The sequence below is a fragment of the Erpetoichthys calabaricus genome, chromosome 14 (genome assembly GCF_900747795.2).
Source record: "Erpetoichthys calabaricus chromosome 14, fErpCal1.3, whole genome shotgun sequence".
Lineage (NCBI taxonomy): Eukaryota > Metazoa > Chordata > Cladistia > Polypteriformes > Polypteridae > Erpetoichthys > Erpetoichthys calabaricus.
In genome coordinates this window covers 79,579,001-79,718,865 of record NC_041407.2, presented here as the reverse complement: position 1 = coordinate 79,718,865, position 139,865 = coordinate 79,579,001, and the positions used below count along the sequence as shown (strand labels likewise).

The following is a 139,865-nucleotide window of genomic DNA, read 5'->3' as shown; positions in this document are numbered from 1 at the left end:
CCGCCCCCCACTGGTCTGGCATGGAACTACCTGTATTTAAGCCCTTTAGCTGTCTCCTAAACACACGTGTGTGACAGGGCCCCCCCTTAGCCCAGACCCGTCGGGTCGGGCGTCCTGCACTGAGAGGTCGTGAACACGGGAGAGAGCGTCGGCATTGGCGTGTAGAGAACCCTTCCGATGAATGAGCGAAAACTTGTAATGTTGCAAATCGAGGAACCACCTCGTGACTCGCGGGTTAGACTCTTTGTGTAGGGCCATCCACTGTAAAGGGGCATGGTCCGTGACTAGAGTAAACTCCCGACCCAAGAGGTAGTATCTCAACTGTGTGATCGCCCACTTAATCGCAAGAGCCTCCCTCTCCACTGCCGCGTATCTGGTCTCCCGATCCAACAGTTTCCGGCTCAGAAACATGATGGGGTGTTCAGCACCATCGACACTTTGGCTCAGCACTGCCCCTAGGCCTGTGTCCGAAGCGTCCGTCTGGAGAATAAAAGGCCGTGAAAAATCAGGCGCCTTTAAAACGGGTGCCGACGTCAGGGCCCTCTTTAAGTTACTGAAGGCTGCCTCAGTCATATCAGTCCATACCACAGTGTTAGGAGCCCTCTTTTTTGTCAAATTAGTCAAGGGCACGGCTCTCTCCGAAAAACGTGGTACAAACCAGCGGTAATACCCCGCTAATCCGAGAAATGCCTGGACTTGCCGCTTGGTTCGCGGACGGGGCCATGTCAAAATGGCTTGTATTTTAGAGCACTTTGGCTTCACCGTACCACGACCCACCAGGTAGCCCAAATACTTGGCTTCCTCCAATCCAAAGAAACATTTCTTTGGGTTGATACGAAGACCGGCTTCTCCCAATGTCCGTAACACGGCTCCAACGTGCTGTAGGTGTTCCTTCCAGGTGCTGGAATAGATGACAACGTCATCCAGGTAGGCAGCACTATACGTGTTATGGGGGCGGAGCACTTTGTTCACCAGACGCTGGAAAGTTGCAGGAGCCCCATGTAACCCGAATGGAAGGACACGATACTGCCAGTGCCCACTAGGGGTGCTAAACGCGGTTTTACCCTTTGCTGAGTCCGTTAAAGGAACCTGCCAGTACCCTTTGGTCATGTCAAGTGTGGTCAAGTATTCTGCCTGTCCAAGCCTCTCAAGGAGGTCGTCCACTCGAGGCATGGGATAAGCATCAAATAGTGAGACCTGATTAAGTCGACGGAAGTCATTGCAAAACCTCCAACTTCCGTCGGGCTTAGGAACCAAGACAATTGGGCTGAACCAGGGACTATGACTCTCCTCTATGACTCCTAGATCCAGCATGCGCTTGATTTCCAGTTCCACTTCTGCTTTCTTTGCCTCGGGAAGATGGTACGGGCGTTCTCGAACTATGACCCCGGGTTCAGTCACAATGTCATGGGCAACCAGAGAAGTCCTTCCGGGGATTTCGTCAACCACCTCCGGGACGGACGAGATAATTATCTCTAGCTCCCGCCTCTGTCGGTTATTTAAATTAGACCCGAAGTTAAGGGTATTACTTTGAGCAAAAAGGGAGTGGGGCTGGCCGGATGTGGGATCAGGGTCCTGTTCCTTCCACGGTTTCTTCAGGTTCACGTGATATATCCGCTCTCTCGGTCGACGATTGGGTTGTTTCACCAAATAGTCGACGAGCCCCTTTCGCTCTTTAACTTCGTATGGCCCTTGCCAGTGGGCAAGTAGCTTAGAGTGGGAGGTGGGAACCAATACCATGACTCGATCCCCCGGCTGGAACTCCCGGAGTGTCATGCCACGGTCGTAATAGTGGGCCTGTGCTGATTGCGCCTCTTGCATGTGACTTTTTAATATGGGTCGAATCTTCGCAAATCTATCGCGTAACTGTGCGATATATTCCAAAATATTAGTTGTGGGAAGGGCCTCTCCTTCCCAACCTTCCTTTAGAATGTCCAATATGCCCCGGGGTTGTCGCCCATATAATAATTCAAAGGGTGAGAACCCCGTTGAGGCTTGCGGGACTTCCCGGTAGGCAAAGAGTACGAGGGGGAGGAGCTGATCCCAATTCCTCCCATCCCCGCTGACCACCTTGCAAAGCATCTGTTTGAGAGTCTGATTAAATCTCTCTACTAAACCATCGGTTTGAGGATGATACACCGCGGTTCTCAAGTGCTTTATTTTGAGTAACTTGGCCGTTTCCTTGAACGTCTCCGAGGTAAACGGCGTCCCTTGGTCCGTAAGGACTTCTTTAGGGATTCCAACTCGCGCAAAGACCTCCATTAGTGCCCGTGCGATTGCTTTAGAATTAGCTGAGCACAATTGGACAGCTTCTGGATATCGGGTTGCATAATCCACGAGGACTAATATATATTTATGTCCTCGGGCCGAGGGTTCCAGGGGTCCCACTATGTCGACCCCTATCCTTTCAAAGGGGACATCAATTAAGGGGAGGGGAACGAGAGGAGCACGGTCCCTCCTAGGAATTTGCCGCAGCTGACATTCCGGGCACGAAACACAGAAACGGCGAACCTCCTCGTTAATTCCCGGCCAATAAAAGCGGAGCTTAATATGCTCTAAAGTTTTTTCGGTGCCCAAGTGGCCTCCTAGGAGATGGGCGTGCGCTAACTCACAAACTTGCCGCAAGGAAAGTTCGTGGAATTAGCAGCAACTTCCGCACTCCCCCCTCGTGTTCACTGACCCGATATAATAAGTCATTTTCTAACACAAAGTGGGGTCCTTGTGGCATGGGCTGATTGGTGCGTTGGCCGTTGGCGAGGACTACTACATTCTTCGCAAACTTAAGGGAATCATCATTCCACTGCTCCCTTCTAAATGATGCCGGTGTTTGTCTGAATTGAAAGCTCAGATCTGAGAGAGGGTCCGGGCTGACCTCAAGGGGCAGAGAGACGTCCCGCTCTGGTGAGGTGCGGACTGATGACGTATTCACCCGCGACGGGCCGGGAAGCTCTCCGTCCTCCTCGGGGTTTCCCATATCTCTCTCCACCGGCTGCGTACACGGTGTGGAGACAACCTGAGACGGTGTATTCCCATCGGTTACTAGGCCTAATTTTGAATAAGGCGAGATCAGTACTGCACCGCTTTTAATGTCAGACCAGTCCCGCCCGAGAATCACCGCACACGATGGATTTGGATGTACAGCCACAACGAGTTTTCGTAGTATTCCTCCGTGGCAGATGAAACACGGGGCGGAGTCATAGGCGCGGACATCTCCGTGTACACAGGTAATTCTGGTCTTTGTTTTTAACCACTGTCGCGGTAGTACATATCGGCAATCAACAACAGAAATGTTGCTGCCGGAATCAAATAAGGCTTCTACCTTGTGGCCATTTACTATGGCCTCACCTTAATGAGCCAAAGCCAGGGGGTTTGAAAGCGCACACAACCCATCCCTCTCTCTCCATTTACATTCCGCCTCGCCTCCGAGCGAGGACCGCGCCCGTGGGATCGGGGACTCCGATGCAAACTCCGGTGTATGTCGAGAGGGCAGTGTAAGAGGGACGTAATCTCTACGGTTTCTACTTAAGGACCATTCAGCCCTCTCAAATTGCGAGGCTGCCCTAGATGTTTCTATGAGCTCAATGAGCTCGTTTATGTTTGCAAATTCTCCCCAGACCGGCTGGGCAAAATGCTCTGGCAGGCTATTTATGAACAAAAAACAGGCCACTTTTTTCACTACCTGGAAGGTGGTACATTCAGCGGGCCTTAACCAGCCAGCCACCTCTTCCCATAGAAGGTCTAGCTGTTCTTGGGTAGACCGTTCAGGGTTAAACCTCCAGTTTTTAATTTTCTTCACCTGCTGGTCTGGGGTATGTCCACCTTCCTCTGGGACCTTAGCCCCGGTGGAACGGCCAGCTCTCTCCTCCGAGAGAGCATAATAAGTCCCCATCGTATCCCCCATAGAGACCAGCCCACGTCTGTGTGTCCCAACAACACTCTCCCTATTCAGTTGAGGTGACCCAGAGATAGACAAAGGGAGCGGAGTCTGCACCGGTTCTTTCCGAAACCCGAGACGCACTCCCCACCCGAAAGCTCGGCCCAGGTACTCTCCCACCTGGACATGATTCAGGTCCGGTCCCGTTCTCTTCAGGGATTCCTCCCTCCTGCTGACTATGCCACTGTCAGAAGAACGACCAAAAGACATCGAGAAGGTTTGGGGCAGCCACCCATTTAATCGATTACGGCTGCAAAAGCTATTCAAGAACAGAGACATGTTCATTCAATCGAGTCCAAAACAGAACTCACTTCCAGGTAGCAAGATGGCAGCTTTAAAGGCCAGTAGCGGAAGTGATGCCATCCCGACCGGAACCAGAAGTGACGTCAGTGGCTGCCCCAGAGCCGGGTGGGATTTCCCTAGAATGGTCTGTAAAAGATCGAGAGGGAAAATTAGTGCGCTCCGCCCCCCACTGGTCTGGCATGGAACTACCTGTATTTAAGCCCTTTAGCTGTCTCCTAAACACACGTGTGTGACAATGTATATATGTATATGTATATATATGTTTATGTGTGTGTGTGTGTGTATATTATATATATAAAAGACAGCAACACTCATAACAATGACAACACAATTACATTGACAATCATGTTACGTTATTTTTAAAATGTTTCCTTTTCTTTTTCATAACCTCTTTAACACACTACTTCTCCGCTGCGAAGCGCGGGTATTTTGCTAGTATAGCAATATGGGTGCAATCTATTGCTCTGATCACATTTGGGAATCCTGTCTTGTGCACAGATCCCCTATATATCTGACTTTGAGTACTTTCATATATTACATTAGCCATGTGCGCCCAACTACGTTGTGCGTGTTAAAGTTGTCTGTGAAGGGCTCCCTGTTTAAATGCGGCTGCCAGTCGTGAACTGGGCCCTTTGTCACACAGCATTATGATTTTTTATAAGGAAAATAAAATTACAAAAGAAAACCTTTGGACATTGATTTGATAGGAACGGCCTACTCGGAATCACTGTCCGAACAGTAATTATGTGGTGGTGTAGGAGCATTTCTGCTTCTCTCCGTTCACAGTTCATCTCGTTTTCACGACGCTGTCGTTTCCTCTCACGATCTCTTCTCAACCTTTCTCCAATCTAGCAGGTTGCTTTGTGGCAATCCAAAGAGTAAGGCAATATACACAGAGCAATGGTTATAAAAGGGGGACACATAGGTATCCAGGCTCTTTAAAGCATAAATAGGGATCACTTCACTGACATGTGAGCAAGCCAGGGTACAACTGTGAGACGCGCAGCACTCGACAGCTACAACATAACAATAATAATTTCTGGAACGTGCTGTTACGTTGTCATTCATTTTACCCACTGTCTTTCTTTCATTCATATGTTACGTAGGCACGTACCTTTTATCTTCGGCAATCTCATTCTCTAACCAGGCCTCAGGAGCTAACCAGCGTAACACTGTCCACCACCCCTTTCATTATTCCGGCACATTGTTGACATCCGTGAGTAACAACAATGTACTAACCTGGAAGGTGGTCTACACATGCGTGGAATTCGCGGACAAACAAAGATCAAGATCCAAATGAAGATTATATATAAAGATTAGTTAATTTAAAGCACAACAATTTCTTTAGTTTGAATGTCTGTGTTTTGAGGTGTGACTGGAGTACTACAGTCTTCAGTAGTATAAGCCTGGAGGAGATTCTTAATGCAATGCCTATGTTTTAGCTGTCTCTCTACTGCCATCTAGTGCTTCTTCTTCTAATTCATTCGCGGACAAACAAAGATCAAGATCCAAATGAAGATTATATATAGAGATTTTACTGGAAAAATTTTAGAAGGGGCACAAAAAAGGACAGAGACCCTATTTAGAAGCCATACTGTTGAGTATGTTATTGCCCTATGAAGGAGTCTCATTAATAGGTGGGTTTACCCTAATTATATGAAAACGCATCCCAAGATCTACTACATATTAGTGGTAGCTCCCTGCAAGAGTGGCACAGTCTTGGTGAAGTGCTTGTGGGTGAGATATTTCTCTTCTTGGTAACAGATGTCTTCCTAAATGTGTGGCTTTATTCCTACTACAGAGTTCAGATAATAGAATTAATGTAGAAGCTGCACTCAGGAGAAAGTTATCTCTATTACAGATACTACATTGTGAGTGCCACGAACACTGCCAGCTGAGCTATATTAAAAGTCTCTTGTTTTTTTCTGGTCCGTTGGTTGAATGAGAAGCACAAGGCTTAAGTTGAACTCTAAGAGAAATAACATGTGCAAGGCTTTGTTACAATACAACTGTATCACCTAGGCCTTATTCTTTCATTTGTAGTTGAATGTGTCCAGGCAGTGCTAGTTTTTGAATCTATTATACAGTACTATAATAACTCAAAAGGCCATCATTCTTTTTAATGTCTGTGACCTCTGAGTATTGCATTTAAGTCTTTTAGATGCATCACAGATTATAAGTTCCATTCATCCATCACTCAACACAGTCATCCAGGTCTGGTACCTGGTGCCTATTCTGGCAACCCTAAGAAGGAGGCAACACAGGGTAGGGCACTAGTCAACCACACGGCACACTCTTACTTTCAAAAATGCTGTATATCAACTGTTCAAATGTCACATACTCAAAGGAAACAAATTTCACATTGCATGTTATTGCTTTTCAGAGGTAATGTAGACATGGTAAATAATTAAATTAAAAATATGTATTTAGCAGGGGCAATGGACAGTTTATTTACTGTTGCATAATTTGGCATTAGATTTTATAAAAGTCAGTTTTTGTAAAGGTCTTTAGAAAGTGATGCATGCTCATTGTGCCCATCTCTTTGTGTAAACCTCTATTCTGATCTGAGTAAAATGCAAAGCAAAGCAGCAAGCAACCCAGCAGAAACACTGACCGATGCTCGAGGACTCTGCTATGGAGTTGCATATTTAGCAGTTTTCTTCTCACAGGATATCCTTCCTTCAAAGTGACAGCAGACGAGCTGAAAGCTGTCTATAAAACAACAAGCCACCTCCTGTCAGGGCTATCAGATATATTCTTAGGTAAGCGAGAGTTGAAGACGCCTGTTTTGCCCTGTTTAACTTTCTTTAGCAAAATACTTTTTTATATCAGAATCTTTGCAAGTAAAAAAGTGAAAAGTAGCAGTTGTTCTGTTCAGTCATTTTTTTTTTAACCATAACAAATTGGCCAGTACCAAAGTTAACATTTGGACAGGACTGTGTTTAGTACTGCTGTATCACTCTGGATATTCTCCTGGGGCTTATGTGGGTTTTCCCAGTTTCTTGTTAAATCCCAAAGTTATGCAGGTTAGGATGACTGGAAATTCTAAACTGAACTTCAACGAGTTACTGTATGGGTGGCTTTGTCCATGATTACGGCCCTGCATTTACTAGGGCTGATTCTGCCTTTTTGTACAATGCTGTTCGTGTGGAGTCCAGATTTCAGTGATTCTGCAGTGGTAAGAAGTGAATGCTAATGGTGATTACAAGACACTAGAAGGAGCTCCAACTAGGTGTCCCTACTGCAAACATTAGTGCCACCCCAACACACAGAATGAATAGGGACCTTGATCAGAAGGAAATTCCTGTTGGGCTCTCCGAGTTTACTGCGGGCAGGTGATCTGGGTAAGGGCTTACCTCAATGCCAAAAGACAGATCAGAGAATGATAGAGAGTGATAGAGAAGTGATGAGAGTTTGATAGAGCTTTGTGCTACACTATCTGGAGGACATGATTCAGTATCTGTGTAGGTTGAACAAGAGATAGTGAGGGTTTTCTTGATTTATTCTGTTCAGCTGACCTTTGCTTCCTTTGCACTCTTGCGTTTTTTTCTTTTTTTTATATCCTTTTTATTCTATATTTGTATATTTTGTCCTCCATTGCATTCATTTTGTGTAATGGGGCTATTTCAGTAGTGCTCCATATTTTTCTTTTATGTACAGTATATAGAGATACACAGAGGGCAGCATGTTGGTGCAGCAGTTAATGTACCCTGCTAAAAACCCACACTAACATGGCCAAAATATTCAAAGTCCACACAGACTGCAAATGGACAAGGAAATCAAATAAAAACACTGATGATGTGAGACAACAGTACTAATCATTGGGCAACCTGCAAATAAAATATTCATCCATCCATTATCCAACCCGTTATATCCTAACTACAGGGTCACGGGGGTCTGCTGGAGCCAATCCCAGCCAACACAGGGAACAATTTAGAATCACCAATGCACCTAACCTGCATGTCTTTGGACTGTGGGAGGAAACCCACGCAGACACGGGGAGAACATGCATTCTCCAAGCAGGGAGGACCCGGGAAGCGAACCCACGTCTCCTAACTGCGAGGCAGCAGCGCTACCACTGCGCCACTGTGCAGAAATAAAATATTTAATAGGGAAATATAAGTAACACTGTAGAATTTTGACTATAAGAGCTTGATAATGTACACTTATTAGTCACTTATTTCTATGTAATTAAAACCTATAGGTACCTCATTTATTTTTTTATTCTTAAGTTTTTTAATACTAATCAAGGGCTTTGCCCCGTGTTCTATAGCAATAACTAACTGATGCATTTTAGAAGCTCCTCTTCTAAAATATTACCAAAATATATTTTAAGCTGGAGGGCTGATCGCACCCCCAGAGGACACAGACGCCCCTGGGAAAACCCCCGAAACAGCTGACAGTCTACCTTCACATTGCTCCTTAGCCTTCTTACTTGCGGTATAAACCTGTCGCGCGGTACTCCGCTTACTTAAAAGCCTTGTACAGCGCCTGTCAGTTTTGGAATTGATTGTTTTGCTTCTCTCTCTCTCTCTCCCTCTCTCTCCCTCTCTCCCTCTCTCTCTCTCTCTCCCTCTCTCTCTCTCTCTCTCTCTCTGACATTCTCTATTCCTGGTGGAACTGTCATCTCTGACTTGTCATGGAGCACGTTTAAACTTTTTAAGAGAAACAAATGTTTGTTTGCAGTGCTTTGAATAAAGTTGCTGGTTTTTTTTTTTGTACAACCTCCTGTGTCTCTGTGCAAATCTGTGACCCAAGTGTGACAATATATTAACTTGTTGAAAAGCAAACTTCACACAAAGTACAAAAATAATTTTTAAAGGTGTGAAAAAAAAAAAAACTTAAGCTAATCCTTCCCAACAGTGGACCATACTTTTATTGACCAAAGAAATGTACCGATGCAGGTGGTATTTCCAGAATTATTGTGTGAGATTAAAGAGAAACCGCTTCCAAGCTGTGGCTTTTATCTCACACAATATGTAGAAAAAGACTCAAAATGTGCAGAAGTTTTTAGCAAACACTTCCGGAAAAGTAAGTTACAAGTATGCCATGTGCCTGGCAGAGGTTAGCAGATTCTAGCCAATGGTGGTTAACCTCTAATAATATTCACACAGATACTTGGGTGTGCAAATAGTGTGAATATTGTGCCACAAGAGACTGGCACAGTTTCACAGCTAGCAGATGAAAAAAGAATTTGCTTTGGTTAAAGGCAACATAAAGTTTTATGCCAGTTTTTTGAAAAACTGATTAGTTATAGGTTCATCAGATGTGGGATCCAATCCTTAAGAGATACTGATATTCAGTTCTGGAATGTATAGTGTGGTACACAATCACAGTGGCAAAATACTTCATACATAAAATGAATAACATTTATTGTTGAAGTGGATTGTGGGTTGAGAGAAAGATGTTTGGAAGGCAGCAGGTATGATAACAGGCTGCATTGATTAATATTTTTGATAAAACATAATAAAACTGCAAGGGGTGGATTTTCAATTGACTGGAAAACTGAGACTACAAAGAATGCTGGGAAATAGTGACGTTCAGATGGGGGAGCTGCCATATGGTCATCCGTAGTGCTATAGCTTCCTAGTGTTTAAGCACACCTAAACAAGGCACTCAAGTGTTCAGTTAACATTTCTTGTACAACCGCAACAGCTTGGTCCATCTTGTGTCTCAGCCTCATTGACTAACTATTGAGTCAGGCTTCAATAATAAAATGAACACAATCACCGTGGGGCATCTTGTCTCATTATTTTGGGGATAACAGTTAAAAAAGCAAACATGATTCCTCACTATAAAGAGAAGTGTGGTATCATGGTTATTGCTACTGCCTCACACCACTAGAAACTGAGCCTAGTCACATAGCAGCCAGAATTTCCATCCATCAATTCTCTGAGCCTGCTTTATCTATGCCAGGATCACAGAGGGATAATGACATATCATTGGCAAAACTAGAATGAATTACAGTCCATTTCAGGGCAAAATCACACCCAACCAGTCTTGAATATAGCCAACCTGTGTGGCTTTAGGATGCGGAAAGAAACTGAAGATTTACAAAGATACAAATAATGATTGGGTTTTAATTTATATGGAATATCCTAGAGTTGCTAAACAGCTCACCATTGTGATGCCCAACATCCAGATGATTACTTTTAGTATTAATCTGAGCAGGTCACCTTATCTGCTCATGCTCTTGTTGTTAGGTTTTTATGTTGAACATTCATCTTAGAGATGTATGCTAGATTAGGTTAATGGCATCTCCAAACTGGCCTTGTGATGGGTGAGTTTGTGTGCAAATGATCCCCCTTAATGGACTGGAGCCCTTCCAGGGTTGGTTCCTACTTTGGTCCTAAAACGTTCAGGTTTGATACTTGTTTCCTGGGATGCTGGTCTGGATAAGCCAATTATATAATTATTGTATAAGGCAGTATTAATACTTTTGGTCTAGAGTTCCCCAGTGAGTCAAGTTGTGAGACTCCCACCATGGTACCCCTAGGCAGAGCTTGGAAGCCAAGCGAAGTTTGCAAAGGAGAAGATGTCATTACATTACAGCTTCTCAGTTTAAAAAGACAGGTAGACAGAGTAGGTTTCAGTAACATTTTTATCTTTGCTGCTACATATGGCATTGTGTCCTCAGCTCCAACTGGCATTCCAAAACTTTTTTGGAAGTTTGACACCTGGTGTACAATTGATGTTACTGAGATTTATCAAGACTGCTAGAGAAATAACTGAAACAACTAACAGAATAAAATAAACTGCAAAACTAGGATGGGGGCTAGAAAAATACATGTGGAAGATAGTCGGTAGATATAGCGATCAAGGAATAACATAGTCAGGGAGGCCTGTGGATAGTGAAAAGCACACTAAAGAGATGAACCTGTGCAATTAGACTCAGCACTAGGTCTGCAGTATATACTGTACTTGGTTATGGACAACAGAGGTGTTGAAAATACTGCAAACTCACAAAGAGCTATTTGACTAGCCGTGTCTTTGTCTGTGTGGAGTTTTTTATATTCCCCACATGTCTGCGTGGGGTTTCTACAAGATCCATAAAATATCCAAATCATTCAAATAAATGATTGTAAATCTTTCATTCTGCAATATTATGATATCATTGTTCTCAAATGGATTCATTAAATCACAACGGAAGATGTCAAACAAGTTATAAGTCCTGGGAGACCCTAATTTTAGGGTAAAACATAAAGAGTATGAAGATAGGAGAATGATTGTTATCATAAATGACTATACCCTTCCACCTACAGTGCCTTATGCTTTTGCTTTAGCAGCCCTTATTTGTTATTCTGTATCTTGAAGAGATAATCTTAAGGGAAAAAACATGTTAGAAAACAAGAGATTGATGTGAAAAAATAGCACATCTTTAAAAAGGTAACAAAGGTACAGCTTGAAAAACCATTAGCAATGCTGTGCATAGAACCAGCATAGATAACAATGCAGTGGGCTCTTGTATAAGCGCTCTTTTATTGGAACCACTCATATCCGTTTGGGGCACAATTGAGCCTTATTGTTCTAAACCAGAAGATTTTTGCCTGCTGAATTTTATCCATGCCATCCAACATTGAAATTGGTGGTAGTCTGATGAGAAAATATTTTGATCTCTGTCTTTTCCCACTCATATGTTAGATTATATATGTTAGACTATATTTCATTAGTTATTTATTTCTATACATTTTGATGCTCTGATTACATTATTAATGTCTGGAAACAATCCATTTTGTTTTTGCATTTACTTTGAGAAAGTGTCCAGAAAACACACCAGAATGATTAAAAAGTCATTTGGCATTCACTGTCACAGTGAGGCATTGTGCAGGCATGTTGCTGTTGGTATAAAGGAGCCCCTGTTGTGTTTCTTGACACACTTCTGCTAAATAATTTGTTGACTGAAAGTCCTTAGTGTTAGTGCGTCAGAGAGGGAATGTGCAGCATTGTTCATAATGGCACTCCATTTTGTTTTAATTCTCTCATTTGCTACTACCTCCATGGGGTCCAGAGTGCATGCCAAAACTACGCCTGCCCTTTTAATTAGCTTGTTGATTAGCTTTGTGGGCCTCTCTTGAAATGATGTTACCAGGCCAGCACACCATAGCATAGAATATCGCACTGGCCATCACAGAGTTGTAGAAGATGTGAAGGATGTCACTACCCACATTATAGAAACGCAGTCTCCTAAAGAAATAAAAACAGCCTGCTCTGCCTTTTCATTTATTCAGTGTAATGAGACCAATCTAAACTTGACATGGACCACCAAGTACTTGTAGGAGTGCATCACCTCCACATCCACTCCCTGAATAGGGATCTAATACTAATAATGACAATCATCATCATCATAATACCACAAAAAAAACATTGCTATGAATTTAGTTCCAGACAATTACTGGAAACCGTGTGTTTCTCAATTTTTGGGTCACTCCCAAAAGGACCAATTAACCTAACACGTCTTAAGAATGAGGATTAGAAACTACAGCACCTTGAAAAAGCCCACATAGACATGGAAAGAACATACAGAGTCTGCACAGACAATGATTGGGCTGGGGATTTAAACCAAGCTGTAAGCTAACAGCACTATTCACTGCACCATCCTGCCAGCCTTGTTTCTACCCATTTTTTTACACTGAGCGCTACACTTTTCTTCACTGCTATCACCCTAACTGCAGACAATGAAGGTTTTTTTTATTTATTGAGAGATATTGTTAAGAATATAATTATTACACTGGTTTTAAATAGGTTTGTGTCTTACTTATTGTCAATTAAACAGCTGTTTTGTTTGCAAAAATACAAAATGTACAGTAGGTCATCTTAGTACTGGTTAAAAGTCTGCTAAAGACAGAAAAATGAGTGACTGACTGATTCACTATAATAAAGAGCTAGTCAATATACAGTGAAACCAATGTTGAACATAATAACAACTGCTCTATGTTCTGTATCAATATACCAGACTGGTTACCATTTCTGTGGAGTTTACAAGTTCTACCTCTGCTCCATGTGTTTTTAGAGGGATTCCAGTATCCTTCTGCAATCTAAAAACCTAATTTATCCTGTTCAGAATTTCTAAATTGGCTCCACATACTGTAAGTGATTGCCAGTTTGCAAATGACTGTTCCTCTGTGGATTTTGCTCTTAATCTAACCTGACAATGCAGGCATCAGCAGTAGATGATTATGTGATTGGAGAAGCACATAATAAATAGGATGGCTGTCTCATACCTCGAGGCAAGTGAGGTTGGGTTCTGGTCTAGTTTGGAGGTTGTCTTAATGTCTTTGTGAAGTTCTTCAGAACTCTATGGTGTTGTTCCATATCCAATACACGTACATGTTAGATCTTCAGATTGTCCAGAAGTGAGCGTCTCTGTCCTGCAATGGTCTGAGTTTGGCTCCAGCCTCATGTTTTGTAAGAGACATGACATTCACATTGGACTACTGAAACACTGTAACATCAAACGTGACCCACAGATATATTTATTCCATCCACCCATCAACCTACTTATTTCCTAACCCACCTAATAAACTATGGGTTTTCAAAAACTGGTGTTTATCCAAGAATCACTGACTATAAGGCAGGAATCAACCCTTGATTGTTTGTCAATAGGTTAATGTACCAATATTTTGACGTATTACAATTAATGATGACAGAACAAATCACACAGAATATTAAATGGCCAGTTATTGAATGACTTGAACTTCGTAAGATAGATAACTTTTGGAACTTGCTTGTTTGCCTGCGAATGAACCAACAATGTAACTTTCACATTCTGACAACTTGCACTACGTGGTCACTGACATTTACACAATTAACAATGCGATTCACATCCAACCAGTTCTACTAGAAGTGTTAATAATTCTGGTCTTCACTAAAGAATGTAGCTGAGCTACTTTTCCATCTTTTGTTTTTGCTCAACCTGTCATGCTCTCTTTCCGCTATTTTTGTTGGGCTGTTTGCTCAGCTAAGAATTAAAGGTTCTGCATGCCATGCATAAACTTCAACTATGGAATGCAAGTGAGGGGACGAGATCACTTTGATAACTGTAAATGTCCCTTAACTGTAACATCTTCAATCGTCAAATCGCCTCAGAAATGATGAGGGAGCCAATTGACAGGTACATTGTTCAAATACTGTTTCAGAATGTTTTGTTCAGCCTTGAAAACACTTCATCTTATTACAGTGGCCTTGTTATCACTACTTTATCTTTAATTCCTGCTGGTCTCCTGACAAAAGATAAGACAAACATTTCAAAGGCCAGTTTCTCACGTTGCTGTTGGAGGAGCCAAGGGCCATGCAGGAACCCTGAGTTTGACACTGGGGTGGGACGGTCCCCTAGGGCACACCTATGGGAGTTGTCTTTGTATGTATAGAACTTTTTGTTTTAAATAACACTGGACATACTAAAAAGATGCAAGAGAACACACCACCTCAAAATTGCACCAAGTAGTGTGATATCAGGTTAGAATATTCCATAATCCATTTTCTTTGCACACATTGACTTATCTAACCAGTTTAAACCAGTGCAGTGCTGCTGAGGGCCTGAAGTCTATCAGCTATGGACATGACATGGATTACTCATGACCCACACTTGGCAAGTTTAGACTAAACATAACTGACAGGTCTTTAAGGTATGTGAGGAAAATGTAAAGTATCCCAGTGAAAACCATGCAAAGACATTGTAAAAATATGTACACTGCCCAGATCAGTGGTCAAACCCAGTCTCTTGAAGTGGTGAGGCTAGAACATTACACATTCAAAACACATTGGCAAAGGTCAAAACAATATCAGTATCATGAGAAATATAAGAAACAGGAATGACAGAAGAACATTCAGTCTATCAGAATTGTTTATTAGACTGATTTTGTTGTTGTGAATTAAATTCCAAAGAGACAGTTTCATTTAGCACTCACTCCTTCGGTTAAGAAAGGTCAGTTCAATGGAAGCATCCTCATGTTTTTGATACTAAATTCATTTTGCAAAGGTGGAGCAGGTGGGGCAGAACATATGTGTGTTTCATCCTTAATACTGCCTCCCTACTGCCTGGCTGGTGTTTTTTCTCTTACTCCGGGGCAATTACTTAAAATCAAAGGCCTGAAGTTGGAGATTAGGCATGTTCTTACTGTGGGCATATGTGACTGTTCTCAATGCTACATACAGGCCAACATGTAATTTGAAAATTACAAAATAGATGTTAATTACTGTTTTCTTTGAACATCTCAACTTTGCACCCATTTTTGAGTCTAGTGTATTAAGGAAAATTATTTGGTGGGAGGAGGTCTTACAAGCTGTGTGACACAGGCAAGTTCCCTAAAACTGTAACAAATAAGATTAAAGACTGTAAATTCCAGGTGTAGTTAGCTATGTCCTACACCTTTAAATCAGGGATTTAGTACAGTAGATGCCAGTTGTTACTCTAAAATGAGCATTTCAACAAGAATCTGAGCACACAGATGGAAAATGGTTAAGGACTGAATTTGAAACTGCACTAATGCTCACAAGTACTTTTTCACAAAGGGATCTATAGATACATGGAATAAAATGTCAAGTATGTTGAGTGTCTTATGGGGACTGATTGGAGAGGCTGCACCAATGTTCACATGTGGTAGCAACATTCAGGTCTCAACTTGTCAGGAATTACAAACAGGTGAATAGATATTGATGAGATAGGTTTGCTTTCTAGCTTGATCTCATCAAAATTGTTCTCATGGTCTTGTATCTTACATCAAAGGATAAATGAAAAATAAAAAAAAATCTGATGGATGGATGGATGGATGGATGGATGGATGGATGGATGGATGGATGGAGAGATGGTTGTGGAACACTTTCTGGGTACTTTTTTGGGTAAAGAGGTACAATGTTGCATCCTAAGATTTATTAACACATAATTTATTGGTCATCATTGTATGATATTCAGAGTGTCCCATTTAAAGTTAAAGAAGGACTCTTTATCACATTACTTTTCTCCACTTGTTCATTGTACAGTGTGACACATACAGCATCACATACTGAACTTCAGAAACTACATTATAGTTACACTATCCTTCTACTTATAATTATACAAATAAATATAATGTATACATGAGTGGATACAGGTGTATATGCAAGTGTGTCCTATGATAGGCTAGCACTTTGTACAAGGCCTTTGATATCTCACACTAATGTTGCGAAGATGGGGCATCATTTGCCATGCTTCTATAGCTGGCTTGTGCACATATAGTATCTTTACATGTAAACACTTGACTGCGCCCCATTACACTTTAATAACAAGTCACAAGTGCTTTACTTTCTTGTGCATACAATGTTGCAAAGTGAGATACATACTATGTGTGCTAAATAAATACTGTACATATATTCTTATGAGGCCATACTTAAGGAATAGCATAATATACAGGTATTGAGAGAATATTGAGATAAAGGAATTTGACTTTTACAGCATCATAAAATAATGTCAGTTTCGCCTGAAGGCACAAATTTTAGAAGTAATACACTCCTTTATCCATTTAGACATTTTGCATAACCCTGGGAAGCTGAACTCTCCTCCAGTGGCCACCAGCATATGGAAAGAACCAGCAACTCGATTGTGATTCAGTATATAGAGTAGTTATATGTACTGTATATATGATTTTTTTCACACAAAACCTGTCCTACTTCCTGTAAGTTTGCTGCACATACTGTATTCCTAAATTTCAGTAAATTCTCCATAGTCACTTTGAAGTGTTGGAGTAAAAAGCAGACATAAAAACATGTGCACAGGCAGCATTAAAGCAACAGTTAAAAAAAAAACAAAAACAACATGGAGAGTCTAGACATGATTAGTATAAAAGGTTTACCCTGTGGATTGTACATGGCCTAATACTTTACGTCTTGAACGTTTAACCAGGAGATTAACTGGGTTACACAACTACTTCAAAAAATTAATTCTTGGATGGGCCAACTTGGATTAGATTCCTTTCTCCCTCTTCCCCCAAATGCACCCACACATTTCTCTCCACTAACTGGAGTGAGCACTCAGTAGAAGGAACAGGAGTGGACCTTAAAACAGTACCTTTACTGCACTTGGTACTGGCTCACAGTACTTTCTTTAATGCTGGAATGGATATTCAGTAAAACAAGAGACTCTGCAGAATGAAATGAGCAAAACCTCCACAGTGTGAAAACCGACTTAAAATAAATAAACCTGTGGGCATTTTAGATCTCTGTCTGAGGAAGCACCTGAAATAATCTTTTTGCAGTTATAGATATTTGTGGGGTGAAATTTCTGCAGTGGAAACACACTATAATAGTAGTAAAAGTAGTAGTAGTAGCAACAGTATTGTCACATGTTCAGTGAAATTCTTTTTTGCATGTGTGACTAACATGTAACACATTGCCACTTCAGTCCCAACGTCATTTTAATTACCAGAAATCAGTTTACTTGTACTGCAGCATATTTTGAAAATCTGTATATGGTATTTAGTAATGTAACAATTGAACTTACTGGTGCTGGGTGTCACCTTGTGTAAATTTACTGTTCTCTGTCTGTGCTGTGAGGATGTGTTTTAATAAAGAGTCTGCTAACCTTAACATTGATAGCTGCATCAAAAACTGTGTGTTCATCTCTAGTGGTGGCTATTAATAACCGCCTCATAATGGTGCATCCTATGGTACTTATGCCTGGCTACCTGTACATTTTGTCTTAGTCTACACTTTACACACTATACACACAAAATAATCCGATAAGAGCCACCAAACTGTTTTGTGAAAAAAAAATATTAAATTGAGAAACAGAATTACATTGCACAGTCATCTCTTTAAACCATTTAACACCATTCCTCTACTTAAATGCATATTACTTTCTGAGTGGATGACATCCAAATTACTTCATAGCAGCAATGCACATTTATGTTATATTTATCATTATAACAGAGGCAGATTAAATGCAAGTCACTACAGTTTTAATTTTGAAGCCTTACCTTTGTTTCAAGACAAAATGTTTAATCTGCGGAGAAAAAGACCTGCTAATGAAACTCTTAGTGGAATATCTCACTGAACAGGATATCTGATCACCAAAAGATTTCCTGTGAGTTTCATGCAGTTATGATAGTGACAGTCATTTATATTATTTGTTTAGCACTTGGCAGGGAAGACTCTGGGCAAAGCTTTGGATTTCTGCTTGGTTTATTTTGCCCCACTAAGCCTTCAGTAAGGCTTGTTGCCAACTCTGGCTGTGAGCCAACTGCAAATTTGAGATGTGGTGACTCTTCCTGCATTAAGAATTTAAATTATTAGGGAGCCACTATGTAGGTTCCAATAGGAAATATTTGAAACAATTATGAGTGATTAATGAAACATTGAGTGATACATGAAAGTTTAGAAAAATGCTTAGATGCATTGTAAAATATTCATTAGTTATTTATATGTAATAAAAAAACTGCAAAAAATAAAGTCTGCAAAGTGAGGACATAAATAGCACAGAGGTTTCAGTCAGTGACTATTTAAAATGTAGGTTCATGATCAACAGAAAAATCATAGCTAAAAGTAGCTTTACTTTTACACTTCCAAAATAAATGTGCCATCTCTGAGATCTGTATCAAAACACGAAACTCACAAAATTAGGACAAGTTTCTTGGCTATCTCTTTAAAAGTCATTTAAAAGGGTTAAAAACACAGATATATTGAATTGTTACCAAAACTAAAATTTCAGTGGTCTTATTTCAATAAATTTTAGAAAACATAGTGCATAATACAATTAGTAGTCATTCTCCTTCTCCTACCCCTAATATAGTCCAGTCATTTATTTAAAAAAAATCTTATTAGTTTCCGATCATTCATGTGGTACAAAAAGTGCAGTCCATTTATTTATATATATATTATAAACTCCCTTTTCTATCTATCTATCTATCTATCTATCTATCTATCTATCTATCTATCTATCTATCTATCTATCTATCTATCTATCTATCCATCTATCTATCTATCTATCTATCTATCTATCTATGCTGTGTCTCAGATCATGTCACATAATTTTAATGGGTTATGGCTCTGAATTAGGCAAACAAAATCTCTTTTGGACCATATTCTTGCTTATGAGTGTTTCATCTTCAGCTAAAAAACTTGTCTCCTGATACTGTTCTAATTATTTTTCTAATGATGATAAAAAAATGCATTTACTTACTTAGCAGACATTTTTATCCAAAGTGGCTTACAAAAGAGGTCACCATACCCGAATAACATCAGTCTGGTGGCTTTTTGGGAATAAGTGTTACATTACCACACTACAAAATTGATTTCCACACATGAACAGCTCAGAACAAAATATGAGCTACTTACAGTTCTCAGATTTACAAAACCTAAAAGCTATCATTTAGAAATTCACACAGCAAGAGGTTCTTCAAACACTCCTTGAACACACTGAGGGAGTCAGAGTTTCGAATGGAGGCGAGCAGCTCATTCCACCAGAGAGGAGCTACACATGAAAAGAGTCTGGACTGAGATCTGATACCACGCAGAGGGGTGTTCTCTGGAGTTCCGTCAGTGATGGCGAGTCATCCATGTCCTGATGCAGCTAAATACCCCAAACTATTACAATGTCATCTGCATGCCTACTGTGGTTTTGAAACTTAGCTTTTCTCCAGATATCACAGGGCCCATGTTTACTAAAAAGACATTTTTTCCTCATGTCTATAACTATACAACAAATTAATCATTTACTGTGTCAGTTAATGGCACTGGAGAGTGGCATGTTGATCAGTACATGCAAGTAAGAATTTAATTGATTTCATTGTACTTAGTACATGTTGTGACCTAAAAGTGGCGTAACAGAGCCTTAAACCTCAGAAACACAACTGCACAAACACAAATGCCGGGTTCAAATGTCTATTTATTTTTGAACACAATACCTTATCACTGTTTTTTTTTCTTCTTCTTCAGCCCAAACACAATTCAAGTCTTTTCTCCTTTCCTCCTCCACTCCTCCCCAGGCTAGTGTTGCCTTTTACTCTTATAACTCCAATTTGCCTGAGTGAAGCAGAGTTGCTTCCTATATACCAGACTCAGGAGTTCTTCCACTGCCACCATACTGCACCCAGGAAGCACTTAAGGGTCAGGTGAAACTTCTTAAAACAAGGAATTCTCCTTACCACAGCTCCCCCTGTATAATTCCCATGGAGCTCAGTGAATACCTGGGAGATCCACCAGAGGGATGCTACTACATATCCTACAGGAAGAGCAGATGGCTTAGTGCAGGGGTCTCCAACACGTCGCTCGTGAGCTACCAGTAGCTTGCAACCCCTTTCCATATAGCTCGCCAAAGGGCTAATGAATCCTACATAAATTTGAAAACTTGATTAGTCACATTAGGGGTGGGCGATCTTTCCAAAAAATCATATCACGATCCACAATCTGAATTGCAATCTATCTTTTCAATGTGGCATATACTTATGAGAATATCAAGACTCAAACTCATCAAGACCTAAGTAACACTTTATTTTAAATATCAAACAAAGTTGAATTCAATTGTTCTAATGTTCGCTAGCTATGCAGAGATAAGGAACATGCCCCAAAGCTGGTGAGTGAGTGAGGAAGGTTCCTCCCTTCGGCCCATTGTGTGGATCTCGAATTCGCGTAAATAAATCAGTACCGCAAGTGAACTTTGATACATAGCAAAATGAGAGAAGTCGCAAAATCAACCGGAATGTTCAAGCAAATTACATACAACTGGACATATGAATAAAGTGACACAGTGACCTGGAACAAAATGACAAATGAATAAGGAATATCTGTGTATTTGGAATTGCATTGTTTTGTTTTGACAGCATTCATGTTTTAATTCAATAGTGTGAGATACACTAGAAAATGCATACAGGTATACAAAATGCACTTGCAGGTGAACTAAATTTTTTTTGTGATGTTTTAATGCAAAATGTGAGTTGTGGACACTAACATTTTGTAAATGTTCAGGCAAAACAAGCTTATTCAGTTTGTTTGGGCTGAAATAAGCTATGAGAATAAACTTTAGAGAAAAATGAGTAGCTCTCTGCCATTTTCATTTTGTAAAAGTAGCTGTCAGGGGAACAAAGGTTGGAGACCCCTGCCTTAAAGGCTTCCAATCCATGTCTTCTATGACCGTCTGACAATACTGACCCTACAAACCAACATCTATTCTTCTGAAATGAAAATGCTTTTGTGCTATAAAAATGCAAACCTCCATTATATTGGTTTGTTTATTATTTAGCGTTCTTTTTAGACATTGTCATAGCCGTTTTGTGCTGCTATTGCTATTTTGAGACAGTAGACTACTACTGTGTGACCAGAACTCACAGAGAGTGACATCTTCAGTGCAACAGTATTTAAACCAATGTCATCCATCCATCCATCCATTATCTAACCCGCTATATCCCGACTACAGGGTCACGGGGGTCTGCTGGAGCCAATGCCAGCCAACACAGGCTGCAAGGCAGGGCTCCAGCCCACTGTAGACCAATGTCATGTGGAAAGTAATAATTCAAGATTTTCGAATTTCTCAAAGAGAAAGTTATGGTTTTGATGAGGTATTCTGGAAAATTAGGTCAAATGACCTCATTTCAGATTGTATTTGGAGTTTAGACACATAATCTTTCTGTCTCCCTGATACCTGACCTTAGCCTGTCCCTAGAATGTTTTTATTTTCTGCTGTTTCCTAGTCCTGTTCCTATTGTTTTTAACTCTCTTTTCCTGCCAGACGGTATAGTTTCATGCTGCCCTTTTTATATATAAACTGCTCCTGATTTCACTGGTGCAAGTGGTAATGGTTTTGTATCATTTGTCAGAAGGAAGGTGTGAGAAAAGTAGCTGTTGACGATGGCTTATGCCTTTAATAATACTGTTTTCCTTTGCAAGGTACCAAATAGTGTCCTGAAAAGAGGGCAGCTGTTTGACGGTAGTATTCTGTGCTATCTTCACCCCCCTCTACAGAGCTTTATGATCTTGAGCCAAACAGGTAGTATTCCAGGATGTAATTCAGCCAATGAGGATGGACTCTACTATATAAGTGTTCCTATATAAGTTATTTTGAAAGGATGGATACATTACCACTTTGCTCAGATGTCTGAAGCAGTCGAGGCACTGATGAGTTTTCCCAACTATGGCTAAAATGTGTGGTGCCCACCAACGGCGTAGCAAGGTTCACAGGGGCTCGGGCGCAATCATCATTGAATGGGCCCCCAAACCTGCGCGCTTCGTGCGCTCGTGCTCCGGAGAGGGGGCTCTCGCTGCTGATATGCTTGAAGACAAGATAGATTGAGAAGGAAACCATTAAAAACGATGTTCGGAGAAAAATATAGTTTTGTTTTGTAAAGCGTAAAAACAGACGTGTGTTGGCGACTTGGCGTTATTGCCTAATAGTGTATATACACTGTACTCGTCTGTTGTCTCAGCCGGTACTATAGAACAATAAAAATAAAGGATTATCTATGTTTACATATCAAAACTTGAAGCCGATTCGGTCTCTGATAAGTCTCTTTGGGCCTCGGACTGGGCATTGTTGACCTCGTTTACAGTAAAAAAGCCAGTTATTTTTGGCAATTTTGCGATCTTCGCCTCCTCCTCTTTCTTTTTCCTTCTTTTCGCTGCACCACTCTCGTGTTTTGGCATTTTCCAAGGACCCAGAAAAATCTACGAAATGTAAGAATCCGTTAAGTAGGCTATTAACAGAATTGTACTTTCTGTGCAGAAAACCTGAATCTGACGCTACAAAATACGTACGTTATGGTTACGCGTGCACTCACCTGCGGAAGTGAAATCTAAGAAGAAACAGTAGGCTACGCCACCAAGTGGCTAGGCCTAAGAGCCTAAGATTCACTAATTTGGCAGTTGGCAAACGGCATACGTGATTGTGCTGTTCGACATACGGCCATTTTGATGTTGATCGATTCACTTACCTAACAGAACTGACTGAGAAATAGACGGAAGCGGGAAGCCGTTCGTCGGAGATCGTGGGAAGCTGCTTGCCTGCTTCATAACTAAGCTATAGCCTTTCGAAGAATGAAGCGAACATGTAGCTTTGTTTTTAGCCGCCGCCGTCTGTACACAATGTGCCGTCCCGCCCGGCCGAGTCGGACGGCACTAATGAAAATAATGTAATTGTGGGAAAATGTAAAAATGCTGACTGACGGTGGCTAAAATCGCTAAATACAGACATGTGAAAGTCCTTACTACAAAGTTACTTAAATTAATAAGCAATACGATCAGTCTAACTAATTTGACTGTGACTGATGGTCTGATGCCCTGATCACCTGATGAGAGCGCCGCAAAAAAAAAAAAAGAGGCCTGATGGGCCCCCCCGGGGCCCGGGTGCATTGCACCCCTTGCCCCATTGTAGCTACGCCATAAGTGCCCACTTCAGTTCGGCAGTGGTAGTCATTCCAAGAAATTTAAGTTCTAAATGGAGGATGAACGTTTTCAGTTTTACCAATTTTAAATTCAAATGTGTCAAATGCTGCCTAAACATGGACTTGATTTATCTGTATAGGAGTTTAGGAAATACATATTTGGAAACTGAAAATGTTATTATGTCTTGGTGTCAGTCACCTTCTTTATTCAAGCTAAGGTACATAATTAATGATGATTAACACTACAGATTACAACATGGATACCAGATGAAATATCCTGTGGATCAATGCATTATTATTTATTTTACTATGATTATAAATCAGAACCCTTACACAAATATGAAACAGCATAGATGCAAAGATTACATAACATTGTCAAACAGTATGAATTTAATTCAGGGAAGCAAGATTTCCAGAGTTGATTCTACCAGACTTGGTAACAAAGCAGAAAATACCCTTAGAGGGGCACCAGTCCATCACTTGACCCACACATATACCCACAAGGAGACAGTGTCACAAATTAGCCTAACAAGTGTGTGTTTAGGATAAAAAAGCTCACAGAGTGCAGGGAGAAATTGAAAGCTACTTACAGACAGTGAGAGGGCTGGGATTTGAACCCAGTATGCTGGATCCAAGAGGCAGCAGCACCCTGCTCCACTACAGATGCGTTGCCCAATTTCAGGTATAAATCCATCCATCCATTTTCCAACCCGCTGAATCCGAACACAGGGTCACGGGGGTCTGCTGGAGCCAATCCCAGCCAACACAGGGCACAAGGCAGGAACCAATCCTGGGCAGGGTGCCAACCCACCACAGGACACACACAAGCACACCCACACACCAAGCACACACTAGGGCCATTTTAGAATCGCCAATCCACCTAACCAGCATGTCTTTGGACTGTGAGAGGAAACCGGAGCGCCCGGAGGAAACCCACGCAGACACGGGGAGAACATGCAAACTAAACGCAGGGAGGACCCGGGAAGCGAACCCAGGTCTCCTAACTGCAAGGCAGCAGCACTACCCATGGCAGCACGGTGGCGCCCTCAGGTATAAATGTGTTCTCCAATTAATAGTAGCAAACATCATGTTTTTTTTTTTTTTATCATGCACTGGATATTGCATCTGATGAATTGTTTTATTAAAAGTATTTATTAAAATATCAGCAAACAATACTGTATGCAATGTAATAATGGGCTTTCATAAACTAGGTACTAATACTAGTCAATTCACTTTAGCCTTTTTCTGAGATCCGGGTATTAATTATAGTGAGAAACATAAACTGGAATTCAATTAAATAACAATATTAAATAAAGATCTTAAAAAGAGACTTTTAAGATGAAAGATGTCTGCTCAGTATCACATTTTTTGTGTAATCTGCGTCAGTTCAGACCCAGGGTGGTAAGCATGTTAAAGACAGAAAGTTGTATTTAAGACACACTTATTGATGCCTGTAATTGTCATCAATTTTTGCTTTCCTGGAGACGTTTGTGGTCACCTAGCATGACAGTTCTGATAGAGTCTAATATTCAAATGTAGGACACTGAAAGGCCAGGCTCTCCACTTGTTTGTGATGTAGGTCATTTGTCTCACTTGGGGTAATTGGAGAGGTTGTGGTCAGAAAAGAACAAGTGCCAGCAGACGGTTCGTTAAGCGAATCAGTGTGCTTTATTGTTGTCCTAGCAGACACTAAATCCTTCCATCTGGACCAGGATTTTTTTTTTTGTATGTGTGTATTTTTAACTCTCAGGTTGACAGTTTACTTCATTCAGCTGCTTTATCTGTTGTAATCCTGGTCATTTGAATGAGACACTGACCAATGAGATGTCACCATGTGCTCACTAGCCACTCCTGATTTGTGGATTTTGTTATTTTGAGTTGGTGCCCAGAAAAAGGTTAGGAGTATACGGCAGTGGCAGGTGGACAGAAGGGAGAGTCCTGAGGTAGAAAAAGTTAATGTGAGAGTCTGGAACCTGACAAGGAGCAATGTGGATGGGTTTATGAAAGTCCAAGGGGGTATGGAAGGAGAGCAGAGAGAGAGCTGACCCAAAGAGCGTGACAAACTGAGACGGTAAGCAGGGCGCCGGCTGCAGGGTTCATCTATTTTTGCATAGTGGTTGCATAGGAGAACGACAATAATGATGAAGAAGCCATCTGTTCATCTTTTACTTGCTTCTATTAACTTCTACTCAGTGCTTCAAAAACTGCAGTTTACCAACTAAGTAAACTGGACAGCCTTACTTTATATTTGAAAATTGCATTTATTATTTTAAGCCTCTTATTATCAGTTCATAAACAAAATAAAGTTGTCTAATTTAATATGATTAAATTCTTAGGTTATGGATTGCTATGGAAATGTCTTTAAATATGTGAAATTTTCAAGTGCATAACAAAAAAACCTAGAACAATAGAAGACAGTTTTAGTTATTTAGTGATGCAAGTATTAACAATGACTATTTTAGCTATTGCTCCTACATATATTATAAATAATGTCTATAATCTTTAAAAATAACATAATGAAAAATGTCTTTTTAAAATACTATGAAAGCACATTTATTTTGCATCAACAGCTGCACAAAGAGAATGTGTTTTGCCTTTTGTATTGCTCTTTAGCATACTGTATCTCTGTCACAGTAACCTGACATTTTTGAAAAGATGTTTACATACTAATACACAGGCAGCGTCTCTAAGAATATCTCACTAACAGTTTCATTTAAACATCTCTTGGCTTTAACAGCTTGTTTGAGGGTTTGTCTTTGCAACTTATTAATAGATATGTGAAAAAGATCTTCACTATTTATAATGTGGCTACTTCACTCCTATTTGTTTGTATAAAATGATATATATTTTCTAATGTCGCCCATATTTATACCGTTTTGGGGGATGGTTAACTTGACATACAGGTGTTTTCAGAGCCAAAATACTACAAATGACAAAGTAAATGGGGATCTTTCTTGTTTGTTAAAGTATAATGTACTTCCTTAATCTTAAATTATCTATGGAACATGGTTTAATCACATTTTATGTTCCTTATTATAACAACATCCAAAACATGTTAGTCAGGGTATAATTGTGGATTTATGTTTAAAAAGTAATTTCAATGTGCACTTGAATATGACTTGAAGATTGTACTTTGTTGAGAAGCTGGCGTATGTGCAGATGGCTTAAACCTGCTTGTAGGAACAGTTTCTAGGGCTGCCAGGTCTGTTTGTGAGGCATGTTTACAGAACCTAATCCAAATATTACAAAGCCTATGAGCTGCAATGTGGTCTTACTGGTTTTGGTTTAACAAATGAAATCTTGTATTTACTTTTAAATGTTACTTATTTATTTGGATGCTTTTTGAAAGAAATGTAATTATTATGATGAATGTGAAATCTAATGCACTGTATGTTTATGCATTTGGTCTCAAAATTAAGAGGTTTTTAAAGCAGTATCTATCAGGACAGAAAGTTTTAAGCAAGTGTTGCAAAGTCTTAGTGAGTCAAAACATGTAACGCATCTATAATTAGTTGCTTAATTTTAAAAGATGAGAATGATTAAAGGACTTCAGAAGAGGTGGTACATCGACGTCTTCTCAGAGGGATTGTGAAATAGTAGGAATGAATGCATGCAGGTGGGTGTTTGCATTGTATAAATGTGTGCAAAATGTTGGTGTATGTGTATCTGGGTATACATGTGCACTACCGGGTATATTATAGATATAGTCACAGAGGACAGTACCATGACATAGCAATTGTCACTAAGGCACTGAACAGCTATACGCACTTGGATGCGATTTACAGACCAGTACTCTCTGTGTGGAATTAACAATTAACAAGCACTTTGTTTAGACTCTGAACATCTTTTTCCTACATGCATTTTAGTGATATAAACTTAGTACAATGCTGTGATGTGACTGAGTGCTGTTGTTGGTGTATGCTTGACTCAGTCTTGCAATGGAATGCTATCCCATTCAAGTTTTAGGGTTAGTTTGCATATGAGTGGGTCCTATGATGTACTGGCACCATATCACAGTTTTTCTGCCTTCTATCTGTACTGTTACTTCAAACTGACATGTTCAAAACGAGAATGTTAGGAACAAAATGAGCTATCTATTAAATAAAGTTAAAAACTAAATTTGGCTTCTTACATAAATATTCAAACCCCTAGTTTCTGGTGGTCATTCTAATCATCGTAATGAAGTTATTTCCCTTTGGCCTCCACTGTAGTCAGCCTCACATTGTATGCATAAGACATTCATCTCCTTAGCAATTTTTGATCATGAAATATAGCAAAAGAAGAATATAGAATATTTTAAGAAATAAAGAATTCAAAATATATAATTTAAGGAAAAACCGCACACTTTCTCCATATTGTTGGATCTCCTTTTTTGTTGCAATTGTTTTTTTTTGTTCTTTATTTCACCTTATACAATTTCTTGTATTAGGAATTTGTTAGTTTTCGCATACCCCTTGGGGTCAGAGATTGTACAGCGCCCCTGGAGCAATTACAGGTTAAGGGCCTTGCTCAAGGGCCCAGCAGAGTAGGATCTCTTTTGGCAGTGACGGGGATTCGAACCGGCAACCTTTTGGATACCATCGCAGATCCTTAGCCTCAGAGCCACCACTCCGCCCTAACAAATAAATGCCATGACCCGGATACGAACCGGGGTTGCTGTGGCCACAACGCAGAGTACTGACCACTATACGATCACGGCACACTACCAGACACCCATTTTGACTTAATAATCAAGTGGAGTCAACAAAAGCTGCCTCACAACCACTGACAGAGTGTCAGAAAAAAATGTCCATGAAAACTCAGCATTGAAACAAGATGAAGATTTGAGAGGAGAATCACTTAAAGACCAATCATCACCTTGAAATACCTAAAGAGCCTGGTGGATGAGAGTGGAGTTGGTGTATCAGCAGGGCCGGATTTTCCTATAGGCTAACTAGGCTTCAGCCTAGGGCCTCAAGATCAAGAGGGTCCTACATTCAAATTGTTAGCAAAATTTTATTATCTTTTATGTAATTTACAAACTTAAAAATGGAAGGTGAAAGGGCCTCATAAGTGGAATAGCCTAGGGCCTCTTTTCATATAAATCCGGCCCTGTGTATCAGTCATCTGCTATATTTTCAAGAAATGTAAAGGACCCTGGTCTCTATTGGCAAAACCAATACTCAAAAACAATCGCTTGCGGGCAATAACATTGAAAACATAAGAATTTTACAAAAGGTTGTGCTACATTCATATGAGCAACAATGAGATTGTTGGTCAAATATGAAAGCGCTATTTGTGCTACAAACATACACCAAGTAATACGATTCTGACAGAAGTATAGCAACAGCAAAATCAGATTGTGTGGATGCCTCTCATTTTAGAGACTGGGCCACATCACAGATTCTTAACATTGCCTAATCCAAGTCATAGGCATAGGGAGCAACCTGCTAAAACGTAATGAAAAATGGAGTACAATGCTGGAACATTCCAAAACAGAGTTTGTTCAAATCTGCTAAAAAAAGCTGACCACTTGGGGGAAGATGTATCTTTTATCAAGGCCACAATATCAAATAGGGAGCCAAAGTGACACTGGGGGAGGCTGAAGAGTGAAAAGGTGAATATCCTGGAATGAAGAGGGTCAATGTCCTGACTTCAAACCAATTAAGAAACTGATAATGGCCATCATCAAACATTTTCCTAAGAATCAGGATAAATCTGCCAAGAAAATTATGAAAAAAGTCACTCATGACTGGGAACAAAGCCAGACACCAATCTTAAAAGACTTCAAGCTGTATTTAGAGTCAAGGGTGGTTGAAACAAACGTTAATATTTATTGAAGGAACACATTTTAATTTTTAACATTAAAATATGTTCCAAAAAGAAAACTAATTCTGTATGTATGAATGTTTTCTTGACATGGTGGCTTTGCAGCACATGCGTCCAATGATAACATGTTAAATTTAAGATATACTGTACGACATATATTAATTATACTGTTTCAGGTTTGCTTGGCAAAAAAAGAAAGACTCTTTACTAATAGATTAAAAGCAAAACTTAGTTTAAACATTAAAGGTTACAATCTAGCTCAATTGATTCTAGTCTTACTGCCCAATTGATTGAGCTCAGGTTGTCTAGTCATTGTAATTTCAAGTGTATGTAATATTGTTAAACCTCTGGAGCCTATGAATGAAAAGAAATTTCTTTAAAGATGTCCTTGTTAGTTACACTTTATTCTTAATCAATATTCAATTTATTCTCAATTCTATTTTCTTAATCAACCATTATTATTTTTATTGGTAATAAAAAGTGTTTATTACTTTCTGTTTACTATTCAACATGGATTTACCTTTGACTTCTTTTTTCACTTATAGTATGCGAGAGTGTCAGAAAATGTGATGCCTTTAGCATTCATTCAATGTGATTTTGTAAAACACAAGCACTTTCACTTCTGACAGCCAACTTTCATTCTGATGCATAACATAATGAAAAGTAAAACTCAAATACAGTATCTGGTGCAAAGACCACTATGTGAAAAGTGAACATAAGGAATTTCCTTCTTAAATATTTGTTTTTCATAGACTGATGTTCCATCCACAGATGTGTGCTGTCTTGTGCCCAGTTCTGCTGCCATAGGCACCCCACCACCTTTTAACTGTGTTAAGTAAATGCAAATAACACAAAATAGTAAAATATTCTCAAACCAATCCAGCTCAGGGTTGCGAGGGACTCAGGAAATGGATAACTGATTTTTTCTTTTATTAAATTTTTGTTGATTTGTCACAATGAATGTACAAACTCCCAGACATTCAGAAGATCATCACTATATTCAGTGAAAATTCTCCACAAAAACTTATAACATAGGGGGTTTGACTTGTAAAGAAAGCCCTTTCATTTGCATTTTTAAAATCTGAACTAGCCATTTAGTTATGTATGTTTGACCTAAAGCAGCTTACTGGGCTAAAAACAATGTGAACAGATATACAAGGTATGGCGGTTTAATTCAAAGAATGAACCTATAGAAAAAATGTGTGTGTATTTGTGCAATAGTGGCTACTGTTACCTTCAAATTAATATCTTTTTCTTTCTTCTCCTTGAAACCCTTATGCCACTCAAAGACACTTGACCTTTTCATAGCATCCTCAACGTATTCCACTTTCAATATCTCCAACGTTTCACTATCACATTTGCTGATCTTTCTATTACTCATTTTTATGCTAAAACTTACACACAAACTTGTATTACTTGTATTGTTTTCACAGCTGCTCACACAGAAAATGACATTATACTGGTCTGCAGTTTACGTATACATGAGTTGAAACATTTTTAGACATGCATAGGCATGTGATTCTGACAGCATTGCCCTACGGGCAACACTACACAGCCATTCCAGGAATTAAATTGTCACAGCTTGTACTCAGTGGCCACCTTATTAGGTACACCTGTCCAGTGCTGGCTAGGATCCTCTTTTGACCCCAGATCACCCTGAATTCTGTGATATTGAATACTCAAACGTTTTGGAAACATACCTTGGGCATTTTGCTCCATAGCAAGTCAGTAGTATCTCACAGTTCATTCAGATTTTTTTTCCATACATAAAGCTTCAAACTTCCTATTCCGGTTCACTTCAGTGGTTTCTACTGAAATTAAATCTGGGAATTGTGTGGGCCATTGCAGTAATCTGAAGGCACTGTCATGTTCAAACTAGCTTAAGATGATGAGTGCTTTGTGAAATGGTTCTAAGCAGTGCCCAAAAAAGGATGCATATGGTTAGCAAATGATGCTCATATGTGCATTTAACTAATATTTTTTTGTATTAAAAGGTTTAATATTTGCCACAAAAACATTCTCATGACATCACTCTACAGCCACTAGCCAGGTCTTTTGACACAAAATGAACATAATTTCTACAGACAGGGCAGCATTTTTTCTAATCATGGTGATCACCTTCCCACTGCAGCCTCATCTTCATGTTGTTAGCTGACAAGAATAGAACCCAGCATGTTCATCTCTTTCTGTTGTTTATTCACTTGAAGGACAATATATTATGCATTTAGAGATGCCACTATGTGCATCCTTGTTGTCAAAAGCTGTTATTCTAATATTTGTGACCTTTCAGTTAGCTTGAGAAGGTCAGGCCATTCTCCTCTGACTGTGCTAATTAACAAGGTGTTTCTACCTAGAGAACTGCTGCTTACTGTTTATTTCTTTAACGCACCTTTTTGTGTAAACTCAACGGACTGTAGAGAATGAAGACACAAGGAGGGAAGCTGTTTTTTAAGGTGCTGGATCTACCATCTTGGACACCATCAATCCACCAGGATTAAAGTCACTTAGATCAGACATCCAGGTTCTAAGGTTTGGTCAAAAAGCTACTAAACCACTTGGCCATGTCTGCAAACTATATATACAGTATATATATATATATATATATATATATATATATATATATATATATATATATATATATATATATATATATATATATATATATATATATATATATATATATATATATATATATATATATATATATATATATATATACATACACACACACAAGCTGTGTAAGCCCGTGCTATAAAAAGCCTGGGGTCCTGGAAACTATTGAAATCGTCAGAAAAGAAACTGAAATGTAGAGATGTCAGGTAATTAAAAGGAACTACTCTGGGCATCTCTCTCCTAGGAGGTTTCGTTTTTGCCAGTGTGCTCGCCTCGCTTGTGTATTAGAGGTGGGAGAAAAAGTAAAAGGGATACCGTTTTGTCAATGTTAGCGGCTAAGCGACTTTGTCTTTCTTCTGAGGTTTTGTTTTGCTGATGTGCTGGCCTCGCTTGTGTTATTAGAGGCTAAGTCCTTATCCCGACTCCACCTATCACTTCCAGGCTGGACAGACACACATACTTCCACGTGTAGACGTTTCTAATATATATATATATATATAAAGTGACAAATAGAGGCACCCCTTGAACCCTCAGACCAGCCGTCAGACACCAGATAAAAGTCCAAATAATGGTTTATTATAATAATACAGTGCACAAAGCACCCTCCTCTCCACAATACTTATACAAATAATCAATAATCAAACAATCCTCCAATATCCCAGATGCTTAGCCACCCTGCCTCCCAACTCAGCTCATCTGTCTGGGATCTCCCACAGACCTTTATAGTCCTCGACCCGGAAGTTCTTCTGAGCCCTCAGTCTATGTGATTATCCAGCACTTCCGGGTCAGGTAAAAACTTCTCTTTTCTTCAGCCCGGAAGTATATCATTTCTTCCGTTCCCGTGACTTGGAAATACTTCCGGACAATACGGAAAATATAAATCCCTGGGCCTCCCTGCAGTGACTCCTGGTGGCCCCCATGGTATCCAGCAGGGCTGTGCATTATAACTCCATGCTGCAAGGAGGGCTACATCTGGCGGCCTGGGGGTATTGGCCGGGATGAATGGCCGGCCATATCTCACAATATATATATATATATATTCATGGCATTCGTAGTCTGAATCACAATCTGATTGTATGGGTGGTTACCTACCAGGTAACGCTTGTGGTTGGTCAGCAAGTCGGCTAACATCCACCACGGTGCCCTCTTTCAGTTGCGAGAAGCAGATCATAGAATGGTTGAAATAGTTTTACTGTCAAATAATGCAAAGAGTACGCGACACGTGTTTCGCCCTAATTCTGGGCTCATCAGGCGTACACACTCACTGCATCCCCTCTCGGGAATCGAACCTCGAACATCAGCGGCGAAGCCCCTAACGCTGCGCTACGGCGTATGGTTCGTTCATTTGACAGCATGTAGATCAGGGTAATTACATTCATGGCATTCATAGTCTGAATCACAATCTGATTGTATGGGTGGTTACCTACCAGGTAACGCTTGTGGTTTGTTTATCTTAAGTGTTCATTGCTGTTGTCCGAGTTTTGTTTTTTTGTTTTTTTTACTGAGTGTTAGTTTGTAGCCATATCTTTTATTGTTTAAGGTGCACACAAGTGTGTGTAGGGGTGGCTTTCTCTCTGGCACTGCAAGGTAAAAAAAAACCTTAGTATTTGTCCTCCGGTTGTTTTGTGTGTTTCTATATTTTATATTCCCCCTGCGAAAAAAACTATTCAATTTCCATGAAGGCTGGAGGAAAGAGAGCTGGCCATGGCCATGGAGTTAATCGAGGGTGCGGTACAACCAACTCATCCAGGTCCTCTCAGCTGCCTGCAGTGTCACCTGACAGTCTTATAGAGACAGCCAGCAGCAGCAGCAAGTAGCTGTGCCACCAATGCCAACTATGTGCAGCTAACGAGCTGTGGCCAGGGCTCCAGATCCTTAACAGGTCCCTCTGAGGAGGAATTCTCCCCTGCTCTTTGATCACACCTTGGGGGATCTCTGGGAAGAAGTCCAAAAGGAGGCCAATAACAGACCTGGAAAGTGATGGGCAGGAGCTTCTGGAGGAGGTGCTAGGCACATGTAGGGTGGAAGACAGTGAGGACTCGGAGCTTCCACCAGCTACAGCGACACAGTGGGGCAGGGGCAGGCCATCACCCGCTGAGGACCAGACTGTGACAGCAAAGGAGGAGCAGCTGCACATTTCTTTTATTGCTGACTCTGTTGACCTGGGGTCTGACTCAGTGGAAGAGGAGGAGCATGAAAGTGACAGACCCTGGGTGCCACCTACTCAGTCACAGAGCAACAGCTCCAGAAGTGAGGTGGACAGACAGTAGTGCCAAAGGAAGTGAGGGGGCAGCGGAGCCCAGTGCTAGGCACTCTCCAATCTTGGTAGGCAGCGCCTCTGGCAGGCAGCAGCCAGAAGCAGACACCCAGATCCATGATGTTCCACATATTGCCGCCACCAAGGCAGCCAGCATGGTGCTATGAACGTTGCCGGTCTGGGTCTGTTTCAGCATATTGACAGAGGATCAGGCCACAGAGGCCTGCAGCCTCTGCCAGCAGAAGGTATGCACGGGGCAGCCTGGTTCCCATATGGGCACTACCCCCCTCATCAACCATATGAAGAACCACCACAGGCTGCTGTAGCAGGCCTGGCAGGCCTCCAGTGGTTCATCTGCATTATGTGTTGCTCACTCCCACACCCTGGCACCACTTGTATCAGCGTCTGCCAGTGGACGGCAGTCCTCGGCTGCAGAAGCTCACACCCAGAGGCAGCCAGTGTGCAGCTCTTCCTCTTCCATGCCCTCTCCTACCCATCTTGTTATCATACAGCCTCATGGAGGCATGGTTGTGCAGTGGTTGGCACTGCTGCCTCAAAGCTCAGGTCACCTTTTTGGCCAAAATAATAAGTTCAGCATAGTTGGCAGATACTTCCCTAGCCCTTTGGGACACTTGAAAAAAACAGTGAGATTAGATTAAAAATTATTCTCTTTGGCGTTCATTTCTTTGAATTTCCTGGTTTTAAAGATCCCTTATTATTATCATTATTTCTGACATTAGATTCCAATTTGGCACTTTCTCTTTGTTTACATGAAACATAGGATTGCTTTCTAGTTACGAAGCTTGCACATCTCTCACTACGTTCTTTCTTCTTTGATCTCTAGGAAGCATGGTCATGCAGTGGTTGGCACTATGAAGAGCACATGATCATGCTCATAGTTAGTATTGCTAGTCTACTGGCTGACACACTGAACATTTGAACACAGATGAACATTTGGCAGAAACTCAGGGTTAGCAGAGAAAACTCATGCAGATATGAACAGAACATGAATACTTCATGGAAACCAAAGGTGCTAAGGCAGCTGGTGAACTACTATAGCATCAGTATTCATACCAGTTATTTTTCATTTTCCATAAAAACAAATGCTATAGAATGTAAAGCCATAAAGGCACATTAATACTGTGTATAGCAGGTGAAATCAATTGAAGAGGTCTAACAAAAAAGTAAATAATGCAAGTTTTCAAATTTTATTTTTATGAAACATATACAGCATAAATAAGAAGTTATCTGTGCTTGTCGCACTTGCCAAATGTGCAGGTTGATCTTCGAGTTCCACGTCAATATAAGAGAAGGAGGCAAAACTTGAAGGAGCCATAAAAAACACAGGAGAGACTACGTGTTAATAAAAATAATCCATGCAACCATCCATTTTCCAACCTGCTGAATCCGAACACAGGGTCATAGGGGTCCGCTGGAGCCAGTCCCAGCCAACATAGGGCACAAGGCAGGAATTAATCCTGGGCAGGGTGCCAACCCACCGCAGGACACACACAAACACACCAAGCACACACTAGGGACAATTTAGAATCGCCAATCCACCTAACCTGCATGTCTTTGGACTATGGGAGGAAACCGGAGCACCCGGAGGAAACCCACACAGACACGGGGAGAACATGCAAACTCCACACAGGGAGGACCCAGGAAGCGAACCCAGGTCTCCTAATTGCGAGGCAGCAGCGCTACCACTGCGCCACCATGCCGCCCTTAATAAAAACAATGAAAGATTTATTAGTTTTTACAAGACGTTTTTATCATTTTGATAGAAGAAAAAGTGCAAAGCATCAGCACAGAAAGTTTGGAGAGCCTTCCAAATGACTTCAAAAAATAGAACGAGCCAGCAGCTTCAATCATACGCCACTTTGAATTTTCTGCCTTTAACTTTTTTAAAGCTGATTTTTTTTTTCCATTTCTCCCAGGGCTGAATATTTTTACAATAAACTCAGTATTCTGAAAAGCACACAAAACTGTTGTTTCTTGCATAAATCAACATAAAACATGTGTTGCTGCGTGCAGTGCCCTGTCGCAGCGTGTTAGCAGTCTATGGCCGCACAGCGACAGTGCTGGGGGACAGGGGCGGCAAGTGGCTGTCGGGTTGTTTTCTGAAAAGCATACAAAGCAATAGTTTATCATATAAATCAACATAAAAAGACCTATGTACTTTGTCTAATTTTTTCAGACTACGATTTCAGCATTTCTGCTTTGTTTTGACTAAATATATGATTGCAAATCTCTGACTACGTTCTTTCTTCTTTGATCTCAGAGAGACATGGTGGTGCGATGGTTGGCTCTGCAGCAGCACAGCTTGGGTCACCTTTGTGGCCACAATAATTGGTCCAGTATAGTTGGCAGATGTTTTCCCAGGTCTGTATCAAAGGAGTGACACTTCATAGGAGTGACATAAATACCATATTAAAGGAGTGACATTTTATTGGAGTGACATAACGATGGAGTGACAAATTATGATTAAAATTTTATTTAAAAAAAAACAAAAATTAAAAAAATCATAAAAACTTAACACAACTGAAAGTATGCTCACCAAAAGAATCGTTGTCACCTCACCTACCACTTGGATGGTTGGTTGGATGGTTGTCACTCCTTTGAAATTTATATCTGAGGTTTCACTCCTATGACACGTCACTCCTTTGAATAGCACCGGTTTTCCCTAACTCTCAGGGACACTTTAAAAACGACTGCACCATTATAATTCAGTCAAATCTAGTTCAGTTAGTCCTTCCTCATTGACTTTAATGGATTTTGCCAAGTTTAGCAAATGTCACAAACATTTCCATGATTTCCCAGCAAACTCTGCAATGTTCGCCCATCACTACTCACCAATTGTTCTGACACTGACCTTTTTAAACTGTACGAAGAAACCAAATTACCCAGAGGAAACCCAGAAGACTCTACAAATTAAATCTAGACTCTTGCAGTCATAAACAGCCATGCTAATGGCTTTGACACTGTGCTGCACAAGGTTAAGACTCATTGAGAATTTTTGTATTTTTATGATCTGTGACCCAAAGGTAAAGGCAGATTTTTTTTTTGACTGTAAAGATCAGGAGAGTAAATGTGGTCAAAATCCAGGCCAAATTCAATACCAAAAAATCAATAAACCGTGACGTCCAACCCCAAGCATTAAACCAAAATTCTTAGTCAGGAAAACACACAGAGAACCATAGTAAGTAAAGCAATATGCAAATGTAAAGAATTATTATTATTATTATTAATCAGTAAAATAAGTAAAGAAAAACTACACTGAAAAGTCCAATGGTAACTACAATCTCAAACATTCAGAAAGTGTATGACGCTGATCTTTTATATGTTTGATTCAGAGATATCATGCACTGCATACTTCTGGTTGCCCACAACAGCAAAGCAACCATCAACAAAAATTCCTCCAAGTGGCAGCACCTAAGAGAAAACAAAATGGCATTTTGGAAGAGCTGCAAAAAATTTTAACATTATGAATGTCAGAAATACATTCCTTGGGCTTAAAAATCATATTTCACATGTTTCACTTTTGAAAAAAAGCCTGAGAAAAATGCAGAAAGAAAACATAAAACAGCTGATCATAACATTTTACTGCCAGAATAAAGAAAAAAATCCAGTTAAAAGTTTGTTCAGTAACAGGAGACCCTTAACTGTTCAGTACAAAAAGGTCCAAATAATGGCAAGGTATGTTTAAATTTAAATAGGTATAATGATAATTGCCTTAGGAGTGTTCTAAGATAAGGAATATTAGTTTTATATGTAAATAAGTTGCCTTTATAGTTTAATTTACTCTCATGAATTTTAGGATTTATATAATTAAATATGAAACATAAAGGCTCTGCTTGTTTGAGCCCAGTATACTACAACCTGCGTTGGGAACTGGGGTTTGAGAATGTTATGCTGTGTTATTAACAAGCATTTTGAATTTTGCTTTTTGCTTGAACATAACTTTTGAATATTTGATCGGCATCATTTATTGCCTAAAATTAGACAACAAATAACCTAGCCCAAGTAATAACTAACACAAAGCTTATATTTAGTACTGTGTTACTGGCTTTATGTCAGCTCCCTATAAGTAAAATGGAACAGGTTTCAGCTCCAGAGCATTAAGAACAATTGAGAAAGCCTTTTTACAAGTAAAGTTCAAACATAAGGTGAAAGAAGAGCATGATTAAATGTGTGTCACAGGCAAGAAAATTTGTAAATGCTCATAATCTATTTCTGTTCACATGTGAACACCAGAGGGAATCCCTTAGGTACTGTCCTGTTTGTGACCAAGTGGACTACTGACTAGTGTCATCCTGCACCATCCACCAATTCCACCTCCTATCCAAACTGTGTGGTTTCCATTATTCTTAAAATGGCTTCAATTCTCTAGCAAATCAAAAATGAAAAAACGGGCAGCAGAGGACAGCAACTTTAATGGACTTGATGGCCACATACAGTACTATATCATAAAGGAGGTGTTGTTTCTAACATCTCAAAGTGCCTCCTGCCAGATGGTAAGGAATAAGCCTTTTTTCTGACCTGGGAAGAATACCTCTGCCTTACAGATTGACCCAGAGCCATTCAATCAATGTTAATCTTAGATAAGGGTGTCATCCTAATGCATAATAATACATTTATTCTTGTGATTGCATTACATTATATGATATTTCATTGCTTGTATTGCTAACAAGAGCAAAATAAACTATTCTTTCTTCTACTGCATTTAAACATTGCTTTTTTATGCATATGTAGTTTTCTCTGTTTTCTTTTTTTACTACAATTTTATTATATTAAACATTTGATTTCAAATATTGAATTGGTTCATACAGTCCACGCTTGGAAGTTTCTTCTGTTCCCTTATCCCTTTGTACCTCTGGTCAGTTTTTTCAATATAAATTGTATGCGCTTCCAAAATGCATTATATACACTGGGACAGAATTGAAGTGTGGACATTGACAATTGCAAGATTTTAGACATTTGTAACAAATCAATAAATTTTAGCAAATTATATGTAGAAAATATGGAGCAGATTGGCACATTGCTATTTTTCATTTTTTAATGACTGAATTTTGTTTCTCTTTTTTTCAGTTAAAAGCTTTAAACCATATGACATATAAAAGCAAAAGACTAACTTAAGAATAAAAACTGAAAGAAAGAAAAAAAGACCACATACAAAGAAACTGACTACCATGAAGAAAAAGGAGGACGTGGTTGACATGTTGCAATGGACAGAGGAAGAGTTTGTACAAAATTGCACCTATATTGTCAATGACCAGCCCTGTGACTCTCACTCCAGCTCCTGCCTTCCCCAAGCTGAGTCCTCCATACCCCGCAATCTTACCTTCAAATACAGCGAAACGAATGAGGTAAGGCTTTGACTGTTTTACAAGCTCTGAATTGTAGTAACAAGCCGTTTATGATTCTGAGGAAGTTTTAACTGGCACCCATTCACAAAACAATATTTTTTTTCTTTCTCAGAATATCAGTTAAAATTCATATGTACACAGCAAACCAGTTATGTGTGTGAATTAAGCAGTCCAATACATGAAAAACAAAAGAATTAAAATAATAAATATCTTCATTTGACAATGATGAAAAATAATGTTTAAGCTTCTTACAGCACAAACACTACAGATCCTCAAAAATGTAAAAATAAGAATGGTGCTATGCTGCCCTTATTAATGCTGTTACATCATGAATCCAGCACCCTAACTTCAAATCTCACACTTGGTCACTGCCTGGCTGCAATCTGCATACTCTGCCCTTGGGTTTTGCATGCTGCTCTGGTTATCACTGTTAAGTTAATTAGTGATTATAAATTAAATATAAATATAACCCAGTCAATGTGTGTATGTGTATGGACCCTGAAATGGAATGGCGTTCACTGCAGGACTTTTCATTCCTCGCTGTCAGGATAGATTCTGGCTTCCTTTGGGCCTGAATTTCATTAGTTAATTCTGCAAATGTTATAATAATAACTATCTGTAGTACCCAGCACTACCCAGTTAGGAATGAAGTGCGGGTACGTTCACTAAATAAATTCCCAGTGGGCAGTGGGCAATTCCCAGTGGGCAGCCAACTCAGGGCACAGGTCACTAAATAAATCTCCCCAAGGGGTAACGTTTCTGAAGGAAAATAGATAGATAGATAGATAGATAGATAGATAGATAGATAGATAGATAGATAGATAGATAGATAGATAGATAGATAGATAGATAGATAGATAGATAGATAGATAGATAGATAGATAGACTTTCATGAACTGAAGTTGCATTATCATGACAGCTAGTTTTGTCTTTGCATCTTGTTATCATGTATATCCAATCTTTGATAACATTTTCACACCACACCATAGCTAGGAAACGGGTGGCACAGCTCAAGGTTAACATAATAATAATAATAATAATAATAATAATAATAATAATAATAATAATAATAATACATTTTATTTATATAGCGCTTTCCCATGCTCAAGGCACTTCCAGAATATAAGAAGAACGGCAGGGTATACAGTGTATAGCATTATACAAACCAGATAAATAAATAAAGAAGATTACAACAATGAATTCAGAGAAAAAAAAAACATAAGACTGCCTTAATGAGGTAGACTCTAATATGTTTCACTGAGCATCTCTACTTCAACAAATTTTATCTGTGAATTATCACGTGTGTTATCTATTACATTAACTAGTTATGAAAAGTTTTTAGTAATAAGTGATTTAAATTTTCATATACTGTACATAATCAATTTGGTCCCAATGTAAGGAAGTTTATGAACTTTGTGTATTCTTTAGTCAGTATGCTACTGTCCAATACACGGGAGGTCATTTTAGATTGAGTACTATCCTAAGGACCAACCATGATGAAACACAGATCCTAAATACTGTGTGGTGCACGAAAATATAGCGCTGCACACGGTCAGGAGCCCTGGCCTTGTTTTAGCAGCAAACATAATCAGGTTAAGCTAGCAGGCAGTCCCAAGCAGGTTTTGTTTAGTTTTGTTTAGTTTTGTTAGTTCTGTTATTGTATGTTCAAATGGACTCCTTCAAGTTGACACAGAGGGTTCCGTAAAACAATAACCTTTTACAGGTGCTCCTATGATACTGATGGTCATATGGAAAGAAGTCCTCATAAATCAATACGAGATTATCACAACAGATAATCTGTGAAAGTTATGTCGACATGTACACCATGGTTTGAAAGCTACTTGTTTATGCACCATTCGTTATATTGTTAACATTTATGGTTTGTCATAACTATACATTTTAAAATACTTTGGAACGACTGAAAGTTTTTACTATAAATAGTGGTAGCAGATAAGAAAGCAAATACACTATAAATAGAACAATGAAATATCTAGTCTTTCAAAGCCAAGTACTTCATTAATGTTAAGCCATGCAAAATTGTATTATGAAATAACATACAAATACCATAACTTTTTAAATTGTGAATTTCAGTTCACATTACAACTGCTTGACCTGTTTAGGGTCAAAGTGGCTTCATGCTGAAGCCTCTAGGTTCTTCTGGAGAATTCCCACTGGCCCCCAGACCGGCCATGAGATATGATCCCTCCAGCATGACTTGGGTGTTCTGCCAGTGAAACATGTCTCAAACATGGTGCTTGGGATATCCTCACTACATTGCCACACCATCTCAAGTTATTCATCTCACTTTATAGAAGGAGCATTTCTAGTACATGTTTAAAACACATCTTGGCATGCAGATCTCCCTCTATGATGGATCACAAAGAATTTGAATAAGGGATCTTTTTCCAGTCCCAGTTTTTTTTGCATTAGAGGATGATGGTTGAATCTTTTAAGTTATGAATTGTAAAGTTTTCCTGACCCACATTGTCACAAAGCTGAAAAACTACATTTTGCACTCATGGATACTGGTGTTCAAAAATCTCACTGTAATGGAATGAAGTGTCTCAACCACATAAAAATGACCACAAATCCACTGTAGAACAGGCAGACATGACTGATGCAGTATGAAGTACTATAAAAACATATCTGGTAAGATCTTATCAGTGAATCAGACCCAGACACACTGCTTTTGGGTGGCTTGCTAAAGCTTGTAGATTAAGCCTTATGATTGTAAAAGAGCTAGATGTGCATAGCAAATTAAAAAAGAAAGACAGAAAATGTCAGGCTCATCTAGCATATGGCCTTATCTAATGACAATCAGAAAGATATTCACAGCCCACTATTGGAATCAACTTATAAATAATAGATTTTTACAGCACCTGATTTGGTGGGAAGATTTGGACATTTTAAATTTATTATTACTCTGCCTTTCCTCAAACTTAGTATTGTGCTGCATATATAAGAAACCGAACAATTATGTTTTAAATCCATAACAGTATTGGTAACACTTAATTTTAGGTAGTCATTATAAGAATCAGTTATTATTACTCTATAAATATATTTCTAATTATGCTATTAAGGAAAGTAAATTATTATCGGAAGTAATATGACTTTTAAAAAAGGTTATTGTCACTTAGCACAAATTTTTATCAACTTAAAAATGTTTATAATTTGTCTAATTATGTGCATAATTTCTTTCTTCTCAAAGATGACATTTTATTTATAATGCTTAGTCCTGAAAAACTATGTGTGATTTTAAGGTAAGCGTATAAAGTATGTAAACAATATATTACAAATAAGCGATTTTAAAATTGCCATGATAACAGAATTATATGCTTACAGGGTCATTATTGTTTTGTGTACAGAGTACAGTGATATTCTTAGTTGCATGTGCTAATTAACATGCAACATTTTGCCCTTCTCCTGTTCCATGAGTGAGTATAACTTCCTTACCTTGAAACTTTTGTCTTCCTCACCAGATAATGTGGAAAAGGTATTGCAGGCTAGGACAACTACTGTGATCAATTTTAAATGCTATGAAAATTAGGACTTTGCCATAATTAAGTATTCTGGCCACCTAGAGAAAAACAGCTATGACTGTAGGTTTTATCCCCAAGTAGTTTGTGCCCTGAATAATTTAATGCATTCTGTCTTATGTACCACTAATTTACAACCAAAATGCTCAGTTATAACCAATTCATGCCAACTCAGTTTGTGAGTTTGTGAGATGGTGCTTTCTAAATGGCCTCTTTGTCCTGTGTAAAACAGTAACACCAATAGTTGGGATGCACTTTAGGTGCATCAATAAAAAGTCATTTATCACATATATAACTCTGTATCTCCAGTCAATGTGTAGGCACCTATTCTTTTTCCTGTACATGACTGATTACTGCTGCCGATCACACATCTTACTTTAATGTTTCTGCTTCTAAAATGCTCAGTGCAGCTTTGCACAGGTGTATATTCTTGTTGTACTGACACCTCTAAGAGTGATAAAACGTGGCCTTCTAAATAGTAAAGACTTCCTTATCCAATATTTAGAATAAAGTAACGTTTTTATCTCTATTCAATATAGAGATAATAAGGTTTTTATTTTATAGTTCTAAATATATAATATTGAGACTCTCTGCTAGTATAAAATTTTACACAAAAAAATAAACATTAAACAACATGTAAATAACATATTCTTTTAGTTCTAATTTATAACACTTCTTTACATTAAATATTTTCGTATTCCAGGACAACTTATTAATAGGAAACTGGAAATATGTAATAGCCAGACATATAAGACTTTTTGAAAAGGACAAAACCAATATATATGTATAAATGGGAATTTTTAAATGGTTTACTATTGTTAATAACATACTTAGCATTAAAGTAGCAATGTTTGTGAACTGTGAAAGATCACGGCTTTTCCTGCATTCCAAAAACACGTCCATCGGACTGTTAACTTTAAATTGACCAAATATGCCAGTATGCTCTGAAAGAACCTGCACCCCCTCAAGGGGGCTGCCAGAATAGGCTCTGAGTCTCCAAACCTCTGTACTAAATGAATCCACCAACTGTAAAACTGCTTCATTCAATTTAGGGCCACACGATAAACACATACTGTATATAAAAGATTTTGATTTACCATGCTGTACATTCAGGAAAACAAGTTATTGGTAAGAAAAACATCATCCTTTAGCATGATGATGACCCAAAAAACACTGTAAATATTATGAGAACACTATTGGCATTAGAGCGGCCCCAGTGTCAAAATAACTGAAGCTCTGTGGGATCACTTGGCCAGGAAGGAGAACAAAAAACAGCCAAAAATAAAAGATGATTGACATGGTTTTACAAGACGAATACTTGAAAAATTACACAGCACTGTGCCAAAAGAAACTGCTTCCATTTTTGCTTAAAATACTGACATACTTTAAAATCACAAATCATCCTTATTATTTAAATTGTATGAGTATTTTTGTTTTTATTTATTTTAAAGTGGTATAGTGTTTTCAAGAGCAAATGACCACTGCTCCGATAATTGACATAAAAACTTTTTGGGGTGCCTGCAGTGTTTATTTATTATCTCATTTACTTTCTATTTAACTAATGTTTGCTTTATAAAGAATCTTATGATAGTGTTCCTATAAAATAAAGATTGCATTTTTAAATCTTCTTTAATAGAAGTTAAAATGTGAACCTAGCTGAACATAAGGATGCAGGAAAGGATATGTCTACGTCTAAGTAAATTCCTTAAGTAAAATAAGTTTCCTTCAGAATTGACATTTTCCCAAACTAAATGTGTTGTGTCACTGTTAGAATCTTTTACAGTCCTTGTTTAAATTCTTTTCATCTCCTATCTAAAATGAGTTACAGGAACTTTGAAAGTTCATTCCATCTTGGGGTCACATTTATGAAGGAATGCTTCAATATTTCAATCTATTTTACTTTATAGGCCACAGTTTACATGGCACACCATTATGAAATGACCTACAAATCATGCTAGAGTGCACAGGTTGACAGACGAGATTAGACAGGTGTCCCTGTGGACTATGATGTTTGCTGATGACATTGTGATCTGTAACGAGAGTAGGGAGCAGGTCAAGGAGACAATGGAGAGGTGGAGATATGCTCTAGAGAGGACAGGAATGAAGGTCAGTTGGAACAAGACAAAATACACGTGTGTAAATGAGAGGGAGGTCAGTGGTATGGTGAGGATACAAGGAGTAGAGTTGGTGAAGGTGGATGAGTTTAAATACTTGGGATCAACGGTACAGAGTAATGGGGATTGTGGAAGAGAGGTGAAGAGGAGAGTGCAGACAGGGTGGAGTGGGTGAAGAAGAGGGTCAGGAGTAATTTGTGACAGACAGGTTCCAGAAAGAGTGAAAGGGAAAGTGTACAGGATGGTAGTGAGACCAGCTATGTTATATGGATTGGAGATGGTGGCACTGACCAGAAAGCAGGAGACAGAGCTGGAGATGGCAGAGTTAAAAATGCTAAGATTTGCATTAGGTGTGGCAAGGATGGACAGGATTAGAAACAAGACCATTAGAGGGTCAGCTCAGGTTGGACGGTTTGGAAATAAAGTCAGAGAAGCGAGATGTCATTGGTTTGGACATGAGCAGAGCAGAGATGCAAGGTATATTGGGAAAAGGATGCTAAGGAAGGCCTAAGAGAAGATTTATGGATGTGGGAGAGAGGACATGAAGGTGGTGGGTATAACAGAGCAAGATGCAGAGTAGAGGAGGAGATGATCTGCTGTGATGACCTCTAACAGGAGCAGCCAAAAGAAGAAGAAGAAGAAACATCTGTGAACAACAGACGTTATCTTGTAACGAGAGGAAGAACTCTTTAGAAAATGTATTTATTTAATTTCATTTATACAGTTTATCCCTTCCACACTGAAATGCTTATTTTTTAATTAAAAATGAATTCTTAAAGGAAAACAGTTCTTTATTTCACATTAATTAATCCTGTCTTCATTTTTTAATAAGTTTACTTCCTAACAAAGCTCAATAAAACCTAGTACTGGAGATTTACTGCTGTCAAGAATTGAGATACTGATATTAATTAGTTTTTGGTAATGGTATTTTTGATGTCCGTCTTTTTAAATTTACATCCTTTAAAAATTCATAAAGATGCCATCATCTACATGCTACACTGATCCCTATGATATTGGACAGAGACAGTGGTGCAGTAAGAATTATGTTTCTGGACTTCTCTAGTGCCTTCAACACCATCCAACCTCTGCTCCTTAGGGACAAGCTAACAGAGATGGGAGTAGATTCATACCTGGTGGCATGGATCATGAACTATCTGACAGACAGACCTCAGTATGTGCGTCTCGGGAACTGCAGGTCTGACATTGTGGTCAGCAGCACAGGAGCACCGCAGGGGACTGCACTTTCTCCGGTCCTGTTCAGCCTATATACATCAGACTTCCAATACAGAGTCCTGCCACTTGCAAAAGTTCGCTGATGACACTGCTATCATGGGCTGCATCAGTAGTGGGCAGGAGGAGGAGTATAGGAACCTAATCAAGGACTTTGTTAAATGGTGCGACTCAAACCACCTACAACTGAACACCAGCAAAACCAAAGAGCTGGTGGTGGATTTTAGGAGGCCCTCATGGACCCCGTGATTATCAGTGGTGACTGTGTGCAGAGGGTACAGACCTATAAATACCTGGGAGTGCAGCTGGGTGATAAACTGGACTGGACTGCCAATACTGATGCTCTGTGCAAGAGAGGACAGAGCCGACTATACTTCCTTAGAAGGCTGGTATCCTTCAACATCTGCAATAAGATGCTGCAGATGTTCTATCAAACGGTTGTGGCGAGTGCCCTCTTCTACGAGGTGGTGTGCTGGGGAGGCAGCATAAAGAAGAGGGACGCCTTACGCCTGGACAAAATAGTGAGAAAGGCAGACTGTATTGTAGGCACGGAGCTGGACAGTTTGACATCCGTGGCAGAGCGACGGGTGCTCAGCAGGCTCCTGTCAATCATGGAGAATCCACTGTATCCACCGAACAGTATCATCTCCAGACAGAGGAGCAGCTTCAGCGACAGACTGCTGTCAATGTCCTGCTCTACTGACAGACTGAGGAGATCGTTCCTCCCCCACACTATGCGACTCTTCCACCCCGGTTAAACAGTAACATTATACAATGTTACTGTCTGTTATACCTGCCTCGCACTCTCCACCTTGTACTTTTTAACTTGCACTGTGTTTTTATCACTCTTTAATTAATAGTGTTTTTATCAGTATGCTGCTGCTGGAGTATGTGAATTTCCCCTTGGGGATTAATAAAGTATCTATCTATCTATCTATCTATCTATCTATCTATCTATCTATCTATCTATCTATCTATCTATCTATCTATCTATCTATCTATCTATCTATCTATCTATCTATCTATCTATCTATCTATCTATCTATCTATCAACAGAATTTTTGGGTGAATTTCAAAACATCTTTCATAACAAAAATGAGCTCTACTCCATTAATTGATCCAATGCAACCTTTGAGATTAGTGCTTCCCATTGCTCATTCTACTTATTTTCATTCACTGTGGGGGAAATGACAAACATCGGTCATAAGAAAAACATAGAGCTCAATGCTTAGTCATATTATAGAAATTTGAGGTTATTGGGTTGTACTCATAACCTAAGGCTATAGTAAGCAGTATTGCCTGTAGTGGACTTTATCCTCTTAGTTTAGCCCATTCACAGCAAGTCTAGAATAAAGTGCTTGACTGACTCCAGAAATGTGAAGTTATGAGCTCTGAAGGAAGATAGAAGGAGTTACATGCTGTTATCAACACAAACACAGATTAAGAGCTGGTATGATTGAGACATTGAAAACTACATTGTGACTTAGTATGGCTTTACTGTAAAATTAATTTTTCAACAGTAAAACAGGGGCCTAAATGTACAGTAGTCTAGTTAAATTTTGCCCAAATTTAGGGAGTTTTTCTTCATATAAAAAGCTGTGATACATGGAAAGAGTTGCTGAGTGGCTCAAGAGGAATACACTGGGAACTTTGCAGTCATGACATGGTGACATTTTATAAAAGTCAGGTGAATATGGACTGGCATGCTACCTGGGTTTCACAGAATAGCGTGTACTCATCCAAAATAACTGTCATGGTCTTTAGTTCTTTCCAGTGTCTCACTCACCCACAGTGAGCTCCTGAGTTGGTCAGTTGTTAGAGTACATTTAAACAAATGTGCAATATCTCTATACTTGTAAAGCACCTTCAGATGGTGTTCATTATAGAAAGACACAATATAATATTGAAGGATGATCCTCTTTTGATTGCCACTCCTTTACTTTTGTAATACCATACTGACTTAGATTTGAATTTAGCTGTGTATCCTGGCAGCTTTGGGCACAAAGCAGAAACCATCTCTTTTTAGGGTGCCAGTTTTAGATAGACATTTAATACATTTATAAATATATTATTAGTTAAGACTATACACTTGTTTGCCATTAGCTGTTTTGGTACACACCCCTTTACTGCTAATCCTGACATTTAAAATGCAAGAATACAAGTTGCTAACAAAGCTAACAGTAGATACTGTATGTTCATCCAAAAAAGGTTATAGCACATCCTGTATGTTTTCAGATTTGTCTCCAGAGTGTTGTTTTTCTTACGTACTTATTATTTATTGCTTACTGTGGTTGAAATTACAACTTTGATGAATCACTTTTTTATTGCCAAAAGCATGTTATGCACTGGTAATTAGGTTTATGCCTTACACTCTTATTGGAAACGTAAGCTGTTTGCCTTTAGGGTCATGCTGAAATGAGGTTCACGTAATTCTACGCACTCCAGGGCCTCACCTTATTTATCTTGGGATTGTATTTTTTCCTTAGTGCGTCTTGGAACTAGTACAAAAACTGATGATTTAATCTCATAAGGTGGAAAAACAGATACACTACTTTAATTTTCCATATTAGGCATACAAAGATGCAAACACACCTTTTATCATTGTTTAGCTGTAATGAAAACATAATACACATATTTCAATATTTTCCATTATCAAGTCTGATTTTGAAACATTTCAGTTGGAAAAAGTGAATCAAATTGTCACATAGTAACCTAGTTTAAAAAAAGCAAAATCAGCTGTTTTTGTGATTAAATTAATAAGTAATTTAATGAATTTGTAATATGATTTCACTTTTTGTGATCAAAGGGCATCTTTGAAACAAAAAAAATATTTTCTAAAATAGTTTGTATATTAAACTAGCCGTGCCCAGCGGCTTCGCCCATGTATTAGTGAAAAAGGGCAGTGAAGAGGGCCCTCCCCAACTCCCCACTCCCGATATCAGGCTTCTCCCCTCCCCTCGGCCTGCAGCGTCTGTCTCAGATTAGCGCGGATATATCACTCCTGCATGCAAACTATGATTCTTAGCGAGATGAGAGAAGTCACAAAATCAACCGGAATGTTCAGGCAAATTATAGAAAAAATCCCGACCTAAATCTGTTAAGTAGTTTTCTCATGAAAAGCAGACAGACATACAGACAGACAGTCAGTCGTTGATTTTATATGTAGAGAGACTATTAGAGGATTGAATGAACGAGCCAAAACATGACACCATTTTTGATTTGTTGAAAACCTGCCAAGGGTCACCAGTTTTAACTGACATTTTATAAGATCTTTAGTTCTGTCAGGGTACAAGTGATCAAAAATATAAATGCACTCTAAATATAGTAAAAGCATGACTCAAAGTCGTAAAGACGTGGCAGATACCAACAAGCTTAAAGTGCTGTTATCACTGAAGCCTTTGTTCCTTGCATAACTGAGCAACACATGCTTTCTTTGAGTCATGATACATTTTGAAAGTACAGCGCAGTGTGCTCTGTGATTCATACCACCATTGTCCATGCATTTCCTTGTGCAGAAAAATTGTTCTTAGTTGATCTTCATGTTCATGTAGATAATCTAACCTTAAATAGGTTATGTTTGGGCAGCAATGTGGCATAGCAGTCAATAAGCCCATCATCTCAACTGGTGAACAGGGCCCAAGGTGGGATTGGTGTCTTTGTCATGGGCCGAATGTTGCAGACATCTTGTGTGGAGTGGTGGGAGCAGGGAGAAGCACTGAAATGATGAAAAGATAGCTTTATTGGTCTGTGTAGCGCTAACATTACTGTAATCGAGATCACTCCCAATGTTGTTTTCTTCATCGCTTATGGTTATTACAATTAAAATTTCAAAACATCCTTTAGTGCCACATTTGTATCCTCCCTAATCCAATTCCTTTTTCTTTTCTCACACCCCTTGTAATAATTTTTCCCTCGCTCTGCTTGTGCTCATTATTTTTCCATCAGCAGTTTTTCCCAAGCTAGTTTAATTATGTCACATTCCTTAATAACTTTTAGTTTGCAACTGACAACTCATGACAAAGTTAATGCTGGACTGATGTGCATCCAGTTTTGATAAATTCAGTGGCTATTCTACTCCTTTTAGGGTTCATTGTGGTTAAAAATAAGAGTTTTGTGTGTCTCTTTATTAAAATATTTAAACATGTATGTATTTATATTGTTATGTATGTGTTTAGATGTTTGTGGATTCGTGAAGTTAGTTGCTGGCTCAGTGCTTCAAAAAGCACAGGGTTCTGGGCAGATGCCCCCTTCACCTTACGCTTTGAGGCAGCAGGGCAGCTGGTTCATACTCCCTTAGGCCTTTCTATACAGAGTTTGCACCTTCTTCCAATGTTAGCAGGAGTATTGAACCCAGGACACTAAAATATTCTTCCTCCAGCTCAAATATGTCTGTGTGTGTGTGTTTGTGTTGTGAAATTGTGAATGTGTGCATGTGTGGGCCCTGGAATGGCCTGCCAGCCTGTCTGGGGTTGTTTCCTGCCTTGTACTAACATCTGCTTGGATAGGCTCAAGATGTAGCAACCCCATTTTGATTAAGCAGGTTTGAGGGTGTGTTTATAAACTGGCCCCATGTAAATGAGTGCTGCTGTGACGGATTGACAGCCCATGTCCGGTTAATGTCTGAGAAAATCCATGTAGCCATGGAGGCAATGTGCAGATTCCACAAAGACAGTGAACAGACTGGGAATTGAAGGCAGACGTCTGGAGGCTTTGAGGGTTCAGTCCCCATAACCCTGAGATGGGTAATGGATGAATGTCTACGCAGTTCACTTTCAGGGTGGGGTTATTTTATAGGTTCATGCTGGAATGCAAAGAAAAGTAAACAAAACCGATCAAGCGTAATGTCTTTTAAAAAGAAACCATACAATGTACTGTTTACCTAGTAATATTTGTTAAAACACCATAAAAAAGATATCCATCCCACAAAAATGGCTCTTTCATTTCAACACTGCAGTCTTGTTCAAACATCCAAAAATACTTTCTTCCTTTAAATGTCCATTTGCTGTTACAGATTTTCAGGGAACTGTAACCTGTCCTAAAAGCAATAATCCAAACCATGCCTATTTTATGTTAATTTTTCTACTTCACCAAAAATTCTGATTTGAAGTTACTTGCCCAGGGTCTTCATCTTTTGATATACTGGCATTTAATGACGATGGTTGAAATAGACACTCATTGAGCAACAAATACTGTATAGTTTCAGGGAAATTGGCTCAAGTGAAGTGGTGTTAGAGTCACAGTGGTGCCACCTCAAATCACTTGCATTCGGAGGTCCATTCCCAAGTGCTATGGCTTCTTCAATTCAGTGTCTTGAATCCAAATCATGCTTGTTGTGGAGTTGATATGTTCTCCCTGTATGTGTGTAGGTTCCTTCTAGGTACTCTGGTTTCCTCCTGCATCCCTAAAGATGTGCAAGTCAGGAAAACTGATGACTCCTAATTAGTCCAAATATAAGTGTAAGCATGTCACTTTGCATGAATGTGTCTTATGATGGACTGGTGTCCATTCCAGGGTTAAACAGGTTTGAAATGTTATGTTAGTTGAGTACTGTGATGGACCGATGTGTCATCTGGAGTTAATTCATCTGTTATGCCAAATATTGCTAATATAGAGACACCTAACATTCTGTAACATATGTAGCAGGTTCAGAGAAAAAATGTCTAGATATGATAAATAGTTGATAAAACTACACATTTTCCAAGTGTTCACTTGTTACAGCACTTGTTGACATCTTACGCTGCCACAAGATGCTTTTACTAAACATCAACTGTACATATGCAATTGATTTTCACATGACAATACACAGCTCTCACCACAAGAGTGAATAACTCACAAAGTTAGAAATGTAAATGAAACAACGTAAAAAAAGGATCACATAACATTCACAAATGTACCAGTTGAAGTTCTGGATGCATTTGCATCTGCTGCAGTAATTGTGGTGCAGCCACTATAAGGATGAAAAAGTAAAATAATATCACAAGCTTGATACGATGTCTTGCCACACATTCTCTTGAAAGTTACAACCTGTAAACAAAATAAAATTTAAGACAAACAACAGAAGGGTCAGCAATACTTCTTTAAATTGGTGAGTTTCAGTATGACTTCCTCTTTAGTGAGTTAGTTCCATTTGATTGCACTCACTGAGATCAGTAGGGTATAGCACTTATACTTACAGTTACGGTCTACATATAAGAAATACACAAGCAGGAAGCTTAGGTTCCAGGGAGAATTTGGTGGATGCACTCCCTACACTTTTTGAAAGATCTTCGTTTGTCCTCCAAAATAAAATACTTTGTTTAAAAAAGCATACAGTACTATAGTTAGGCTCCTGTCATGATTTAACAATTATTGCTTTTATGTATTATTTATCCTCCATTTGCACTACAACTTAACTATATCATTTTGGTTACCATGATGCCATGTGTTACAAAGATTTGTTGTACTTGCTCATGCATGTGTATGATGTCATGGTGTCCATCTTGTTTAAGAGTGAACCACATGTTCAGTCATTTCTTGACAAGATATTTAGTTTAACTTTGAAACAACTGTCGTCTTTGGAAATCAGTCAATAAATGGCACACAAAGCACAAACACAAAAGGAAACTGAGTCATGCTCAATTTCTTGATAAAAATCTTTAAACTGGAAGACAGTGAAAAAACTATGACTCTACCTCATTTTATCACAAATATTAAAAGTGAGATCCACGGTTATACAGATAAGAAATAATATGGATGATTCCAGCACTATAGCAAATTTTGCTGACAGTGCTCCCCTTAAATTTAAACATCAAAGTTACACCATTAAAATGTTTTTCAATTTGTAATTAGACTTTAAAGGGACCCTTATACAGACACTTATTTAGTTTGTTGGTTGGCGAGAATCTATTTGAAGTTTCCTCATGTATTCCAGTTGCTCACACATTCTAAAGACACGCATGTTAGATCCATTGGCCCCCCAGAACCCTGAAATATATTAAAGGGATTTGAGAATGGATAGATTGAGTAGATCTGAGTAGGTGAATGAGTGAGTGTCCTTTGTGATGGACTGTCACCCTGTCCAGAGTTGGGTTCTGTCTCCGTACCTACTGCCCCTGTGAGACTGAGATGAAAGAGATTAGTGTAATAATGGATGGATGGATGGATGGATGGGGACATAAAGAGGAAGTAGGTCAATAAGTGCATCTAGTTATTGTCTGTTGTGGAAGCCAGCCCCGGACACAGACAGACAGACAGACAGACAGACAGACAGACAGACAGACAGACAGACAGACAGACAGACAGACAGACAGACAGACAGACACCTCCTTGTCTAGAAAAGCACACATTTATTTATAGTGAAAGTCCACAGCACACAGTGCCCCTGCACCAATCACCCTTCTTCTCTGTCCTTTACAAGGTCCTTCACCGCCTCCACTCCTCTCCATGGAGCTCTATCCTCTTCTTCCCGACTGCAGCCATTGAATGGAGGGAGGCAGCCCCTTTTATACACTACTGGATGTGCTCCAGGTGCCTGATGACCGTCTTCCGGCAGCACTCCCCAGTGTGGCGGAAGTGCTGCCCTTGTACCCAGAAGCACTCCGGACATAAACCATCCCTGGTTTGTCAGCACTTCCTGGTGTCCCGGAAGTGCTGTCCCCCAGGGATCAAGGACTGGCTGGGTACCCAGGGAAAAGAGGCGCCGACATCCCGGCGGGGCAGAGCTCCTGGCCGTCTATTACACTGTGCACTCTTCCATCAATGGCTTGAGACCTTCACTAGATGCTGTAAAAATAGGCATAGGTGCTGTATATGTATAAATCAATGGAATGAAATTTTATAAAAAGTTTTATTTTTGGGGAATTTGTAATTGTCAACTGTTATTGTAAGATATGAGCCTGTTATAGTAATATTAATAATAGCAAATATTTTATTTGTCATATTGGAATTATTACAAGAATTAGCAAGCCTTAAATAAAGCTTTCTGTTTCACTTTAGTCAAACACTTCAGCAGAGAAGTTTGTATACAGTGACGGTGACCAATTAATTGAAGATTAAATGACGGTAATAATAGAAAGGGAAATATAAAATCAAAGGCATGTTTTAGTCTACTTTATTACATTCTGTGCTCATTATTTTGTTTGCTTTTTTAATGTCTCTACAGAACTGCTATAAGATAAAAAGTAATGTAAATGAACACTGCACACATGCCTTCCTTATCAATAATGTTTATTCATTTTTGGATCACTGTCATCTAAAATTTTGTTGCATTCAGTGCTAATGGTAAAAACCAAGAGGTATTTCCAACACCAGGGAGGCATACAGCAGGAGTGAAGAATGGTGCAAAGAAGGCCCTCCTTACCTGTCAGTCAGTCCCTTTTAATGGCTGCTTTGATTTTCTGACCCTACAAGATATTGACATTTATAAGCCAAAAGGCTACTAATAAACTAACACGGTCTTAGTTTGGGAGGAGGGGAGTTGATAAGGCAAAGAAGGCCTCCATCCCTTAGTGGAGAGACCAGAATTTATCTTCCTTATGAACAGATTACTGATTAACTAATGTTAAGCAACTGATTACAAGCCTTCTTTTTGTGATATTTGTTTTTGAGCACCTATATGTCTGTAGTAGTAGGAGGTTCTACCATGTTAGCCATTATGGATACAATGAGACGTCAAGCAGAATAACATCTTTTATTGGCTAACTGAACAGATTACTTTGTGCAAGCTTTCAAGGCAACTGAGGCCCCCTTTTCTGGCAGGTTTTCCTCGCAAACCCAAAGATACTGTATGTGTATTAGGTTGCTTAGATTTTCAACATAGGTCAGGCATGAGTGAGTATGGATGTGTGTGTTAGTATGCCATGCCATAGACAGCTGTTGCAACCTGAGGTTGGGTCTCGCTATGTGTCTGATGCCGCTGGAGAAGGCTCTAAAATCCTGTGACACTATAATAATAATATAAATTTTTTACATTTATATAGCACTTTTTTTGTTACTCTCTCCTCAAAGCACTCTATAATAGAATAGGCAGCTTTGGAAAATGAATGATAAATGTTTACCTATGTTTGAGGGGTGTATGAAATGTAATGTACACATTAATTGTACTATATAATAAAGATAAAAGAAATTACTGCATGTCAAACAAGTCAGCAAACCTTTGTTTACTCCTCTACAAGTTTATTTTTACCACTGCAGTAAAATTTTGGTCTGTAAACAACTGAACCTCATGGTGCTTTTTACAGTCTCACCTGCTATTCCACCGATAGTCGTGTGTTGATCTCTCTGTATTCATTTTTTCTTTGTAACTCATAGGACAGGCAATATGCAAGTGGCCATTACAGGCTTCTCTTTAGTGCCTTTCCTGCCATTTTAAAAATGTTTTACCCATTGTTGCATGATGCTAATAACTTCAATACAAACATCTCCATTAGAATGTTGATGTCATGTGTGAATTTCCACAAAGTGTGTTCTCCTTCAAAGCAATTAAGTTTCAATTTAGTTTTTTATTTTTTGCATATCACTGTTGACAAAATGCAGCTTCAAAGCACATGAAAAAATCTAGAACAATAATGCACAACAGCAAAATGCATAACCATACAATATTTATTACAAGAACACACACACTTACTGTATGTTAAACACAGAGTTTACAGAGCTGTTTTGGTTTGATCAATATAAGCAAAGCATGACAATTCTTTGCTTATACTCGACTCGACTTGGATGTTTTCTTGGAAGAAATAAGTGGATAGTACTGGCGAGCTTTGTTGGGCTGAATGGCCTGTTCTCGTCTAGAGTGTTCTAATGTTCTAATGTTCTAATTCCTTGTTAACTACAGTATGCTTGCATATGGCATGCAGAGAATTTTATAAGATGTTTCTTGCATGATTTTGTTGCAATTTTTTAATAATTTTATTTGTAGATTAAACTTATCTGCGGTGGGTTGGCACACTGCCCGGGATTGGTTCCTGCCTTGTGCCCTGTGTTGGCTGGGATTGGCTCCAGCAGACCCCCGTGACCCTGTGTTCGGATTCAGCGGGTTGGAAAATGGATGGATGGATTAAATTTATGAAATAAGTTATGTATGGAAATGAAGACGTAAATAAAAGTCATAGTAAATTTGAATCTTTTGAAAGGCTATACTCAATTTTCAGTTTTTATTTTGGTAGCTTGCATATTTTTTTAGGTGGTTAATGCTCAGATCCTGAAAGCAAATCCAGTCAATCCATATTAGTTTATCCTTATATAGAAACTTTCAATGAAGACGGGCTGAAAAATTTGCCTAGATTTACAAATATAATATAGCAATAGAAATGTACAAGACCGCCCATTATTTGTACAAGCAAGTTTGTGTACTTTATATATTTGATTATTGATAGGGATAACACTCTCCATAAAGTGTAAGAGAACAGAACACTTTGGCTTACTGCTAGATACCTCTAGGGTGTGCTCCAATTTTGTCATGCTAATCTTGACATATCATTTTCTTACACTTTATATACATTTTAATAATAATAACAGTACTAGGGTGTTGTACCATGTCAGCCATTATGAATGTAGTGAAAAGTCAAGCAAAATGACACCTTTTATTGGCTAACTAATAATAATAAATATTATTATTATAAAAAATAAAAAATAAACAATAATTGCATATTGTAATCTTTTTAGTTAGCCAATAAAAGGTGTCATTTTGCTTGGCTTTTCACTACAATAATAATAATAGTAACACATTTTATTTATATAGCACCTTTCCCATGTTCAAGGCGTTATTTCACTTGTTCAGAAATTTAAAACTTACGGAACTGTTACATCATGTTTGTTTATTTGTCAGTAGTTAAGTTTGATTAACAACTCATCTATGCCACACTTGACATAAAAAATGTACGTCGATAACATAAAAAAGTGCGCGACATGTTGCATGTTGATGGGTCTTGCCTTTAATTTTCAATGCTAAGTGCATTTTTATTACCCACATGTACTCTCTTTTCCAGAGATATGCATATGTGTGAATTAATCATTTAGTTATTTGTAACGTTGTTATCTTGTATTTTTTAAATTAGACTCAAAAGTGAGGCACCAAGCACTTTGAAAGTGGTGTCCTGAAAGTATAGCTGTAATAATGATATCAGTCCTGATAAAGAATATCATAACTTGTTAAACCTTAGGGTTTAATTATACAAATATTTTACAATTTCACCAAATACTTAGTTCCTCTGCATGGGTTTTGTAAAAGGATGTGTTAGTAGTAGGATGGGATATGTTCAAGGGCAAAGGGACAGCTACCCTCATTTGACCAAAGTGCTCTTTGGATGACCCTACGTGGGGGACGTCCTGAACAGATGAGGCTGTCTGGAGAGACTCCCACAAGGTAACTAGGCTAAGCTACTGATTAACTTTCATCAATTCTTGATGTGTAAAACCATCCCCAGTACTAGATAATGAAGACATGATAAAAGCTTAATGCCTCCTGTAATCAAAAGCATGAAAATGAATTTGTATAGAAAGGATGAACGTCATGTGCATACCAATATTAAACATTGGAAAACAAAATATGCTGACATGATGACTGGGGCTTTGACAATGTTGCTCTACCTACTGCTTGGAATATTAAACTCCATTCCAGTAACCAGTTTATAACTGTGTTCAGCTTTACATTATAAAAAAAATAAATAAAATAAGTGTACTTTTTAATGAGACATTACACTAATTTGGTCAATCTGAGGGTTGCTCAGAAAGTTTTACAATGCAGTTATTTTATTAGTAGTCTTTTATACTATAACTGTTTGTTTTCTACATATCTGATGATTTGTTTAGAATTAATACCCACAGAGAGGTCAGAAGAAGAATGTTCAATGAATGGCTTTCTCTTCTTTCAGGTAATTGGAGTTTTCAGCAAAGAGTACATCCCACAAAGAACTCGATTTGGCCCTTTCATTGGACAAATTTATACCAAAGACAATGTTCCAAAGAATGCCAACAGAAAGTACTTCTGGAGGGTAAGTTTACCTTCTTTCTAAAATACACCACAGTACAATTTGTTTCTCTTTCAGTACAGAGTGCAAGCTTAGCATTTTTCATTTCTTCTTATTGAATACTTCATGTCTCATAAGATGACCACTTTCTTTGTTATATGCAATACGAATGTAGACCAGGTTTAGAGCAATAGTACAGAGTGTGGACAATGCAGCCATTGTTATTTCAGGCCATATTTCTATATTACCCGTCTTGCCATCTGACTACTTTTCTTGTTATTTTGTATTGAGCACCTGTATATTTAATAGCTCTAAAATTGTTCCCTTTGTTAATTATTGTAATAATTGCTCTCTAATGTTGCACATATTACTATAACATTACTTGTATAGCGAGTGATTCACTGGCATCCTGTCCAGAGTGGTTTCATGGATTGCGTACTGTTCTGCTAAGATAGGCTTTGACCCTTCATGAATTGAATTGGATTATGCGGGTTTGAAAATTTTATGTCTATGAAAATTGAGGATAAAATCAGAGTTCTTGGTGCTCATCTGAAAGAAATTGAGCAAAAGTTTATGACTAGTATTGAAGAAGTAAAACAATTGACATCCACCGCTGACAAAAAAGCAACTGCTGTAGAATCTGAATGCAAAGTGCTTGGTGGTAAATTAAAAGCATTTGAAGAAAGACATAGAAAGAATAACATCAGAATTGAAGGACTTCGTGAAAACTGTGGAAGTTCAAACTCAATGGAATTGATAGCTGAACCATTTTCCAAAAAATAGGAGAAGACTTTAAATCAGACACTGAGATCTCAGTGGATGAAGCCTGATTGTCAGATTTGACAAACTATGGGTTAAAGAACATTTTATTTTAAGACTTTATAAGGATATTATATTATTTTGCGTTCAGGCTTTTATATAAATATATTCTCTGTTACACTTAATTATTAAAACGCTCTGTTTACACAGACATAGTATTTTCTGTGTGATAATCCATGTGTTGTATTGTAAAATGGGCTAACAGGTGAACTGAACACAGGCAGCAATCTGCACTTTCATTTAGTATGTTTGCCAGTTGCTTAGTATTTTGTATTTTTTTGTTTTTGGTTTTATGAGGAATCTATGGGGATCCATACAGTAATGTTTCCTATATTCTCAGAGTTGTCATTTGAGATCACATGGATTCTTGACCAAAAGAAGCAGCATAACATTTATACAACCTGTTTTGGAACTGCTCAATACAAGTGTTGGAAGGAACACTGATAATGTCTTAGCTTTACCACATAGGATGCCATTAATAAAAAGAGAAACCAGCACACCCAGTCATACACACATATCATTTTCCTGTGACTAATTCTTTGCTAATCCATTAAGATGAATTTCCATCAAATGCAAAAAAAAAAAGTTTCTTCAAGAACGGATGTACTGATGGATAGATTTAAGGGCAAGGGTTCAGGGTTAGTTGTCAATGTGTGTCGAGAGCTGCAAAGATAGATACTGGCTCTCTGTGCTCTAGAATTGGATAAACAGATCAAAAAATGGGCGAATTGTATACTATATGCAATTTGAAAAAGGATCTGCTCAAAACTTTTTAAAAATATGGCAGGATCAATAACATTTTAGAATAAGCTTCATTTTTGGGGAAAAAGATACCCTTCCTTTCTTGTTCATTTTATAGAATAGCATTTTGTTATCGGCTCTCCTCTCTTTCTCTCAGGCGGGGGTTGAATTTTGTTTTGCCTCATTAAGTTTGACTTGACTGTATGGAATGTTATCTGCTTCTAAATCAAAAAAAGAAAAAGAAAAAAAAGAAAATGGGCAAATTGATGGTTAGACTGAAGGATAGACAATTTAGATGCTGTCTTTATGGTATAGGTGTAACCCTATTATAGCACAATATGCATGTCATCACAACAACATAGTAAGAAACAATATTGCACACCTTACAAAATAAACATTGTGGCGAGTGGCTGGGGGTGGCACCCAGCCGGGATGCCCAGGAGGACTGGAGGAGGGCTTACGCCTCCTCCAGACCACGAGGGGGCAACCGCCCTGGTGGCTTTGGGGACCACAGGAACAGAGCTTAGAAGCTCAACCCTATAGGGGCCCGTGGTCAACGCCAGGGGGTGCCCCAATGCCTATGGAGCCCTGGCCCTCAGCACTTCCGCCACACCCAGAAGTGCTGAGGGGAAGAAGACCAGGGACACCCGGAGTGCTTCCACCACACTGGGGAGTGCCGGCGGAGGCTAATCGGGGGGCACCTGAAGCACGACCGGGTGTGTATAAAAGGAAGTGCCTCCCTCCGTTCAGTGGCTGGAGTCGGGAGTGTAGCAGGACAGAGCTCGGAGGAGAGGAGTGGAGGAGGACCTGAAAAGGCATTTGAGGAAGAAGGCCTGGACTTTGGGGTGAAGTGGATTGTGTGTGTTTCACTTTTGTAAATATTGTGTAAATAAACGTGTGTGGGTTGAAATCAACGATGTCTACCTGTCTGTGTCTGGCCTGTTTCCCACAACATATAATCTAAAAAATAAAGTCTTGCAAAATTTTATTTATGCAACATGACACTTAAACTAAATTATATCTAATAATACAATATCATATGGATTTTAATGGGGTTATAAGCAATTAAATATATATAGTTTATTCCTAATATGAATTTGGTACCTGAATATTTTTAATGCTTGACAGATTCCGCAACTAAAATTTGAATCTTGGCCAAGTGAATATTGGTGATTATTCGACCTTGATTCCATGTCTGCATGGGTTTTTTTTTCAGGTTCTACACTTTTTTCTCTCATGTGAAAGTCAATGTTTGAGGTTAGCTGGCAACTCTAACCTGTCCTCCTGTGAGTGAGTGTGGGCATGACGAGTGTGAGGTCCCACCTGGACTTGGATGCTGTCTTGCATCCTATTGCTGTAACAGTCTGTCATTCTCCTTTGCACTAAATCAGGATTTGTTTCAGTCAATAAACAGATGAATACTCATCAGATCATTGCTATAAAATTATTTCCCTGATCAAAAAATTATTTTCAATAAAATAAAAAAACTTTTTAATGGTTTATTAGGCACTTATATTTTCTTGTAATTGGCTGGCCATGTTGAAAACACTGTAGATGGTTTAACTTTCTGCATGATACTGCATGTGTATGGAAGGATTTTCTTACAACTATTAGTTTTGCTGTGATTGCAGTCTTCTCAGCATATACTGCCTGTGAACGTTTAAAATGACAGCTTTAGGTTTCCTCAATGAGAAGACAGCTTAATGTGTAGTTCCCGTTGGCGGATCTTGTGGTCCACTGTGACATCTTCATTGTGGTGCTGAAAGGACATAGTGGGAATGTTTCTTACTGCTGTAAGCAAGCAAAGAATTGCATTTGCAGAAGTGGAAGACTGTTATTCCCTGTACAAATCACGACTGTTTCACAGGTCTGACTCTGAAAGAAATTTTCCTGACTTCCTTTTTTCCCAGATCATAGCTGCGTACTTTTGTGTGGGAGCTGGTTACAGTAAATATTGTCATTAGTTACAATAACTAAATTTCTTATTTCCTCTATGATTAACTGGTTCATTTAATAAAAGGTCATTGTTGTAAAGTAAACAATTAACATACCATATGTATACAGTATGTAAAAATAAAATTTCAACAAAGCTAAATTATAAAAACAATAAGATGCATTAGAGACACTTATTTGGGCCTAATAAGCAGCGGAGAGGGATGAAGTAGGAATCCGTTAAATAAAAGTATATTATAATTAATAATATAACATAAAGTTTTACACCAAATTTGAGAAAGTCATATTAAAATGTACAGCTTAATAAAGGGACAAGTGTCTGTGTTTGTGTGTCTTTGTGTCTGTCTGTCCATTCAGAAGAGTTGAGACTGCCCTGCAATAGACTGGCATCTCCTCCAGGTTTGTTGCCTGTTTTGTGTCTAGTGATGTTCCTTTAACAGAGGGGACAGCGTGCAGCCTCCCTAAAAGATATGACGTAACCAAGAGCCACTAGAATGTATTCTAGCCTGGTGTCCTTACAATAAATGTAGAGCCAGTCCCTGGCTTGAAGTGAATAAAGTATTTAAAGACATATGACAATTAAGGAGGCACCAAGTCTAGGGCAAAGGTCCATCTTCCAGGAGGAACAGAGGCATGATTTTAGAAAAACAGCAAGAGAGAGAAAGGGATGGGAAGTACGATAAAAGAACGTAATGGCTCTTGGTAGGCAGGCAAGCAGGTGAACCTGGAACTGCAGTGAGAATTTCAGGATTGGAGTAGGTGGACCCAGATGTCTATATCCAGGTACAGGACATTGTGGGTGTTTAATCTTTTGCCGAAGTAAAGAGGACACTTTCTAGTGATGTTTCTAAAGGTAAAAGAAAGAAAGAAAGAAAGAAAGAAAGAAAGAAAGAAAGAAAGAAAGAAAGAAAGAAAGAAAGAAAGAAAGAAAGAAAGAAAGAAAGAAAGAAAGAAAGAAAGAGGGACTGACTATACTTTGTTGTGGTAGTAGGAAGTGGGAAGTGTAGAATATACCACAGGATAGAAAGAGTAACATACTTTATCAACAGAGGCAATGAGATTGAAGGTTTTTATTTCTACCAGTTGCTACTATGCATTCTTCCTGAGCTCATTCCTCTGTATAAGTTCATTAAATTAAGTACTTTTTAAAAACCTTCAACTGTTTGGTATTTTATATGTGGGCTGAAGCATTTCCTATTGTGTTTTAAGGACTAAAATTATGTCTAAAATGACCTTGTTGTTCCATGCATATATATCAGGGTGTTTAGGTGGACATATTCCTTGTAATCCAAAATTTACGTACACTTCGGAATCACTCCTACTTAAAAGATGGATTTACATTCAGATTGCTGTTTCTTTATTTGTGTTACTTTGCATGTCAATATGATGTAACAAAACTAGCCACAATGTGTTTTTTGATGAAATACAGTGAAATTGTTTCTGAAACACTTCTGCTTTTCTTTCAGCCAGACTGCAATAACAAAGTCTGACTACCTAATAGTCAGTGATTTCTTTTGTGCATTTAACACAAACAATTTTATGAGAGTTTTCTAAGGACCTATCTTTTTATCAAATAATGTCACAAAGCTGGCTCTTTTAAACATCCTCATTCTCTAAAACAGCCAACTCTTTTGCTTCTGGCTCTAAATCTTTGCTAACTTAAACACACAAACCACTATATAAGGGGTAATGCAGTAAAAAAGTCAAATGTAACATTTTTGGTTGGTAGGGCTGCTCAGTAGTTAGCCTGCTGCTCATGGACCTAATGTCCTGGTCTTACATTGTGTACCTGCTTGCTGTTTGTGTAGAGCCTGTGTGTTGTAGATACTGGGAATTTTCTCCACATTCCCAAAAGTTAATGTATCGGAACACTGGAATATTCTAAATTTACCCTGTGTGGGTGTGTGAGTGAGAGACCCTTGCAATGTCCAGGGTTGGTTTCAGCAATGCTACCTGATGCTGCTGAGAAAGACTAAAGTACCTTGAAATGGATTACGATCATTTGTGAATATTGTAACAAAGCATTACTCTATCTTAGTAAAGGACTGGATCTTTCCCATCCGTTTCTTTTGTAAGATTAGTCTCGCTACATACCCACACTCTTCACCCTCGACATGGCCTTTTAGGCATCTTGTTTAAATTGGTTTGTTCTGGGCTACATGGGACATCCAACAAGACGTTTCTGACTGGAAAATAACACCCATGACTCTGCTGCAGGAGTGAGGTCCAACGGCTTAATTTACCCCAATGAATCTGTGGAATAAGAAGTACTTTCATATGCAACTAATGAGCAGAAATAACAGAGCCATCATGAAAAAAGTATCAAAAATAAAAAAACAAACCTGCATGCACAAATACGCCCAACAAAAACAAAATAAGTAAATGAAAATGCTGGTGAAAGGCAAAATATCAGATTAACTTCTTCAAGTCTTCAAATAAATCACAACAAATGATTCTACTCTATATAGTATCTCTTTATAGGGAAAATGTCACTGTGACACCACATTTTCACACACCTGGCAAAGTCATCATGACATTACTGTCTTGCAGCCTTGTTGGATCCCAGATGACAAAAAATAAAAAATAATTTTAAAAAATGCACATAAACTACATGGAAATTCATTCAGTTGTATAGCATGATTAATATCATCAAGCTGCCTATGTGTTTATTATGTACTGACCTAAATTATGTATGTAAATTTTTTATGTTACTTACCCCATGTACTTTGTAGTGGCGGCAGAGAAAAAAATGTAATTCGTGTTGAAGTGGAGAAAAAACTTCAAGAAAATTCAAATTGTTAAAAACAACCAGTGACCAATTCTGGATAATGGCAAACACTGTGATAAACCTGCATGGAAGAATTAAAAAAAAAAAAAAAATCGCACCTTACTCATGTTGCATAATTCGCATATTTTCTATACACTCGCTAGCTCAAAATATGCAAAATGAATGTTTTTTTGCTAAAATGTTTTTAAAAGTAAACAATAAACTCTAAGGACTCATGATAAGGACTTGAAGACCTTACCCATTATTCATTGTCAAGAGCCCTGTCTTCAATTGCTAGTGTGAGCTACAAGAGACTTGCTCAGTCTCTTTGAAGTTCTCTGTGTGAAGAAGCAGTCTGTAAAATTTGTGCAAATTTAAATGTAGGCAACCTATTTCTGAGTGTTTATGTTTTTAATTTAAAGCAATAGTTGTCATCAACTTCAGTTATTTATAGTTTACAGTTGGCCAACTTTATCCACGGGTTTAAAAATTTCAGAATATTCTCAAAAAAGAAGGTTAGAAATTCCTGCATGCAGTGCTGCACGCTAAATACGCGTAAGAAATAACATGTAGGCTGATGGTGCTTACTTGAGCCCAGCCAACCCTCAGTCCCGCTGAATCAGCCCTTGTGTTTGCTCAGTGTTCTCTTGCCTTTAATACTTTTATGTAAGTCCTGCACTTCCATGGGAGGTCCTGAAACCATATAACCCAGGATGAGGTGAGCCAACCTATACAGTAAAAACACTTGTAGTCGTTATGTTTCAATGTTAAACAGATTCAGTTTCTTTGGTCCTCACAGCCTATAAGCTGTCCCCTAAAACTACTCTTAAGCTTTTTTGTGTCTTGTAATATGGAGACCCAAACGCCACACAGTGCTTCAGATGTGGCATTATGCAACGTAATCGCAAGCTGTCTTGATTAGCTTTAGGAATTCATGTAGTGAATGCTGACATTTATAATACTAGTGTGGCTAGGTTAGCATGCAGACAGCAGCACTGAAAATGATAGACGCAAAGTGGGAAGAGGATGAGTCTGTGAGCCTGAGACAGCGATGGGGCGACTGTGTATTGCTTATTATTTTGAGTCAGTTCCTGTTATGTCTTGGTTTCTGTCTGTGTATAGTGCGAACTTCAACCAACATCATTAGTTAACATCTTTATTTTATTAGGTAATAGATATATGTGACAGACAGCTAAGACCATATTAATACTTGGAATTGGAACAATATAATCACCAAACGTTATTGTAAAAGAAAAGATATCAGTTATAACTCACATTATTGAGATTCCATGAAACACAGCATTACAATAATGCATTTTATCATTAACATAATACACAATAATACCTACCCCTTTTTGATATATTAATTCCTTTCTTTAAATGAAGAAAGGACAAATACACACAGACATAAACTGCATATACAGTGTATACACATATATATATACGCACACACACACACACACATATATATAAATATATACAGTACATATACAGTATATATATATATAATATATATACTGTATATGTGTGTGCGTGTGTGTGTGTGTAAATTTCACACACAGAAGTTAGGCACGGGATTAGGCACTAAGCACCTCATTACCATACTGTCCCTTTTATGTACATTAGAACATTAGAAAAAAATTTTGGCATGAACAGGCCATGCAGTCCAACAAAGCTCACCAACCTTACCCACTTAATTCTTCCAAAATAACTTCAGGTTTAGTTTTGAATGTCCCTAAAGTCCTATAGTCCACCACACTACTTGGTAATTTATTCCATATGTCTATAGTTCTATGTGTGAAGAAAAGATTCCTATCATTTGTGTGAAATGTACCCTTAACAAGCTTCCAACTGTGCCCAAGTGTTTCTGTTGAACTCATTTTAAAGTATCGGCCTCAATCCACTGTACTAATTCCTTGCATAATTTCACACATTTCAATCATGTCACCCATTAATCTCTGTCTGCTGTAAATATATAGATAGGCACACAGCAAACAAAAAGAAAAGGTCTAAACTGCTAAGTTGTACTTTGCTTTAAAGACTGGAAAAGACCAGTGACATCCAAAGAAGGCCACCATATCCTGTAGAACAGCTGAACAGATGTCTGTTGAAAAAAGTTTATTTTTTACCTGTTCCAGATAATAAACACATCTTTTGCCATGACAAAAAAGAAGGTGGTCTGGAATTTTTCCAACTCAGCAATATCAGTTGGCAAGCAGGTAACGTGACAAAAGCCAATACATTTGAACAGAAGACAACAGAAATATAGTCATTTTTTAAAAAGCTGCTAAATATACCAAACCTCTTAGGCATAATATAGGGTTGTAACATTACAAAGATGTCCAATGTCACAAGTAGCTCTTCACTCAGATTTATAATATGTTTTTATATATTACAGGGAATGCATGTATTAGGCAGAACTTAACATGATTATTAGTTGGAGAGCATGTCAAATGTAAAAATGACACCCATGGTGTCAAATAATAAGACTACAAATCGCATTGAGAGAATGAACACAATTTCCTCATTTCATCACAGTTTTAAATTTTATATTGCATAGTGAAAGTACTACAGGGTCACCTCATGTTAGCAACCAATCAATGTGGGACACATCAGAATATGAAGAGCTGCTTAATGAAAGTAAACAAAATACCATGAAAACAAACTAGTAGTATCATCATTTGCTGTACCCTGTGCTCTCCTGTCATATGACAAACAAAAAACATTGAACTGACATCTTTACCTGCTCACAAGCTTCACAATGCTCTGTCCCATTGGCACAGTTCAAAACATTTGCTCTCCTTCCTTCCATGAAATAGTCTTGTGCTTCACTGTTTATTGACACAATATCCATTGTACTTTCAGTTGAGCACACACTAGTGGGTAACGCTGGCAGACACCACAGCCTTCAAATACAACCTACTTTTATGCAGTACCGTCTGTTTTGTATCAACTTTCCTTTATCCATTTAATAATTCATTCATGTCAACTTCTACTTAGTTAATATTTCATTTTACAACATTTGCCATTTAAGTGAGAGTAAAGAATCTTTAGATGAGTTGATGTACTGTTCATGTATGTCAGCATTAAAGCGTTTTTGGAGGACTCTGGAAATGGTCACTTGATCTGTGGCATTCAATGAATATGATAGCATTATGCATCCAAATTCAAATAACAATAGGAAGTAAACAAACTAACAAAGTCTAAAACGAGACACTTCTACAATGAATAGCTTGTTTTTATACCCCATTGTCAGTTCTGCATCAAACTTTTGTAATATCTAAAGTCCATAGTAATTTTTAATCCCACTATAATATGGTGCCATCTGACAAAGCCTTGCCAGGAGGACATATCGACTGTATGCCACTGAGCTGAGCTGTCTAGATGAATTTGTACACAGAGCAGAGGACGAACATACGTAATATTGCAACTATTTATTAGTCTTACACTCATCCCTCTTTACTGACTTTATGTAAAAGTTTTAATAGCTTTGGGTCCATTTATTGCAGAGGTCTACACCAGATGCAAGGCAGAAGTTGAACATTAAAGTACATCTGGAATCCAGAATTGCAGGGGTATCTGAGGTCACTAGATGTAGCTCTGGTGGAACAGTTTTAGGAGTTTTCCAGATTTTTACTGACTGTGTAAACAGTTCCTGGGGATTACTTAGAAGTGTTTTCTGGATTGACCTTAAAATCCCCTTCTAATCACTAAATCCAATCCAGTGAATTTAGAGTGTGGAATAGAGTGGAGGTAAAAGTGCAACTAGTGGAAAGAAAAGAGGCTAGGGAGTATGAGAAAGGATTTGGAAAATGGTAAAAGTAGGGCTGAATATGTTTATTAAGTGGTTAAGTGCTGAAGGCACTCCACCAAACAGATAGGGGTACAGAACTTTTATTAGTTGGGCAACCTTGGGCAGGTAGGGGTTTGTTTCTGTTTATTTATTTAATATGTTTATACCTCCCTGAATGTATCCCCCTCCCTGTCTGAATATTTTATTAATAACATTATATAATATACAGAATGCTTGGTCTCCCTGGTGGTTATTATCTATCTATCTATCTATCTATCTATCTATCTATCTATCTATCTATCTATCTATCTATCTATCTATCTATCTATCTATCTATCTATCTATCTATCTATCTATCTATCTATCTATCTATCTATCTATCTATCTATCTATCTATCTATCTATCTATCATATAGTGCCTTTCATATCTATCTATCTATCTATCTATCTATCTATCTATCTATCTATCTATCTATCTATCTATCTATCTATCTATCTATCTATCTATCTATCTATCTATCTATCTATCAGAAACAGCTAAAGAAATCAGTTCACATAAGTGTATTACAGATGGCTACATGAATCAGTCTACACACAAGTAAACTAGTTAGAGTCAACCATAGCTTTTAGTGTTTCTGTCTCACCAAGTAATGTGGAACACAAATAAAGGCTGAGTCCATTGACTTGAGGATATCTCGGGTCAATTTTGTACAAATGTGTGTGTTTCTGTTCATGTATGTATGTATCTATCCATCTTTGACCAGAACAAACTGCAATCTTATTTTTAAAAATGTGTAATTTAAATCCATGTACTTATATTTACTGGCTTCCTTATGTTATACTATACCAAAAATAGTTTAATAAAGATATACTGTTTACAAATGTTTAATCAATTTCAGAATGAAACAAATTAATACTTGTAATTCAATAGCTTTTATTATTAGGCTAGATTTTTTATTATTAAGAAACCTCTATATGACGTCAATAATTTACTATATTTAGCATCAGAATCAATAATGTGTGTAATGAGCTATATATAATTTATTTTTTTTTGCTGACAAGGATTTTTTGAAAAGTTCCCTTTAAGTCACCTCATTTCCTGTTACGTGCTTGTTTCTGGTTCGCTTTCTGAAATTAAAAACCTGTGGTCCCCCAAAGCAGCAGATTCTGTTTTCCTACTTCATAAGTTCATTAGGATTGTGCTCCGTTTCTTGGGTAGGGCTGTGCTCAGTTCACTTTGAGCTGCTGAGTCATCCCCCCTCCGCTTACCACTTTCATTCTTGCAGTGATCTGCCTCGAATTGCTCTGATGCGTCATTCTTTCTGTGGTTCCTAACTGACAGCATTTATCTTGTCATGAATAGATCTGCAGGTATATTCTTGTCCCTCTTTTGGGACTTGACACCCACATCACAATATTATCTTTTGAAATCTATAGTTTTTCAACTCAGTCATTGTGCGTGGAGTCTTGAGTCAAAGCTTTTTAAATTACATAGTGTATACTGGGACATAACAGAAACATAAAATATGGATGAAAGACAAAAAATTTTTTTTAAAAATTTAAAAAGAAACTCCTATACAAAACTAAAAAATAAATACAAACAAACAAATGCCCTTTATAAACAGAACCTGCATGATTTTCTGCTTGGTTTCCACATCTTTATTTTTTCAATTTATTTTTCTTTTATTCCTGTTATATTTTAACATTACAAGTAAAATTTCTTTTTTGACAATTTATAATATTGAGTTGTTGAAATTTATTAAAAATAAATTTATTGAAATCATATTTATTCCTATAATCATTAGTTGTAGTATTCTAAACTTGTATTGTCTGATCAGTTAAACTAAGTATTGCAAAAGAATGAAATGTCCATCTGTTGTATTCTTCATAATTCTCACCAAAATTACAAAAAAAATGTTAAAATAGTGAGTATTAAAATAGAAGAAAGTATGTAAATATTAAGCAAAATGTTACATACTGAGTGTATACCTTAGCAAGAAGTAATGCCTTTCTAAAATCTGTCAAGCCCAGTAAGGCACTTCAATATTTACTATGAGGCAGTGTAAAGAAAGGCTTTGTGAACAGAAAAGCATTTCTGTGATTTTAATGTGTAAATTTATTAAATTGATGACCATAAAATAAATATTTTAAATTCTAAGCAGAGAAACCTGATAAGTTTATTATTACCTGGTAATTACAACAATAATATCAGGTTTATCCTATCCATAGCAGGGCTCATTCATGCACACAGCCTCATGTACATTTATAACATGCCCAATTAGCGTCATTGGATAATCCAACTTACAAATGACAAAATTACACTACTGCTACTAATTTGAATACCTTTGGAATGTGGGAGAATACCGGTGTGAACATAGTCAATAACTGTCAGTAAGAAAATCAACCAGTGTCCCTGAAACTTTCAGGTAACAACGCTAACCCCATACCCCAATACCATGGGGGTATGTATGTCTATATTATATATATAGGCTGTAAATTATAGGAGGCAGCTCTTGTGGACTCTCCCCAGGTCCAAATTAATACCAAGAAACAAAAAGCATTAAAATATCTGTTTATTTTAAATAATAAAACCAAACAGAGTTATACATTTGGAGAACTTAAAGTAGGAAGAGACAAAAAAATAAAACAATTTCCTGTTACCATATCAGACCTAAAAAACAGATTTCTGCACTCCCCTGTACCAGGTGGGATGGTCATCCACGAGTACACTTCTGCCACATCTTAAAACACTCTCCTGTCTCATCTTGTGCTTCTATATATCTCTTTCACAGCCAGAGCATCTTAATCCCACTGGTGAGTTTTCCCCCAAACTCTCTTCCCATCTCCAGACTCAGCATGCTTCAGGAATGAGGTGGTTGTAAACCACTTTTTTGTGGCCACATCCAACCAAGCCACAGAATCACTTTCTGGATCAGACAAGGTCCTTCATTGGATAAAGAAATGGCAGACTAGGTTTCACCCCTTGACCCCTTGGTTGCCATGCACCACTAAGCCTTCAGTAAAACTTCAGCAAGATTCTGTTCAAGCGACAACATGATACAACTCCAGTATGTAAGGGAGTGCGTACTGCTTGTTTTCGCTCATTGGGAAAGCACTGACCTCAGACTAGTGAGATCAACTTTAACTTAGCAACCAATGATTCAGAAGCACTGGATTCAGGAGCAAAGGAATACAAAAGGTTAACTTCCCTGTAATGTTTCTGGGGATTCTTCTTTGACTGCTCTCAAGCTTTCTTCTTGTAATCTTGTAATGATGTCCTTGGCTGATTATTCAAGACAGACCCCCCAGTGACCATGGCTTCGCAAATCAGCATGAGAAGCACCTTTGGTCTTTCTCTGGGAGAGTCCTCTCCTTTTTCTATAGGACAAGTCTGTTTTGTCTTTGTGTGTGCTTTTAATTGTTCTTCCCACATCAGCAAATACATATTTGTCAGCTAAATTGTCAATTCCAAACTGGCCAGGGTGAATTTGATTAAACTGATTTGAGAACGTTATGCATATTTATATGAAGTATAATGTATTCTTTATATAGTCAAAAGCAATAAAGCCAAAAAGCAGAAGCCCTCTGTAAAAAAGTGAGGACATTCGTGTTGCATCCCAATGGCCTCCATATCAGTTACACATAACTATACCCTCTGGAATACCTGCGTTCAATGCATTGTATAGTCTTGACATTTATTCAGTAGATCAAGCATGACTGGCTGCCTTATTCCACTGCAGGCAGGCCTCGTCACAATTCTCCTGTTGTGAACTCATGTGTTTATCCTATGGCAGTTTGTAAATTGTTTCACAATACAAATCCTGGAACCTCCATTCTGTGTTTTGAATATTGAGAGCCATCAAATCTGGCTCATAACACTGCTAAGCAGGCCATTTTGTATGAATTTCATATAGTGATGGCTCAGCACTGGTACAATACACAACAAGGGTTTGGAATATAGCAAATTACACACTTACACCATATGTCACTTAGTGTGGTGAGTGGCTGGGGGTGGCTCCTCCAGACCACGAGGGGGTGACCGCCCTGGTGGCTTTGGGGACCAAGGGTAACAGAGCTTAGAAGCTCAACCGTATAGGGGCCTGTGGTCACTGCCAGTGGGCGCCCCAATGCCTGAGGAGCCCTGGTCCTCAGCACTTCCGCCACACTCGGAAGTGCTTGGGGGAAGAAGACCAGGGACACCCGGAGTGGTTCTGGGTGCGCAGCCGGTACTTCCGCCGCACCTGGGAGTGCCGGCAGAAGCTAGTCGGGAGACACCTGGAACACGTCCGGGTGTGTATAAAAGGAGCCGCCTCCCTCCATTCGATGGCTGGAGTCGGGTGGAAGTGGACAGAGCTCGGAGGAGAGGAGTGGAGGTGGTCAGAAGACAGAGAGAGGCATTGTGAAGAGGCCTGGATTGGTGCTGCGGCACTGGGTTTATGTGTGTTTCACCTTTGCAAATATTGTAAATAAATGTGTTGTGGTGCTTAAAACGATGTCTACTTGTCTGTGTCCAGGCTGCATTCCACAATAGTTATATATTTACAAAATACAGTAATGATATAAATTGTAGTTTTGCTTTTTTTTATTAATTTTCAGCTTCTATTAAATATTAAATCAAGCTATAGATAACAGTAAATAACTAAATAATCCATGGGGTGGGCTTTTGTTACTAAAATGCTGTAAATTATCACATCCGTTTGGAGAATTTCACCTTTGCATTTGTTACAAGAAGTCAGGAAATGATCCTTGAGCGCTGGAAGTGGATTTCTTATTGTAAACAGGTTGAAGCATGTCAACAGAAAAGAAAAAAAAATCCCCTGGCCCAGAGCCACTACTGCTGAGCGACTGGTTTTATTTCCTGTTCATTTACTTCTACTTTTGCTCTTCATTTCAATTACGTGTGAAAGGCGAGTCCACAGCTTATGACATGCAAACATATACAGTACAGTGTCACATGATTACGCCTGATATATTCCCACATTCTAATGACTTTTACTCAGAGCAGAGAAAGATTGTGCGTGCTACAGAGAGACAGCGAGCCAGACAGAGACACAGAGAGGGAGAGAGAGACACACACAGGCAGGCTTCAGTCAAAGTTTAACACCACCATTATTTATTTATGTGTGCTGTCAGCTGGACCAGGACGTATAAGGAGATTACAGACTTTAAATGGCAGAGGTTAATAATCTCCAATCAGAATTTTATTTTAATTTTTTTAGATTTATAATGTAATTATTTCTGGAAAGAAATAGTTAAATGAAAGCCTATTTCTGCGTATTTATTCATTATTTGTTTTTTATTTCAAAGAACTGAATATTTCTTTTATTGTTATTTATAAATAAAAATTTCAAGTTTTTTTATTAAGGTGTACTCTGCAAAATGAAGAAATCTGAAAATTTACTATTGCAGGATTCAACTCAGGGTGTCCAAGGTTCAAATGCTTTATTTCTTTTTCCGCAGATCTATTCAGGAGGGCATTTTCAGCATTTTATAGACGGCTATGACATTCACAGGAGTAACTGGATGCGCTATGTGAACCCAGCACGCTCCCTTCATGAACAAAACTTGGTGGCCTGTCAGAATGGCAAAGATGTCTATTTTTACACCATCAAGCCTGTGGAGCCCAGCAACGAGCTTCTTGTCTGGTACAACCAGGAGTTTCTGGAACGTCTCAAAAATCCGTCTGTTGGGGAGCAGCTCACAACCAAATTTAGTAAGTGCCATCCTTCCTTTCCTTGGACAGTTAAAGTATGGAAATGCCTTGCAGTGAAGGGCTTAATCCTTCATTATTAGTGAAGTTATGTCATGTAATTAATTGGAAGTTAGATCATTAAAAGTTGCTTTGAGGCTAAGCAATGATACATATCATCTATCTTCTAGTAACACTTTTCTTGATGGCAACATCTGCCAAGTCCTGTTAAATTATTTACAGTAGTAGTAGGGGCGAGTGAGTCATAAGATGCCAGCTGAACTGTCAAACATCTCAATATGTCTGCAGATAACTGTGAAAGTTCTGCAGGAAAATCATAACTTTGTTCATAAGATTTGCAGCGCTGTCGCTTGTCCTGAAACTCTGCACAGGAGCTGATAAGATGGTCCTTTAAAGGTCTAGTGCATTGAGTGCTTTTGACTAACCATAAGAGCTCAGGCTTTTTGAACCCCTCTTACATTATATGATATTATTGTTGGAAATAGAATTCATCCACTTGTCTCCAACTGCCTATCTAAATATTCAAGTCTGGGGTTTCCATTCTCTTATTTGAAACTGTGCTGTTTGCCTTATACAGTATTGTAAGAACTGCACACATTTTCTAGCTGTTTTTACCTATCAGCACTAGTGTTTAAGCATATTTACAAACTAATGAAACGTTTTACTTTTTCAGTCAAGCCAAGATATATTCATTCATGAGTTAAGTTTTACTTAGCATTTATTTGGGACTAGTGTGTATATATATATATATATATATATATATATATATATATATATATATATATATATATATATATATATATATATATATATATACTGTATATATATATATATATAATATATATATATATATATATATATATATATATATATATATAATCTTATGAGTGAGACATAGAATGATTTTATTTTTTACATTGCTGGCCCTGTTTGGTGTGAGTGTGAGTGTGTCCTGTGATGGCTTGCTGCCATCGTGCATGTCAACTGATGGGACAACTTTCTCTAATGTTTTATTGACTAACCAGCATGGAAAATGAATGAATGAATGGCATTTTATGGAATTTAGTTAAATACTTACTGTATATTAAGGGGTTAGATTTTATCGCAAGAGATATTCATATGTGTTAGTTTCTCAGCTGTGCCCAGTATGACCCACTCTCCTTTACTAAATAAAGTCAATTTTCCCAAACCTGTTATTCCCATTACAGGGTTTCAAGGTGAGGGACCTGCAAAACTGAATTGGTATCTGTTACTGTATATTGTGGTCACCAGTGGGCAATGCTATTAAATCCATCTTGTAGACTTAATGTAGACTAAATATATATAAAGTCTTAACACTGCATTAGTACAGAAGTGCTGTTCAAAGAATACAAAATAACTGTTAAAGTAGTCTGCACCTCTGTGATCTCATGTACAGTTTATTCTTTACATGAACATAATATTAGCAGCTGGTGCTAAAGTGTACAGAATAATGTCTGACTCTGATCTTATTCAAAGTGTTCTTCTATTATGTCTGCTGTTTCATAAAAAAGGAAAAGGAGGAAATATTCATTCATTTTCTACATGCACAATGTTGAAACACAAGGTCATAACTGTTAGAACTTTTGCTGGAAGATTTGGGTGCAAGGAAGAAACAGACCTAGATGACACAGCAGTCCATTTAATGACACACTCATGTACACATCCACACTCACTCACATCAATCCATCCATCTGTTATGAAATCTGTGAAACACAGTTCAAGGTTCCAGGGGCTGGAGCTTATCCTAGCAGCATTAGGCACAAGGCATGAACCGCTGTCATACTCAGACACATGAACATGCCCATACTCAGTCATGTAATGCCAGTTTGGATTAACCAGTCCGATGAGATGAGATTGAAAATCTTCTAGAAAAACTAATTTAGGCCCAGACCGTGGCTAGGGTATGTTCTGATGTTATGTTATTTTAATATTATTTAGCAATGGACAGCTCAGATTCTTTATTATCATGGAAGAACCAGAGTGACAAAACAGTGAAACAATGTAAGGCAAATCAAAAAAACAGTATCATCAAACAGCCAAGATGGAATGTCCTTAAAAAATGTAGAAGTTACTATGCCTGATTTTAAAGTGAGATTCAAAATGTTGTGGGCTTCATCACACTATTGTTTCAGCTGAATGTAGCTCCCTTCATAGTGAACACTTAAAGCTGTGCATAAACAAATAATCTAATAGCATAACATGAAATAATGAATCATATTATTGATTGATTCTTTATTTATAACATTTAATGTTGCAAAGGTATTTTTCCCAAAGGAAATGTAGCCTAATATCTGTACTGGGATCTTTGGGTACTCTGGTTTCCTTCCTCATCCAAAAGACATGTATAATTGGTAACTTGATTGCTTTAAATTAGCTCCCATATCAGTGAGTGTGAGTGTGTGTTTGGGTGTGCCCCGTAATGGACTGCCGCCACATCCATGGCTTGATTTTGTTTTGTGCTCAATACTGTCAGGATAGGGGTCAGCTCCAACAACTCTGAGCCAGTGCACGTGATGATATTGTGCACTCCATCTAGTGATAGTTCCTGCCTTGCTCTTGATGCTACCCATATAGACTTTGCCTTTTATTACCCTGAAATGCATGAAGGGCTATTGGATATTTATTGTATGGATTCACTTTAAATTTAAGCCTCTTGAATGGTAGCAAATACCTAACAGTGGTGGAAAGGACAATTGTTGTCACTCAGGTACAAACAGCAGTTTGCACTTAGTGGCCAAACCCTTCCAGCTTGTTGTAACACCTTTACTGTTGTCTGCTCATCCTTCCACCTGAGCAAACAAGTGCTCATAAGACTGACCAAAACCAGCATGCCGCCTCATTGTGATACCTGCACATTCCACCCGCAAGACGGGCTGAAGAGCCTCATTCAAGTTTCCTGTTTTGCTCAAATGTCAAAGTCGTGTGACTGTGTGTGTGTGTCATACTGAAAATAAGCATGGTCACACATTCAAGAGGATTTTTGCAGAGTCACTAAATATCAGGATACTTTAGTGAAAGGAAGTACACAATATGGTGACTTTTTATTTTTTATTTTTTCAGTTTAATAAAAAAATGAAAAAGCAAGCCGGTGTGTAGAAACCAACCATTTCAGTGAATTGAGTTTAACCGTAAATCCACTTGTACTATCGTGTAATTTTTTGCCACGGAAATAGCAAAAGAATAATAAAGCCACACTATCCTACCAGGGGAACTTTTTAGAGATGTGTTACACATCAAAGCCACTTGAGACAGAAAGAAGGAAAGAGTCACATCACCTCCAAGGCCACATTGCTGAGAGAGTAACAGTGGTTCAGCAAGAGAGGAGAAGAGAACATACGGTATTTCCGTTTTGTTATTAGTCACTGACAAGGACAAAGAAGGGGCCTCTCCTCCATCTCCCCTTCTTCCTCCACTCCACCATTCCTTTCACGCACACACAGATACACGTGAAGCCATGTTTGGCATTTTTGATTCAATTGAAAACTGAAAACATTCAATATTTACAACTCATTTACAATAAAGAGAAAGCTGTGTTTTATCAGAATCGGAACAGATGAGTCTGTGGTTGTGAAATTTCATGATGAGCAAGCGTAGCACTGAGATATGTAGGGCCGATGAATCACTGTCACCCTTGTGTGTTTGTGGGAAGTCTGAATACCTTGTTCTTTTCATCAAGCCAGTGTAATCTTAATCTACTTCCTCATGCAGGCCAACTCACTAAGCCTGTCTTTCCAGATCAAATGGCCAATAGCCTGTTCTTTAGATTTTACCAAGATCATGATGTAGAAATGTGTTTTGGAGTTCAGAAATAACTACTCAAACACTTGTTTAGTATATGTTGAGTCAGGATATAAGGGAGTTCATTCAGCTGTTAAAGTCCATTAGGAATTCAAAACCACAGCATCCATATGCAAATGAAATATACATATAACATACTTAATATATATTATAAACCACATTGCTGGAAACTGGTATGATTCTCTTCTATAACTTTTCTGTATGCATTTTTTAATCTAGAATCACTAAAGGTTGTCAGACTCTCAGTATCAAAATGTGTATTAAGCAGGTTCAAAAAATATATAGTAGCAGGCTGTCTATGTATCTAGATATTTTAAAAGAAAGTGTAACATTTTGGGGCTCACTATTACACAAATGATGCCAAAATGTTAATCTGTGGAAATCAGGCTTTTTGTTTTAGACCCACAACAAGAGGATAGATACCCCTAGAGCAGTTTAAAAGCAGAAGACACAGCTTTATTCATTTTCAGGACCAAGGAGACACAATTGGTATTTAGCTTTGCTCATTAAAATTCAACATAGCCGTAATCGCAGCAGCCCTCCGTAATAAGGAGCAATGACTCAGATTGTCGTATGTGGCAGCCTGTATCTCAGAAGCCCCAGATGGTTAAATATTTTTTTTCTCTTTGGAAGTAGACCTAATTTAATGTGACTGCCGGGATTTCAATGAGCAGCAGATCTAGCCATAACTTAATTAAATAGTTTGTTTCTTTTCTGAAAAGGCAGGCCACAAAGGGTGGTGGGGAACTGTGCGCCGCTCCTTGAAGCCTCTTGAAGCAAAACCTTCACCCTTCCAGTCACAACAGCTGCAGAAATAATTTTGCATGCAGTCATTACAAGCACCTGTGGCAATCCATCCATCCATCCATCCATTATCCAACCCGAGCAATAGGCTAATATCCTGTTTCGCAATGGTTCTGGCCTTACACTAACTGCTGCTGGTATAAGTGTTAGCTACAGTTCTGGATTACCTGATAGACTGGCTAAGTATCTGTTTGGAGTAGAAAAAAGCCAGGGGCCTCTAAAAATACACATTTTTTTTTAATTATCTAAAAATACAAGGAGAGGTGAACTTTGGAAAGTGTTATCAGGCCTGTTCTGTGTAAGTTTAGAACCATCACATGATCACATATTCATCCATCTTACTAACCGAAGGTTGTAAACCGGATATGGACGCAGGGCGCAGGGCGCATCGAGGTGCACGCGCACTGCCACACTGCAGCGCATCACACAGCGTAAACCGGATATGGACGCAGGGTGCAGGGCTGAACTTGCTGTGCTCCACTCTGCCAGCGGTCGGTGTCAGCAAAGGCAACGGAATCACGTCTCCACAAAACGAGACCGCTTTACTACAGATATGCGTATGTAATTAAAGACATTTCCCCAGACGAAACCACCCTCCATAATAGAGAAAACAAAAATGAGAGGATTCAGCGCATATGTGAATCACATTACAGTATTACAGTACAGAATCCCCAGACGTCCAAACTACACGGCGTAAACCAGATATGGACACAGGGCGCAGGGCTGAACTTGCTGTGCTCCACTCTGCCAGCGGTCGGTGTCAGCAAAGGCAACGGAATCACGTCTCCACAAAACGAGACCACTTTACTACAGATATGCGTATGTGATTAAATGACATTTCCACAGACGCACCCACCCTCCATGATATGTCATCCATCCAGATATCGGACGGAACAGAAACTGATTGCCATTCTTGGATATTCGAATCGCGAGCTTACTAGTAGCTTGAAGAGGAGAGGGGAAGTGTAGGTAGATAAGTGATAAGTAACTTCTCTGACTGACAATTTCACAAGGTTCCCCAAAGCTGACTGACCCTTAGCCTCTTCATCTAAATCTGAGCCTCTTGCAGAACGACAGTTACTTGCATGCTAATTTACAGAAGTATATAGTTACAAACGTTTTGCATTCATTTAGAAAAAGTCTTAATAATTAAAAATCCAAAACAATGACTGTAAGAGGTTATAAATACTAGATTTACAGCTGCAAAATAAAAAATCACATACAATAAAATTGTACAGACATGACCTGGCCATAGATATTCCTGAAAAAAGTAGGCAGCAATGTGCTCTGCTGCAGTTTAACATTATGTAAACAACATGCATAAGGTGAGTGATAAAGAAGTATTTACAGTCACAAAATTCAATCTATTGTGTACAAACAACAAACTATCAGAAAACGGTAGAGCACAACCAGTCATTTTTAAGTTCTTTGTAGTGCCTTCCATTAATCCTAGTGTACTACATGAGACAATATTAGAATTTTATAAGAATGAAATATTTACCACATACATCCTCTTACCAAAACCATTTATGTCAGTTGAGGGTCACTGAGGACCAGAACCCATGCCAGCGGCAAAGGCAATAAGGCAGAAACAAAGCCTACATTGAACACCACTCTACCACAGCGCACCATTTACATACGCACATCCACTCAGAGCCAATTTAAATTTCACAATTTTAGTCTACTGTCTACTGAAATACAACATTACTGCCAAAGAGAAATCAGTATTGCACACCAAAGCAGAATGGAATACTGAAAGGGTTAGGAAGGATGGACTTGAAAACACATAGATCTAGAAATATGCATTATTGATTGTACTACAGGAGATAAGATTGCATTTATAGTTAAAAACCCACTAAAAAAAGTCAACATGAACCCCAAGGTAGAGCTCTCTGGTATCACAGCTACAGGTTCCTTGGTTGTCTGTGTTAAGAATTACTGACTTCAAATTGAAATTTGTCCATTCTGTCACCACAAAAAGACATTTGGATCTTCGTCCATTGCGTAAATGTAAAATAGACAGACAGACAGACAGACAGACAGGCAGGAAGGCAGGCAGGCAGGCAGGCAGATAGATAGATAGATAGATAGATAGATAGATAGATAGATAGATAGATAGATAGATAGATAGATAGATAGATAGATAGATAGATAGATAGATAGATAGATAGATAGATAGATAGATAGATAGATAGATAGATAGATAGATAGATAGATTCATTGCTGGGATTTTTTTTCCTTTTCTTTCTGTCAAGGCTGTCAGCTTCAAATACAACGCTGTCTGTATGACTCAGCTGGTCTAAGTTTAATACTACAGAGGCGAGTATGAAACCAAAGTGCGGTTACCACAACTTCTGCCTCAAACTTTGTTTTCTGTGGTTCTCTCAAAGAGCAAAGTAGAACTGAAATGACTGAAGATGAACAGTTAAAAAGTTCTCATGCAAACATGCACCTTACTCTGTTGTTATGCCTTCAGGTACAATCCATCATTGTACAGTATGTGTTTCTGCCAGGTTAGGCTTTGGCTCCACATGACAGACTTGATGATCATGTGTCTCCATGGAAATATTGTATAGTAAACTGAATTGAGACTTTAAGCCTAATGTAGATGTCACTTTACACACACACACACACGCATGCACACGCACGCACACACACACACACACACAAAGGTGCTCTTATTCCACGGATCAAGAAGACAAAAATTAAATAAGTTTATAAACTTAAAAAACACTGGCAATCCAGAACTGAGTAATCCAAGTAATCAAGTAAACACATACTGTACACTGTAAGACTGCCAATTACATTAAAACAAATACAGTATTTACATCATTGCCTAAACGTGTACAGTAGGCCACTAGTTGCACAAAGTTTGACTCAAGAGGTTTTCTCCATTGAGTTTGGCTTCTTCCAGTTCCCAAATAAATTCATGATGGGATAATCATTTCATTGTGAATAAGTGTGGATGTTTGCACAGATTTGCTCTGTACTGGACTAGCATGCCATCCAGGACTGCTTCTAGCCATGACACATATAGGATAAGCTCTAGCTTACAACAGTCCTTCAAGGAAAACAGTAGATTCTGAAAATGTACGTTTAAAGAAATAAATAAAATAAATCTCTGCAGTGACTGGTACCAACACCTGCCATAATATCTTATTGTATTTTAAAATTATCATTTGCAGTGCTAGTCATTACTTTCAGTTATATTCCTGGCATTTTAGTGTAAAAGACAACAGCACAAGAAAGTCCATTCTTTTTGCTTGGCCAATAGATAACAATAGGATGATTTATCCTGTAATTAAATATTATATAAATATGCTTTTTGTATGTAATACACAGGAGGTTAGCACCTTTAAATCAAATCTTTCCTGAGACCTTATCAACATTATAATCCCTTTGGAGCCTGACTAACTATTCACAGTGCCAAAAATACAAGAAAGCTCTTTTTAAGTGTCAAGAGTACACCTGCGTATGTCTGTGTGTGCCGAATGTCTTTGTTAATGCACTGACCACTTGTACCTCAGCTTTAACATTCATGGTGCAATTGATGGAAAGCCAGAATGACTCATATGTCACAATGGGTTTCCCAATCTTTTTGGTACATAACTTATCTCTTTTAGTCACCTCGGCAGAAATGATGATGTTGTCTTTTCTTGTTGTCCCAACAGAGCACTCAGTGTTTGACGGCAGGGATTTCACTTTAGAAGCCATCAGACCATGGTTACCTCAGAAACGCAATTTCTCAAATGGAGACCAAAAATATGAAGCTAAACATACAAAGATGGAGGAGGAATCTAGAAAGGACGAGAAGAAGGAGGAGGAGGAGGAGGGAAGACAGGAGGAGGAAAAGATTGATGTTGAAATGCTAGAACGAGATACACCTCCTGTCACCCCTGAGAGCCAAGCAATGGACTTTAGCACCAAGCTTTATGCAGCTAAGATGCTAACCAAACCCCAGGATTCAGAGGAGTGCCCAAGGAAAAACCTTCAATCTCTTTCACAAAGTCCATTTTCAGACAGAACTGACCCAGAGTGTAAAACGAGTCCAAACCAAAGAGTGAAAACCCCAAATAGCCATGCGGACCTCGGCTTCTGTTCATCAGATCTGACTACCTCTACTAACAAAGAGCTGCCCTTGCACCTGCATGGGCTCTACAGCACAGGAGAAGGACTCATCTCATATCCAATGTACTCTCCAACTAGGTCCCTCCAGCAGCCATACATGTACCCCTATAGCACTCACCCATCACATTATCCCCAATTCCTGCTACCTCAGTATGCCCCTACTTACCCTGGTGTTAACAGCTTGAACAATATGAGCATGGTTTCCAGAGTGCCACACCTGTACAACAGCTTTGTAGGCAGTGATGGTCTTCCTTACCCTTTGCTGCCACAGCAGAACCTGATGGTCTCTTTGACTTATCAGGAGGGCAGCCAGCAAAGCCATTTAAACAATCACAACAAGGATGTCCTCATCCCGGCCCCAACTAGTGCATTTTCAATCGCCACCCCAACAGGGGGTCTGAAAGAGAGACCACTCAACAGCTCACCTCCCCAGGGGGCCCCTGCAACTCCAGAGCATTCTCCGCCACCGAAACCTACCTTTTCTGATGCGGGTCACAATGAAGCTATTAACCTCAGCAAGCCAAAGATGAACCAGGCTGCCTCTCACCTGGGCTACAGGTCATTACCTTACCCTTTGAAAAAACAGAATGGCAAGATCAAGTACGAATGTAACATCTGCTTGAAGACCTTTGGGCAGCTTTCAAACTTGAAGGTAATTTACATTGAACTAAGAAAACTAGTCAATCTGTTACTTGCTTGTGTTGCACTGTAAAATTACTGTAGATATTCCATATTTTAATGACATCAGAAATACAGAATATAGTAAAGGAGAGGCTGACTAAGACCTCTGTCCATAACTCCATAGTCAGTGCAAGCCATGCAATGCAAATGGAAATCTGACTTTCAGCTTAGTACATTCTTAATTATTCTTCTTGTTCTTACCCCCATAGTCTCCTCTTAGTACACAGCTTCTGCTGTAAGATACCTCTATCTCTCATATGAAAGTCTGGAAGATACTCATGCTAACATTAGAGAGGGTAAATCATCCGTTTCACCATTTATGATTACTGAAGCTGCTTAATGTCATTTGGAATGTGCAGACCCTATTGAAGCAGCACTGGGTGCAAGACAGGATCCACCCTAGGTGGGACAGCAGTTCCCCACATTAGAGTAAATGAAAAAAAGTGTATTTTGAGCTAGGTGTTTTCTAGTCAAGCCCAGATGTTGACCTATTTGACTTCCTCACAGTCACACAGCGAGTCCGAGGTGTGGCATCGTGGTGGTTTCCAGCCCAGTGCCTTAGCCTCACACTTCCAAAAAGATAAAAAAAAATAAATATATGCAATCATGTAGGAATTATTTTTATGTCATGTTATTTCTTTCATTTGCAATGGATTTGTTTAGTTATGTTATTATGCAGCTATGAACACAGAGTGTGTTCTGGTTTTTGAATTACTTTACAGTCTTAAATCAGATTAATATTGCTGCCACACAATTCCAGTATCCTAGGATTGAAAGTTCTTCCAATGTTTACCTGTATCTTCTCCCAGGTTCTATTTTCTTCTCCCACATCCCTAAAGAGTTGGCCATGTTTGGATGTGTCCTGTAATGGACTGGCGCCTTGTCCAGGGCTAATTTCTAGATAGGCAATGATACCTTCCACCACAAACCCCCCCCACCCCCCAACAACCATGACTTTGATTTAGCCAGTTTGAGAATATTCTATTTGACAACATTCTTAAGCATGGTTGATCCATTTGAGGTGTGTGGGGGGCTGGACACTATCCCACTAGCACTGGGCACCAACCACTGAATATGGTGCCAGTCAAATGCTTGGCTCACTCACTTATGCATACCAGTAACGGGATAAATGAGAACTTGTAATTAATGCAATGCCCACATATTGGGAGCATGGAAGAACAACCAGAGTGCCAGTAGTAAAAACCCAGACAGGAAGGGGGAGAAGGTACAAACCCCACAACATGACCTAGACAAAATGTGAACCCTACCTCCTGCAGCTAAGCATTATACTACTGTGCCACCACTGCATCCTCATATGTGTGTCAGGAGTAAATAAATCCAACAGAAGTGACCTAAATATGTAAAATATTATTGAAATCAATAAGGGACCAACTATAATAAACTCTAGTAAAGAAGTGGAACATCTAGAACCATTTTTAAAATATTAATTGGTTGTTAGCCACTCCAGAATGGGACTACAGGTGCTAAGAAAACTGATTGTATGTGAGAACACTTGAAATGTTAAGATTATATGGTGTTCAGTTATTCAGTGTGCTTACATGTGCCTTAATAACCCAGTCATTAACAGAAATCTGGTTTCTAAAATGCCATGTAGAGACGCCTGGTTATTGGTCTCTGAGAAACCATTTGTGTTGATGACCTGAATGTACAGTGCTAAGATGAGCAGCACAATCTCAGTAGCAGGAGGGTAATCACAGATTTTTAAGAAACAAGCTTTCTGACTTTCATACCTTACCCCAGTTATGTGTGTGCATGTAACCACACAGATTGTCTCAGTTCCATGAATAATTCAAAAGAAAGAGCAGGTCCATCTCAGTCAATCAAACTCCTTAGCATAAGTTTTCATTTTGTGGATCCCTCCTCGTTACCCAGCACTGCTTTTGTCCTGGGCAGGGAATCCCTCCCAGCTTCAAGGGCAAATCCTCACCATCCATTATCCATCAGGCACTGTTTCATTCACTCTTTATCAGGTAGGGGATCAAAAATCATGAACTGGAGTTGAAGTATCTAAGATTTCATTAATTCATTCACTTTTTAAACAGCACTTTCCAACATAGAACACAATATGGAGCAGCAGCAGCAGCATTAGGCTCAAGGCAAGAATGAGGCCATCACAAACACATCTAAGCACCTTAATATGAATTTTTAACTCTTCTACTAGTGTTTCTTTTTTCTTATTGTTGATAAATTTCCCCTTGGGATTAATAAAGTATCTATCTATCTATCTATCTATCTATCTATCTATCTATCTATCTATCTATCTATCTATCTATCTATCTATCTATCTATCTATCTATCTATCTATCTATCTATCTATCTATCTATCTATCTATCTATCTATCTAAAGATGCAGCAAAAAAGATATATTCTACATGTGTACATTTTCAAACTCACATAATCTAACTCAGGGTCATGACACGTTGGGGTCAACCCCATCAGCAATGGATATGACAGTAAAAGAGCACTGGACAGGGCAAAAATGTGGAATCACCAATTAGGGGTTATTTTGGAGGAGAATCACCTTAGAAAGGGGGAGAACATGCTACCACCACACAGACAACAACAGAGCATGAGATTCAAACTCCATATCAGTAATGCAGCAGCAACACTGTGACATCCAGGCTATCGATTGGTAACTTGTAAATTTCCTTTCAATTAAGGACCAGAACTTTTTTTGGGCTATTGTTGGTAGATTTGAGCACAAATGTGTCCCTAAAAGCTTTGAAACATGACTTACACTTTTCATTTGTTTTTGGCAGGTTCACTTACGGGTACACAGTGGAGAGCGGCCGTTTCAGTGTCTTATATGCAAGAAGAGTTTCACTCAGCTAGCTCACCTACAGAAACACAATCTGGTACACACCGGGGAGAAGCCACATGAGTGCCAGGTAGGCAGAATGCTATTCAGACTTCTATGGAGTGCCAAGTTCTGTCACTTTAAAAATAAATGGGTCCAATATGATTCAAATAGAATTGCCTTACAGCCAGTGCCATATTCTTTTGAAATTTTGGGCACACCTATCAGTGAGCCTTCTCTTCTAAAATGAGCACAATATAAGAAAGGCTTTAATGCATGGTGTATGACCAAACCATGACCCTCATAGGGCCAGTCACTAGATATCACTATGAGGCTTTTGTTTGTTTTGCAGTCTACATGATTTTGAAGGATTTTTCTTTTTAGTGTATCACCACACATCGTTGATGGATTAATCCAAATAGAATGGGCAGATGTCAAAGCATACAAATGCACATGATTTTAGTTAAATAGGTGTCTGCCATTCATGGTTAGTTATTTAAAAATTATTATTAAGCAAGAGATGTGGCATAGCATCTAGGGAACTGGACCTTAAACTGCAGGGGTTCAAATTCAGTTCAGTTCTTCATCAAGGAAGTCACTTAACATGGCCATGCTCATATTTAACAATACAGTTGCGAAGTGTCCTGATCTTCTGAGTTACTTGGGTTAAAGGTACAGCAAATGTAAAACCCCACTTAATCCAATTAAGGGCTGTAAAGAGCCAGATCATATCCTGGCATCCCTGGGCTTAGGCCAGGAAACACTCCTGGACAGGGCAGTAATAATGACGATAAAAATTATATTTGAAATTCTAGTCAAAAGAGATGAAGTACTGAGGGTGACATTAACCATCCACCATCTCGTCACAGGACACTTTGCCACATATAGGAAATGGGTGGTCCAAGACAGGGCTGACATTAATCAAATGTATGTAGCATATGTGTCTTTGGACATCTGCAAGAAAGAAGAGGAAACACAAAGACATGGTGAAATCAGTGACACTGAGGTGGTGGTCCACCTTCTACTATGCACAAATCCTTCAAAAGAAGGCCAATGTAAAGACAGGCAGTGATAACACTTGATTGGTGGAACGGTTTCTAGTGTCAGACTGAATTCCCTCTGGTCATGTAGGTTTCTTCTGGGTCCTCCAGTTTGCCTTTCATATCTCAAATGACTGGCTGGTTGGGTTGATTGGTGAATCCAAGGTGTGGGTGTGTACATGAGTGTGCGGTGTGACACACTGATGTCCCATCCAAGTTTGTTTTGTACATTGCAGTTGAAGCTGCTGGGAAAGGCTTCTGACCCTGGCATCTCTGAACTGGATTAAGCAGGTTCAGAAAATGACTAAATCAATCAACTCCAGCTGTACAAATGATCTGTAAGAAGCCATAATGTATCCTAAACGTATCTAGCATTCTGTAACGGCATCGGACAAGTGTTTAAAAGCGAAGTATACATTTTCTGGATTTACTGCATTGTTTCAGTTCAGTATTTATTCAACTACAGTGATAAGACTAAACCACTGCATAGGATTTCATGGCTGGTGCAGGTCAATGTTAAGTATGGAAGCTTCATACACAGCAGTTCAGCTGAAATTCTGTCTCATCTTTTCATTTCAGGTTTGTCATAAGCGCTTCAGCAGCACCAGCAACCTTAAAACACACTTGCGGTTGCATTCTGGGGAGAAGCCGTACCAGTGTAAACTCTGCCCATTCAAATTCACCCAATATGTCCACCTCAAGCTGCACAAGCGACTGCACAACAGAGATCGACCGTTCAAGTGTCAACTGTGCTCACAGTCCTTCATCCACCAGGTCAGTCTGCAGCTCCACATGAGGGGCTACTGTCCTTCCTCGGACAATTCCAATCAGACCTGCAGCAAACTATGTCATGTAAATGAGCTCATCGCCAAACTGGATGCAAGTACCGACAGCGCCATCATGGAGGAAAAGACCACACTAGCAGAATTGGAAAGGTGGATCACAAGGAGTTTAGAAAAGAAGGAAAGAAAGGAGGACGAGACTGAAGAGACGTTCCTCAAGATACAGTGTCAGCCACCGGCCTACCAGGAAAAAAACCCAACTACCGTCCTGAGGATGTGCAGGCTACAGTCCTATCTGCCTGTTACAGTTAAACAAGAAAATTCATAGCCAAAGGATTTTAGAGAGGACTACCATTGTGTTTTGTCCAAATTCATTGACTGAAGCTTCCTGGTAAGAAGAACTTTTCCTCATTTCTTGGATAGAACAGCAGGATCTTATCAGAAGTGACAAGTACATCTTGGCAACTTAAAAACTAGTGAAAGACACTTAAATGAACCAAATGTTAATATATATATATATATATATACACATATGTGTGTGTGTGTGTGTGTGTGTGTGTGTGCATGGGTGGGTGTGTGTGCTTGCGTGCATATGTGTGTTTACACCTATTTAAATGTTTGTGACTTTAGTGGTACCAAAAGATGCAAGTGTCCCAAAGACTTTCTAATCTCCAAAAAGTGGATTTTGCACTCGTGCTCAAACCTGTCTTGCTTTATTTTCTTATGCTTTGCTAGCATAACATTGTAAAATAATAGAACTTTTATTTTGTTTCTAGAAATGAACTGTGATATTTTTGTGTATGTGTGTGTTTGACTTAATTTATTGATGAACAAAAGTCTACTTTTTTTCTAATATATTGAAAACTTTTTTTTTTGTTAGTTTGGTATTAATATGTATTTTTGCCAGCTGTAGCATTTTAAGGATAACTGTTGATAAAACTCAGGTCAGGCATTAAGCAAAATAAAAAATATATATGTATATATTTGTTTTACATTCATTGTGAAAAGTCTGAACTTTACTGTCAAAATATTGGTTTGAGCCAAATCACAGACGTCAGCAAAACATTTCCTGTGTTCATATCAAGAAGTCCTTGTACGCTAGTAAAATAGTAGTGAAAATGAAAAGTCAATTAAGCAAAACAATTTTTTCCTACTCTTTTGATCAAAACACACTGCATTAGTAAAGATTCTAGGGCAAAGTCTTAACAAAATGAGTCAGGTATAGTATACGGGTGGCATGGCGGTGCAGTGCCGCTTCACAACATGGTGCACACCGGCTCCATTCCATGCCCAGCTCCAGGGGTGTGTGATGTTTGCTCTTGTGACCCCAACCCGTTCATTGGTGACTCTGCATTGGCCATGCCAGCGTAAGAGGTGTTGATTGTTGCCTACACTCAACTCTCCAGCCTATGAGAGCCCATATTAGAATAAGGGTATGTAAAACATACACTATAACTGGATTGTAATATTCTTACAATTGGTTTTAAGACCAATATACATTTAGGGGAATGTGTATTTTTCTCAGGTACGTTTATTATTAATGATTAAAAAAACAACAACAAAATGTATCCATGAGTGGCATCATTTTCCATTTTCTACAGAGGACTTTAGGTAAGAAATTTTCTATAGAGAATGTGGAAAATGAGTGTTTGCAGTTAAGGTTGAACACCACCTACAAGAACAAGGGCAGAACACGGGGGCTTCAGCTCTGTAATTCTTTGAGATAAAATGACAAGACAAGCTTGTCCTGCATCACAATGACACAAAGATACAGAGATGAAGCAGAAAGATAAGAAGAATAATTCAAAATACACCAACTCAAATTCATAAATATCTAAAGGGGGCGACCTCAGTCCCACTTTTGGTTTCCTCTCTCAAAAATGAACACATTCTGTTCCATTCTGCTGCCTACTTTTAGGTGTTTTCTGAACTGTTTTTATATGTTTTTTTTTTTGTTTTTTTTAATATCACCAGATTTGATGGAAACCATTTTCTGTTGGTTTCACCAACTTGTTTCCTTAACCGGTTACATTTATAAAAAGGTTTAATGTATGCATTATCGGCTGGGTGAGTTTGCTTTCAAGAAGCTTGTTTGCAGTATGTGGATCACACAATCAGTCACCACACATTATTGTTGTCGGATAGACAGCATGGTTTACAATTCCAGGATTTTCTAGAATGAAGGCTGCCAGGGTACCTCTGCGGATTAGCCGATCCTCCTCTGTGCGTCCTCCTTCTTAAGGAGATTTGACACTTTTTTCCAAAAGATGCATTTACAGCTTTTTTCCTTAATCGAAATAATAAAACACAAGTAAACGCAGACACCAAATTCATTTTCAGTTTACTGTCCCTTTCTGCACCAAACTAAAATTTCGGAATAAAACAAATGATCAGATCTGTGTGTGGTGCAGCTTGTCATCAGAAGTGCAGAGAAGTGTAAAGCCGCTCAACTCAGCAGACCGTTGTAGGGGCAACTAGGCATCTTCTTCTGTTCTCCAGCTGCTATAATTAAATCTCAGGGATGTTAGTTACATTTTTATTTATTTATTATTTTTATTTCTGTCAGAATGCAAGTTAAATGATGCAAGTTTTTTTTTTTCCATTAAATCTGATTTTCTTCCAGTGTATTTGTTTTTTCGGTACAACAGATAAGGTAAAGACCTGGGCCTTTAGGCTTTACGCATTTCTTGGAAATTACCAAAAACACAGAGTGTGAAAAGATCAGTTATAAAAATATGTTAGTTTGTTGTTTTTGTTTTTTTTTTAGAGATTGGCACCAAAGCTTCTCTTATTATTTCATTTTTTTCTGTTGATGTTTTTCTTTTACTCTAAGTAGTCATTCACTTTTGTTTAGAATAACCTGCTAGGGGATTATGTGATGTTTACATGCTGGCTAAACTTTATGTGCAAAAAATGATTTCAATACATTTTTATAAAATATGTAGCAGAATAATGAAAATAATAAAACAACTTCTTTACTAAAACATTTTAAAACGGTTGTATTGTCTTAATGAGGATTTACTTGTCTGGTTGCAAACTATATGTTTGGGGGTCCATTTTGAGTGTTCATCATTCTCCTCAGTATTAATAAAATTATGATGATGATAATCCTTGGAGGAGGCTGTGGTTGGATCCTTCTTTGTGCCTGTGCTCTTCATGGCCACAAATCACGAATGCTCTTGAGAGTGTTTCAGTGTGCTGTGGAAGCAGCAACAGCAACATTTATTTATATAGCACATTTTCATACAAAAAGTAGCTCAAAGTGCTTTACATAATGAAGAGAAGAAAAATAAAAGACAAAATAAGAAATTAAAATAAGACAACATTAATTAACATAGAAAGGAGTAAGGTCCAATGGCCAGGGTGGACAGAAAAAACAAAAAAAAACTCCAGAAGGCTGGAGAAAAAAATAAAATCTGTAGGGGTTCCAGGCCACGAGACCGCCCAGTCCCCTCTGGGCATTCTACCTAACATAAATGAAATAGTCCTCTTTGTAGTTCGGGTTTTTCACGGAGTCACTTGATGCTGATGGTCATACAGACTTCTGGCTTTTAATCCATCCATCATTGTTGGAACATCATGGTGCTTTGGGTAGATGGTGGTGGCGCACGCCACCACCAACAGGAAACCGGAAAAGGAAACAGAAGATAGAGTAGGGGTTAGTACAGATTTTGAATGAATAGTTATTATAATGAATTGGATATACAGAGTATCAGGACAGCATCTCAAGTTTGGCACATTGTTCTGAAATTTTTTTAAAAATGTGGACAAATCGGATTGTTCCAATTAAACATGCATTACACTTCTCATTGTCTTTGGGAGACGTTTCTCCCAAGGGCTGGAATGTAGGTATTGCCTGATAGTTGAATTTCAGATCTAGGAGAAATAATGATGATTCCATCCTGGTCATGGAGCAGTGGGCCTACACCTTGTCCTTGCATTGATACTCAGGGTCTTAGGAATTTGTGTGCACATGCTTTGTAAGTAACTTATGACCTTGTACCCCATGGTATCTGACGGAATGCTTTCTAAGATGATGGGGTTCCAGAGCTGCTGTTACAAACTTTCCATTCCCTGTAATTGCAGTACTTGGTGATATGTCATGGTTGTTCACACATGCAGGCAGTGTGCTGTAATGGTTACGGCTTTGGTGTTCAAACCATAATGCTGTAGGTTCAAATCCCAGTACTGGCACTGTATAAACATTAGCAAGTCACGTAACCTGCCTGTGCTCCAATTGTGAAACCAAAACAAAATGTAACCAATTGTATCTTGGATGTTGAAAGTCACCTTGGATAAAGGCGCCTGCTAAATAAGTGAGTGTAATGTTGTTCATTTTGAGTGCTGGTCCCAAACCCCCAAAGGTGGATCTTGTCGCTTCTCCTATTCATGATTTCCATGGACAGGATAACAACATAGAGGTGAGGTTTGACATTTAGGAGCCAAAAGTTTTTTTGCAGCTGATGTTGTCTTCTTGCCCTGATCGATGATCTCCATTAAACACTGGAATGGTATACAGCTGAGTGTAGAATGGTTGGGATTAGAATGGGCAGCTCCAAATTTGAGGTCATGGGCACTTCCAAGAAAAAGGAGGCTTGTCCCTGCTGGTAAGAGGTGAGTGGCTGTACCCAAACTGTAGGAGCTTAAAAACCACAGGGTCTGGTTCTCAAGTGAGGAAGGAGGTGATTATGAGGTTGATGGATGAATCAATGCAGCAGGCCACAGTTTTGCTAATGTGGTAATTATTTAATGAAGTAAGGGCTAAGTCAGCTGATAAGGCAGTCGATTTATTGGTCAGTCTTTGTACCCCTCCTCACTAAGCTTTCATTGGTGGCTGAAAAAGACAGAGGTCAAAGGTACAAGCAGCCAAAATTACTTCTTTTCGGAGTGTTGTCATGAAGAGCTTAGCAATAGTACTGCTGCTTCTCCAAATCGAGAGGAACCAGCTGAGGCAACATGTCATTAGGGTGCTCATGGGCACTTCTTTGGAGGCGGAACAAGACTTGGTCCATTGGAAAAAACCTGAGCAGCAGACCCAGGACACTTTGGTGGGATAAAGGTCTCGACAGGCCCAAGGAGTACCTGGAAATTTGCCATGAGGACCTGGAGGAAGTTTTTGGAGGTTAGGATCGACTGGTTTATCCAGCTCATTATGTTGCTACTGTGAAGGATAAGCAGAGTGAAAATAACAACAATACTAAAACTGTGGCTGCACAATAGCCCCATAATTATCTTCAAATCCAAGCCTAGGATTAGATGTTTGATTAGACCACTGAATCAGATGTATACCTCACAGCTCCAGCAGGGGGGGTTTCAATCCAAGCCTGGCATTGTCTTTTGGAGTTTGCACATTTTCCTTATGTCTGTTGATATTTTTGTCTTTATCTATAAAGATAATAAGCCCCCCAACCCCAAGCTGCGTTTGAGGCTGTTATGTTTAATCAAAGATCATGGGAGTGCATTGGTTCTCTTGACCTTCTTCTTCAGAGCTCTCCTTTGTTTCAGTTGTCAAGAAGATGGATGATCATGATGAGCGATGAAGGAGCAGCTCATTCACAGCCATGGCCGATGCTGCAAGTTGTTTTAAAAATTGGAAACTCACTAATTGTACAACTGAAATTGAACAAGAGGCTTATTACTAGTAGTGGTCAATAAACAAAAATAGTGAAATGGCAATGAGAAGTGAGAAGTCGTGAAAATGAAAGTCCGCTTGTCCATGAAGTTTAGTGAAAGCTTGGCGACCATTGTGGCTCATCTGAGCGTGCAGTTTGTGAAGTTGTTTAAACCTTGGATAGCAGCAAAAGTAAAGTAAGCCAACCATCTCTCTCTATCCATCCATCCCTCCATCTTCTAGCGTAGTGATTCAGTTCAAATGGTAAAAATATTACAGAAATAATTAAAAGACAGATTTCAAATACATGCCACTTTTTTGTAAAATAAAAGCACAAGAAGCAAAGCTCAAACTGTATAAAAACAGACAGTGGAAGAATTTTATGAAAAAGCTGAAAGAAAACTCAGTTTAAGTAGCACTACAAATCAAGACATTTGTTTTATGTGGATGGCTACTCTTGTAAAGTTAAGTAGTATAGATCTAATTAATGTGCTCAAAACGTTAAGAAACTAAAGCCAATTTTAGCAAATCACAGATACAACCCAATGCTGATCTGCAGGCGAGGCCAGCTGGCCACTCATACAGACACACACACACACACACACACACACTGCTGTCACTTTTATTAACTGATCGGTGTCTTTCACAAGCACAAAAACCAGCGAAAGAGAAGCTAACCTACTTTTGTCTGAGTCAGCCGCACAGTGGGGTTGTGGGTGTACCAGCCAGCATTACCTTACTAGAAATACCACGGGCATGAATGAAGTGATACTCATCTTTTGAAGAATTGTTTCTTTCCCTTTGCAGACAAGTCATTCTTTACTTTGATTTCCTGTCGCTCTAAATTCTGTTGAACTGAAAATGGGGGAATTTCACGTAGGGCTTTGCTAGTCAAGCCAAGGTGGAGGTGTCAGCTTCTTTGTGTCCATTTGTTTCATTTTGGCTGTTATGACTGTAGTGACATCAATGAGCTCTTGAGCGGCAAGATATAGCACTGCGTAAGAGCAGCGGTGCAGTGGCGGGCCGGTGACGAAAGGGTCTTATTTATGGGCTCTAAAAATATCAGAGCTGAATGCTGTTATCACTATAAATTCTATAACTGACAATGAACCAATGGATTATTAATATTAGTATGACTACGATGATGATTATTATTAATTAATATCCACCTTAATAAAAGGACAGGTGTCTTTGTGTGCATGCGTGTGTTTGTTTGTCCAGTTGCTATGCATCTGCTATCCAACAGATGGCGCATCCCAAACATCAGCACTGCTTTTATGAATTTTTTTTTCATTTTATCTGAACACCTGACAAATATATAATTTAATAATATGTACATTAGTTTAATATATATTGTTGTGTGACAATTAGTATATAAGTTGCATGTCTTTATTTGTAAGTCAGACAAATCAAATGTAATATTAGTGTTATATTCATGAGAACTCTTTAGGACTGACATAGGAATTTATGGCAGTGTACGGGGAAGTGCCTCTGCAGGACAGGAAGTTCCACCTAGCTGGAAACCTTCAGCTTATCAAATGGTCTTGGATGGTGGTGTGAAAAGGCAGTGTGTGGGATGGAGCATCAGACCAGCTTTGGCAAGAGGGACTGTGTCTGGACTGAGAGCCTAAAAACCATAAACAAAGCAACTACTAACCCCCACAGGAAAGCCAGTCTACCTAGCTGGCAAGCATCAGCTCAACAAATGTCTTTGGGGCAGGTGGGACAGGTATTGTGTGCCCCCATTGGTCTCAAGTATGGCTGTTTGGGATTGGTTTTGAATCACAGGCCACTCTGTACCACGACACCCTATTGATGTTAAAAGTTTAGACAGAGAATGTATAACTTTGCTTGCTTTATCCCGCCTATCTCTCTCTCACCATTACCATGAAAAGACAACACAGCTCAGCAGCCATACTGAGACAGGCATGTGGCCTGTCCTGAAGAAAGCTAGAAAATGAGGACTTAGCTAGAGACATTTAAGTAACTACAAATCTGTGTGCTACCTGAAATTACACATCAGCATTTATCAGGTTGTATGGTTGGCAATATTCACTTGTACTTTGCTTATTGATATCATTTTATGAATATTATCAATAATACATTATTTAAAGCTGTGATGTAACTCCTGCTTGTCTTTTACTCTCTGTAAGTGCCTGAGGTTATAGCTGTAGAAGGGAAGGTGGGGAGAAGATATAAAGTACAATACCTTATGAACAGCGGTGAGTCTATGGGATTTGAGGCATTCTGACAAAGGCTACACAATAAAGAGGACAAAAGGGGAAAGCGGAGTAATACAGAACTCTACCAAGACAAAATATATGCCTGCATGAGTGTATATAAATATAAAATGAATACAATTTGTTAATTTACATTTTCTATTAATATATATGTATATAAACATATAATTCATTACATATTTAACATGATATCCAAATGCCACTGCTCTGTTTCTGAGATGCATAATTAAAATAAGACATAACATTACAGAATCACAAGTGAACGAGAATTGTGCAATTCGTAATGATTCATTTACAAATGAAATCAACGAGAATTGTTAGACTGACTCTCGGAGTGAGTGACTTGCTCACGAATCAATGGAGTCGTGACTGGTCAGTCAGGCATCTCTTGTGTAGAAGGCAGTGGCAGCGCAACAGAAGACAATGACGACGTCATGTAGGATATGCATGCGCTTAACCACTAGTCCCGATGAGCTCCATTGAATCAATTCATATGATTCACTGAGAAAAGCCGTTCAAAAAGAATGAATTGTTCATGAATCTCCCATCACTAATCCTGTACCTTTTGGTTTGTAACAAGAGACATGGTTACTTAGATTTCAACCCACTTCGAACAAGTAGAAAAGCTAGTTATACAACCGAAAATGAATAAATTAATTCTGTAATAGAAGTGGGATCACTCTACCCACAGAGACAGAGACCCCAGTTCGAAAGTCATAAATAGAGCACAGAGGTTGACAGGATATCTAATTCTTTACTGCTAATCATCCAGATATTGTAAAAGCCAGCATTGTCACTCCAGAGATGGGCAGGTTCTGGAAATGTGAGTGAGAGCTGTGTGTGCTGAGCGTTGCGAAACCCTGGAACTTTCTCTTTATACCTTTCAAGTCCAAGAAGACCCAAGAAGGCAGGTAGAGAATTCCATGGCATTATAAATACAGCCTTGTAGATGATAACAGGGTCACTGGGAAAAGGGACACAACATGAGACACTGGAGGACGATCGGGGACACTGCGAGAGTCGAATAGCTGGCCTAGTAAAGTGACTGTTCTTTTTTACAGGGCATTTGCAAGTTTCATTCTGCTAGAAGCCTGCTGTAAATTATTTGTTGTGAAATAAATGTGCCTGTTATTGGGATTAACTTCCATTAGGTGTGTGTCTCGTCTTTCCATCTCAGTGTTCAGTACAATATAAAGAACTGCAGCTCTGCAATCTGGCATTATTTATTTGCAGGTGTGGTTTAAAATAAATAATGAAACAAAGCAATTCAATTTCACCAAATAGCAAACAAAATACACTGTCTTTACAGTGCTTCTGACAGCTTTAAAAAAAGTCAGCAACCAGTTCATGGAAAAGGAATATAAAACAAATCTAACAGTTACTGTAACAGAACCTGAAGTAGTACTGGGCAGTATGACTAAAATTCTATATCACGGTATTTTTCAAAATTATACCAGTTTCACGGTATTCAATGGTATTTTTTTTTCCCCATGCATGAGTGGATGTTAACCACATTTTCCACTGCAATTACTGGCTAAGAATAACCTATTCCACAGTCATGAGAATGTACATTGTACAAAAAAACATTTTAATGTGCACACAAGTATTAATACAGGTTTGCATGGCCCCATAAAGTGATAGTTTTCAAGGGGGTGGCACTAATGAAGAGAAGGAATCACATTGCATGACAGATGCAGTCAAAATATAGAACCTTTTTATTGAACAAAGTTTGCAAACAACTTAAACTAAAATTTTGACGACATATTTTCAACCATCCAAAGAGGCATTTAGACTTAATAAAATATCCGGAGGTGCTTGTCAAAAGTTGTATTGCACTGAACACGTCTTAGAAAAGGAATAAATAGTAAATATTTTTTGTAAACCAACTACACTTTGTTAATGTTAACAATCTCTGTCCACTGACACGTTAAAGTGACTTTTTAAACAACTTTACCATCATTAAACTGCATAATATTTAAACTAATAAATAATAATAAAATAAATAATTCCAGTAATAATACTATTACTTCCAAGATTTCAAGCCCAGGTGCATTACACAGTACAGTATTCACCAAATAAAAATAAAATAAAACAAGTGCAACTTGGTGACGACATCTTTACCAAATGAACCATCATTAAGGCAAACTGCATTAATATGGACCTTGCTTCAAGCTATATACATAAATAATAAAACCGCAACTTGCATTTATAATGCTATTTGTGGTATAGCCCTATGGAAGCGTATTAGGGCCACGGTGAAGAAAAAAAAAACTATATGTCGAGAATAAAGTTGACATGTTGACTTTATTCTCGACATTTCCACTTTAATCTAATAAATGCAACACACAATAATTTGCAGCAATGTCTTTCCAGGCAGGAGCTCAGAACAAGATGACCGGTTCATAGGTTATACAGGCACTCAGCAGGAAGGAGCAGACCCAGGAGGGCAGGCAACGGAAGTGACGTCTGTGGTGGAGTGGCTGTCAGTCTTCTGTTCTGCAGAGGGAGCAAGAGATGAGGCATTAGACCACAGCAACAACCCCTGGTTTTGTGGGTAATTGCTGTCACCAGAGCCCTTAAGTTGTCTCTCATGTGCGAGCATGTGACAGTAAGAACACAGCTAAACAATTAATGGATGGATAGACAAAAAACTGATAATTATTCAGAGGCCGCAAACAACTACCCATCTCTGCATTAATGTAAATGCTATTTTGTGGCAGGCTTTATGAGACAGAATGGTTCCTCCAGCAGGATTTTCCCTTTTATGCACTTGTTGCTGCAGGTACAGGCTTCAGGTTCAAGTGGCCTAGAAACTGGATGGTTGGATCATAAGATGTAGGCAAAAACATAGCATGAAAGACGCAAAAATCGAATAGCATATTGAATCGACTTTCATTCAAAGTCAGCTTCTATTTCAGGATCTGTGGTGCTTTCCGAGGGGAGCAAGACAAAAACTGAAGTTGGGAAATGAAAGTATAATGGCATGCCTGCCTCAGGTGTGTGGAGTTCACGGACCTGCTGCTGACATGCCTTCTTCAATTTGGCCGGCAATTAGCAGAAGTCAAGCAACCATACATCGTGAGAAAGTGTGACTGAAAATCATGGCATGAGACCTTCAAAGAGCAGAACACAATCTGTAAGAAATTGGGCCAGCTTTGAGCTTAACCTTGCATTGTCAGAGACAGTGACTTCAAGAAACCAAAAAAAAACAACACAAAGCTCCTAGAAGGAATCTGTCAGCGGGGCAGTTTGCAGAAGTTATGGTGTCTGAAGCAAATACTTTGAAAAATAAAAGTTTGCTAAATAAACTGAAAAGAGAAATGAAACTATTTCAAACAAAGAAATTATTTTTAACAGAAATGGCTTACAACTGATTCCTTGACTTTCGACAAATCTGCACAACAGTCAAGGCAGAAACTTTTCATGCAGCAATTGTTTCAGTGGCCTTCCATTCAGACTGGTCATTCTGATGTATATTCAAGTTAAGTATATTGTAATGAGTGAAATTAAAGAAAGCAGTCATTCATTTTTAAATTAAGAATTGGAAGATGGAAAGTACAACAAGCAACAACCCAAGGATGGGAACCAGAAATCAAAGTCAATAAAACAAAACAAAGGGGCGTCGAAAGCCAAGAATTCTTAGATACAACCAAAGCTAAAAGAAAGGCCTAAATCAAACAAAGTAAACTGAAAGCCGGAATCGTGAAAGAAGTAAATACTGTACTGTGAATGCTAAGACTTAAATCATAATCTACAAAATTCAGTGTCACATGTTGCACACTCCCAATCATATCATTTAGCAACCACCGGTTGTGAGTTTGCCATCCTAAAAGATGACATCCTTTGAATATCAAGGCTTTCTGTGAATTCTTATAATGTTACAGAAACCAACACCAAACTAGGAGGTCAGAGGAACAAAGTGAAAGTCAGGAACCTAAAAGATTAATTCAAAAGAAAGGAAATTTGCAAAGAAGGTTTAAGGAAGATTTGTTATCTGAAGCTCAGATAAAGACACTATTCAGTTTGAAGAAAGGAAGAGGACCAGGTGTTGAAATGCAGAAAAACCTAGAAACGAGTCAAAACCATGAAGACAAAACCATCTACACCAAAGCCTAATCACTAATCAGAAATCAAATTCAGAAAGAAAACTGAACATTCAGAAACCAGAAATTCATACTATGTTTGGTTATTTTATTCAAATCACGGATACAGATAAATCGTCACACCGATATTTATGGGGTCACAATGATGGTGTAAGAAGAAGCACCTTCTGAAACCACGTTCCTTTGCAAATGGGAGTAGCATACTACTAATGGAATAACACCATGATGGCGGCCACATGAAAAACCAAATAACATTGTGGCACCATGAAATAAATGATCACTATGATCAGGAACATTATTCTGCAAAGGTACTACACAGGAATTTACTCAACATAAACAATCCTATATTCCCATGTGCACTTTTATTTAGAAAAATGATTTCTAAGAGTAATAAGTTCTCAGATTGAACATTTAATAAGAGACGGGGTGAAATGGGCAACTTTTAAAAAACAGTTGTTGCAGTTACCCACAGGTTATGACATTGGGAGACATGTCTCCTCACAATGTGAAAAGCTGCCCAGGTAAAGCCTTCAACAAAAAGAAAAATAAAACACAATCACATGTAAGTAAAAGTTGTAACGCCAGTTATATAACAATACTAAAACTGAACAATTAGTTGAATCAAGCTAAGATTTGTATTGGGTGTGACGAGGATTAGAAATGAGTACATTAAAGGGTCAGCTCAAGTTGAACGGTTGGAAGACAAAGTCAGAGAGGTGAGATTGCGTTGGCTTGGACATGTGCAGAGGAGAGATGCTGGGTATATTGAGAAAAGGATGCTAAGGATAGAGCTGCCAGGGAAGCGGAAAAGAGGAAGGCCTAAGAGAAGATTTATGGATGTGGTGAGAGAGGACATGCAGGTGATGGGTGTAACAGAACAAGATGCAGAGGACAGAAAGATATGGAAGAAGATGAACCACTGTGGCAACCCCTGACGGGAGCAGCCGAAAGAAGAAGAAGCAATAGTGATGACAGTGCAAATGAGTCATCAGAAATTTTCACAAATAGTGAAACCGATGCGTACGGCACTGTATGAGTGAGCCACCATGATCTGCCTGGTGAATTCAATCACCTGACTGACACTTACAGTGATGCAAGTAGTTTCATAGCAAAAAATACAAAATGGTTGCATTCAAGTTGAAAGACAAGAAAGATGTTAGCCTCCCTAAGCACTGTTCACAATGCAGCAAATGACGTTTGTGTCCGGGGGAAATGTGGAACTCATCAAGTCTTTCTCTGTAGTAGACTACATTAACACCAGGGGTGTTCTAATCATACAGCTCAGACAATGACATTCTATCTTTTCATGTGAAGGCAAAAAAGACAGACAGACAGACAGACAGACAGACAGACAGACAGACAGACAGACAGACAGACAGACAGACAGATAGATAGATAGATAGATAGATAGATAGATAGATAGATAGATAGATAGATAGATAGATAGACATTTAGTTTCTGTCTGGAATTGTTTACATACATTAATTCTACTTGTGCCAGCCTATCATTTAGGATTTAAATAAAAATTTACAGTCAGAAAAAGAAATCACCGTAAGTGTGCGTATCATCAGTCAGGATAAGGCGGCTTCCATATAACAGGGCAGGTATTTGGTCGTGGCACGAAGTTCCTTTTTGTGTAGTTAGTTTTCCTGTGGAGCAAACAATGGCGTGTTTTAGTGTGCTTTTGTGGGAAAATATGCAGCATTTCACATTTTTAAAAAACATGCTGCATTCCTCCATGTTGATGTCAATGAGAGACATAAATAAAATTGATTTTACCCATGTGGTATGGATTATATGCTTAACGCAGCTGCAGAAAAGAACACAGGTGAATTATATATAATAGAAAAGTGTGAATGAGGCTTTATCAAGAAATACTGCTTGTACTTCAACCAAAAAAAAAACCTTTAAAATCCTAAAAAACTCTTCAGTGAGTTTCGTGTTTTGCAATTGTGTCAGTTTCACAAAACTATGCAAATCAAAACTTTGCTGTTTCAGTCATCCCTATTAAGTTCTGCTACACAGTCAAGGCTCTTTCTTTGGTCATAAGTCATTAACCATGAGTGATACCATGTCATGACTTAATTAGCATGAACAATTAAAAATGTATTCTTTGTGAAGACAGAAAGCATGTTGCAAAACTAGACAATTATTTAGAAAAGAAAAGAAAAAAACAGGCTCCAAACACTTGCTTGTGGAGAAGCTAAAAATGAATGAGCTTTGAGACGTCAACTTAAGGTGAGAGGGGAGCCGGCCTTTGCAGTAGCTGCCACTATGTTTTGGAATTGTCTTCCCTTTTATGTTAGATTGGTCAGCACCAGCTTTGGTCGCTTTTAAATCAAGACAGAAAGTTAGCTTTTTGCATTAACTTTTTAAACTTTCATGAGAGTAGTGTTTTTCATTTATTTATATATTTTAGTGTATTTATTTACTGTATCTATATATCTACAGTATTGGTGTATTTATTTAAACTGTACAGCACTTTGGTCGACTTCTGTTGGTTTAAATGTACTCTATAAATAAAATTGACGTGACTTTATGGTTGAGCATTCAAAAAACTACCTTTGCTCACTTGGCTGTACATGATCAGAAATGAGTGTCTGCCTTGACTTACATACTTAATGAGGTTCTCCACAAATAAAAAAAAAACTTTAAACAACCAAATAAATGTTGCCAAGTTTCACCATTACAAAATTCACTAAGAAACAAATTCTCATGTCGCAAAACTATGCAAAAAGAGACTTGCTTGTTTTGGTAATCACTACTTCTGAGTGAGACATTCGGTCTGTGAAAATTTAGAAGAAGATCAGGCAAGACTAAGCAGAGATGAAACACAGGAATGCTAAACACTGACAACCTAAAGCAACAAAGAAAGATCAGAGTCAGAAACAAGCAAAAGTTAAAACCAAACTAAAAAATTCGGACATGAGTGTCAGTAGGCTTTGCACCCGAGGAACCAAGTTACCCGAAATATTCTACTGTATAACATTTCAGTAATTATTTACCACTTTGATGCTGATCTTTCTGATCCTAAAACAGGTCATTACAATAGCAACTGACAAGAAGAATTCATAATTAATTGCAGACTTACGGTATTTGAGGGTTCCTCTGGATCACCTCTTTCTCTTGCACGATTTGGTTCAAAAACTAATGAGCACATATTCATCTCATAACAGGCTTAAGTTTCGAGTTTGGTATTTTTCCGTCTAGCCATTTTAGAACTAGACTGTCCTCAAGAAACTGTGCCACACAGACACAGACACACAAAAAGACACACACCCATCATCAAGATATTGATGTTTTCAGTATCAGGGGACCCTAAAACGTTGAGATCCGTCTAAAACCGGAGATCGGCATTTTTGATGACTTTAAAGCTTTTGCTCCTCCGCCATAGATGATAATTGTGATTGTAACATTTAGTGCATTTTGTATGTTTATTTTTATTCTCTTCTTTTTTTTTTGGTGGGGGGGGGGGGGGGGTCAAGGATTCTATTTTATAGTTTGTTTCCTAAATTAACATTTTTTGAGAAAGTTCAAATTTATTAATGTCTTGTTTTTACTTTTACGCAACATTCTGAAAAGTAAAGCTGGCTTTTTTACTGCCTTAGGCAAACGTTTAAACCCAACCAACAGAGTCTTGAAGACAATTTCTAGGCACATATTAGCTGATCGTAGAGCTGTGGGATGAGGTTTCGCTTTTGTTGTATATGGAAGTTATATTGAAGATGGGGTCCCCCTTGATGATTTCAGCTAGAGGACCCTTGATCGATTCAATGAGAGGAGGGGGCCCTTGATAATTTTGGAGCATAGACAATCATTTCGTCAGGCTTTGACGGTGAATGGTTCCCATCATGGGTCCTTGGATGCGCACCCAGAACCGCTGATAGTAGATCGGCCACTGAATGCCGCTCCACAAAAACTTTGTGGCCTAGGCTACCACCTAGTTTGCCCTGCTGAGTAGTGTCACAGTTATATCAATTATGGCACTGGATGTGACTGTATAAATATGGCTTCAATCGCTATGATGCTGGGTGCTGCTGGGCCTATGAGCTGTGCACTGCTGGTGTCTGAAGTTGTGGTGGTGGGCATTGTCTCAAATGTTTGAACTTATGTCATGTCTGCTTCATCATGAGATGGAAGTGAAATCTGAATGAGATTTAAGGGCAATCCAAAAAATAGTAGTCAAATGGAAGCAGGACTTAAAACACTAAAGGTATGAGATAAACCAACAAAACTAAACTTAATGTCAAAACTGATTGCTTGGCCAAAACCTGAAAACCCCTGAAATTCTCAAACCGGTTTAATCTAATTCAGGTTAGAACCTGCACTAGCAGCCTTGGACAGGGTGCCAGTTGACCACAGGACTCACAGATCTGTTGGGACAAACACACAGGAGGAATGTATAGACTCCACACTGACAACAATTTAAACCCAAGATAAAAGACCTATGAGGCTGCAGATTCAAATTTGAAGATTTTAAATCTGAAATCTCAAGCAATGCCATTTCTTTATTTTGGATGGATTGGAGTTGACCTGAGACATTAGGATCCTAAAACGTTTCACAGTAAAAGCATAAAATAATTAGTTGTGCTTTTCCCAAACACACAGGAACGTCCCAGGACTGATGTGTTATTTTGATTAGATTTGTCCCTGGTGCTTGTAAATCCCCTTTGTGAGAAGCAGTTTTCTGTGCTGTTTTGGTTTTAAATCGCTAAGCTCACCACAAGAGTCGTCGTTGCACTCTAATATTCTAGGGATCTTCCTGTTTCCAAGTACCTCTGATGCTCTTTCACTTTCCCATCCTCTTTTTGTGTTTTTTTTGCTGTGAACTTTCTCCTGGGACTGCTGAGAGATGAAAATGCAAATCTTGTCAGTGGACACCAGCCAACCAGAAGCTTTTGAGCCAAGCAGAGTGTGTATTGACAAGTTAATACTTCTGAGGTTTACTCTTTCAACACAGGCTTGAATCATTCTTTGTTTTAGGTAATAAAGAGCAAGAAGCACAAAACATCAGAAAGAAAAGATTAATAGAGCATTCTCTAGACTGCTAATCCAATTCAGAGTCTTTCCTGGCGAAAAGCAGGAAACAGCCTCGGAGAAGGCACATGTCCAACACTGGACTCACTCACATGGGCCAATTTAGAGTTGAAGTGAAATTACCCTGCGTGTCTCTGGGGATATGGGAGGAATGCCATGGGGAGAATGTGTAAACCCAACACAGACAACATCAAGAGCTCAGGACCCTACCTAGTGTGTCACAGAGAAAAATGAAATTTAATAAATATTACAAGATTTTATCAAACAAATGCTAGACTGACTTGTCGAACAGTTAAAAATGGACAACAGCTGCAGCCACAATAAATGCTGGGAATAAATAGAGAGAAAGGGGACTGCACCTTCTCGCTGTTAGGACAGGGGAGAAGACAACAGAGTTATAGGCCCCCTCATCAGCCAGTAATTCAATTTGTAGAAAAAAAACACTACACTATTGCATTAGCAATTTGACGCCACATGATTGTTCTGTTCCTGTTCCCTTAAGTCTCTGCCATGGTAGTACTACCTAGAAAACCACATGAATCATGTTCAGTGTACCAGTTTTGTAATATGACCTGCCATGGTAACACATCGTTCCCTGTTATACAGGTCATCTCAACCCCACCTTACTGCTGTACGCTTGAGGTCCCCTACAGTAGCACACCTACACCATCACATTCATCATCTACAGTGTCATCATGGAAACGCAGCACAGATTATTCAATGATATTACGATTTTAAACACATTTTAGGGTCACACACGTCTGGTATAACAGAATTAGGGTAAGGAAGGAACCATCCCTGGGTGCAACTTGGATGAAACAAGACTTTTTAAGATACAAGACTTTTTGGAAAAGATTTTTTCAAGTCACACGAGATGAGAATATTGCCATGATATTTTTAAAAGTCACGCCCTCCTACAAACCATTTTCAAACAAGACCACGGTACTCTCACCTCTCAGTCTTGTGAATGCTTTTGTCAGACACGCTTCCTTCGCTCTCAGCTCTTATAAATTTTAATGTTTTCCTCACTTTAAGTTCCCAATTAAAGAAGACCTATTATGTCCAAATCTAATTGAAGAATTTCATCACGAAGGGATATCATCAGAAGAAATGAGTGCACGGGCAATACTAGCACCTAGAAATGAGAAAGACAAACAAATCTATGCCAAAATGGTGATCGGTAACACGGCAAAATGGTTAAATGCATATCAATAGACTACACTGAAACAGTTAGTGGTGATCATGTGGAAGATGAAAACAACTTACAATATCACAAAGAATATCTACAACCGTTAACATCATCTGGTTTTCTACCGCACAAATTACTGTAGAAAGAAGGATGTATCCAAGAAAGGTAATGTAGTAAATCTTCCACAGATAACATTAGACAACAAAGGAGATCTTGATATGCCATTCGTATTAAAATGTTAACAGTTTCCCATTAGAATAGCTTTTGCAAAGATAATTAACAACTCACAGAGCCAAACATTAGAAAAAATCATTTTATTTAATAGAGAGAAAGAAACAAAATTCAATCACGGGCAGTTATACGTCACGTGGATGCAAATGTAACACTTCACATGAAAATTTAAATCTGTTTAAATTGTACATCCACATCCCTGTATGTGAGTGGCAGAACCGCAAAGAGGCTAGCACGTAGTGCTGGCCAGGGGGGTTGGTGAGTGAAGCAAGCAGGGGACAAAGCCCCCTAGTATATACATATATATACATTGTAACAGATAGGGGGCACTCTCGCTCCCTTGAACCCTCAAACTATACGCCAGACACCAGGTAAAAGTCCAATAGTTGACTTTATTATTAATAAACAGTGCACAAAGCACCCTCCTCTCCATAGTACTCATATAAACACAATAATAAACAGTTGTCCCAGATGGATGGGGACCCTACCCAGCCAGGACACCTGGATGGTCCCCGTGATGGACCATACCTCCCCTGGGCCACGAGGGGTCTGCTTATGGGCCACTGGACCAGAGCTGGGACACTCATCCCTACCGGAGGACGTGGTCACCACCAGGGGGCGCCCAGACAGTCGTGAAGTCCTGGATGGCAGCACTTCCGCCACACCAGGAAGTGCTGCCGGAAGAATTCCCAGGGGCACCCGGAGTGCTTCCGAGGACTCTCTTGACACTTCCGCCACACCAGGAAGTGTCATCAAGGACAGCACCTGGAGCTCATCCGGGTCAGTATATAAGGGACCACCTCCCTACAGAAGCTGAGCCAGAGTTGGGAGGAAGGAGACAAAGCTTGTGAGGAGGGGAGAGGTGGTGAGAAAGAAAAGGAAGAGAAAAGAAGAAAGAGTTGGTGGAGGAAGTCATTGTGGTGCGAAAAGGAAATAAAGAAGTGTGTTTTGGACATTCTGGTGTCTGTCTGTGTCCAGGGGTATGCTTTCCACACAATCCTCCACTCTCCCAGACACGTTGCCACCCTTCCACCCAGCTCCGCTCAACTCTGGGATCTCCCACAGTCCTTTATATAGTCCATGACCCAGAAGTGCTCCTAAGCCCTCAGTCCATGTGATTATCCAGCACTTCCGGGTCAAACGAAAACTTTTCTTCATTAGCCCGGAAGCACTTTATTTCTTCCAACCATGTGACTGGGATTTACGTCCGGGCTGTATGGAAAATAAACGTCTCTGTGTCTCCCTGCAGCGTCCCCTGGCGGCCCCGACGTTATCCAGCAGGGCTGTGTATTAAAACTCCATGGTTCATGCTGCCCTGCTGGAATTCGGGGCATCTCCACATTGCAAGGAGGGCTCCATATATATATATATATATATATATATATATATATATATATATATATATATATATATATATATATACAGTATATATATCTATCTATCTATCTCTCTCTCTCTCTCTCTATATTTTATATATATATATATATATATATATATATATATATATATATATACTAGCAAAATACCCGCGCTTCGCAGCGGAGAAGTAATGTGTTAAAGAGGTTATGAAAAAAAAAGGAAACATTTTAAAAATAACGTAACATGATTGTCAATGTAATTGTGTTGTCATTGTTATGAGTGTTGCTGTCTTTTATATATATAATATGCACACACACACACATAAACATATATATATATAAACATATATATATACATATCTACATATACACATATCTACATATACATACGTATATACACATCCACATAAACATATATATACATATACAAATTTACATATCTACATATATATATATATATAGACATAGATATATACATACATACATTCACACATATATATATATATATATATCTATACTATATATATATATACATATGTACTTATTGGCTCCTGTATTTAGGATATGGCAGTTTGGATAATGGATGGATGGACATTTGTATGCATAGCCCTATTTGCCCATTTTCGTTTTATTTCTTTCTTCAGTAATATTTCAGCAAACCCGGAGCTTGTCAGTTCAAATCGTGGTACTGACACCACTGTGTGACCCTGAGGAAGTCACTTCACCTGCCTGTGCTGCAAAAAACAAAAGTAATGTAACAAATTGTACCTCAGATGTTGTAAGTTGGTGGAATAAAGGCATAAGTAAAATAGATAAATATGTATTATACACATAGGAACTATTCATTTATTTTCAGTTAAGTCATCTGCAGCAAACTTTTATAAATGAGGGTTTCTCCTTTTTAGATAGTGCAAACTGTTTCTTCTTCATTGACGTTTTCTCTTGGAGAGCTTTTTTCATTTCATTGAAAATGAAAGCAGCAGCTGCCAAAATATGTAGCTTTCTTATTAATTTTTCAACATTGTGTAAAATAAATGTATAAAGTAACATAAAAGGTTTAAATACTGGTTATTCTTTTACAGTAAAATATTACTACACAGATACAAAAAAAGTAAAATGGATATGTTCTTTTTCTTTAAGGAGATTAAATATTACTGAAGAAAAAAAAAAAAAATTAAACAGCCAAATGGGGCTATGCATATGAACTTAAAAGGTTTAAATAAAACAGAAATATATATTTAATTTTTACTTGGTTAACTTGTGGAGGGTGTATCCTGTAGCAAAGCCCTAACTGTTTTCGTGAAAGCCCGTTTCAGTCAATAAGTCTTATGTGTGTGTTTATGTATGTGTGTATATATATGTAGATATGTGTATATGTAGATATGTATATATATGTATATGTATATAAATGTTTATGTGTGTGTGTATATTATATATATAATATATATATATATATATATATAAAAGACAGCAACACTTATAACAATGACAACACAATTACATTGACAATCATGTTACGTTATTTTTAAAATGTTTCCTTTTTTTTTCATAACCTCTTTAACACACTACTTCTCTGCTGCGAAGCGCGGGTATTTTGCTACTCTTTTTATGTTTATTTTATTTTATTGTAGAATCAACTCCTATCTGCGCACACCAGGGCGGCCGTGGGCGGATGTGTATGGTGTATTCACTCCATGTTATCGTGCATTGCGCTGTCACTGGTATTTTGATAAAAGAATTTGAACAACATATAAGAAGCGTATAAATTATTAAACAGTAAAACATTAACATTTAAGAAGTAAAGTTAGATTAAGTACTACTGCAGTGCCCTCGGGTATACCTCATTTTTTGTTTGTCCATTACATGCTTAAATGTATACATTTTTTGGTGTACCTACCCGAGAACACGCGACATATAACCAAGCGTGGGAGAAGCATGGATTTTAAACACGCGTTGAGTTCATCTGCTGGTCTCCCTCGTGGAATAACTGGTAATGTTTGAATAAAATCTACAGCGAGTAAAACGACATTACCTCCTATTTTTTTTTTTACGATCTCTGAGATGTTGCTTTTTTCGGTTCAAGGCTTCATAAGCTCTTTTATGTTGTATGGTGTACTTATCCCAAACCATCATCTTTGAATGTTGCAAGACTTTCGCCTTGTATGTAGATCGGGGTAATTACATTCATTGCATTCCTAGTCTGAATCAGAATGTGATTGTATGGGTGGTTACCTGGCACTGTAGGGTTGCCACCCGTCCTTTAAAATACGGAATCATGCCGCATTTGAGAATGAAATTGCGCGTCCCGTTTTGAATCAATACTGGACGGGATTTCTCCCGTATTTTTGTAATCATTTTTTTTAAAGCAGCGTGTCATGCAAATCATCCCACACGCATTTTATGAAGATGCCTCCTTTCCTACTTTTGATTGGGTAATACTTGATGTCATCGTTAGTTTGATTGGTCTTTTTAACTGTCCAGTGAGGAGGGCGTGTGTTTTAAGTAGAGTCTGGAAAGTGTTGGCACTGAGATGTGGCGTCAGCGCCAGAGTTGAAGCCCCTAACGTTGCGGTCAGCAAGTCGGCTAACATCCGCCATGTGCCGTCTTTCAGTTGCGAGAAGCAGATCATAGAATGGTTGAAACTGTTGCCCCTAACGTTGTGCCACGGCGTGTGGTTAGTTTATACCTCGTGTCTTCTCATTAAACTTTTATCTCGCGAATATGTTATTGCAATCCGCAGCGGGAGCGTTTCTATAAACTTAATTTAAACTTACGTTTTACACCGTGCTTTGTTTCCCTTATGAACATGCTTGTATGCTTAACTCGCTCCGTTCTCAATTGTTTAATTAATTTTTTGCTCTTCGCTGTTTGCGGCTGTTCCTCCATTTCCCCCTACTTCGTTCTTTTATCTCGCGAATATGTTATTGCAATCCTTAACGGGAGCGTTTCAATAAACTGATTGAAAATAGTTTTGCATTTACCTTTTTATTAAAAGGCGACCTTTTAAGCCTGAGAAATCACCCCGTAAATGCACACGTTTAATTGCACATGTGTTAATATGTATGGTTACACAGTATTAAAAGACAGTGAACAACGTCAGTTACCTTTGTTCCCGCGTTTGATAAAAGGTGAGCTTTTAAGCCTGAGAAATCACCCCGTAAATGCACACGTTTAATTGCACATGTGTTAATATGTATGCTTACACAGTATTAAAAGACAGTCAAAAATTAACGTCATTTACCTTCGTTCCCGCGTGTGACTCGTGCTGTAAATCTCTTCCTTGTTTTTAGTTCACGTGATTACGTAGGAGGCGTGATGACGCGATACGTGACTCCGCCTCCTCCATTACAGTGTATGGACAAAAAATATGTTCCAGTTATGACCATTACGCTTTGAATTTCGAAATGAAACCTGCCTAACTTTTGTAAGTAAGCTGTAAGGAATGAGCCTGCCAAATTTCAGCCTTCCACCTACACGGGAAGTTGGAGAATTAGTGATGAGTCAGTCAGTCAGTCAGTGAGTGAGTGAGTCAGTCAGTGAGGGCTTTGCCTTTTATTATTATAGATATTCAAAAGCATACCCACGGACACAGACAGACAGACAGACACCAGAATGTTTAAAATGCACACGTTTTATTCACTTCACAGTATCACAATGCCAACAGTCTCAGTCTCAGTCTTTTTCACTTCTTCTTTCTCTTCTCTATGACCTCCACGCACCTTCTCACAAGCTTCATCTCCTTCCTCCCAGCTCTGGCTCAGCTTCTGGATGGAGGAGGTCCCTTTAATAATGATCCGGATGGGCTCCAGGTGCTCCGTCTGACGACACTTCCTGGTGTGGCGGAAGTGTCAAGAGAGCACCCGGAAGCACTCCGGGTGCCCCTGGAATTTCTTCCGGTAGCACTTCCTGGTGTGGCGGAAGTGCTGCCATCCAGGGTTCCAACCATGTCCGGGCACCACCTGGCGGTGACTCCGTCTTTGCACAGGGTTGAGCTTCGCACCTCCGTGACCCCCATGCATTCCAGGGAGGCCGCCCTCCTGTGCTCCAGGGAAAACATTGTCCCATTTCTGGTCCCCTGCTTCTTCCGGCATCCCAGCGGGGCAATGTCTGGTCACGACCGTAATTCATTCCAAAACTCTGGACGCAACCCAATTTGGTCGCGACCAAAATTAATTAAAGTAAATTCCCTATAAGACTGTATGTAAATACAATTAATCTGTTCCAGACCCTATGAACTGTATGTAAATATATATTTTTTAAGCACAAAATTAATTAATTATACCATAGAATGCACAATGTAATAGTAAACTAAATGTAAAAAACATTGAATAACACTGAGAAAACCTTGAACAACAGAGAAAGCGAACATTGTAAGAGTTCATGCTTGACCCTTACGAACCACTCACTGTAAACACTTTTTTTTGAGTTTTAAGCACAGGGAAAAAAAATAAAATGCCACTTCTCTTGCGAAACTTTTCAAACCATCCTCTACTGGCTTTAAATTCCTCACCTTCGCTACTCAAAGAAGGATTTTTTTCAGCAAATCACCATGAATCTTCCTGGCTTTCTTGCATATGATCGCCTCGCTTATGCTATCCCCTGCAAGTTCCTTCTCATTCAACCACACTAGCAACACTTTTTCCACCTCTTCCAGCTGCTGAGATGATTGTCCTATCAACTAGTTTTTCCATCTCAGAAATGTACTTTTGAAGCTAATTAAGATTGGTGACATCCCTGACCAAGGCCATTCTTGCCCAGTGACTCTGTTTGGCTGGACAGTCAGGTTGAGAAAAACTCCTGGTGGGTCCAAACTTCTTCCATTTCACAACTATTGATGCCACTAGGATCCTGGAGAAACTCAAAGCTTTGGAAATCGTTGTATCCCCTTGCTTTAATCTTTGCCTCACCAGAGTTTAATCAAAGAGGTCCACATAGAGTTCTTTGGACTTCATACCTTGCTTTTTGTCCTGACATGCAGTGTGAATTGTGGGACCTTCTATACACAAGGGTGTGCCTTTCAAAGCAATGTCCAGTCAATTCAGTTTGCCACAGGTGGACTCTAATCAAGTTCTAGACACAACACAAGGAGAATTAAGGCACCTGACCACACTTTGGGCATCACTGCAAAGGGTCTGAAAATATATAGGAAGCAGAGATTTCAGTTTTTGATTTTTAACACATTTGCAGACTTCATTATGGGTTTTTGACTGTCAATTGATGGACAAAAATGATTCATTTATACATTTAAAATGAAATCAACAAGGCAATAAAGTGTGTAGAAAGTGCATGGATCTGCATACATTCTGAATCTTCGGTTATGTGACAGCAGCCTTTTAGAGGCTTTGGTATGAGAATTTATTGCAGTAAGTAGACAAATTGACTAAAAATTGAGCTCTGGCTATTGGTTTTGAAAATGAAAACTACAGTCGCTGCTTGTTTTTGAGCAGACGGAGCAGTGAAAAGAGCATAAAAACACACTCTCCTTTAGCTCTTCCTGTAACTGTTGTTAATTTTTGTTTTCTAGATTTTACTGTAAGATGAACTTTTACTATATGATAGTCTGACAAAAAAATAACCCAGTGCTAAATGTCACAATGAGACTGCAGCCCTCCTTAACTGTGGTAAAGCTTGCAGCTTCCCAACATTCAGCTTCAGGAGATCTTTTGAGGTGTCAGGTGCTTGATGAGCCTCAGGGGCCTCATAGCGGGTCACAGAGAAGAACTGAAGGAAGTCTTCTTAAGATTCTGTCATGGCCTGAAGTCACAGAGCTTCTGCTAGGCAGGTGGTCTCATATGCAATAAACCACAGGACTCTGTGAACATGTTGCCCGGGTTTTGGCATTGTGCTGTAGACAGTACCTTGAAATGTACAGCATTTGATTTTGATATCCATTTTTCCTAAACTGAAAAGTGTGAAGTACATCAATTTTTGTGATTGCCCCCCACCTCTACCTTGGGCTTGCAGGGAACAGGGATGCACCTAATGCCCTCACATTGGTCTCTTTTTATTCTTTTTTTTCTTAGCTTCAGTTCTCATGCAGCTAATGGTAATAATAATAATAATTCTTCCATTTATATAGCGCTTTTCTCACTACTCAAAGCGCTCAGCAGTTGCAGGTTAAGGGTCTTGCTCAAGGGCCCAACGGAGCATTGTCCCTATTGGCATTTACAGGATTCGAACCGGCAACCATTCCGATTGCCAGTGCAGATCCCTAGCCTCAGAGCCACCATTCCACCTGGTATAGCTGGTGGGGCTTTTATGGGGTTCATCACACAAAAGCAACAGAAACCTCCATTTCATTTTATCTCAAAAATGCACTATTCATCCAAAAATTCTCATAAGAACAAATAGACACAAAAGTGTAAAATTAGTACACAGTACAAAGTAAAATTAATACACAAAACAGCTTCCTCAACCACTACAGTAATTATTAGGCACGATTCCGAATTCAACACACCCATTTAATACCATTCAAGGTTCAAGTTAAGATCCACTCTGGGCAGGTCGCCAGTCCATTTAATTGCCCACCCATACGCATCCCATGATACAGCTTTAGCCATAGACCAATATTTCAGATGTCTGCAGTTCAAGTTGCATTTTGTGTTAATTAATAGCAAAATACCCGCTAACAACATTTTCAGCAGTATGTCAGTAAGATGATTCTGTATCTTGGCTTTCAGTGAATGAGAGCGCTATAAATACACATTATAGGGCAAAGTGTGTAGTCTTCACAGCGTTCCTCACACGCAGCTCATCAGCTCTGAGCTACCTTTGAAACGTCAGAGCTGAGAGACAAGGTAGGGGGTGTGGGTAATGCGGGCCACTCATTCTTTGACTCAACGAACACAGACCGCCTGGTGACATAACACAGGATGTCTAACTACAGGGCCTCAAACCCTTTGGCTAACAGTTGCAGGGCACATGCCATTCCTGTGTGCCTTCTGTTAAGGAGGCAAAGGCTGAGCTCACCCCCGATTTCTAGAATTCTTCACATCAGTTGCAAGATTTGCATGCAGACTGTCATTTATCTCCTGCTGTAAGACCCACCAGAGTTGTGATTTTTGAAAATAAATACAAGTCAGTAAAACATTTATTAAAATGAGCTCATCAGCAAGGCTGAAGTGACACGCACCTCAGTGATGCATTTCTGAGTGCTTTCTGCAAAATAATTTCAAACTGGGTGGAAAAGTAATTTTGCTAAACTTCATTTACCTTCTGGTTTTTCACAAAGTTAGTGTAATAGAACATCATTAAGGTGTCAGAAAAAAAAGTTAATGTGTTAGAGCTTTAAGAATGTGGACAAACATCTGGGCTGTGCTACAGATCTCAGCTTTAGATTGTCAGGCAGCCTCTCATCAGGAGGTCGTTCTTTTCTGTACGACCCCATTGTGGCAGCAGGTCTTTTCTCAGCCAGTGTCTTCTTTATATTGGACCTCTGTCATAATTATGCAAGCTGTTTATATACTTTTCAGTTATTCCCGCAATTTAAAAACTGGAAAGTTAATGTTAGTTTTAAAGTCATATAAAAACTTACTTTTGGTGGCCTGTCCAATGTTTGTTCTTGGCTTGAGCCTGATGCTTGCTTAGGCTCCATCTTCCCTGCAACCCTGCTCTAGATAAGCAGGTTTAGAAAATGGATGGATGGCTGGATGGATAGATAGATAAAATAGAATCATTAGATAACATTGGTCAGCAAAGATTTTGCTGCAGAATAACTTAGAGGTGTATCAAAACTACTTTTTCATGCTGATTTTAGAAATGTACTCAGAATTTTTCTACCCATAGTTTTTTGAGTCTTCTTTTCTAAGCGGTATATTTACTATTTAAACCCTTATTAAGGTGTACAGATTTTTTTAATGTTAAATTCTACAGTTTGTGACCATTTTATAACTTTCCTCATTAAACTCATACTTATGGAGAAATTTGTTAAAGCAACGGATTAAAATGGACTCAAATTCAATTATGTAAGTAAGAAATTTCGTAGGATTAGTGATGCCAAGATCAAAAAAGGAGTTTTTGTAGCAGCTCAAATTAGAGAATTGATTCAAGATTAGAATTTCAATAACCAGCTGATGATGAATGGTCTCCATCAGGATATTTCTAAAATGGAAAAGCGGCACCAAGGCAAGTGGAGTCCCAGTGTGCTTGCTGATTACTGCCAGGCCCTTAAGAGCGATATTCCTACGGTCAAGACCATTTCTATCTTTTAGGTGAGACACTTCTAGCATCTACATATAGTGTAAATATGTTTATTATAAATTTAAATCGTGTGTCACATTAAAACATTTCATGACTGAGAAAAGCTGAGTTGATATTTGAATTCAGCACAAAAATGAATCGCCAACACTGAATCATAGGACAAACCTAGTGTAATGGATGGTTTGTTTAATTCCCTTTAAACTAACATGCTTAACACCCTAAAATCCAATGTAACAGTAGAATAAGTTAGAAAAGCAGATTATTTGCAAATAGATAGATGTTGCAACATTCAGATGGTAGGTAAGAATTTGGTGTCGGTAACACAAAATCACGGATCCATCCTGCCTTGTACCAACGGTTCAGGTGGTGGAGATGTAATGGTATAAGGGAAATTTTCTTGGCACACTTTGGTCCACTTAGTACCAGTTGAGCATCATTTAAATGCCACAGCCTACCTGAGTATTGTTGCTGACCATGTCCATCCCTTTATGACATCAGTGTTCCCATCTTCTGATGGCTACTTCCAGCATTATAATATGCCATGTCACAAAGCTCAAATCATCTCAAACTGGTTTCTTGAACGTGACAATGTGTTAATTGCACACAAATGGCCTCCATAGCCACCAAATCTCAATCCAATTGGGTACCTTTGGCATGTGGTGGAACGGGAGATTAGCATCGCGGAAGTGCAGCCGACAAATCTGCAGCAACCGCGTGATGTCATCATGGACCAAACTCCCTACTGAATGTTTTCAGGACATTGTTGAATCTATGCCACGATAAATTACGACAGTTGTAAGGGCAAAAGGGGGTCCAACCCGATACTAGCAAGGTGAACCTAATAAAGTGTGTTTTGAAATTTTCTTCATTTAACTTGCTCGCCATGCAGCCACTCCTGACGGCAAAGCAGTGAAACACCTGCAGTCGCGAACTCCTCGGGGCAGGACACGTAATGGGGCGGGGCCAGGTGTGAGGATTACCATATAAGGAAGGTATGTTTATGTTTTTACTCAATTCGCTAATAATGATATTCTTTGTTTATTCAATACGGTTGTAATTATGTTGTATCTCTGTGGTTTTTATTCCTATACGGTATCAGAATGCAGAATGTTAACATTCTACTTGTGCCTTCACCCGATCGGCGTTCGCCTTTGCGGCTGCGCGGCATCTTGCACGAACTTCACTGACAGCAGCATCTTAACGCCTCCTTCGCCTTGAAGTCGAAGCTGCTAAGTGACGTGCTGTTCATGTCCGTAAATGTAAAAAAAATAAAAGCAACTCACCTAGAAATTTATGAAAGACGGCTCGGTGACGCTTTATGCTCCAGTGACCTCTACACCGTATTCACATTACACTAAAAACAACCTCACGGCTGCAGCATCTGAACGGCCAAAGTGATCCACTGTCATGCTTGGATGCAGCCAACAACTTTAGCTTGAGACTACGGAACAGGTTGTAAATCTCCATCGTTAAAAAATATTATGATTAAAATTGGTGCTACAATTGGCCACTGTGCCTCCCCATCCTACTGGCAGCAGCATGAGACTTTTCACCACTTGAGTTGAAATCTGCTGTCAATGAGCGCAATTTCAATCACATGAAATTGTAAAATGGAATTTAAAAACATTTTAGGTACACTACTAGAACATATAATTAAATTCTGTTATCACTGTTATTTCTGAATATGATTCACTGTTACAAAACTATGTAATAAAGAAAATTGTGATAACAAAACCTTTCAAGAATTGACTTGCAGAATTTGTGCGCAGACTGTAGTGCATCTCCTGCTGTAAGACCCACCTGGGTTGTAATTTTTAAAATAAATACAATTCAATAATATATTTATTAAATTGGACACATCAGCAAGTCTGAAGTGATACATTTCATCAGTGATTTCTGGAAAATAATCTCAAACCGGGTGGAAAACTTAATTTTGCTAAACTTCCTTTACCTTGTAATTAACAAAATGTGTGTCATAAAACCTCACTACAGGGTCAGAAGAAAAGCTAATGTGGTGGACAGGCATCTGGGCAGTGCTACATCCTGAATGTCCTGCCATGCTTACATTTCTTTACTTGTTTGCCTGTGATTTCACCTTGTAGTCATTACATTGTTTTTATTCCAGTTTTCTAGTTGTTCTGGTTATTTAATCCATCATTTATTTAATAATGACCACATTTATCAGCCTGGTGCTGAAGTAGTTGCAGTTTTGTCAGCATTCAGTGTTATTGTCTGACACTTTTTCCTGTTAATTGTTAATTGTTACATTTAAAGGAGCAAACTACATAGAAAAATGGCAATCAAATTGGTAAACAACAAAACAGAGTCAAGCATTTAAAACTGTAGCAAAAATATCAATTTTTTATACGTTTCTTATAAATATATATCTGACTCTACTCTGCTTTTCTGAATACAGGATAGATGAAAAAAGCCAGCTGATTAAACAAGGAAATTTATTATAGGGTACCTGCAAGATGAAGGGTGAGGGTCGGGTGTGATGCTAAGTATAGGCAGGAAGGACTAAAAAGGGAAAACTGGCACCTGGGGACAGAAAAGTTTGGGCTGGCCTGCTTGGCCTACTGCTGCCACATCACTTGCCAGAAGCAGTTTCAGGTGATGTGATGAGATGATTGTAAAAATGTCTGTAACAAAACTGTGCAGCACAGCAGACCTCTCAGACTTCAGACCCCACCCCACCCCTACCTAGGGTTGTCAAGCCTGGCAAGATACAGCACCTCTGTCTTAATTATTACTTCTGCTAATGGAATACCCTTGTTTTGCTTCTGACTTGCTTTTTATAATTTTTGAACACTTTCATTTATATTTTGTTTCTTTAACCAGTAATTAAACCATAATGGTGCTGCAAAGCAAACCATCAAATTATCAGTTAAACTGCATATCTTATACTCCGTTCCTTAAAGGCCATCTTTTTCAGACCAGCCATCATCTTATTCAGAAACCAGTTCTTGCTAATTAATCCATATTACTAACCGAGAATAAACCGGATATGGACGCAGGTACACGGCGATGGGACCATGAGACGTACACCGCAAGCGAAGTCTTATCCACCGCGAACGAAGGAGTCACGGCCCAAGAATGAAAGAGCTCAACTAACATGAATGAAAAATGAAGCAACAACGCTCCCATAGCTAACGACTAACGACACAGCCACACACAAAAGAGGATTCTGCGCTGCACCCCAGAGTCAAACGTGAGAGGCTACGGCAGCCCCACAGGTCCACAAAGATAGAACGGAAGGCACAGGCATCACCGCCATATTGTGAGTGGCACTACTGCAGAGTGAAGTTAGGAATAATGTGCTGCTTGGGATTGTACAAACCACTGAACGCTTTACACCAAATTCAAACACAATACGGCTCAACGATACAAACACGAGCCCATCTGGATAAGATCAATGAACGCAGGCGCCTCCAACGTGCGTCTGACACTGCGGAAGCAAAGCAGGCACGGGTTCAAAACGAACGACCTCGACTGATGGATATACAAACACGAGCCCACCTGGATAAAATCAATGAACGCAGGCGCCTACAACACACGTCTGAAATGCCGTGGGCACAGCGGGCACGGCTCCAAAATGAGTGAGCTCAGTACGGAAGGCGCGGGAAAGTACGAAAGGCGCAGGCATCCAAAACGCGCTTCTGAATAGGACATGAAGCAACAACGCGCCACGAACTCTCCGTATTAAACGTACGCCATCCTCACACGTCCAAACCATATAGCACATGTGAATCACATTACAGTGATGCATTATTAATGGTACAACCACAGAAAACACTCCGCATTAACAGTAAGTGCAATTATCCATATTACTAACGGCAGACAACGTATAACTAATGGAGTCACGGTCACGGCTCCAAAACGATCCAGTTCAACTAACGGAGCTACGAAAGCGAGCAAAGCAGGCACGGGTTCAAAATGAAAGACCACAACTGACGGAGATACAAACATGAGCCCGCCTGGATATAATCAATGAACGCGGGCGCATACAGCGTGCGTCTGAAATGCCACAAGCAATGCAGGCACATATCGCATACATTCATCAATGTATTTCTGGTTACGCCGACAATAATCTCTTTCAAATCTATTTCGGGTTACCCAAGACCAGGGGTTGGCGAGCGAAGCGAGCAAGGGGCAGAGCCCCCTAGTGAAACACCTAATGCAATTCTATGGCTTCTTAGTGCTCTCATTCCTCCACTTTTTTCTTTTCAGCTATTGAATTGAAAGAGATATTGTATGATGGACACAGAGTATTAAATGGAATCCAAGTGGTGAGTCATCTGTTGGCCTGCTTTACATGTTAATTTTATTATTTAGCTCAGGGATGTCAAACTCCGGTTCTGGAGGGCCACAGTGGCTGCAGGTTTTCATTCTAACCATCTTCTTAATTAGTGACCAGTTTTTGCTACTAATTAACTTCTTTTGCTTTAATTTTAATTAACTTGACTCAGGCCTGTTAGTTGTTTTTTTTTTTCCTTAATTAGCAGCCAAACAATAATGAAAAACAAAACAAGTCATCACATGACCAGCTCATCTGTGAAAATCTCAGTAAGATTGATCTCTCAGCTCACCAAAACATTTTGACGGTGTTCTTAGAAAAAACAGAAAATCAACAGTTTTGGAGATGTCTGCTGTAGCAGAATGAGAGCAGCAACAGGTCATGGAATTAAATAATGGGCTTAATTAATAGCAAGAATTTGCTTCTCATTAAGAAACTGGTTGTAGTGAAATTGTTTAGAGCTTGAAGACCCAATTTAGCTTGTCATCTGTTGGCTCGTTTCATGTCTCACTTCTGTTTTGCTGTCATTTTTTAAAGGAAATAATCAATTCAGAAGACTGAATCTATAAAAACAGGCATATTAAAATGAAGGGAAAAGAAATTAATTAGCAGTGAAAACTGGTCACTGATTAGGAAAAGGGTTAGAATGAAAACCTGCCGCCACTTTGGCCCTCCAGGCCTGGAGTTTGACACCCCTGATTTAGCTCAAAGTTCCAGACAAAGGAAGCAATTAAAGGTTATCAACCCTAATTAAGTAAGTCAGTTAAAATTAAGGCATTCTCAGTAGTAAATGTGTACTAATTAAGAATGTGGCCTCCAGGACCTGAGCCTGACACTATAGTCAGGACAGATACTACTGAATTGTGTCCTTTGATTCCCATCTATTTGTAATTAACCTTTGAAATCAACCTTGTAACCATGGTTCCTGCCTTGTACCAGGGGCTGCCAGGATAGTTCTTGGCATTGGTGACCCTTTATACTTTAACATATTTTGTACAATGTGATTGCTTGAATTAAGAGTTTAGCAGTGAAAGAAGTAGGGTGGCACAGTGAACGGCACTGCTGCCTCAAGAGTCTAGCACCCAGGCTTTGAATTCCACGCTTGGTCGTTGTTTGTATGGAGTCTGCATGTTATCCTTGCCTCTGTGGGTCTTCCTCTGTCTACTCGGGATTTTCTTTCCACACCCCAAAGGTTATTTGGAGATCCTAAATAAGCCACCGGTGGGTGTGTAAATGAGTGGGCTCTGCAGAGGACTGCTGCCTCCCCTGTGCTGTTAATGCTGCCAGGGTAAGAATTTCCACCCTCGGTTACCCTTAATTAGATGAAGTGAATTTGACAAGGTGTGTATATGAAACAACAACAACAACATTTATTTATATAGCACATTTTCATACAAAACGTAGCTCAAAGTGCTTTACATAATGAATAAAAGAAAAATAAAAGACAAAATAAGAAATTAAAATAAGACAACATTAGTTAACATAGAAAAGGAGTAAGGTCCAATGGCCAGGTTGGACAGAAAAAATAAAAAAAACCTCCAGAAGGCTGGAGAAAAAAATAAAATCTGTAGGGGTTCCAGGCCACAAGACCGCCCAGTCCCCTCTGGGCATTCTACCTAACATAAATGAAATAGTCTATGAAAGAAGTCATAGAAGGAACAGCCAACACATGCAGACGTTATTCTATTAGAATAAGCCAAACCAAGAAAATGTTAGTCTTTTCAGATGCTCTGACATGAGACCTCTTGTGCAGACCCCTGTGATACAACACACATACTAACACAGCTAAAATAAACCAATAGGGGTCTTCAGTGAGAATGATCAAAAAGACTTGAAATTGTGCATGCCACATTAGCCGACCCCAGGGGTTCACCCCCTAATGGAATATGAGGGGACAAAAATTACTCCTTGTGGGACTGGTAATATAGGCACGTGAAGTGTTGTTTTATGAAATTTTGCGGTTACTGATTACAGCTATGATAATATTTTTGGTGTTTGATTCTTTATTGGTGCTCCTAGCCCTCAAAGAGTTTCTTCCAGAATGTTAAAATCACACATTTCAGACATATGCATGTATTGTAGACTATTCCCAGGTCAGTGATTATGAATATGATGTTTGGTTTGATTTTTGATCCCTTATTATGATCTAGCCCTCTATGGGCCTTTATCAGAAAGTGAAACAGGACAAATTTCTGTTAAACTCAAGAATATGTATATTTTAAATTGATGCTTGCCTACAGAGTAGTCAATGCATTGTGAGGTCCTATGCTCCTTCTTAACCACTCAGGTCTGCTGACGTCTGGTGATGGCACCTCTGCATGCTATCAAATCTCTGTCCAAGGTCTTTTCATGTATAGCTCCTAGATAGTGAAACAAGCTGTCTTCCTCCCTTTGAAATTCAGACTCCCTCAATGTGTTCAGATAGATAGATAGATAGATAGATAGATAGATAGATAGATAGATAGATAGATAGATAGATAGATAGATAGATAGATAGATAGATAGATAGATAGATAGATAGATAGATAGATAGATAGATAGATAGATAGATAGATAGATAGATACTTTATTAATCCCAAGGGGAAATTCACATACTCCAGCAGCACCTTACTGATACAAAAAACAATATTAAATTAAAGATTGATAATAATGCAGGTAAAAAAAACAGACAATATCTTTGTATAATGTTAATGTTTAACACCACCACCCCCCAAACCCCACCCACCCCCCACCCCCTGGAATTGAAGAGTCGCATAGTTTGGGGGAGGAACGATCTTCTCAGTCTATCAGTGGAGCAGGACAGTGACAGCAGTCTGTCGCTGAAGCTGCTGTTCTGGCTGGAGATGATACTGTTTAGTGGATGCAGTGGATTCTCCATGATTGACAGGAGCCTGCTAAGCGCTCGTCACTCTGCCACAGATGTCAAACTGTCCAGCTCCATGCCAACAATAGAGCCTGCCTTCCTCACCAGTTTGTCCAGGCGTGAGGCGTCTTTCTTCTTAATGCTGCCTCCCCAGCACACCACTCTCTTGTTTGGCAAATTTCTGACTGATAGTTTTGAATGTTAGGAATTGTAGCTTCCTTTTATTTTGTTTTGAGCACTTCATATATGGTAATCAGGGTTGTACCCTTGTCCCGTAATACTTGTTCTCAAACAGTTCCCCAGTGGACCTCTTTTGCAAGTTGCTTTGGATAAAAGCATTTGCAAAGCAAATAAATGCAAATTTGAATGTACTGTGGGGAGTAACAATAAATTATCAGATAAACTCCTGTCCAGGTGAACCAGCCAGCCATGTCTTATTGTAAAAGGCTGACCTGGGCTAATCACCAGGGCCTGAATGAAGCATTCTAGGAACATCTCCTCGATAATGCTTACAGATAAATTGCCTCATGTTCCACTGAGCAAGCTCTTGAAGAACGTCAGTTTGGAAGACTACCAAACTTTCGAGTAACAGAACTAAAACTTACAGTAATCGCAGTGAATAACATTTACAGTAATATTTTTAGAGGTCTAGTTGTAAGTTTTCCACTGGAACACTGAATCGCTTTCAGTATATGAAAAACGTGATGCAGGGAAAACCCCCGCCTTAAAGATAAAAAAAAAAGAAAAAGCCACAATGGAGATGCACATTAAGATCTCACACACACAAACACAGACACTGGTAAATGAGCAGGCATTGATACATACATACACTCACATAAACACAGTCACAGAGAGACATTAAATAAAAGCAGAATGCTGATGCAGTCTAAACAGATCTCAAAGAGGAGCCTGCATTTCATGAGAAGCCCCGTATCCGGACATACTGGACTTGGGCAATTGACTTTTGGTAAGTGACACTACTTGTGGTGACTGCGTCAGCAGACAGGACTGGCTGAAACACTAGCTTCCTGTTTCCTGTTTCCTTTTACAAAGGTTTTCAATTGCAGAACCCTGTCATAATATTTTTTAGAAGATTTATTAAGGTAATTAAGATGTAGGCCACTTCTTTAGAAAATAACAAATGTCCGTTGAAATCAAGTAAGGCGGTCTTTATATATACATCTGGTTTGATAGATCAACATAACAATAATTGTATGCAAAATAATTTCTTTGCTTGAAGCACAAAAGTGCTAAATATCCACCACAAATGTAAGGAGGGGTCTTTTGTTATCTGTGGTTTAGGGGCTTAGGCACTGGACAGAGTGTACTTGACTAGGTCACTTTACCTGCCTGGGCTTCAACTGAAAAAATATCTATGTTAAGCAAACATATAAAGATCCATGGGTGGTGTTCACTATTAAAAGGTGCTTTACAAACTAAACATTGTTTACATTAGTATCTAGTTAAAATCATAATTGAACACAACACCTCCTTACATAATTTGCTTGAGGGTCTGGAGGGGACAGAACTTGAAGCAGCAGGATACAGCCCTGGACATGGCACTGGACCCCAACCCAGCAGCTGGAACCTCTTCAGCACATCTTTGAAGATGTGAGAGGAAACCCAAAGAGATTATGCAAACTCCACACAGAACATAAGTGAGCAAGGGTTTCAAACCTCGAGCCATGAAGAAGCAGCTGTAACTATGCCACCCATTACTGTGTATAGTGAGTTTACAAAGTATTCAGACTCTTTCACACACTATATTACATTATAAATTTAATTTTAAATGGATAAATTTGCAATTTTTGCCCATCAATCTACACTCAATAACCCATAATGACAAAGAGGTTTGCAAATTTATCATACAGTAAGTCAAAAAACTGAAATATCTCATTCACGTAAGTATTCAGACCCATACTTTGTTAATTTGTAGAAGTCCCTATGGGAGCAATTACAGCTTCAGTTCTTCTTGGGTAACTCTCTACAAGCTTTGTGACAAGTTTTACACATCTGTATTAGGGGATTTTCTGCCATTCTGCAGATTCTTTGAAGTTCTGTCAGTTTGGATGGATGCCATCGTTGGTCTCTCCAGAGATGATTGATGAGGTTCAAGTCCAAGGTCTGGCTGGGCCACTCAAGGACACTCACAGAGTTGTCTGCAAGCCATTTCTGTGTTGTCTTTGGTTTGTTTTTAGGGTCATTTTCCCATGATCCTTCAATCCAATTTGATGTCCAGAGCAGATTGTCATTAAGGATGTCGTTGTATGTTGGTCCCTTTAGCTTTCTCTTAACCCTGACTAGTCTCCCAATGTCTGCAGCGAAAAAACTGACTGATCAAGGTCAAAACTTTACCACTACAACCAAAGACACACCATGTTTGTGTTATTAACTGCCATGTACACAAAGTTCAGTGAAATTCTAACATCCATGTCTGACCAACCTAGATATGCGGTGCCATGATAAACAAGAATGTATTGAAGTACAAAGCTATTTTTTTTTTAATATAGAAAACAACAATCAGCTTACCTGAAGTACACCTTACTTTTGCTTCTGCGCCACATGGTAAATTATGCTCCAGATTCTAGTAATGTAATATAATTTCACATAATAATGCATATTATAATATAACAGTAGCCTGGTCCAGGCAGTTTTCAACCTTGTTTCAGCCCTCCACCATAGTACAGAATTGGATTAAGCAGCTATTGGGGTCTGCTACTGATGGACCCATTTGTAATAGAGTGAGCAGCACTGAAATGGCCATTTAATCATTAATGATATATATATATATATATATATATATATATATATTATGCATATATATATATATATATATATTGTAGCAGTTAAGGCTTTTGTCCACCTCTTGAACCCTCAGGTACCACTCTGAACTCGAGGTAAAAGTATAAATACTATTATTTTTATTATTAAAATGTGCACCAAGCACCCTCCACTCCACACTCATATACACAATAAACTCACTAAACCAATACAATCCTCCACTCCCAGACACTTCGCCACCCTACCACCCAGCTCAGCTCAGTGTTCTGGGCTTCCCATAGTCCTTTTATAGCTCCTGACTCGGAAGTGGTTCCAAGCACAACCCACAAGTCCATTTCCTTCCGGGTCAGGGCAAACAGTCCTCTTCTTTATCCCGGGAGCACGTCGCTTCCTCCAGACACGTGACTGTGACGCACTCCCGGGTTATAGGGCATGCAAGAGCTCACTAGCCCCCCTACAGCGACTCCCGGTGGCCCCCAAGGTATCCAGCAGGGCTGTGTGTATAAACTACAGAGTCCATGAAGCCCTGCTGGAAGTCGGGGCACCATCATGCTGTCTGGAGGGCTCCTCCTAGCGGCCTGGGGGTGGCGACCGGAGTCCATAGCCGGTTGTTCATCACAATATATATATATATATATATATATATATATATATATACATATATATATATATATATATATATATCGACCTGATAATATTAAACAGTATGAATATGGTTAACATTCATCTTTCCATCTTCCATTTTATGATTATTATATTTTAATTTTTATTCTCTCAGGGAACCAAAGTGGGAGTAAGCCCATTCGGAGTTGTCAACAGCCTTCCAAATGCATGGAGGAAACATACATGAACCTGCAGAAATGTGCATACTCCAAAGAGCTGGTGAACTTCAACTGAGGGTGACAGTACTAATCACTGCATCACTATGCCACTCTGAAATTTTGTAAAAGTGTACATAAACGGTGAGTTGATAATTTATGTTTAAATGTATACTGTAGATGTTCAGCATCTATGTACATCCTTATACAGTGCACCTAAATTTCAATTCAAAATATTTTTTGTCAATTTTGTCTTCTTACTAATTCATTTTATTTTCAATGTATTGTTAGCATGTATTATACCATAGTCATACAGAAAAGCAATACATTTCAAAATGCAGCTTTAATGTTAAAAATGCCTAGCAATCCTCATTTGTATTGTGTTTAGTTTTTGAGACCACTTTGGTTTGAATTAAGAAGTATATCTGAAATACACTGGCATCCCTGTGCCAGCAGCCATACTATCCACACTTCAGAATAGGAAACTAACCCAGAAAAACTCAGGTTGCTTCTGGAGGAGTTGTTGGTAAATTCAGCAGGGGGCAATCACCCTGTGGCCTGTGTATGTGTGGATCTCAATGCCCCAATGTAGTAATAGGGACACTATGCTGAAAAAAATACCACCTTCCTTTGGATAACATGTAAAACCAATGCCCTGATGTTCTGTGGTCATAAAAGATTCCTGGGCATCTCATATACAAATCACATAATGTAATATCATCTACTGTTGAACTGTGCTCTATACTTGTAATATTTGTATTGCACCATTATATTGTATTGAGGATTACTTGTGTTCTTTTCTGTGTATTGTATTGTAATTATCCCTTTTTTGACACCCACTGCATGCCCAGCCTACCTGGAAAGGGGTCTCTCTTTGAACTGCCTTTCCAAAGGTCTCTTCCATTTTTTCCCTAATATGTTTTTTTTTTGGAAGGTTTTCCTTGTCTTCTTAGAGAGTCAAAGCTGGGGGGGCTATTAAAAGGCAGGGTCTGTTAAAGCCCATTGTGGCATCCCTTGTGTGATTTTGGGCTAAACATTGGTGGTGGTTTAAGAGTCTACACTCTCTATGTAAAGTAATCTATCTATCTATCTATCTATCTATCTATCTATCTATCTATCTATCTATCTATCTATCTATCTATCTATCTATCTATCTATCTATCTATCTATCTATCGTTTCAGTAAATGATTTTCTAATGAGGAATGTGACTACTAAATACAGTACAGTAAGCAGATTCGATGGCAATTCTGAAAGATTCCTTTGCATACTTTATAAAGTAAAACAAAACTATCTGTATAAAAATGCATATATTATAATACAAACTGCAGACAGTTTAGTCTAATTCACCTCAACTCAATTGAAATATTTTTCCTTTTCTACTTTACAGTATTTGTATCATGAAAGCTATTTGTTGCTGGTTTTGGTGATAATAAAACCAAAGCATAAAAAAATCCAATGACATTTTTATAACAGTGATATATTCTTGGAAACAAGTTATTTAATATTTTATCTTTCTTTTGCATATATGACAAATACAGTTTAGAAAGGCAAGAATTCTCAAAAATATGTTCGTTATAAAGTTTAAAAGGGTTTATTTGGGCAAGTAAAAGCTAAATTGTATGAAGCTACAATGATAAAAGTAGAAATACTGTTTCATAGAATTACAGTCATTCATTTAATCAGTGGCTTTACTGGAAATATGTGGCTTATTGTATAGCAGCAAAATGAATGGATCAGAGAGTCCTTCCCCTTTCATGAGGTTTCACAGATCTCCATTGATTCACTCAATATTCTGTAGAGGCACTCTGCTCTTTACTTTACTTACTTGTATTATGTTTTACATTTTTGCTCACTTCATGCTGATTCTGTGCTCAGTCTTCAAAAAGTCATTTGAGATATGTGGTTGATTTAGAGAGCTGCATTTTGCCATAGTGGTTCTGCCTTTCAGTGCCATGGATCAGGCTTTGCTTGTCTGCTTGCTTGGTGTTTCATGTGTTCTTCTTGTATCCATGTGGGGGTTTTGGGAGGTTCCACATCCAAAAGATGAGCATGTTAAGTTGATGGTCAACTTTAAATTGAACTTGCATGACTGAGTTTGTATACCCTAATGTTTCCTTTCTGCCTTGTGCCCAGTGTTGCTGAAACAAACTTCATCTTCCTGTGACCATCAATGATGAATGTTCTAGAAAAAAACATATAATGAGGAAAATCTCTACTGTGACTGTGCCTGGAGTGAAGGAGCCTATGAGCAGAAAGTTTTGAAGTCCAGGAGTAATTGTGTCATGACGGTGCCTTTTAGACTCATTGATGGATTTGTGAGGTCCTGAATTTCTCTGCAAATGAATTTTGGTCTACATGCAAGTCATTAACTCAGTGGTGTACCCTGTCAAACAACAGTGTGCTGAATTGCTATCAACTCTGGCTTCCTATGACTGTTTCTGAGTACTGTATACTGAATCCCTAGAAATGCATTATCTGAAAGTAGGCAAATATCCTTTATGGCTATTTTACAATCTTTGCTTACTTTGAAAGCACTAGCCTGATTTTCAAAGTGCAACAGTCAAATGATTCCAAAATAAAAAGAAAAATTAGCATTCAATGATTCAACCAAATACCAGAAACACCTGGAACAGAAGGTCTGCTCAGTTTCTCTGTGACATCTTGAACAGGGAACAGTCCTTGTGATCTCGCATTTAATTATATCTGTATCAATATGTAAATCATTTGTGCTTTTCTACTATAGTCTTAATTTGTAACAGTCTCACAGAAAACTTTTAGTATGGAAAACTTCTGCTTTTCATGACAACTAAAGGTCACACATAACAAGAACAATGGAATTACATCTCCTAGCCATGAATTAAAGAACAGAAAGACAGTAACCTTTGCATGCACAAGTTAGTAATAAAATTACATTGTAATCATTATTATTTTTATTTAAAATTCATGGTCTTTATTCACCAGTGCTAGTTTAGATAAATGGTCCTTGATCATAGCCTTATAACTCATCTCACATGAGAAACTTGTGTTGTGCCTGGGAGTGCAATCTTCTGAACTTTTCTGGCATTTGATCTTCCTGGGAGCAGTTGACGGTAAACTGGTGATACCCTTTTCAGGGCTACCAAGGCACTGTTCTTGCCTTTGTGTTTCACATTTGCTTTATTTATTTATTTATTTGTTTATTTGTTTATTTATTTATTATTATTATTATTATTATTATTATTATTATTATTATTATTATTATTATTATTGTGAAATGTTCTTGATCCCAATCAGGTTGCAGAGGGTGGTGTGTGCCCCAGAAATACTGGCTAAAGGCAGAAACCAACCCTGGATCACAGTTATTATCTATCTTCTTCAAATCCAAGTATTTAGTTTACAATTAAGTTAAGGTAGTTAAAAACCTTCATGTTAGAGGGAATGTGAGAGAAAAACAAAAAAGACATGGAAGGGAACCTCCTCGGACTTCAAGAGAATAAAGAATCTCCACTGAGGCGGTCAACAGGGCAAGAAATTAACTTGGGATACTAGATTGATGAAGCAACAGTATTAACCATTCAGGAAACAGAAACTTCCTTAGATAGGATGACAGTCAATTACAGGACAAATTCCAACAAACCCATACTGACTAGACCAATACGGATCTGCATGTAAATGTGCAGAAAACACAAACTGCATAATAAAAAAAATCAGGAATGGTCTCGTCTACCCTAGACTTTGTCATAAACTCAGATAAGGGCATGGATATTTGAGGAGTAAACTGCAAAACGATGATTATATTTTTATATTATGTACATTAAAGAACCATCAACAACAAATTAAATCAAATTAATAATATTTTGAATAATTACTATAAAAGTAAAGTGGAATAAATCAGTTGATAGAAATGTATATTTTGTACCTAATAGTTTTATGCAAAATTTGGTTGACCTAAGTGAAAGTGTACTCAAGTTATCATGTTTACATACATTCACACACACAGACAGACACACAGACATACTGTAATTCCAAAAGTGGTATTTTCGGACCAAGGTCTAAAACATCAAGATTCATCAAAATCTCAAAATTGAATTTTTGGAGGATTCCAAAACTTTCTCTATTCTTTGTATACGAGAAAGTCAGAGAGGTCTAAAATGTCGAGATTCATCAAAATCTTGACATCAAATCTTTGGACAGTTACAATACTTTCCCTATACTTCGTATACGAGAAAGTAATGACCAGGCTGGAATCTTGAGCCAGCTTCTTGGAGTTGTGACACAGTAATGGATCCATTATCAAAATATGTCAAAATAATAATAATAATAATAATAATAATTTTATTATTATTACTATTATTATTATCCTCCATTCAACTCATTATGGGACACCGTTGATCCAGATCAGGATTGCAAGTGTCAGTGCCTGCCTCAGAAGTACTGGGTACAAGGCAGAAACCGTCCCTGAATCACAGATGAGGTGCAAGTCCATTATTATTATTATTATTATTATTATTATTATTATTATTATTATTATTATTATTATTATGGGTGGTGGCCAAAGGCAGGGACCTTGGCGGTCCGATCCTCGGCTACAGAAGCTGGCTCTTGGGATGTGGAATGTCACCTCTCTGAAGGGGAAGGAGCCTGAGCTAGTGCGCGAAGTTGAGAGGTTCCGGCTAGATATAGTCGGACTCACCTCGACGCACAGCTTGGACTCTGGAACCAATCTCCTTGAGAGGGGCTGGACTCTCTACCACTCTGGAGTTGCCCCCAGTGAGAGGCGCCGAGCGGGTGTGGGTATACTTATTGCCCCCCGACTTGGAGCCTGTACATTGGGGTTTACCCCGGTGGACGAGAGGGTAGCCTCCCTTCGCCTTCGGGTGGGGGGACGGGTCCTAACTGTTGTTTGTGCGTATGCACCGAACAGCAGTTCGGAGTACCCACCCTTTTTGGAGTCCCTGGAGGGGGTGCTAGAGGGCATACCTTCTGGGGACTCCCTCGTTCTGCTGGGAGACTTCAACGCTCACGTGGGCAATGACAGTGAGACCTGGAAGGGCGTGATTGGGAGGAATGGCCCCCCCAATCTGAACCCGAGTGGTGTTTTGTTATTGGACTTCTGTGCTCGTCACGGATTGTCCATAACGAACACCATGTTCAAGCATAGGGGTGTTCATATGTGCACTTGGCACCAGGACACCCTAGGCCTGAGTTCGATGATCGACTTTGTGGTCATGTCGTCGGACTTGCGGCCACATGTCTAGGACACTCGGGTGAAGAGAGGGGCGGAGCTGTCAACTGATCACCACCTGGCGGTGAGTTGGCTTCGATGGTGGGGGAGGATGCCGGTCAGGCGTGGTAGGCCCAAACGTGTTGTGAGGGTCTGCTGGGAACGTCTGGCAGAGCCCCCTGTCAGAAGTAGCTTCAACTCCCACCTCCGGCAGAACTTCGACCACATCCCGAGGGAGGTGAGGGACATCAAGTCCGAATGGGCCATGTTCCGTGCTTCTATTGTTGAGGCAGCTGACCGGAGCTGTGGCCGTAAGGTGGTCAGTGCCTGTCGTGGCGGCAATCCCCGAACCCGTTGGTGGACACCGGCGGTGAAGGATGCCGTCAAGCTGAAGAAGGAGTCCTACCGGTCCCTTTTGTCCTGTGGGACCCTGGAGGCAGCTGATAGGTACCGGCAGGCCAAGCGGAATGCGGCTTTGGTGGTTGCTGAGGCAAAAACTCGGGCGTGGGAGGAGTTTGGGGAGGCCATGGAGAACGACTTTCGGACGGCTTCGAGGAGATTCTGGTCCACCATCCGGCGTCTCAGGAAGGGGAAGCAGTGCAGTGTCAACACTGTATATGGTGGGGATGGTGCGCTGCTGACCTCGACTCGGGACGTTGTGGGTCGGTGGGGGGAGTACTTCGAAGACCTCCTCAATCCCATTAACATGCCTTCCAATGAGGAAGCAGAGCCTGGGGACTCAGAGGTGGGCTCCCCCATCTCTGGGACTGAGGTCACCGAGGTGGTCAAAAAACTCCTTGGTGGCAGGGCCCCGGGGGTGGATGAGATACGCCCGGAGTTCCTCAATGCTCTGGATGTTGTAGGACTGTCTTGGTTGACACGCCTCTGCAACATCGCATGGACATCAGGGACAGTGCCTCTGGATTGGCAGACCGGGGTGGTGGTCCCCCTCTTTAAGAAGGGGGATCGGAGGGTGTGTTCCAACTACAGAGGGATCACACTCCTCAGCCTCCCTGGAAAAGTCTATTCAGGGGTCCTGGAGAGGAGGGTCCGTCGGATAGTCGAGCCTCGGATTCAGGAGGTACAGTGTGGTTTTCGTCCTGGTCGCGGAACAGTGGACCAGCTCTGTACCCTTAGCATGGTCCTGGAGGGTGCATGGGAGTTTGCCCAACCAGTCTACATGTGTTTTGTGGACTTGGAAAAGGCATTCGACCGTGTCCCTCGGGGAATCCTGTGGGGGGTACTCCGAGAGTATGGGGTACCTGACCCCCTGATAAGGGCTGTTCGGTCCCTGTACGATCGGTGCCAGAGCTTGGTCCGCATTGCCGGCAGTAAGTCGAACCCATTTCCAGTGAGAGTTGGACTCCGCCAGGGTTGCCCTTTGTCACCGATTCTGTTCATAACTTTTATGGACAGAATTTCTAGGCGCAGCCAGGGCGTTGAGGGGGTCCGGTTTGGTGGGCTCAGGATTGGGTCACTGCTTTTTGCAGATGATGTTGTCCTGTTTGCTTCATCAGGCCGTGATCTTCAGCTCTCTCTGGATTGGTTCGCAGCTGAGTGTGAAGCGGCTGGGATGAGAATCAGCACCTCCAAATCCGAGACCATGGTCCTCAGCCGGAAAAGGGTGGAGTGCCCTCTCAGGGTTGGTAGCGAGATCCTGCTTCAAGTGGAGGAGTTCAAGTATCTCGGGATCTTGTTCACGAGTGAGGGAAGAATGGAGCATGAGATCGACAGGCGGATCGGTGCGGCATCCGCAGTAATGCGGGCGCTGCATTGGTCTGTCGTGGTGAAAAAGGAGCTGAGCCGCAAGGCGAAGCTCTCAATTTACCAGTCGATCTATGTTCCTACCCTCACCTATGGTCATGAGCTATGGGTAGTGACCGAAAGAACGAGATCGCGAATACAAGCGGCTGAAATGAGTTTCCTCCGCAGGGTGTCTGGGCTTTCCCTTAAAGATAGGGTGAGAAACTCAGTCATCCGTGAGGGGCTCAGATTAGAGCCGCTGCTCCTCCGCATCGAGAGGAGTCAGATGAGGTGGCTCGGGCATCTGATCAGGATGCCTCCTGGACGCCTCCCTGGTGAGGTGTTCCGGGCACGTCTAACCGGGAGGAGGCCCCGGGGAAGACCCAGGACACGCTGGAGGGACTATGTCTCTCGACTGGCCTGGGAACGCCTCGGGATTCTCCCCGAAGAGCTAGAAGAACTGGCCGGGGAGAGGGAAGTCTGGGCATCTCTGCTCAAGCTGCTGCCCCCGCGACCCGACCTCGGATAAGCAGGAGACAATGGATGGATGGATGGATTATAACATTCTCAAACCTGCTTCATTCAATTCAGTGTTGTCTGGAGCCATAGTTTTCCTGGTAGTTCCTAGCACTAAGCAGAACTGAGCCCTGATCAAGGCACTGCTCTACTGCACTCTCACTCAGGCTAATGAATTGAATGGGAGACATTAGAGGAAAATTAGAGTACCTGGAAGAGAAACCACACAGGCACAGGGAGAACATGCAAACACCAAATATTTACTACAATTCTAATAGAAGTGGTAATAATAATTTGCCCCGCATTGCAGTGTACCTTAGTTATTCTTAGTGAGAGAACATTGTGTAACTTGAGTAAGAGTATAAGGAACTAGATAATCTAATCTGATTTAAAATTGAGAGCTCTTCTTTATACTGTTACATGATTACATGAGCTTCACAATAATGTTTTCGTAATAATTTCTAGTTGCACTGTGGTCACGCAGGTAATTACTGTGCAATTGCCTCTCTAAATGTTTCATGATTTCATAACCAGTGACGTCAGAGCCACCAGTCTGAAGTCATTTAAGGTGTTTGGAGGATTAGGTTTAAGTTACAGGAATTACCGTGGCTTGTTTTTACAGCTCTGGGACCTTCTGCTGTTCTAATGATAACATTGATGCTATCAAGAGAGTGACCATTCAGAGACTAAAATAAACGGAAATGCTTGAAGTCAATGGTATGACAAATATATGTTTAATCTCTAGCTAGTAATTACCAAGACAAAAGAATAGCTCTAACCAGTGGCTGACTCTGCCCACCAGTGCTACTTTGACAACTGTTCCCAGCCCTTTCTCGGCACTCTGATGACCATAATGGCAGAAAGAACAGGCTCCACTCAAAATGAGAGCCATAACTTTACAGGGTGTAGGAGTGCACCATATTGGCTGCTGACTACTCTCTGTACATCATCCTCTGTCACAAAGCTTTTACTGAATCCCCAACCTTTATTCTTTGTCTTTACTAAATCTTTTTTACAGTGTTCTGTATATAATTAATAAAGTGGTCAAGCTTACTACACTATAGCTAATTTATTTTTAATTAAACAGAATAAACTACAAGACTTGTTTTTGTTGACAGCAACAACTCTTTAGAAAATTCCACACAATAAGACAGGGCTTTCTTTTTTCTTCTATTTCTCAATGCCATGAGTATTTATAAATTTGAACTTAAAGCAACTGCTATTCAGTTTAAATATAAATAGGTAAATGACTAACAATTAATATATTTTACTAAAGTCAGATAAACCGAAAACAAAACTCCAGGCTTGGGTTTGCTGAGTGAGCGATTTATTGGGATTAATAAAGTATCTATCTATCTATCTATCTATCTATCTATCTATCTATCTATCTATCTATCTATCTATCTATCTATCTATCTATCTATCTATCTATCTATATCTGCTTAATATATGCTTATCCTACATAACAGCATTGACCACAGCCAATTTATAGTATGTTCCAGTGCAACAAAATAAGACTTCTGTATTCAATTAACACCGAAGCACTAACAGGAGACAGCTTGATTACCACAGGGTATTTTGCACACTGTGGCACTTAGCACCACCATGAGACCTTTCCCTCTGTGTTAGATTTCATACTGGGGATAAATAAAGTTCTATCTATCTATCTATCTATCTATCTATCTATCTATCTATCTATCTATCTATCTATCTATCTATCTATCTATCTATCTATCTATCTATCTATCTATCTATCTATCTATCTATCTATCTACTAATTTTTTAATAAAAATTTCTGAATTTCAACCCTGTTTGACCCATGTGGCAGTGGGTTTGTATTTCATCCAATTTCACAATTACTTTTAATAAAGTGTGTCATTCCTTAATGTTGTAAGGGTAAAAAATGAAAGACTACAAAAGAGCATACAAATTATGCTTCAATTCAGCCACCCACCTGATTTAAACCACACCCTGAAGTAATTTATCAGACACCTAAGCTTTAAACTGCCATGTGCATAGGGTCACAGCCTAGGTGGTAAACGTGTTTCTGCCTTTATTCTGTATTCTCGCAAACTGAACTGTGGACTTTTTCTGAACTCAAGCCACAGGCTGTAGATAAACAATACTCATAAATGTCTGTTAGGAAAAAGCATATAAAAGTCACAAAAATTCCCTGACATACTGTCTGAAAGTGAAAGATTTATCTAAACAATGGCCTTAATTGTTGTACTTACTGTTACTGAAGTGGTAAGATAGTTTATCGCTAACGAGGAGATATGCAGCTGGCAGGTAAAAGTGCTGACATTGAGCAACAATGCAGTCCTTTCAGTTTTCCTTATTAAATTCAAAGGTCTGAGAGTTCAGTACATGAATCAGAAAAGCGTATGTGTATGAGTGAAGTGGCATAAATTCAGGGAATTAAGTATGTGAGGAAGAAGAACATACAGCTAAGTGGAAAACCATGAAGACTCTTGCTGGCTCATTAAATGATATTTACCCAAGGGCTATGGAGTGAATGACCAGGGAGGCGGTGCATACAAGTCCTGTCTACTATTGGTGTATATTTGAAAAAGTTTAAGCAAACAACAGAATGGGCACACCTTTGCCATGTGTATCCTCACTAATGCAAATTAGACTGGCAAAACTCTGAAAGACTAATAGTGGATTCACAAAGTATTAAGACCCCTTCACTTTCTTCACAATTTATTGTGTTTCATTTTAAATGTAGTAATTTTCCATTTTTGCCTATGAATCTACACTCAATAACCCATAATGACTGAGAGAAAACATGTTTTCAGAAAGGTTTGCAAATTTATTAAAAATCAAGAAGTGGAATTTCTCTTTCATATAAGTATTCAGACATTTAACTCAATACCTTGTATAATCCTTTTTAGTAGCATTTACAGCTATGATTCTTCTTGGTTATTCTCTACAAGCTTTGCACATCTGGATTTGAGCAGTTTATTTCATTCTTCCTGGCAGATCCTCTCAGGCTCTGTCAGAATGGATGGGAAGCATCTCTAAACTGCAATCTTCAGGTCTCTCCACACGTGTTCTGTGGGATTTAATCCTGGGCTTTGACTGAGCAATTCAGGGACAGTCAGAGGCTTGTCCTGAAGTACTCCAGTGTTGTCTTGGCTCTATGCTTTAGGTCATTGCCATGCTGAAAGGTGATCCATCACCCCAGTCCGAGATCATTTGTAATTTGAAGCAGGTTTTAATTAAGGACCTCTCTTTACTTTGCTCCATTCATCATTCCTTCAACCCTAACTAGTCTTCCTTTCCCTGCCACCAAGAAACATCCCTACAGTATGATGCTGCCACCACCATGCTTCACTATAGTGATGGTACTAGGTTGGTCTTCACCTGACATAGTGCTTGGAGTTCTTTTCAGAGAGCTGAATATATGTCACATTACACCAGAAAATCTTTTTGTTCCTGCTCTTATAGTCCTTTAGAGTGGCTTCTGTCTGGGCACCCTGTATTGATTTATGGAGTGTTGATGATGGTCATCTATCCGACAGGTTCTCCAATATTAGCAGATGACTTTTGAGGCTCACCTAGAATGACCATTAGGACCACTCATTGACCAAGGCCCACCCTTTCCAGCTATTCAGTTTGGATGGATGTGCAACACTCTTTGAATTTCACTATTATTGAGGACACTGTGCTCCTAGGAACACTCCAGACTTTAGGAATGGATATATACCTTCCCTGATCTGTGTTTCACCACAGTTTGATTATAGACGTCTAGAATGAGTTCCTTAAACTTCATGGCTTGGTTTTTGTTCTGAAATGCAGTATGAATTATGGGACCTTATAAACACAGGTGTGTGCCTCTTTCTAAATGATGTCCAGTCAACTCAGTTTGCCACAGGTGGACTCCAATCACATTTTGGGTGCTTTTCAAAAGGAATTAAAACAATGATCATAATTTTGGCATCATGGGAAAGGGTCTGATTATTTATACAAATGAGAGATTTCGGTTTTCGATTTTAAATAAATCTGCAAACCTTTCTGAAAACCAGGGTTCATGTCCCGGGTCCTATCTGTATAGAGTTTGTAGGTTCTTTCCTTGTCTGTGTGGGTTTCTTCCAGGTGATCCCAGTTTCCTCCCTCAGTCCAAAGACATACTGGTTAGGTGGATTGGCTGTACTGAATTGGCCCTTGTGTGCGTTTGGGGTTTTATGTCTGTGTGTGAGTGTTTTCACCCTGTGATGGACTGGCACCCTGTCCACGGGTTAATCCTGCTTTGTGCCCTATGCTAGCTGGGACAGGCTCTAGCACACCCTAAGTGAATTAGAAAAACGATTGACTTTTCTGAAGACATATTTTCACTTTGTCAGTATGGGATGCTGTGTAGGTTGATGGGCATAAAAGGCAAATTCATAATAATAATAATTCTTTGCATTTATATAGCTCTTTTCTCACTACTCAAAGCGCTCAGCAATTGCAAGTTAAGTGCCTTGTTCAAGGGCCCAACAGAGCAGAGTCCCTTTTTGGCATTTATGGGATTCAAACCAGCAACCTTCTGATTGCCAGTGCAGATCCCTAGCCTCAGAGCCAGATTTAAATCTTCAACACAATAAAATGTGCAGAAAGTGAAGGTGTATGAATATTTTCTCAGTCCAGTTTATGTAGGCATAATGAGGCAGTATCAGCATTCCAGTATTGCCTTCAACACTAGCCAGTTAAGGATATTAATTTTAGGTTTTATTTTTGGCTGCTTCTGCCATTCTTTACTTCCCCATTGTGGACTCTTTTCTTAGTAATTTGGTTTTAGGAATTCCTTTAAAAATGTGAGTGCCTCAGAGAAATTCGCTTTTACTAATCCCTAGGAAGATTGTGCACTTTTTTATTTCAATCAATCAATTCATGAATTATTTCATTAGTTGATAAAATAAATAAGAGCTCATAGGATGGCAGGGTTTATCCCAGCAGCATTAGGTGCAAGGCAGGGACCAAGCTTGAATAGGACAACAGTCTTTTGTATGGCACCATCATGCGATTTACTCACAGAAGGTTAGTTTACTTTGTTTAAATAACCAACATGTTTTTAGGTTGTGAGAGGAAACTAAAGTACATGCAGTAAAGACACACAGACATGGGCAGAACTTGCAAACTCCTTACAGACAGGATGCTGGAGCTATAAGGCAGGAACACTAACACACCATACGCGAATTGCCAGATGTCCTTTATTTTAGCTTATCAACAGGAACCCTTATTAATGGCAAGTGAGTGCAACAACAGAAAAGTAAAAAAGTGTGAATTAGCGTAAGCCATCCTAATTTAGGATGATTATAAGAAATGTAAGGTAGAAGTACATAATAATCAAGAATAGTTGAATCGCAAATTTGATACATTAAAATAT

At 39.1% G+C, this 139,865-nt stretch overlaps 1 protein-coding gene across 2 annotated transcripts; it reads left to right on the top strand.

Annotated features, from left to right (window-relative positions):
- The first annotated feature begins 25,517 nt into the window (after window positions 1-25,517).
- On the top strand, window positions 25,518-91,290 carry prdm1b (PR domain containing 1b, with ZNF domain). Of its 2 annotated transcripts, XM_028818675.2 has the most exons (7): window positions 25,518-25,651; window positions 39,347-39,624; window positions 58,354-58,473; window positions 73,983-74,235; window positions 82,527-83,635; window positions 86,445-86,573; window positions 88,102-91,290. In XM_028818675.2, exons 2-7 carry the CDS (start codon window positions 39,448-39,450, stop codon window positions 88,630-88,632), a joined length of 2,319 nt encoding a protein of 772 aa, XP_028674508.1. In that variant the 5' UTR covers window positions 25,518-25,651; window positions 39,347-39,447; the 3' UTR covers window positions 88,633-91,290. The 2 variants fall into 2 exon arrangements, with proteins under 2 accessions (XP_028674508.1, XP_028674509.1); XM_028818676.2 differs by lacking the exons at window positions 25,518-25,651; window positions 39,347-39,624; window positions 58,354-58,473 and adding an exon at window positions 73,511-73,700.
- The last annotated feature ends 48,575 nt before the right edge of the window (window positions 91,291-139,865 follow it).

Excerpts from the sequence above, each read along its gene's own strand:
- prdm1b (XM_028818675.2), top strand. The coding sequence starts at position 39,448 with ATGAAGAAAAAGGAGGACGTGGTTGACATGTTGCAATGGACAGAGGAA. Across the intron at positions 58,474-73,982 it reads ACAGAAAGTACTTCTGGAGG|ATCTATTCAGGAGGGCATTT; the intron begins GTAAGTTTACCT and ends CTTTTTCCGCAG. Across the intron at positions 74,236-82,526 it reads GCAGCTCACAACCAAATTTA|AGCACTCAGTGTTTGACGGC; the intron begins GTAAGTGCCATC and ends TTGTCCCAACAG.